The sequence below is a fragment of the Zeus faber genome (genome assembly GCF_960531495.2).
Source record: "Zeus faber genome assembly, chromosome: 7".
Taxonomy (NCBI): Eukaryota; Metazoa; Chordata; class Actinopteri; order Zeiformes; family Zeidae; genus Zeus; species Zeus faber.
Window position 1 is genome coordinate 13,307,777 of NC_137203.1, and position 144,179 is coordinate 13,451,955.

Sequence of the window (144,179 nt, forward strand, 5' to 3'; positions counted from 1 at the left end):
TGAAAGAAAAAATAAAGGGATTGGTGTGACAAGAAAATTGGAACTGCAGAATAAACGTCTTGATTCTGTGAGACACGGGCAGTTGGTTTCTAAAATCACTATCTGTAACTATTTCCCATTTACTTATTTAATGTACTATGTAGTATCGCTAGATGGATGGTTGGATAGATAGACACTGTAGATAGATAGATAGATAGATAGATAGATAGATAGATAGATAGATAGATGGATGGATGGATGGATGGATGGATGGATGGATGGATGGATGGATAGAATGTGAAATACTTTTTATTCATTATTTTTTCCATCCCCATACCTCCCTTATCTCCCTCTTTGCTTTCTCTCTCTCTCTCTCTCTCTCTCTCTCTCTCTCTCTCCTCACACCCTCATTGACACTACCACGATCGAAAAATTCATTAAAAAAAAGTAAATGGGAAAATCAGCTGAGAAAAATTGTTTTCCTCCAAGGCATGGGTGTCTTATCTCATGGTATCCAACCAATTTTCCTCCTTTCATTTGGAACAAGGTGCTTTAATGAGATTTTTTGGGACACTCCTCTGTTAGAAAAATGAGTTTTCTTTACTCCAGTTGTGATTTTAATGTTATACATGATCTGCACATATGAAAAAGTCAGTGCCCTGGCTGCGGGGGGAGTCTACAGTGCGCTTGTGACGTGGACAATGTCCATTTTTAGGCAATTCTGATAAAGTGGTCTTCTTGTGCGATAACAATGACTACTGAGTTTTATTTTGATTAAACTGATGACAGTCTGTTGAAATATCCTGTAGATCTCACGACAGGCTGTAAATTAAAGTCTACTGTGAGTTTTCACATAGCCCTTTTGAAAAGGCCAAATGATGATGCGATATTTCCTTCGTCTTGGAAATAACCATCTGTTTTGAAGCAACCACACGCACCATGATGATCCATAAAAAGCCACCTTACTTAGAGAACCAGTTCCTTAAAGTCCCTGTAAAGTGAATTCAGTGATTTATTTCTAAACCCATTCGACGCGTTTCAAAATAATTGCTGAAGACATGTGAAAAGACTGTGAATGATGTAGTACTGAATTGTGGCGTTAGACCGTTGTTTCTCACCATTTATGTGGTCCGGATTTTTTTGGGGGCGGAGCTAAATCATGACTCGATGACATAGCGAGGTCATACTCGGCATGGCCCCTCCCCCTAACACAATTTAAACACCAGGTGGGACGGTCGGAAACGGAGCATCTGTGGTGATAAGCGGAGCTAACAGCCTGGAGTTTGGGATGAAACGCTGTTTTGTATGGCGGTTGCCCCCACAGTGTCGCGCAGCGAGACACACAGCGGAGATTCTCCGCTCCGCTGCCCCACTCACTCCCACTTCTCACTCTGACAGTGTCATTGTCTGCTAGTGGTGGCAGCGGTCTAACAGACTTGTCAGAGTTCCTTCTCTTGTCTTATCCAGTATTTCTCCTTCCTGGCCTCCCCTTGTGGTCCCCTCCTGCTAGATGTTCTGTTGATGAAGGAAGTGTGCACAGTTTCCTGTTCATCAGTAGTTCTGCTGGGGACCCCCCACACACTAGCAGTGCCGCTCTGTAGTTCAGAATGGCCAAGTAACGATCCTCCTTGCTTCCTACGGGCTTTTTCAGCAGTCTTTTCACTATTTGCACTCCCTTTTCCGCTTGACTAGGGCTCGACACCACGTGTGTAAATCTACCATGCACCAGCTACCATGGGGGTGGTAGCTCAGGCGGTAGAGCTGGTGGTCTAGTGATCTAAAGGTTGCTGGTTCGATCCCAGGCTCCTCCTGCTAGCATGCTGTAGTGTCCTTGAGCAAGACACTTAACCCCTAATTGCTCCTGATGGCTGCGTCCGTCGGTGTTTTAACAATTGTAAGTAGCTTTGGATAAAAGCGTCTGCTAAATGACGTAATGTAAATGTAAATCCATACTTCCTGGAAAACAGACGTATTCTTCCCTGTTAAATCGTTTGCCATCATCAGAAACCACTCTCTTGGGATTTCCATGTCTGGAGAAGATTGATTTTGTATGCTGGACCATCTGCTTTGCTGTAAGATCTGAAAGATGAGAAGACTCTGGGTAGTTTGAGTGGTAGTCTACCACAACTAGATAGTTTTTGCCACTTAGGTGGAATATGTCCGTTCCAACCTTGCTCCATGGGCCCTCTGGCCTGCTGATGTGGCGAGTGGTTCTGTCCTCTGTTGATATCTGTGACGCTGACAGGTTTCACATCTTTGTGCTACACTCTCAATGTCTCTATTCATATATGGCCAATACATTTCTTCCCTGGCATGCTTCTTACATTTCTCTATGCCCACGTTCCCTTTATGTAGCAGCTTGACCATCTCTCTTCTCATAGAGCATGGGAATCCCTTTAGCAGAACACCATCCACAACGCCTGGTTCTTCCTTGAAGTACTCATATTGTTTGTTCAGTCTCACCTGTCCTGGCATCCGTATCTTTGCCTTTACCTCTCGCAGTATGTCATCCTTCTCAGTTTCACTAGCCATTTGTGCCCATCTTTCCTCTGAAACAGGCAGCTCAGCCCTCACTGCATTCACATGTACCTGTACATCATGTTCACCGGAACTCGTTCCTGTGTCACTCAGACTTGCCCCTGACAGTGCGTCGGCTACGATCAGATGTTTGCCTGGTGTGAACTTGAAAGTTAGGTCATACTGTTGAAGTCATAAGAGTAGTCTCCGGAGCTGTGGTGGCTGAGGCACTTCTTTGCTATGGCTAAAAGCCTTTGAAAGGATCTGTTTCTAGCACTGTCAGCCCTCTGTAGATATACTGGTGGAGTTTCTAACCCCCAAATACAGCACCTAGGGTCTTCTATTTGTGCATAATTTGTCTCTGCGGAGGCTCTGCCTTTGATCCCAAGTTTGGGATAAACCTGCCCATATTATTAACTAAGCCAATGCCCTCTGCAGTTTAGTCTTGTTTGTTGGTTGTGGCATCTTCTCCGCCACCCTTGTTTTCTCAGTTTCGGGCTGAACCCCCTTCCCTGACAACTTGTCACCCAGGTATGTCAGTTCCCTCACTCCAAACCCACACTTCTTCTTATTCAGTTTGAGCCCTGATTCCTGCGCCTTTTTAAGTACTTCCCTCAGCCAGGAGGCATGGTCACTCTGGGAATTGCCCCCATACTACCACATCATCTAAAAACAACCCACTCCTTCCATAACCTTCAAAGATCAGGGAAACAGTCCTATGGAATACCTCTGGAGCAAAGCAGATTCCAAAAGACAGTCTTAAGAAACAATACTTTTCAAAGGGGGTGTTGGAGGTACAGAGTTTTCTTACTCTCCTCCACCAATTCTATGTGATGAAACGCAGATGAGGCATCTAGCTTGGAGAAATAACTGCACCTGCAATTAATTAAAGGATGCCGAATTTAGTGGGCAACCTTAAATGTTCTCTTTGAATCAATTTATTCAGGTAATTTGGTGCCAAACTGAAGTTTCACAGTTTTCCATCTTTCTTTTCATTTATCACTATGGAGTTGAGAGACATCTCACAATTCCCAGTTCTGTCAGCCTGTCCAGTTCATTTTTTAATCTGTCCCTCAGTGCAAATAGCATTTTTGTGGCTGGGTGAATGACAGGTTCTGCATTTTCTTTGAGCTGTTTCTTGTGTTTGCCTGGGAGATCCTATGCCTTCAAACACTTCTGGGAACTCTGTTGTGATCTCAATATGCAGCTGAGTCAGGCCCCTTGACTCGGTGGCTAGCTGCGCTGCTTCCCTATCAATAACATGCACTCTCCTTATCAGCCCCAGCTTTTCACATGCACGTAATCCCAGAATAGCCTGTCTTTCCTCCTTTATCACAGAAAACAGTGCATGAACCATCTTCTCTCTACATTTCAGTGTCAATCTGCACGTACCTTTGGTGGGGATTGGCTCATCATTGTAGTCGTACAGTTTCTGCTTCTTATGAGAGATTTTGAATTTCTCCCGTAGTTTAAGGAACTCTTTCCATGGTAGGATGTTCGCCTGGACCCCTGTATCACCTTTCAGTGCCATGATTATGCCATTAACATCCAGATGTGTGATCTATTCATTATTACAGGTTTAATGCTTCACCTCGCCTATGTAGATGCGCCAATCCTCTTCTTCACTGGTATCTGACTCTGCTGCTCCTTGTTCCTCCACAACTTGTACTTTCCTCTTAGCATTGCAACATCTGTCAAAATGGTTCATGCCGCCTCAGTTCCTGCATCGTCTTCCAAATGCGGAGCATTTCCTTGGTGCATGGACATTGCCACAGCGCTCAGTCAAAAGTCTCTGTCAAGGTCTCTTGTTGCACCACACATGCCCCTTTTTCTGACCCTTTTCCTGCCCTTTTATTGCTTATAGCACCAACAGTTCCACCACCCTTGCCCTCAAATGTCCTTAGCCTAATCATTGCATTTTCTGAAACTTAGCAAATATTGACTGCCTTCTCGAAGCTCAAGTCAATCTCTTTGAGGAGAATCATCCTCACCTTCTTGTCTCGGACTCCAATGACGATTTGGTCTCATATCATTGAGTCCAAAATGTCATGACTGGCTTTTGAGGCAGATGTCCGTTAACGCACTGTTCAATAGACTCATTGTCTCCACGTAGTCTACTACGGAAAACGTCCCTTTCATAAGTAAATAAATATGCTTTGAATTTAGTGATTACGGCTTCATAGTGGTCCTCTTCATCTCATCTCATCATCCCACGTCAACGTATTGAAAACATCCAATGCTGTGTCCCGCCACGATTAGCAACAATTAATGCCATCTTCTTATGTTTGTAGGCACCAGTCGCCAACAGATTTGTTCAAAACTTTGCTTAAAAACTTGACAGTTTTACATTAACAGTCAATGCTACATTACCAGTCAATGTCAACTATGCTGGCTGGCAAATGGCATCCATCTTCCAACTGTTTATGTGTTCGTCAAACAACACCCCACTCCTGGTACCATGTTTTCAAGCAACCACACGAACCAAGATGATTCATTAAAAGCCACATTTTAGACAATTTCCCAGCTCTGAGCTCTGCTGTGTGGGCATCCTTCCCTCTTCCTCACAGGCACTTCTTGTCGGAGCATTTCGTGTCTCTATGGAGATTTTGGATCACCCACGTTTCTTGCCATGAAGGGCTTTTCATTCATGACACCAGCCCACAGATTTCTCCTCAGTCCTTCACATCTGTTACATCACTTTTAACTTTTAATTATTTCTTTACATGACAGCTTTCAGCAGCTTTGGTTTAATAAATCGTATCTAAACTGAAATTAAGAGCTAACCTTCAGCCTACCTAACTGCCAACAACAACAACCTACCTGCTTTATTTAAAACAATAATAATAATTGAGATTGAGAACTTCCATTTTTCTTGTTACATACAGTTTGAAGATGTTACTTATCGATAAAAAAACTTAACATTGCTCACCCGGCCTTGTTTTGGACAACTCAAAGCGGCAAACAATACCCAACAGTCAAACATTTATTCCAATGAGTATTGGCAACAGCTTCTTAAATTCTAGTAGCACTGACTTACACAAAGTGGCCCTTATCTTTTTTTTTTCTCTAAAAGAACTGAGGAACTGAATGTGAATCAGTGCGTGTTTGTCAACCCTGTTGAATTGAATCGTTACTGAGCTTCTCCACTTGGTCTGGCTTTATTACGCCTGGAAGACTGAGCTAAAGAGGGAAATACAGCAGAGGAGTAAAACCACTGGAGAGCAGCTGTGGTGTGGAGATGGTGTGGTTTGAGCACCCACACCTGTCTTGGGTCTAGGTAATTGGGCCCAGGATCAATGTGCAGTGTGGCTGTACACCTATCGCTCGTTGATTGGTCTAACGTGCAACAGGTAAAACCCCCATCCCCACACATACACAGGAGAGGAGCCCTTGTCATGACATGCTGTCCATCTTTTCCAACGCTTGTTCTACCTGGCCCCCTCTCAACAATAAATGTTGTGTTTCTATGTTATGTTATATGCCGTTATATAATGTTAACATTATATAACATATAGCTATATATTATATAATGTCGTAATATAATATTTCTACTCCATTGTCTGTGTCTCTGTGCTGGAGGGCCCTGAAAACGGGTGGCATGCAGCAGGCGGATCTGCCACAGTGGCCCCTGAACAGGGACTCTCCAGCACGGGGAAGTGTAGAGCCTCCAGCGGGTCAAAGGGTGGCACCAACCCTCTCCCAACTTGCAGCAGCCGCACCCAGGGCGTCCGGCGGAGGACCGGGGGCGAAGCAGCTGCAGCAACCATCACGAGTAACCGCCTGCAGCTAGCTGCTCTGTCCAGCAGCCACCACCGGGACCATCCATCAGCCCAGCAGCCAGACCACCCCTCCAAGCAGCCCCTGCAACAGCCAAGCCCGGCTTCACCTCCACCAGCCAGCATGGCAGCTGAAGTTCCTACGCACACACAGGAGAGGAGCCCTTGTCGTGGCATGTTGTCCATCTGCTCCGGGCTTGTTCCACCTAGCCCACTCTTTAGAATAAACTAGTGTTTTCTACTCCATTGCCTGTGTCTCTGTGTCGGAGGGCTTTGAAAACGGCTTGGGTGACGTGTGGCAGGCGGATATGCCACAACAGCACTTGTGACGAATGCAAAATGGGTATTTACAATCCAAACCACCAGCGTGAAGCGATGTTTTTACCTTTTAAAAGTTATTGAAGAGCTTTGAGCAAACTGGCAACGGTACCAGGTATTCTATTCTAACAGTTATAAACAAATGGAATTTAAGTGAGATTGTGAACCATTTCTACAGGGTGGATTCTGTGGAAGGGCTCCTCCACTTGACTCTTTTTTAAAATCAAATATGGCCATTTCCTCTGCTCCCAGAATAAATGAAAAAAAGTAAAACATTTAAAGTAGCTATTTCAAATAAAGGGTGAGAGTCTACAGTATGACGCAAGTTGAGGGATATATATAAACACCTACACAAGCAGATACTGCGTCTGACGAAAGGGAAAAAAGGACATTTCTCTGCCCACTCAGTTCTCTGAACTAGTATAACACAGGCACAGATTACATCTTTCTAGATAGATAGATAGATAGATAGATAGATAGATAGATAGATAGATAGATAGATAGATAGATAGATAGATAGATAGATAGATAGATAGATAGAGGGAAGGATGCATGGATAGAGGGATGGATGGATGATAAAGTGATAGAAGGAAGGATGGGTAGATGGAGTTATGGATAGATAGATAGATGGATGGATGGATGGATGGATAGATAGAATGTGAAATACTTTTTTCTTTATTATTTTTTCCATCCCCAGCCCTCCCTTATGTCCCTGGATGGAGCAATATAATAGATAGACATCTGTCTGTCTTTTCCTATTATCGATAGATATCTATCTATCTGTGTGTCTGTCAGTCTGTCGGTCTGTCTGGATCAATGGATGGATGGATGGATGGATGGATGGATGGATGGATGGATGGAGCGCTGTGAGGCTCCATGCAGGCGTTGGCAGGCACACATTTGACAGAGGTCCAACTGGAGCAGAGCAAATCTGTTCAGCATGTTGGAGAGCTGCTGTCTCTGCTTGTGGGTGTTGTCTGTCCTCACCCCCTGAACCCCAGTCACCCCCTGTCCTCCCAGCCCCCCCCCACACACACACACACACTTGGCTGGAGACCAGTCTCGGGGGGAGTGGTAATCAGACCTAACCGGGTAGGTTTTTTGGTTTGAAACTGCAAATAATTGACTATGTTTATGTTTTGGAAAAGTATAATGAAAATGGTCGTCATAAATTATTTCCTAATGATTTCTCAAGATCACGCATTTAATTAATGTCCGATTTACAGTTCCGTTAATTATATTTGTAATCATTTCAGATAAGAAGAATAGATCAGTGGGTAATATTTTGTAGCAGTGCAGTTTGAGGCCTTGCTTTATTTTCATTGAAGAGGGCATTGCATTCTTGAGGTTGAATAAAGGAAAGGAAGCAAAGGAAAAGGCGATCAAAGAGAAATGTTTGCGCCCGTGGGGTTATTGTGTCGCTTTATTCCTGCTGATTGTAAGGAATATAAATGCAACAAAATAATGTGATAATGAGTTTGTATATATATGTAAATACAATATACACACTATGCAAAATCTCATCAAATTCTCATCATGCTCATTTGTGTTGCTACATTCTATTCTTAATACTTTCCTTACAAACGGGCATATAAGAGGCTGTAGTGACATGCAGTATAAAACATCTCATTACCGGACACCATATATCCCCTTTTCCCTTAAAGTGCATGTTTACCATGAGCCTCGACAACAGAGAACTCCACCACTCCGCAGGCACATGCAGAGGAACTTCCTTCCATGTGTTATCCATTCCCTCACACAGTGACGTTTCCAACGGTTCACTGATGATTCAGCTGATGATTGAATTGTCCATAACAAACAAAACCCAAGCTCATTGCCCACTCATTCTGTGCACAACTATTTTTTATTTTTGTGGAGCATAAACTGGATGTCGACGCACGGCAACATCTTTCTCACATGTAAACTGCAGCCGTATTGTTGTGGATTTGGAACCGACAACATTATAAACTTTGCAACGTATTGCTTCCTGTAGTAAGGCACGGTGCCAGGTAAACACACTGTGCAGCTGCTGTTTGTTCGTCCAGTGAGAATGGGTGTGTTTAGAGATGCTGAAGGGGGTAAACACACACATTTGGGTCGTCACACAAGTTGGACTTTAGATTGGATCCCACTAGAAAATCAACACAACAGTCTTCCAGCAAAGTTCTTAGGAGTGGGTGGTGTTTGGAGCCAAGTAGATTACAAATGAGAGTCCCAGCCATGAAGAAACGCTGCCACACAGCGCCACCTGGTGGCTCATACTATTTTTGTGGGAATCCACTAACACAGAATTTTCAACTTGACTTCTTCTTACTGGCTTGGATTCAGTTTGTCACATAATCAAAACAAAGTGTTGCTTTCTTCATTTTAGTTATCATATTTCTTTTTTTTTTTTTAATAAGTTCTGCTGCTTTCACCATTTTGTTTCTTGGTGATTTTATTTTATTTTAGATTTTTTGACGATAGTAGGAACTAGGAACTTATCTTATTTTCTCACGCATGTATGCATTATCCTAATCTATGGCCTACGGTAAACAATTTTGATTTAATCTTTTAACAATATTTCCATTGAGCACGTAGAAAAAGCAACGGAAAGCAAGGTTTCTCGAGAGCGTGTGTATACAGGCATCATTTTGTCATCTCTATTTTGACAGATGACGCTTTGAAACAATCAGTCTAGTTGTGTGAATGTGAACTGCGCTGGATGCATATGTGACGCATGTGAGAGCTGAAGTCAACTCGGATTAATATGTGCTGGCTGTTATGTATCACTAACTATCAGGAAGTTATTGACAAATGAATGTACCTTCATCCTCTTGCCCATTGTGATGGAACACCTGCTAGGTGGGCATCGGCTGGATGATTAGAAAAAGAGTGGGCATCGGCCAGAGAGAGCTGCGTTCCCTCATTAATGTAACAATGGCTTATACTTTCTCATTCGGTTCTCCATAATATACGTCAAAGGAGAACTTGTTGCACCGGAGCCCACACTTTGCTGAAGTGCTGTTGTGTAAACTGCACTACAGATTCTAACTGATATGGAGGAAAACCAACAGAAATGTTCATGGTTAGAATGATGAAGTATGTTTGAGCCCAGTTGTTATGTGACTCATTTGTTTGTAATGAAAAATCCTCCAGTTTTAGCCCACGATGCCTCTCTGCTTTCATGCAGCCGTTCCTTGGAACCCTCTGTTTTGGAAAGCCCAGCAGTGTTCAGTTATTCTGACAGATTCCATTAACACAGGCCTAAGGTCTAAACAGTTGTTAGCTGTTTCTTCACGTAGTGTAAGTTTGTAACAATAAAAGTGAAACATGAGTCACTGGTTCATAATGACCTGAACCTATTATTTGTCAATGCAACATTTATGAGAACATTTCGGTACTTTAAATTCATGGCTCGAGTGTTACAGTGTATTAACTATTCCAGTGTGTGTGTGTGTGTGTGTGTGTGTGTGTGTGTGTGTGTGTGTGTGTGTGTGTGTGTGTGTGTGTGTGTGTGTGTGTGTGTGTGTGTGTGTGTGCGTGCACGTGCGTGTGTGTTTATACATGTCAAAGTTAGTTACTTATTTAGTTAATTCCTTATTCAGTTGCTGCAATTACACATTGAATAGTAATTGGTACTGTAGTGCCAAACTGCATTTGTGCGATTTGACAATCTGTACATAGCAGAATTGTGCAGCTTCAAGAGTGGTTGATATTTACTTTATATTGTAGGATCAAAATGGAACCATTATGAGCATGGTTTATTTGTCCATCTTTAGTGATTATGAGTTTAAGCATTGTCATCGTGAAGTGTAATGATTTGGTGTTTGCCTGAAATGGATACATGGGCAAAGAAAATGGATGAATGGGTAGAGTTTATGCTGGTGCCTTGGCATATCAGAGCATATAAAATTCATAAATACCATATAATATTATTCCTTAATGTTTCTGTTTTGGGCTCTAACTGCAGGGGACCCTCTCTTGGACCCCCTGCAGTTAGCCTACAGAGCCAACAGGTTCATCGGGCTCCACTTCCTCCTCAAGCACCTCGACTCAGGGATCTACGGCAAGATCCGGCTCCCCTCAAGGCTGCGCTCTTTCTCCTCTGCTCTTCTCCCTGTACACCAACAGCTGCACCTCCAGCACCACCAGTCTGTCAAGCTACCGAAATTTGCGGACGAAACCACCCTCGTTGGGCTCGTCACTGGTGGGGATGAGTCCGCCTACAGGTGGGAGCTTGAGCATCTGGTGACCTGGTGGAGCCAGAACCACCTGGAGCTCAACGGAGTGGAGATGGTTGTGGACTCCAGGAAGAACGCAGCCCCACTCACCCCCATCCCTCTCTGTGACTCCCCAGTCGACTGTTTGGAGTCCTGCCGCTTCCTGGGAACCATCATCCCCCGGGACCAACAGGAAGTGGGAGCTAAACATCAGCTCCATCATCAAGAAAGCCCAGCAGAGGATGTACTTCCTGCGGCAGCTGAGGAAGTTCAACTTGCCAGAGACTTCTCCACCTCCACCATTGAGTCCTGGGACCCCTGGTCACAAAAAACAAATATATTGAACATATTTCACATTTTGTGAATAGTATTTCCCATACTCTGCTATTCTGTATTGTAAATACTGGTTAATATCTTATTTTTATATTTATATTTGTGTTTATGTTGTTTGTTCTGCACCAACAAACCACAGAAAATTCCTTGTACAGTGTATGTGAAAACTTACTTGGCGAATAGAGTGATTTTGATTCTGATTCTGATGTATTCTTACAGATGTGAGAAAAATGACCACCTATGACCATCTATTTTTAATTAGAATTATTTTGTGTCTGATGAGATATGACATAATAAACCCTGTTGCAGAGTGATAACGGTAGGGGCATGCAAAAAAAACAAAAAAGAATGTGAAGAAGTACATTTGTTAATATTGTGTGCCCTCTATCGGCCTTAACTGGCCATAGGCATTTATAAATTCATTTATAAAACACTTTCAGGAAACCTTCTGCGATATTAAGTGTTTATGGTTTAGAGGCTTTGATTGCAAAAAAATATATATAATAATAATAATAATAATAATAATAATAATAATAATAATAATAATAATAATAATAATAATTAATATATTTAAAATCTTGAAATAATTAAGGGGAATGGCTATAAATATGACCTTGTTTGCGTGAATAAGATCAAGTTATAATTATAAATGAAAGAAAAGCAGAACCAACAATGTACACTCAGTCATCCTAAATTTGACATCTGTCTAGCTTATTGTTCACCTATTAAAGCACAATAGATAGATAGATAGATAAAAAGATAGATAGAGCAATAGATGGACAGACAGACAGACAGACAGACAGACAGACAGACAGACAGATAGACAGATAGACAGATAGACAGATAGATAGATAGATAGATAGATAGATAGATAGATGGATAGATGGATAGATGGATAGATGGATAGATGGATAGATAGATAGATGGATAGATGGATAGATGGATAGATAGATGGATAGATAGATAGATAGATAGATGGATAGATGGATAGATGGATAGATAGATAGATAGATAGATAGATAGATAGATAGATGGATAGATGGATAGATGGATAGATAGATAGATAGATAGATAGATAGATAGATAGATAGATAGATGAGTTTAACAATATAATTAATGTATAAATTGCAAAAAAAAAAAATCAAGTGTCTGTCTGACCCAGGTCAACCCAACCAGAGGAGCTGTACAATCTTATTGCAATAACAAAGTTGGAGCAATAGCAGGCGGTTGGTGTATGAAATGTACACCCATTTCCCACGTTTAGGGCCCCATATACTACACCCTCGATTAGGATCATTAAAACGCATTTAAAGAGCGATAGTAAAATGCTTCCAGGCAACACTAGACGAGCCGGCGCTCCATTTGAACGGCGTCACACGCCGACCAGTCACCTTGAGCTCTGATTGGCTGAGAGCGGCTCATCCGGGTACTCCGCTGGAACCCGCCCATTAGCTGAAGGTACCAACATGGCGGAGGTAAGAGGGAAAACAGGGGAGAAGCAATCGATCTTAAATCGATATTTTTTTAATTTTAACTATTTACGTTTTCAAAACTATTGAATCGATTGGATGGGTGATGTTTTTTCCCTGCCGCGCCGCACGATCCCCGCGATTATTGTGGCTCCCGCCGGTCCGAAATACGATTTAATATGAGGATTGATCCTTCGCTACCAGGCCGCTGCGCCGCCGCTCTCTCAGCTGCTTCGGGAACTTACCGACTTACCGTTGAAACTGATGCGTAAATGTAATGGACAAGAGGAATAACACCATATTACGCTGAATGGGAATTATCATTTATTCATATGGTATAAAACGGCTGTATTTCCACCCGCAAAGTGTAATTTACAAAACCTATATCGGAACCGCGTAAATAAGAAATACTGTTTACATATTTGGGAGCGCAGCGCGAAATTGTGTCACGATTATTATGTAATCGTCCGATCGCGATTATTTGAGTTGGTCGCGATCCCTTTGTAAAACCTCGCAATGCACAGTGGTCATGTCTCATCCAAACCGGTGGATTTGGGAGCCAATTTAAAGCCGCTGTGTCCGCTGCCGCGAGTAATGAAATAAATAAACGCGGAATTTGGTGCGCTTCCATCAGTTTGGGTTCAACCAAATGAAATGTCGACCTGCATTTTCATTTATAACGTTCAGTTCAAGAAATATCTCTTCGTCATAAGGTGGATGTGTATTGTTGCTGTTATGGGCGAATGCAGTGGGATGTATGTGAAAACTTGTGCCATACAATGACAGTGGGAATTGCTGATACAACGTTGTTTTATTTTAAGGTTTATTGTATATTGTCAAATATACCAAATTTGTAGCACATTTTGGGGTTTATTGCATACTGCTATTTTTTCATTTGTTTAATTTTTAGGTTCATGGCACATTGCTCTTTATTTATTACACATTTAGGTTTATTGCATGTTGTTATGTTATCTATTTTGACTCTTTTTAGATGTGAGCTGCTGTAACACCACAATTCCCTTTCAAGGGTCAATAAAGTATCTATAGCGTTATTTAGCTGCCAGGTGATGTTAATGGATTTTGTGCCCAATTATTATCGCACATTAAGAGCTTTGGGCGATTTATTTTTACTTTCGTATTTCTGGTTGAAATCATACACTCTTATTCTGTTTCCAGGCTTCCTTGGGGAGTTCGAGTCCAGGTAAGATAACTTTCAGTAAAAAGTGCTTTGCCACCAGTGTAATTATGTGTATCACTGACAAATTCACCTTGATTGTTCGTGTACATTTGTTTTGGCGTTGCAACTTCACCTTTTCACCATCAGTAAATTATATGCTGTACGTATATGCTGTAACTAATTCTAACATGACTATTGCTTTATTGATAATATAGTTCAAGATTGATGTATCTGACAAATAAAGTTAATTGTCACATACATCATATAAATATGATGCAGTGAAATGATAAAGAGGGCAACTCCGTAAGCTGCATCAAACAAAGAAGGAAGACTAACAAGTCGAAGTTTAAAAAAAAAAAAAAAGTGTGTGTATATAGTGTGAGGCAAAGCATGTCATCTTATAGCCTTTAACTTGCGTTATTAAAATGTGATGAGCAATTTAATTTGTTGGGGAAATAAAATGTGATTGTTGACAATGAATAATAATTTACCCCCTCCCCCCCTTCAGTTGGCTCTCTATCATCAGAGGACCATGACTTCGATCCGACTGCAGAAATGTTAGTCCATGAGTATGATGATGAGAGGACTTTAGAAGAGGAAGAATCCTTGGAAGGAGAGAGGAACTTCCGCTCTGAAATTGCAGATCTTGAAAAGGTAAAAAAAAAAAAATTGTGCCATTGACGTTGAGATTTGATGTCAAATTTTGATAGACTGAATTTACTCCAGAAGTTTAATTTAGTTTGTGTTTCATATCCGGTTGGTGCTTAGAAATGATGGCACTGTTCAATTATTTTCTGCAATATGTTTATTGATTTTAATTATGCTTTGATATACACAATGTCAAGATGCTCTGAAATGTTCTTCTATTTAATCTTGTGAAGCAAGTCAAATGAATGTAAAATAGAATTTAACTATAAAGGAAGTTGTACCTCACACTTGGCGGGTGTATTGCTGGCGACCCAAGGACGCCCGGTGTCTAATTTGAACACACTACACGTGCAATATTAATAAACTTTCAACAAACAGCAAACCAATGCAGCGCGGGGCTTCCCGTGAGAATTTAGTCAATGATAGAGTTTGTCTCATCGATAAGAACTGAACAATCTGCGTTGTTGTGATTGTATCAGCGGGCGTCTTTGTGGTGCAGGGCATTTCGATAAAGAAAATACCCAGCCAGGAAGTAGTAGTACTCACAGGAACGAATAGCAGTAGTCGCGGGAAAAAAATAATAAACGCCCAGCCTAGTGGGCAGTGGAGGTAGATGGAGGCTTCCGGAAGAACGAAAAACAACATGGCTGCGCATAGAAAACGAGAGCTTCGGTGCCGAGGAGGAAACTATGTTTTTATTGCTGCACAACAACTGATGCTGCGTTCCGATGGAACACGGTCGAAGGGGACGGGATGACGGCACTTTCTCCTTGTCCATATCGGCGGCAGACTTGATCCGCTACGTAGTGTCCGACTCATTCCGTCGCGGAGCACGAACAAAAGTTAAAATATTTAACCCATGCAAAGACGAGTCGCTAATAGGAGCGGGTCTTGCCTGGAACTTCTCCATTTTGAAATGAATTGAGGAGAAACGCTCCTCGCGCCGAGACAAAATCTCGGAGGTGCGCGCCATGGCGCCACCGCCTGGTGCTGTCATTATCTGTTTTTGTTATCAATTAAGTTTAGCAACAATTGATTAAGAAAAATGACTTTTAAACTTGCATCCCTTGTTCATCATATAGGGGGGAAAAACATCTGCTTTTGCAATTTTAAGAGCAATGTATCAGCACATGTTTAATGGTATGAACACTTCTCTATGTTTGAACAGGAGGGTAATATGCCTCTGGAGGAGCTGTTGGCCATTTATCGCTATGAGGCATCGGCAGGTTCGAGTATCGATAGCTCCTCTGGGGACCTGACTGACGAACTGCCAGACATGACTTTGGATAAGGTAAACAGTTGCTGCTGGGATTGTACACAGTGAACTTTACTGCACATCCATTCGAGAAAAAAGACGTGGACTGTATTTTGTTTTTGTCTGGCATTTTTACTTTCCTGCAATTCCTTATTGGTTGTTTTTGGTCCTCCTAGAGACCAGCCATGGATGTAAATGCTTTTTCTTTGTGTATTTAGGAGGAGATAGCGAAAGACTTGTTGTCTGGTGACTATGAGGAGGAGACGCAGTCCTCAGCAGATGATCTGACGCCTTCAGTAACTTCCCACGAGGCAACCGACTTCTTCCCGAGAACACTACGATGTAAGTGACTGGTGGATATTCTATAGATATCCAAAGTGAACTAGCTATGTAAGTAGAACTGGCATGGAAAAAAAAAAAGAAGATTAAAAATAAACTAAAAATGGTAATGATATCGTGTATGCCTGTGTCCTTTCTACACCTAGGAGTTACTATTGAAAATGGATGAATAGGTGGTAAGTGTAACTGAAGGGTGCTTAACGGTTATCTGTCATTGTCTTGTCAGCTAATGCGATCTCTGACGGTGATAAGGAGTCAGAGTGTGATGACGATGGCCCATGCCCAGAAGATTCCAGGAAGGTAAACAATTGCTTCTGTTTTTCTGTTTGTGTTATTTATTTGTTTATTTTTCTCTATATTGCCATATTTTAGCATTGGTGATAACGCTCTTTTTTTTATTTTTTTTATCAAAGGAAATCATGGTTGGGTCACAATACCAAGCAGAGGTCCCATCCTGTCTTTGTCACTATAAAGATGGCGAGAACGGTAATATTGCAACGCTCCACTATTTAAACCACAAAAATAAGACCGGGAATTTCACAAATTTTCAGAAGCACTTACCCATGAAACGTGCCAAATAAAATCCCCCTTGAATGCATTGCCTTGCAGATATTGTTTTATTAAAGACATATCGGACAACAATGCATCCAAAATCTTATGCGTGTGTTCTGTTCCAGTGTATGAAGATGATGACCAGCTACTCTGGAATCCTGATCTGTTACAAGAGAACAAGGTGCGAGGCTTTTTGTCCGACGTGTTGTCACGGACGACGGACGAGAAGACGGGATGTGAGAAACCAGGAATGCAAGTCAGAGACAACGAGCAGGTCAGTCGCTCATCGTACCCATGATGGTTATGTAAAGGGGGGTGACGACCAGACAACTTTTTAAACTGTTACGGGGTACATTTTTTCCAGTGTTAACTTAAAGTTAATCTCTATGTTTTATTAATTTTTTTATTATTCTATATTTATTTTATTCTACGTTTCTGCTTGAGCAATTTACAAATGAGTTCCCTTTCAACGTCCTCTAGGCCTTACACGTGCTCGCAAAGTGCAACTACAACACCCACAAAGCTCTAGAGAGGTACTGCAGTCACATGAGGTCCTCAAAGGGTAAGTGAAGGAAATATCTCTATGGAAAAATACCAATACTTCTGTCATGTTGTGCCTACTTTGATAGTTGTTGATATACCAAGGAATCATTTTGTATATTTAAAATTGTGTAATTTTTTTTCTTTGAATTTGTTCTCAGGGCAGAACGGCTACCAAAATAGCCGGTTCAAGGTCTTAATACTAGAAAGGGTTGTGGTTGTTATTATGGGTGGGCAATATGGCAAAAATATCATATCACAGTTTTTTCCAGGCATGATCACGATCCACTATCTTTACTCGCGATTCTTTTTCATGTTGGTTTTTAGACTATTTTGCAAGTTACTAAAAAGTGCAGCAGAACTAATTTCCCTATTTAAACAAAAATACAGCCCTTTAAGGTAACAAGGCCGGCTCCCATCGTAAGCTGGCAGAGCCGACTTGTTAGCGACCGACGCATCACTACATACTTTCTCTGCTGTGTGTCCTCGTTCTCTGTTTCTCCAAACAACACAAAAGATATCGTGTGTTTTATTTTTTCCCATGCATGCGTTCTGTATTTATTTATTTATTTTTTTTGTTCCTGCCGCCGACCGCCGGATCAGCAGCGTTCTGGCAACACCTTATGTTACAAATCACAGACTAGCAAATAGTGAGATTAGGCTAAGAAAACAACTTTGGATGCGTGTATGAGCCAGAGAACTGCAACTGATAGAATGTGCAGTGTAGCACGATACTAACCATCTCTCTGTTAAGGCAGATCGTGGAGACATTTTAATCGTTCACGATCTATTATCGTCATATCGCGTCCCCCTAGTTGTTATGAGTAAACTTTATGTTTTCACTCACGCTGCTGAATAAATATTTAGTAATAAACCTTTACACCGACCGAATCACATCGTGGCCAAATGACAAGTCAGGACTCCAGCCTAACATTTTCCACTAGTAGCACTGGTGCTCCCTACTGAAAATCTTAGGAGCACCAGCACAGAATTTAGGAATGTGGTCAGGACGTTACTGTCATTTACGACCATGACGAGAGCCTCAGCTCTCCAACCCTTTCTTGCTCTCTCTCACACACAGACACACTACACACGGGCTGTCAAACGATGGTTCAATATTCGAATAAGAAAAAAAGATGACGTTAGAATCTGAAATTTAACATTTAAAAAAATAAAAATATGTTGTACGATTTCAGCAAAATTATATATATTTTTCTAAAAATGTTCGCCCACATACACCCTCTTTGGTCGTGCAAGTGAATGAGCTTTGTCCGTGTGCCGCTCGGTGTGCTCTATTTTTTTAATCCGCCAGCTGAACAGGTGCAGGCAGGGCAGGCGAGATAGGCAGCCACACAGGAAGCTTATGTTGTGACTGTAAAGGCTGATTTATAGTTCTCCATTAAAGAGCCGCCATGGGTCTCTACATTGTACATTGACTAGGGGCGTCACGATTCTGATTCAAAGTCGAAAATCGATCAAAATGAGAGTCTTGATTTGGAACTTCTAAGTCTTTTGACCAGAATGTCCAGTAATTCCACAGATGTGGCACTGAAAGTGGGAAATAAACCGACCGTCACCGAGGGAATGTCCTGTAGTGCAGAGGTGTCCAACCACCGGCCCGTCGACCGTGCCAGACCGCAGGGTATTTGCCACCGGGCCCTGAGGACGCTGGCAGGATTGTTTTCTGGATCTGCGATCTTGTCCACAGCAGAGCAGCAGCAGGAAACGGAGTAAATTAAATACATCTTGAGTTTTTATTTGCTTTTTTTTTTTTTTTTTTTTTGAAAAGATGGCTCTGATCGGAGCTGCAGAGCTGCAGGTAGTCATTTGCCTTTTACTACCTCTTACTACCACTACCGTTCCCCTCTGGCAGAAATAGCATCCGCTTTTCTGCACTTGCTTTGGTGAGTAACTTAAAAGTAGTGTAATAAGTAACTTATTGTTTATTACTCTAAAGTGGAATCGGGCCAAGGAGTCGTTGAGTTTAGCTGCTGCTCACGTGAAGGAATTTCTTATTGAACTGGTCGTTCACTGCTGGGCTGGCACCTCCTCCTCGTTTCTTCTTCTCCGCCGCTAATGCCTGGATGTTCCCGACACAGGTGGAGAAGGAAAGTCGGGTTCTGGCTTCTCGGTCCACGGGTGTGGCCATGAAGGGTAGAGGAGAAAGTGAAGCAGCGGCCAACCCTACATGCATCTCACATCTCAGATCTGTGTTGCTCCCTCACTGGAAGCAGCACTTTCCTCTTTGCCTCTGTCTCGTGCCTGCAGATGACAACGGCAGCCGGCCTCTTGTTTTCCCCCGTCGTACACCTCGTAAACATCAGCGGCCCCGCCGTCTGCAAATGTGTTCACCGTGTTAACTTGCGTTGAGGTGTATTCAAAAAATGGAAAATGAGGTAAAATTCAAGGTGCGACTCTGCTTTATAAGGTATCGTTTTCGTTGCAGAAGAATCCCCTCCGTGGTCAGAAGAGGAATGTCGAAACTTTGAACACGCACTACAGATGTATGACAAGAATTTTCACCTCATACAGAAACATAAGGTGAGCCTCCCGCCGTGCCCTGCAGTCGTATTCAAAGGAATTTGTGCAGCATCTCTCATGCTCTCCTCCGACGCGCCCCGCTATAGGTTACGACGCGGACAGTAGCCGAATGTGTGGCCTTTTACTACATGTGGAAGAAGTCGGAACGCTTCGACTTCTTTGTCCAGCAGAATCGGTTTGGAAAGAAGAAATACAGCAGCTATCCTGGTGTCACGTAAGTCTAGAGAAATAATGAAGAAACACATTTATGTTAATGTAGATTAATTCATATTCGTCGTCTGTGGGTGTGTTGCGTGATCACACATTTTAAATATGTTTATACAGAGTCTGGGGTTTAAACACATGAAGATTTGACCTAAAGTGTGAAATATTGAGCATGTCATCCTCCACGTGTCACTGACCTGCTCCTGTGGTGATATGATTAAAAAAAAAAATAAATAAAAAAACGTGAATTATCTGTGAGAACGGGCAGGAGCACAGCAACCCAGCGCCAGAAATAGACACCGTGCTTCACTTTGTGCGGCTCTTTGCGGCACGACAAACGCGCTCAGACTCACCAATATGGGCGCCCAACTGTACAGGCAGGAAATCCCCCGGTGCTTTGCGGCGCTAATATTTATTTTGTGGCTTGAGGCTGAAGCCCGCACTCTGCAGCCTCGTAGTTGATGTTCGGTGGCCCGGCACGTGGTGACGGCTCCCGCATTTGGGAACTGCTGCTCTGGAATTCAGGAGTGTTTAAATGACAGCCTCACGATGGATCAGCTTGTTTGTTTGATGTGATTTGTTTCAGTGACTTGATGGACAGGCTGGTGGACGAGGCGGAGGGGCTGGCCGTGGACAGCTCTTCCTCCGTCTGTTCCGGGGGAGGCGGCGGCGGGAGGCTGGAGCCCACCACGGACCAGCAGCTCAGTCTGCTCAACTCCATCACCGCCAGCGACCTCACAGGTCGGTGCTACGGGTTGAACGCAAAGACGCTGGATGTCTGTGCCTTCGCGATCGGGTTTTTCTTTTCATGAATTTAGAATCTTGGGCTCGTGACTAAGATGGTTTGCGGGGGTAGTAATTTAATTTTTTTTACAGGCAAAAGGGCAAAATAATGTAGGTGTTTTATATTCTGCGGGTAAAAGGCAATTTTTCAAACATCTGGTTGGTGACGTCACAGGTGAGGGGTCAGTTAGTTTCACAGTTATTTAGCATGGTGAAGTACTGTGTTAATTATTTAAAGGTTAATAGTATTTTCTATAAGAAAATGCAGTTTTTACAAAATCAAGTCCCATCCCACTCCATTGCAGAGAGGAGAGGCTCTGTTCACGTGTTTTATTTCATACAAGTTTGAAACTGGGAACTAAATCATTATTTCCATTAAAACACAGTCTGAGCGTCTCTCGCTGTAGCGCTAGCTCCTTCCTGTCTCGCACCTGTTGCGTAATGTTTGAGTTCAATGCAATGCCCCACTTTTCGGTGGCCGCGGCTAATTGCGTTACAAAAATGAGTCCGGCTGTCATTCTAAGTAAAAAATGAAAATAATTCTTTAATTGAATTTCTACAGCATTTCCCCACACATTCATTCTCTGGATATGCCAACCTGCAAGTTGCTTTTTAAATATGGTCCATGGTTGACACCAGCATTAAAAAAACTGATTAAACTCTCTTCCGTAGATAAAATGTTTGGTCCGGTTAATTTGCTTGCAATTTTCTTTTTTGGTCAATAGAGTCATCGCTAGTCGCGAGTCCCAAATTCATGGTCAATTTGCATGCTTGGATTTTTATTATTTGTTTTTTGGTCCAATCGGAATATGACGTCATATTCCAAACTGCCCAAACGTGGAGATTATTGCTCATCATGCGGTTGTACTGATACAGATTCTTACAGTTGTGTACCATTTGAATGTTATCGGATAACCAAACGACCACAAAGGTAGACCTGTATATAGAGGCTTAAGTACAAGCGCGTGTACTGTTGCACCCCGTTCGGTGAAATTAAATCAAATCCCACCGCCGTGCCCTGCGCGCCAGCGTTTGTTTGCTGTTTTCAACAGTGCACAGAGCATCGTGGATTGCGACGTTATTTTTTGTGAAAGAAATTAAAACCCGCCAAAGATTGATTCTATTCGGGTGGTGGCTTCGCTGGATTTCTGTGCAGTAGTTGGAGCGTGTTGTTTGGTATTTATTTGTTGACTTTCGCCCCTCCCCTCCCACCGCAGCGTTGAGTAACAGCGTGGCCACCGTGTGCAGCCCCGCGGAGGTGGGCTGCCTGGACTCGTACAGCTTCCCGCCCCTGGAGAGCCTCCACCGCGGCTCCCTCAGCCACGACGAGCCCATGGGCTTCCCCTCCAACGGCGGCGACCCCGACTGCCTCAACATGCTGGACGCCGGCTTCTACCACTCGGACCTGGGCCAGCTGGGCGGGGTGTGCGTGGGCAAGGACTGCGAGCGCCCCTCCAAGAGACTCAAGATGGCGCTGCCCGACTCCTTCATCAACGACGTCTCGGTGGGCGGCCTCGGCGTGGACTTTGAGGGGCGGCGGACGTCGTCGTCGACGCACCACCATCGAATCACGGGCGCCAAGATGGCCGTTTCCGTCACGGACTTCGGGAGCCTCGCCGCCGGCGGCGGCGGCGAGCCCAACGGGTTCCTGGGGGCGCACGCCCGACACCACACACAGCACACCACGGCACTCCAGTCAGAGTGATCTTCCTCCTGTTTTAAAACCTTATTCTGCTTGTACATAAGACTCTACTCACTGGAGAACCGGATTTGTTTAAATTCTATTATATATATATATATATACTGTATATATATATCTATATATAGATATATCTATATATATGTACATGGATATACTTTTTGTTTTATTTTTTTGTGTAATATGACATCAGTGATGTCTACCATATAGAACTAAAATCTTGATTTTCTCTCAAGAGTTTATATAGCCATTTATTTTATTTTTGTTTTGGGGACTTGGAGATGTGTATCGTCCATGTACAGTGGGGCCCAGAGGCTGCAGTAGGAGAGTTGTTCATCTCCCTCCTCTCACACACACATCTACGCGCATCGTCTTCAGAGCCGCCGTATCCTGCCATTGTATTTAGCTGCCAAAACAAAAAACAAAAAACAAAAAAAAAAAACCGCTTATTTTTCTGCCTATATCGGTATTTTCGTCGCTAATACTTGTTTTTGAAGAGGTACTTTTATTTCAACCAGTGTTTGGTTTACAGGTAGTTTAATTCAAACCAGGTTGGAGCAAATCTCTTTAATCGGTTCCGAGTCGGCCCCCCCGGCTGGACGGCGAGGCGGCGACGCAGGTTGCAGGAAGCACTTCCCTTATTATGGTTTTCTTTTCTGTTTTTGGTTGTTTCCTTTTTCTTTCGTTCTCTCCTGTGGAAGCTTGCACGCTCGACGCTGATTGCTCCTCTTTGCTCATTGTTTCACGATCCAAAGTTGCCAAAATGGTTTAATGTGTACAAATGTTTTTTTTTTTTGGTCACCTGAAATTATTTAAACTCCCTTCATATGCTGTTTTTGCTTCTAAGCCTGTGATCAAGGAACGTTGTTTACAGTAACTTAACAGGAACCAGCCCTGAGTGGAGTAGGATAAGGGTCATACTACGAGAGCCTAACCACAGCCATCCCAAAATTCAAAGTAAAATTAGAGGTCGTGAGACCATTAGGATTATCAGGCATAAGAGGATACCCCTTGTATCCGTAACCCTCATTTGACTTAAGACTTTTTTTTTCTTTTCTTGATTATACTTCTAGTCTGGCCCCTGGTGTCACTCTGGTTTCTAGTAAATAAAGCTCGTCTCTGTTGCCCCAGTTTCAAACCACTTGGATAGTTTGCCTATAACTACTAGCAGTATTATTTCTTATCGCGAGTTGCTCTAGTTTGTTTTCAGTCTCTGTTGACTAGAGAATGCCTTGTATTATGTTTCAGAAGTTTTATGTCCAGTTGGCATCTAGTAGCAGAAATGGAGCAGTTTTCTCACAACGGGACTGATTTGGCGCATTTGTAAATTGAAGTTGTTCAGAAGGTCTCGTCGGTCGTATGGATGCAGTAGTAGTGTTAATTTATCTATGCATTGTTATATAAGTAATTTGTTTGTTTCAGGGGTACATTGTTATGAATGTCCATCGTTTCCGATTTCACAGATTTTGCGTGTGTACAGACAGAACTCTCGCCTATGAACCATCGTTAGTTTTGTAAAACTTAAAACCAGTAGCTCAGTTTCCGAGACCGGCACGGTAGGAGATATTAACTTATTGCATTTCATGTAAATGTTAAGCAAATAGCCTTTAAAGTCTATTAACTGACCTCTTACACTTGTGAATCTGTGTTGAAACAAAGCTTGTAATTTGATTCCTTGTCGGAAGGCAATAATTTGTAGATATGTACAGTTTTATTTTATTTTGATATTTTATTTTTACTTATTTGAGCATTTTGGTGTTTTTTTTTTTTTTGTTTTTTTTTAAATTTCTATTTTATTTTCTCCTTCAGAAAGATATTTTCCCCGGACACCGGGAGACGGCTTAACCACGCATGCCAGCGGTCTCCGTTCTCTTAACTGTACCACAAAAAAAAAACTAAAAAAAAAAAAAACGGCTTTACCCAAGACGTATTGATATTACTCAATGTCGCGTTTTTCACATTCAAATCCTGCATCCATGTGTAAAAGACGCTCATCTTTCCTCCGAAGAACTCTTTAAACACGTTGTCTATATTGTTTGTCTCGATGGTAAAGGGATGGGTGCTGCTGCTGCTGCTGGTGTGTGGAGAGCTCGTTTCTCTTGGAAAATGCAACGTGCATAATGCAGTAGGTCCTCCAGCCTCTTCTAGCTTTAGCGGTGCAGTGATATTTATTTCACCTGTGGTTTGTACAAAGACTCAGAAAACCTGTCAGAATGTAAAGGCCATTGACTAAGTAGTAGAAGTAGGTTTTTTCGCCCCGCCCCCAACACCCTGTGATCTCGGAAAATGTGATATTTTATTGATATCTCTGGTAGGAGAATTGTGTGTGTAAGCAAGCACTAAAACAAATTTATTTTCTATTTTGTATTGTGTTTTGAAGTTTAAAAACGGAAAAAAAGTAATTATAGCAGTTGTGGTTTTAAGAATAAACTCGAGTCCTTTGATGATAAAGAAAATACCTTTGTGAATAAAAAAACCTACAAAACATAAAAATGTATATCCAGAAATATCGACAATCAAAACATTCACTATCAGAAATGTTCAAGAAGCTATCTTTATTGTTTATAAGAATTGTACATAGACATCCAAGGTTTTTTTTTGTTTTTCTTTTGTTAAACATTATTTTGTATTTTCTGTTGTTCTTTAATACCTTGTGTACAGATCCAGAAATAAAGCTCTGGAAAAGGTTCCAAGATCCTGGTTTGCATTTTCAGTGATTTGAAGCACCAATCTTAAGTTTTGTGTTGAGATGTAAACGTGATGAATTATTGTCTTGTATTAAGAGCTTCAACAATGGCTTTTATTTTGTCCTAGTTGGGGTTGTGCCATATCCCTCCACTTTTATTTATATAAAGCATTGGGACATGTTTAATGCCCTTCTTATCCCGTATCTCCCTGGAATGACCTTGTCTTACACACACGGCGGAGCAGAAATGCAGAAAGCATGAAAAGTGCAACTGTCGAAGTCACATCGGTGACACATGGTTTCATATAACTTCTGAGCCATTTAATCATATCAGGTATAGTTCAGTATCTGTTGGGATATAGGTTTTCATTAAACGATGTTTAATGAAAGCCATACCGATTTACATCAGATTTATTTGATTAATTGTTTTACAATCATATTTCAACATTTGTAACTGCTGAGGACGGCCGTCATGTTTCTCTCATGACATCCAGGCAATTCAGATGTTCCACCCTGAAGGGATGGTAAACCCGTCTGTATAAGCATCTCAATATGAGAATAAATTAGTTGCATCAAACACTTGTTAAATCAGCAGATTTATGTGTGTATGACTGAAGTGTTTGTATAGTTGCAGATTTATTTTCATTGTTAATAGTTTTAATTCACAAGAGCATTTTGTGTAAAGCTACAATAATAAGAGTGAATGTTAAATATCGTGGAAACAGATGCTGTCGTGCAAAGGCCCCTGGAGCCAGTAGATTTGGGTATTCCCTACCTTTTAAAACATGCTTAACTCCTCCCTCCTCGGTCGCAGTTAAGGTTTTGAATCACTCTCTTGTAAACAATGTGTCGTGTCAAGAAGCAAAACATGGATTCTGACGGATTGACCGATAGCAAAACATCGGTATAATTCTAACCGTTATTTGGATTTGACTAATAATTCATGTCGTTCACTCAACACTGAACCTAAACACTGCTCTCCAGCGTAACCGTAACCCGACGAGCTTTTAGAGAAAATGCTGGATTAAAAGGGCCTGTTTATTACGGGGCTGAACGTATTTTAAAATTTTAAAAGCAGGCAGCCATTCTTCCCTGCATGGCAGTTGAGTATCCTTTATGCACTCACTGACTGGCGTTTGAGGGGTATGGGCAGAGTGAGGAAGTCCTCGGCCAGAGTCACCTCCACCGAGCTGCCCTGCAGGGCGTCCTCCGCCTGTCTCTTCAGCTCGGCCACGTCATCCTCGTCCCCCTCCTTCCGCAGGGCGCCCGGCTTGTACCTCTGACTGAAGTGGTACAGGACCAGCCTCCGCGCGCCGCAAGCCAGGGCCACCGCGGCGGCCATCTTTGGGGTGCTGTGCCCGTGCTCCACCGCCTTCTCCCGGTGCTCGTCCCCCAGCGTGGCCTCGTGGACCAGGACGTCCGCGCCGCCGCACGCCGTCGCCGCTCCCTCCCCGATCACGGAGCTGCAGTCTCCTAGAACGCAGATCTTCCTTCCCGGGATGGGTTCCTCCAAGACCTCGCTGGGCAGAACCACGCGCCCGTTCTCCAGCGTCACCGGCTCTCCCGCCTTCAGGCGTCCATACAGGGATCCGGGTTTCAGGCCTTAGGAGGGGAGAACGCAGAGTTAGGCCGGTTGTCCAAAACGGATGCGCGTGCATTTTTAGCTCCTGATAGTTTTGAACACGCCTGCACAACAAGTGGAATAAAAGTAGAAGCAAAATATTGGAACGAGAAACGCTGATATGCCCCAACTTTCAGTTGTATGGAGCGCCAACTGTCACACTTTTCTGATGGAATTACTGCACATATCTGTATATACAAACAGCCTATCCCATATACATAACTCTATTCCCTTCTATTTGGTACCTCCACTTTGTTTTATCTTTTTGAGTCTTATTTTATTTTTACTTCATTTTATTTTATTTGTATTCACTAACTGCATTATGTTTTAGGAATCAGTTAGCTTCAGTTAGTTGCTAGGTAGGAATTAGGTTGTTCGGTTTAGTACCTATCGCGCATAATCTCCGGGTGCGTTGCACAGACATTTCACTGCATACATGTATGAACGTATGTATATGTACGTGACAAATAAACCTTTTGAATCTTGAATTAACGTGACTTTAAAGGGACCAATACAGCGTTGTCAAAACAATAAAGCTGAAAGTATAATATCATTTTCCATCAATGAATTCCACACAATTTTACATCAATACCGTCTCTACAGACAAATATGAATGAAATGAATGAAAATAAATAAAAACGTCAGTATATCAAGCCGGCATTTACTATATTTACAGGCTTTTCAAAACTTTTTCCAAATCTCTTTCACGTTCGCCTCACCAACTGATAAAGGACATTAGTGCTCCAAGGACCCTGCACATGGCCGCGTAATAAATACAGAAACAACACGAGGATATAGAAAACAGGCCTCATACTATCTTCACGTCCTCAACTAAAATAAACACTAAATAAGAAACGAGTTGGCCAATCAAAACAAAAAGGCGTCAACGTACCCATTTCCTTCAGCAGCTCGGTGTTGAGTCTGCCGGCTCGGTCCTGCTCCTGGACGGAGAAGCCGAAGGACGGGACGCGGTGGAAGAGCCTGAAGGCCTTCACCGCGAACCTCTGGTCCTGGAACAGCAGGAAGCAGCCGCTGGAGGCCTCCGGAGCTATGTCCCTCCCCGGCCGCTCCTGGGGGTGCGGCGGGCCCCGCTCCGTGCTCAGCTGTGAGGAAGGACTTTTTATATTGAGGTTCTCTTCGATAATAACGGCTTTCATAAAAAAAAGAAAATAAAATAAAAATGGCCGGGGGATCCAAGCGGACGAACCTCATCAGCGAGCTGTCCTTCTGGAGGACTCTGGTCCGGCGACGTCTCCAGCTCATGTACTGGAACGGAGTAAAGCGACAGAGTGGAACGCACGGGTCAGAGCCCCAAAAAGTACCGAAGAACACATGACAAATAGTAGTGCTTGATGATGTTCTGTTGTTTCTCTTGATGAGCGTGACTCATTCAGAACAACTCATTTCGGTCGGCATTACTCAGAGTCAGAGTTTATTTTTTAGTTGAGTTATTTAGACACATTGGATACAGTAGGAATATGTCGTGGTGAATTTGGTGCGTTTTATTACAGACGATAAACTTAAAAAAAAAAGCTTAACAGTCAGAAAAACAAAAAGTCAAATAGCAAATCACCAAAATATATATATAAAAATATACAGAATATACAAAACACTATGCACAGGATAAATTATTGTTTTGGGTACTGTATATAATATAAATTATACATTTTTTTTATTTTTATGTATTTTTAATTTTCATATGTTGTCGTATTGAATCTATAATTGTGTCAAATGAGTTTGTTAAGGGATTGTATTATTGCATTTCCTTTGTTTCCACACAAGTTGTTTTTTACTGGATATTTGATTACGTGGCAACCTTGTTACTCGTCTACAATGTGTAGCACTGTAGTAAAACAATTTTTTATCCATGTCCAAGTCCGTGGAAAATAGTTTTACTGCAGTTCTAAAATAGGATCTACATACTGAATGAGAATATTTGCAGAATTGCAATAGATTACATGAAATTGGTGCCTAAGGATCAAATTGGAAAACTACTGGTTCCGGGCTCTAGCGAGGCCTAGAGTCCGTAAGATAATATAAACCTTTATTCATCTCCAGAGGCGTTGAGGCGTAGTGCAGTGGCAACAGTGCAGTCAAATAAAAGGAACAAATTAAGTTAAAAGTTAAAGTCAACGTTAAGTAGCACTGCGCTAACTAGGAGTGACCTTTTATTTTTTACTTCTTTTGATCTTTTTTTAATGTCTTTTTTTTTCTGATATTTTTCTGTTATATCTGTTGTTTATCATTAGGTTTAGTGTATGTTGGCTACCGTTCACTGTTTGGTTTATTGTATATTATTTTCCAAATTTTCCATATATTGCCATTTTATTTTTTCATATTTTTTTATTGTATTGCTTTATTATTGTTTTGTCTATTGCCTCAATGTGAGCTGATGGGAAATTGCAATTTCAATTCGGGGATGAATAACCAGATGGTTATTCATCCATCTGGTTATCCATCCATCCATCCATCTAGTAGTGCTAGAATAGGTCATATTGCTGGTCGTGCAATATGACCCAATGAGCCCAATTTGGACAGGTGTCAGTCTACAGTATGTACAAGTTGTAGTATTGCGGCATTACTAATAAATGTGGCCTACAGTAATAATAATAGCAGTGTAGTCTATAAATTGGAATCCAGCCCGGATATTTGGTACCTGCCTGCATAGGGGAAGAGCAGCTGGGAGCCCGTTAGGCCCAGAGTCACCCGGAGGAACTTCCTGAGGCCCTTGGGTCCGTAGATGTCCACGCACGGCGGCGCCTGGGTGGGGACGGGGTTGGAGTGCAGGCTGACGGTGCACAGCAGACCGGGCAGGCCGAACAGGTGGTCGCCGTGCAGGTGGGAGATGAACACTTTGGTGATTCGACCTGGAGGAGAGGGACCACACAACAGTGTTGTACACGGGCGGATGTGAATTGTATGAAAAAGTGATTTTAAGAGTGAGGGGAGGACATGGTTTAACAGGAGAGAAAAGTGTTTTGACTAAAAATAAAAAGGTAACGAAAGGACAAATCATCTCTCTTGTATTCATCAAGGTATTGCAGGAAAGTACTTTATATTTGGTACAGGGTAGAGGAAAGTATTAGATAGGAATAGAGTGGGATATTAACTGGATGATTCAAGTTAAGTGATTGTGACTGGAATACATTTTACCATTATTACTATATATTTTCTCCCCCACTTTCTTTAGAATTTTTTTTCTCCAGGTATAGAAGAATAAAGTGCTTTGGTTTCACTGAGAATAGGTAAGTGAAGTAGGTACTTTTGTATTTATATCAGTTGTTGTCTTGTGTTATGGTTGTCTTGTCTTGATAAATCAGACAAACATGTCAAATGTAAGACTATTTAATGACATTTAAGTCATAACGTTTATTAAATATATGAGCATTCACACATAGTCACGGCTTTTTCAGGACCTGCAGCCGCCCTGTGAACATAGACCGCAACTGTGAAAGGGTGTCAGGAAGAGCTGGATGAATTCATTTATTAAGATCATGAAAGGTAGCGCTGCAGGAATTATTTTTAATCAATCAATTTTTATTTACACTCAATGCAATGCATACAATCAAGCAGACACAGCTGAGCAGCTTCAGTATATGCTCACGTCAACCTATCAGAACGAGGAAAAAATGTGATCTCAGTGTTTTTGACCGGGGCATGATTGTTGGTGGCTGACGGAACGGTTGTAGTGTTTCTGCTGATCTCCTGGGATTTTCCCGCACAAGAACATTTTTAAGACTGGAAAAACGTAGCCAGGTCGAACGAATCTCGATTCCTTCGGAGGCACACAGATGGCGGGGTCAGAATTTGGCGGCAGCGGCATGACTCCATGGACCCAACCTGCCTTGTGTCAACAGTCCAGGCTGGTGGCACTGGCGTAATGGTGTGGTGGATTTTTTTCTTGGTTCACTGTGGGCCTGTTAATACCAATGAATTACCGCTTGAATGCCACAGCCTTTTTGAGTATTGTTGCTGACCATGTGCATTCCTATATGGCCACAATTTACCATCTTCTAACGGCTACTTCCAGTTTGATAATGCACTGTCACAAAGCAAAAGTCGTCTCAAACTGGTTTCATGAACATGACAATGAGTTCAATGTTCTTCAGTTTCCTTCCCAGTCAGCGGCCCTGAATCCAACAGAACACAACTTTCACAGGATGTGAAAGAACGGGAGATTTGCAGCATGAATGTGCAGCTGAGAAATCTGCAAGAATTGAGTGATTCAATCACGTCAACGTGGACCAGAATCTCAAAGGAATGTTTTTCAACATGTTGTGGAAATCCATGCCAAGAAGAATTGAAGCTGTTTTAGAGAGCAAAGGGAGGCCCTAGCCAGTATTAGTATAGTGTTCTCAGTGTGTTCAGAGACTTTATGTATTAGTATAGTGTTGCGAGTGAAGTGTTCAGTGAGTGTATGTTTTAGCATTTGTATAGTGTTCCTAGTAAAGTGCTCAGTGAGTTTGTTTTAGTATTAGTATAGTGTTCCTAGTAAAGTGCTCAGTGAGTTTGTTTTAGTATTAGTATAGTGTTCCTAGTAAAGAGTATGTTTTAGTATTAGTATAGTGTTCCTAGTAAACTGCTCAGTGAGCATGTTTTAGTATTAGTATAGTGTTCCTAGTAAAGTGCTCAGTGAGTTTGTTTTAGTATTAGTATAGTGTTCCTAGTAAAGTGCTCAGTGAGTATGTTTTAGTATTAGTATGTAGTAAATTGCTCAGTGAGTATGTTTTAGTATTAGTATAGTGTTCCTAGTAAAGTGCTCAGTGAGTTTGTTTTAGTATTAGTATAGTGTTCCTAGTAAAGAGTATGTTTTAGTATTATTATAGTGTTCCTAGTAAACTGCTCAGTGAGCATGTTTTAGTATTAGTATAGTGTTCCTAGTAAAGTGCTCAGTGAGTATGTTTTAGAATTTGTATGTAGTAAATTGCTCAGTGAGTATGTTTTAGTATTAGTATAGTGTTCCTAGTAAAGTGATCAGTGAGTATGTTTTAGTATTAGTATGTAGTAAATTGCTCAGTGAGTATGGTTTAGTATTAGTATAGTGTTCCTAGTAAAGTGCTCAGTGAGTTTGTTTTAGTATTAGTATAGTGTTCCTAGTAAAGAGTATGTTTTAGTATTAGTATAGTGTTCCTAGTAAACTGCTAAGTGAGCATGTTTTAGTATTAGTAGTGTTCCTAGTAAAGTGCTCAGTGAGTTTGTTTTAGTATTAGTATAGTGTTCCTAGTAAAGTGCTCAGTGAGTATGTTTTAGTATTAGTATGTAGTAAATTGCTCAGTGAGTATGTTTTAGTATTAGTATAGTGTTCCTAGTAAAGTGCTCAGTGAGTTTGTTTTAGTATTAGTATAGTGTTCCTAGTAAAGAGTATGTTTTAGTATTATTATAGTGTTCCTAGTAAACTGCTCAGTGAGCATGTTTTAGTATTAGTATAGTGTTCCTAGTAAAGTGCTCAGTGAGTATGTTTTAGAATTTGTATGTAGTAAATTGCTCAGTGAGTATGTTTTAGTATTAGTATAGTGTTCCTAGTAAAGTGATCAGTGAGTATGTTTTAGTATTAGTATGTAGTAAATTGCTCAGTGAGTATGGTTTAGTATTAGTATAGTGTTCCTAGTAAAGTGCTCAGTGAGTTTGTTTTAGTATTAGTATAGTGTTCCTAGTAAAGAGTATGTTTTAGTATTAGTATAGTGTTCCTAGTAAACTGCTAAGTGAGCATGTTTTAGTATTAGTAGTGTTCCTAGTAAAGTGCTCAGTGAGTTTGTTTTAGTATTAGTATAGTGTTCCTAGTAAAGTGCTCAGTGAGTATGTTTTAGTGTTAGTATGAAGTAAAGTGCTCAGTGAGTATGTTTTAGTATTAGTATAGTGTTCCTAGTAAAGTGCTCAGTGAGTTTGTTTTAGTATTAGTATAGTGTTCCTAGTAAAGTGCTCAGTGAGTTTGTTTTAGTATTAGTATAGTGTTCCTAGTAAAGTGCTCAGTGAGTATGTTTTAGTATTAGTATGTAGTAAATTGCTCAGTGAGTATGTTTTAGTATTAGTATAGTGTTCCTAGTAAAGTGCTCAGTGAGTATGTTTTAGTATTAGTATGTAGTAAATTGCTCAGTGAGTATGTTTTAGTATTAGTATAGTGTTCCTAGTAAAGTGCTCAGTGAGTTTGTTTTAGTATTAGTATAGTGTTCCTAGTAAAGTGCTCAGTGAGTATGTTTTAGTATTAGTATAGTGTTCCGAGTAAACTGCTCAGTGAGTATGTTTTAGTATTAGTATAGTGTTCCTAGTAAAGTGCTCAGTGAGTTTGTTTTAGTATTAGTATAGTGTTCCTAGTAAAGAGTATGTTTTAGTATTAGTATAGTGTTCTCAGTGTGTTCAGAGAGTTTATGTATTAGTATAGTGTTGCGAGTGAAGTGTTCAGTGAGTGTATGTTTTAGTATTTGTATAGTGTTCCTAGTAAAGTGCTCAGTGAGTTTGTTTTAGTATTAGTATAGTGTTCCTAGTAAAGTGCTCAGTGAGTATGTTTTAGTATTAGTATAGTGTTCCTAGTAAAGAGTATGTTTTAGTATTAGTATAGTGTTCTCAGTGTGTTCAGAGAGTTTATGTATTAGTATAGTGTTGCGAGTGAAGTGTTCAGTGAGTGTATGTTTTAGTATTTGTATAGTGTTCCTAGTAAGGTGCTCAGTGAGTTTGTTTTAGTATTAGTATAGTGTTCCTAGTAAAGTGCTCAGTGAGTATGTTTTAGTATTAGTATAGTGTTCCTAGTAAAGTGCTCAGTGAGTTTGTTTTAGTATTAGTATAGTGTTCCTAGTAAAGAGTATGTTTTAGTATTAGTATAGCGTTCCTAGTAAACTGCTCAGTGAGCATGTTTTAGTATTAGTATAGTGTTCCTAGTAAAGTGCTCAGTGAGTATGTTTTAGAATTTGTATGTAGTAAATTGCTCAGTGAGTATGTTTTAGTATTAGTATAGTGTTCCTAGTAAAGTGATCAGTGAGTATGTTTTAGTATTAGTATGTAGTAAATTGCTCAGTGAGTATGTTTTAGTATTAGTATAGTGTTCCTAGTAAAGTGCTCAGTGAGTTTGTTTTAGTATTAGTATAGTGTTCCTAGTAAAGAGTATGTTTTAGTATTAGTATAGTGTTCCGAGTAAACTGCTCAGTGAGTATGTTTTAGTATTAGTATAGTGTTCCTAGTAAAGTGCTCAGTGAGTTTGTTTTAGTATTAGTATAGTGTTCCTAGTAAAGAGTATGTTTTAGTATTAGTATAGTGTTCTCAGTGTGTTCAGAGAGTTTATGTATTAGTATAGTGTTGCGAGTGAAGTGTTCAGTGAGTGTATGTTTTATTATTTGTATAGTGTTCCTAGTAAAGTGCTCAGTGAGTTTGTTTTAGTATTAGTATAGTGTTCCTAGTAAAGTGCTCAGTGAGTATGTTTTAGTATTAGTATAGTGTTCCTAGTAAACTGCTCAGTGAGCATGTTTTAGTATTAGTATAGTGTTCCTAGTAAAGTGCTCAGTGAGTATGTTTTAGAATTTGTATGTAGTAAATTGCTCAGTGAGTATGTTTTAGTATTAGTATAGTGTTCCTGGTAAAGTGATCAGTGAGTATGTTTTAGTATTAGTATGTAGTAAATTGCTCAGTGAGTATGTTTTAGTATTAGTATAGTGTTCCTAGTAAAGTGCTCAGTGAGTTTGTTTTAGTATTAGTATAGTGTTCCTAGTAAAGAGTATGTTTTAGTATTAGTATAGTGTTCCGAGTAAACTGCTCAGTGAGTATGTTTTAGTGTTAGTATAGTGTTCCTAGTAAAGTGCTCAGTGAGTTTGTTTTAGTATTAGTATAGTGTTCCTAGTAAAGAGTATGTTTTAGTATTAGTATAGTGTTCTCAGTGTGTTCAGAGAGTTTATGTATTAGTATAGTGTTGCGAGTGAAGTGTTCAGTGAGTGTATGTTTTAGTATTTGTATAGTGTTCCTAGTAAAGTGCTCAGTGAGTTTGTTTTAGTATTAGTATAGTGTTCCTAGTAAAGTGCTCAGTGAGTATGTTTTAGTATTAGTATAGTGTTCCTAGTAAAGTGCTCAGTGAGTTTGTTTTAGTATTAGTATAGTGTTCCTAGTAAAGAGTATGTTTTAGTATTAGTATAGTGTTCCTAGTAAACAGCTCAGTGAGCATGTTTTAGTATTATTATAGTGTTCCTAGTAAAGTGCTCAGTGAGTTTGTTTTAGTATTAGTATATTGTTCCTAGTAAAGTGCTCAGTGAGTATGTTTTAGTATTAGTATGTAGTAAATTGCTCAGTGAGTATGTTTTAGTATTAGTATAGTGTTCCTAGTAAAGTGCTCAGTGAGTATGTTTTAGTATTAGTACGTAGTAAATTGCTCAGTGAGTATGTTTTAGTATTAGTATAGTGTTCCTAGTAAAGTGCTCAGTGAGTTTGTTTTAGTATTAGTATAGTGTTCCTAGTAAAGTGCTCAGTGAGTATGTTTTAGTATTAGTATAGTGTTCCTAGTAAACTGCTCAGTGAGTATGTTTTAGTATTAGTATAGTGTTCCTAGTAAACTGCTCAGTGAGTATGTTTTAGTATTAGTATAGTGTTCCTAGTAAACTGCTCAGTGAGTATGTTTCAGTATTAGTATAGTGTTCCTAGTAAAGTGCTCAGTGAGTTTGTTTTAGTATTAGTATAGTGTTCCTAGTAAAGAGTATGTTTTAGTATTAGTATAGTGTTCCGAGTAAACTGCTCAGTGAGTATGTTTTAGTATTAGTATAGTGTTCCTAGTAAAGTGCTCAGTGAGTTTGTTTTAGTATTAGTATAGTGTTCCTAGTAGAGAGTATGTTTTAGTATTAGTATAGTGTTCTCAGTGTGTTCAGAGAGTTTATGTATTAGTATAGTGTTGCGAGTGAAGTGTTCAGTGAGTGTATGTTTTAGTATTTGTATAGTGTTCCTAGTAAAGTGCTCAGTGAGTTTGTTTTAGTATTAGTATAGTGTTCCTAGTAAACTGCTCAGTGAGTATGTTTTAGTATTAGTATAGTGTTCCTAGTAAAGTGCTCAGTGAGTTTGTTTTAGTATTAGTATAGTGTTCCTAGTAAAGTGCTCAGTGAGTATGTTTTAGTATTAGTATGAAGTAAAGTGCTCAGTGAGTATGTTTTAGTATTAGTATAGTGTTCCTAGTAAAGTGCTCAGTGAGTATGTTTTAGTATTAGTATGAAGTAAAGTGCTCAGTGAGTATGTTTTAGTATTAGTATAGTGTTCCTAGTAAAGTGCTCAGTGAGTTTGTTTTAGTATTAGTATAGTGTTCCTAGTAAAGTGCTCAGTGAGTTTGTTTTAGTATTAGTATAGTGTTCCTAGTAAAGTGCTCAGTGAGTATGTTTTAGTATTAGTATGTAGTAAATTGCTCAGTGAGTATGTTTTAGTATTAGTATAGTGTTCCTAGTAAAGTGCTCAGTGAGTATGTTTTAGTATTAGTATGTAGTAAATTGCTCAGTGAGTATGTTTTAGTATTAGTATAGTGTTCCTAGTAAAGTGCTCAGTGAGTTTGTTTTAGTATTAGTATAGTGTTCCTAGTAAAGTGCTCAGTGAGTATGTTTTAGTATTAGTATAGTGTTCCTAGTAAACTGCTCAGTGAGTATGTTTTAGTATTAGTATAGTGTTCCTAGTAAACTGCTCAGTGAGTATGTTTTAGTATTAGTATAGTGTTCCTAGTAAAGAGTATGTTTTAGTATTAGTATAGTGTTCCGAGTAAACTGCTCAGTGAGTATGTTTTAGTATTAGTATAGTGTTCCTAGTAAAGTGCTCAGTGAGTTTGTTTTAGTATTAGTATAGTGTTCCTAGTAAAGAGTATGTTTTAGTATTAGTATAGTGTTCTCAGTGTGTTCAGAGAGTTTATGTATTAGTATAGTGTTGCGAGTGAAGTGTTCAGTGAGTGTATGTTTTAGTATTTGTATAGTGTTCCTAGTAAAGTGCTCAGTGAGTTTGTTTTAGTATTAGTATAGTGTTCCTAGTAAAGTGCTCAGTGAGTATGTTTTAGCATTAGTATAGTGTTCCTAGTAAAGAGTATGTTTTAGTATTAGTATAGTGTTCTCAGTGTGTTCAGAGAGTTTATGTATTAGTATAGTGTTGCGAGTGAAGTGTTCAGTGAGTGTATGTTTTAGTATTAGTATAGTGTTCCTAGTAAGGTGCTCAGTGAGTTTGTTTTAGTATTAGTATAGTGTTCCTAGTAAAGTGCTCAGTGAGTATGTTTTAGTATTAGTATAGTGTTCCTAGTAAAGTGCTCAGTGAGTTTGTTTTAGTATTAGTATAGTGTTCCTAGTAAAGAGTATGTTTTAGTATTAGTATAGTGTTCCTAGTAAACTGCTCAGTGAGCATGTTTTAGTATTAGTATAGTGTTCCTAGTAAAGTGCTCAGTGAGTATGTTTTAGAATTTGTATGTAGTAAATTGCTCAGTGAGTATGTTTTAGTATTAGTATAGTGTTCCTAGTAAAGTGATCAGTGAGTATGTTTTAGTATTAGTATGTAGTAAATTGCTCAGTGAGTATGTTTTAGTATTAGTATAGTGTTCCTAGTAAAGTGCTCAGTGAGTTTGTTTTAGTATTAGTATAGTGTTCCTAGTAAAGAGTATGTTTTAGTATTAGTATAGTGTTCCGAGTAAACTGCTCAGTGAGTATGTTTTAGTATTAGTATAGTGTTCCTAGTAAAGTGCTCAGTGAGTTTGTTTTAGTATTAGTATAGTGTTCCTAGTAAAGAGTATGTTTTAGTATTAGTATAGTGTTCTCAGTGTGTTCAGAGAGTTTATGTATTAGTATAGTGTTGCGAGTGAAGTGTTCAGTGAGTGTATGTTTTATTATTTGTATAGTGTTCCTAGTAAAGTGCTCAGTGAGTTTGTTTTAGTATTAGTATAGTGTTCCTAGTAAAGTGCTCAGTGAGTATGTTTTAGGATTAGTATAGTGTTCCTAGTAAACTGCTCAGTGAGCATGTTTTAGTATTAGTATAGTGTTCCTAGTAAAGTGCTCAGTGAGTTTGTTTTAGTATTAGTATAGTGTTCCTAGTAAAGTGCTCAGTGAGTATGTTTTAGTATTAGTATGAAGTAAAGTGCTCAGTGAGTATGTTTTAGTATTAGTATAGTGTTCCTAGTAAAGTGCTCAGTGAGTATGTTTTAGTATTAGTATGAAGTAAAGTGCTCAGTGAGTATGTTTTAGTATTAGTATAGTGTTCCTAGTAAAGTGCTCAGTGAGTTTGTTTTAGTATTAGTATAGTGTTCCTAGTAAAGTGCTCAGTGAGTTTGTTTAAGTATTAGTATAGTGTTCCTAGTAAAGTGCTCAGTGAGTATGTTTTAGTATTAGTATGTAGTAAATTGCTCAGTGAGTATGTTTTAGTATTAGTATAGTGTTCCTAGTAAAGTGCTCAGTGAGTATGTTTTAGTATTAGTATGTAGTAAATTGCTCAGTGAGTATGTTTTAGTATTAGTATAGTGTTCCTAGTAAAGTGCTCAGTGAGTTTGTTTTAGTATTAGTATAGTGTTCCTAGTAAAGTGCTCAGTGAGTATGTTTTAGTATTAGTATAGTGTTCCTAGTAAACTGCTCAGTGAGTATGTTTTAGTATTAGTATAGTGTTCCTAGTAAACTGCTCAGTGAGTTTGTTTTAGTATTAGTATAGTGTTCCTAGTAAAGAGTATGTTTTAGTATTAGTATAGTGTTCCGAGTAAACTGCTCAGTGAGTATGTTTTAGTATTAGTATAGTGTTCCTAGTAAAGTGCTCAGTGAGTTTGTTTTAGTATTAGTATAGTGTTCCTAGTAAAGAGTATGTTTTAGTATTAGTATAGTGTTCTCAGTGTGTTCAGAGAGTTTATGTATTAGTATAGTGTTGCGAGTGAAGTGTTCAGTGAGTGTATGTTTTAGTATTTGTATAGTGTTCCTAGTAAAGTGCTCAGTGAGTTTGTTTTAGTATTAGTATAGTGTTCCTAGTAAAGTGCTCAGTGAGTATGTTTTAGTATTAGTATAGTGTTCCTAGTAAAGAGTATGTTTTAGTATTAGTATAGTGTTCTCAGTGTGTTCAGAGAGTTTATGTATTAGTATAGTGTTGCGAGTGAAGTGTTCAGTGAGTGTATGTTTTAGTATTTGTATAGTGTTCCTAGTAAGGTGCTCAGTGAGTTTGTTTTAGTATTAGTATAGTGTTCCTAGTAAAGTGCTCAGTGAGTATGTTTTAGTATTAGTATAGTGTTCCTAGTAAAGTGCTCAGTGAGTTTGTTTTAGTATTAGTATAGTGTTCCTAGTAAAGAGTATGTTTTAGTATTAGTATAGTGTTCCTAGTAAACTGCTCAGTGAGCATGTTTTAGTATTAGTATAGTGTTCCTAGTAAAGTGCTCAGTGAGTATGTTTTAGAATTTGTATGTAGTAAATTGCTCAGTGAGTATGTTTTAGTATTAGTATAGTGTTCCTAGTAAAGTGATCAGTGAGTATGTTTTAGTATTAGTATGTAGTAAATTGCTCAGTGAGTATGTTTTAGTATTAGTATAGTGTTCCTAGTAAAGTGCTCAGTGAGTTTGTTTTAGTATTAGTATAGTGTTCCTAGTAAAGAGTATGTTTTAGTATTAGTATAGTGTTCCGAGTAAACTGCTCAGTGAGTATGTTTTAGTATTAGTATAGTGTTCCTAGTAAAGTGCTCAGTGAGTTTGTTTTAGTATTAGTATAGTGTTCCTAGTAAAGAGTATGTTTTAGTATTAGTATAGTGTTCTCAGTGTGTTCAGAGAGTTTATGTATTAGTATAGTGTTGCGAGTGAAGTGTTCAGTGAGTGTATGTTTTATTATTTGTATAGTGTTCCTAGTAAAGTGCTCAGTGAGTTTGTTTTAGTATTAGTATAGTGTTCCTAGTAAAGTGCTCAGTGAGTATGTTTTAGGATTAGTATAGTGTTCCTAGTAAACTGCTCAGTGAGCATGTTTTAGTATTAGTATAGTGTTCCTAGTAAAGTGCTCAGTGAGTATGTTTTAGAATTTGTATGTAGTAAATTGCTCAGTGAGTATGTTTTAGTATTAGTATAGTGTTCCTGGTAAAGTGATCAGTGAGTATGTTTTAGTATTAGTATGTAGTAAATTGCTCAGTGAGTATGTTTTAGTATTAGTATAGTGTTCCTAGTAAAGTGCTCAGTGAGTTTGTTTTAGTATTAGTATAGTGTTCCTAGTAAAGAGTATGTTTTAGTATTAGTATAGTGTTCCGAGTAAACTGCTCAGTGAGTATGTTTTAGTGTTAGTATAGTGTTCCTAGTAAAGTGCTCAGTGAGTTTGTTTTAGTATTAGTATAGTGTTCCTAGTAAAGAGTATGTTTTAGTATTAGTATAGTGTTCTCAGTGTGTTCAGAGAGTTTATGTATTAGTATAGTGTTGCGAGTGAAGTGTTCAGTGAGTGTATGTTTTAGTATTTGTATAGTGTTCCTAGTAAAGTGCTCAGTGAGTTTGTTTTAGTATTAGTATAGTGTTCCTAGTAAAGTGCTCAGTGAGTATGTTTTAGTATTAGTATAGTGTTCCTAGTAAAGTGCTCAGTGAGTTTGTTTTAGTATTAGTATAGTGTTCCTAGTAAAGAGTATGTTTTAGTATTAGTATAGTGTTCCTAGTAAACTGCTCAGTGAGCATGTTTTAGTATTATTATAGTGTTCCTTGTAAAGTGCTCAGTGAGTTTGTTTTAGTATTAGTATATTGTTCCTAGTAAAGTGCTCAGTGAGTATGTTTTAGTATTAGTATGTAGTAAATTGCTCAGTGAGTATGTTTTAGTATTAGTATAGTGTTCCTAGTAAAGTGCTCAGTGAGTATGTTTTAGTATTAGTACGTAGTAAATTGCTCAGTGAGTATGTTTTAGTATTAGTATAGTGTTCCTAGTAAAGTGCTCAGTGAGTTTGTTTTAGTATTAGTATAGTGTTCCTAGTAAAGTGCTCAGTGAGTATGTTTTAGTATTAGTATAGTGTTCCTAGTAAACTGCTCAGTGAGTATGTTTTAGTATTAGTATAGTGTTCCTAGTAAACTGCTCAGTGAGTATGTTTTAGTATTAGTATAGTGTTCCTAGTAAACTGCTCAGTGAGTATGTTTTAGTATTAGTATAGTGTTCCTAGTAAAGTGCTCAGTGAGTTTGTTTTAGTATTAGTATAGTGTTCCTAGTAAAGAGTATGTTTTAGTATTAGTATAGTGTTCCGAGTAAACTGCTCAGTGAGTATGTTTTAGTATTAGTATAGTGTTCCTAGTAAAGTGCTCAGTGAGTTTGTTTTAGTATTAGTATAGTGTTCCTAGTAGAGAGTATGTTTTAGTATTAGTATAGTGTTCTCAGTGTGTTCAGAGAGTTTATGTATTAGTATAGTGTTGCGAGTGAAGTGTTCAGTGAGTGTATGTTTTAGTATTTGTATAGTGTTCCTAGTAAAGTGCTCAGTGAGTTTGTTTTAGTATTAGTATAGTGTCCTAGTAAAGTGCTCAGTGAGTATGTTTTAGTATTAGTATAGTGTTCCTAGTAAAGTGCTCAGTGAGTTTGTTTTAGTATTAGTATAGTGTTCCTAGTAAAGAGTATGTTTTAGTATTAGTATAGTGTTCCTAGTAAAGTGCTCAGTGAGTTTGTTTTAGTATTAGTATAGTGTTCCTAGTAAACTGCTCAGTGAGTATGTTTTAGTATTAGTATAGTGTTCCTAGTAAACTGCTCAGTGAGTATGTTTTAGTATTAGTATAGTGTTCCTAGTAAAGTGCTCAGTGAGTTTGTTTTAGTATTAGTATAGTGTTCCGAGTAAACTGCTCAGTGAGTATGTTTTAGTATTAGTATAGTGTTCCTAGTAAAGTGCTCAGTGAGTTTGTTTTAGTATTAGTATAGTGTTCCTAGTAAAGAGTATGTTTTAGTATTAGTATAGTGTTCCTAGTAAAGTGCTCAGTGATATGTTTTAGTATTAGTATAGTGTTCTTAGTAAAGTGCTCAGTGAGTTTGTTTTAGTATTAGTATAGTGTTCCTAGTAAAGAGTATGTTTTAGTATTAGTATAGTGTTCCTAGTAAAGTGTTCAGTGAGTGTATGTTTTAGTATTAGTATAGTGTTCCTAGTAAAGAGTATGTTTTAGTATTAGTATAGTGTTCCTAGTGAGGTATCGGTGAGGTTATGGTTTAGTATTAGAATAGTGTTCCAAATAAACCGTTCAGTGACAATGTTTTAGTATTCGTATAGTGTTCCTCGTAAACTGTTCGGTGAGTGCATGTCTTATCTTTGAGATAACGAACGGGGATTTGCCAGGATATAAAACATGTCTCTCACTGGCTCTCAGCTGGCTCTTCATCAGCTGGGTCTGAGTTCCTTCTCCACAGTCGAACAGCCAGCACTCCCCCTCCGTGCGCAGCACCAGGGCCGACGCGCCGCGGTGTGGGGACGGATAGGCAGACCCGGTCCCGAGGAAAGTCAAATCCATTGTCATCGTCCAAAGGAGTGAACGTCCTCCTTCCTGGCGACGCAGCGTGTTCTGGTAAACACAGCCGACCGCGTGTGAGGTCATCAAGCAGCGACTAAAATCCGAGTGCGCTGAAGAGAATAATGCGTCATTTTTAGATAAAACAAATGTATACATTAAAATTGCTATATTAATCAAATATGAATATCCAATCAATTTCTAATAAAAAAAAAGATTAAATATATATTCAAATTATAACTGCTATTATTTCATGTTTATATATTTCTATAAAATAGAAATATATATATCGTTTGTTCAGTTTGTTATCTACATGATATCCCCTCAAGTAACAATTAAAAGGTGTTTCTTTGCAATGTGCGGTCCTCGGTCAGCCCGTATTCGGCATGAATAAAAAAATAAATAAAATAAAATAAAATAACAATTATCTTCTTCTCCCTTGGGCTGCTCCCGTTAGGGGTCGCCACAGCGGATCATCTGCCTCCAATACCTTCTATTCTGCGCGTCTTCCTCCCTGACACCAACCGCCTGCGTGTCGTCCCTCGCCACATCCGTAAACCTTCTCTTTGGCCTCCCTCTTTTCCTCTTGCCTGGCAGCTCCATCCTCAGCCTCCTTCTCCCAATGGAACGCTCATCTCTCCTGCACACGTGTCCAAACCATCTCAATCTGGCCCCTCTCACTTTTCCACCAAACTGTCCAACCTGAGCTGTCCCTCTAATGTACTCATTCTTCTCCTTGTCACTCCCAGTGAAAATCTCAACATCCTCAACTCTGCCACCTCCAGTTCAGCCACCTGCCTTTTCGTCGGTGCCACCGGCTCCAAAGCGTACCACATGGCTGGTCTCACTACCGTCCTGTAGACCTTCCCCTTCACTCTTGCTGGAACCCTTCTGTCACAGATCACTCAGGACACTCTTCTCCACCCACTCCACCCTGCCTGTACTCTCTTCTTCCCCTCTCTTCCGCACTCTCCGCTGCTTTGGATGGTCAACCCCAAGTACTTGAACTCATCCGCCTTCTCCACCTCCACTCCTTGCATTCTCAGCTTTTCGCCGCCCTCCCTCCCATTCAGGCACATGTATTCTGTCTTACTCCTGCTGACTTTCATTCCTCTTCTCTCTAATGCATGCCTCCACTTATCCAGGCTCTCCTCAACCTGCCCCTTACTCTCGCTACAGATCACAATGTCATCCGCGAACATCATAGTCCACGAAGACTCCTGCATGATTTCATCCGTTCACCTGTCCATCACCATTGCAAACAAGAAAGGGCTCAGAGCTGATCCTTGATGCAATCCCACCTCCACTTTGAGTGTCTTCGCCACGTCTACTGCACACCTTACTACTGTCTGACTGCCCTCATACATATCCTCTACCACTCTTACGTACTTCTCTGCCACCCCCAACTTCCTCATGCAATACCACACTTCCTCTCTCGGCACCCTATCATTTGCTTTCTCTAAATCCACAAAGACGCAGTGCAACTCCCTCTGGCCTTCCCTGTACTTTTCCTTCAGCATTCTTAAAGCAAACATTGCATCTTTTGTACTCTTTCCTGGCATGAAACCATACTGCTGCCTGTTGATCCCCACCTCTCCTCTTAACTTAGCCTCCACTACACTTTCCCATAGCTTCATGCTGTGGCTGATCAACTTTATTCCCCTGTAGTTACTACAGCTCTGTACGTCTCCCTTATTCTTGAGATGGGTACCAGTACACTTCTTCTCCACTCCTCTGGCATCCTCTCCCTTTCCAGGATGGTGTTAAACAGTCTCGTTAGGAACACCACTGCCATCTCACCTAAACATCTCCATGCTTCCCCAGGTATGTCATCTGGGCCTCTTTAATGCTGTTCTCACTTCATCCTTGCCAATTTGCTGCACTTCGTGATCCACTATCCCCACATCATCCACTCTTCTCTCCCTCTCATTTTCTTCATTCATCAACTCCTCAAAGTACTCCTTCCACCTTCTCAACACACTCTCCCTCAATAGTCAGCACATTAACATCATTATCCTTCATCACCCTAACCTGCTGTACATCCTTCCCAGCTTGGTCCCTTTGTCTTGCCAATCGGTACAAGTCCTTTTCTCCTTCCTTACTGTCCAACCTCTCATACAATTCGTCGTATGCCTTTTCCTTTGCCTTTGCCACTTCTCTCTTTGCTTTGTGCCGCATCAGCTTGTACTCCTGTCCACTTTCTTCATCTCTCTGACCATCCCATTTCTTCTTCGCCAACCACTTCTGCTCTATGCTCTCCTTTACTTCCTCATTCCACCACCAAGAGTCCTTCTCTTCCTTTCTCTTCCCGCATGATACACCGAGTACCTTCTTGGCCGTTTCCCTCACCACTTCTGCAGATGTTTCCCAGTCATCTGGTAACCATTCATTTCCACCTATTGCCTGCCTTACCTCTTCCCTAAATTGCATGCAACACTCCTCCTTTTTCAACTTCCACTATTTTATTTTTGGCTATACTTTCACTCTCTTCCTCTTTTTGGCCTCCAGAGGCATCCTACAGACCACCATCCAATGCTGCCATCAACACACTCCCCTGCCACCACTTTACAGTCACTAATCTTTTTCAAATTGCACCTCCTGCATAAGATGTAGCCCACCTGTGTGCACCTTCGTCCACTCTTGTATGTCACCCTGTGTTCCTCCCTCTTCTTGAAATACGTATTCACAACAGCCAATTCCATCCTTTTGGTGAAATCCACCACCATCTGTCCTTCCACATTCCTCTCCTTGACACCATACCTACCCATCACCTTCTCGCCACCTATGTATCCGATCCCTTCGCCAACATGCCCATTGAGATCTGCTCCAACGACCACTCTCTCTCCCTTGGGGACGCTCTCCACCACTACATCCAACTCACTAAAGAATTCTTTCTTCTTTCTCTTCCATCTCACACCCAACTTGGGGAGCATATGCACTGACCACATTCATTATCACCCCATCAATTTCCAGCTTCATGCTCATCACTCTCTCACCTCCAAAACACTCTTGATGTATTCTTCCTTCAAGATGTATTCTTCCCCACCCCATTTCTCCTGCCATCCACTCCATGGTAGAACAGTTTGTACCCAGCTCTGATACTCCTGGCCTTACTCCCCTTCCACCTTGTCTCTTGTACACATAGTACACAATTTCCACTGGCACCCTGTTGGCTGACGGCACCAGTGGCGGTTGTTGTTAACCCCGGGCCTCGACCGATCCAGTATGGAAATCAGATTTGTTGTCCGCATGTTTGATTTGGCATGGTTTTTACGCTGGATGCCCTTCCTGACGCAACCCTCTGTATTCATCCGGGCTTGGGGCTGGCACTGATGATACACTGGCTTGTGCACCCCCAGTGGCTAGATTCTTCTGTGTAAAAAAAACAATTCTAATTAAAATAAATATAACTGCAGGCAGCAATACATGGTGTCCATTATTGACCCCAATTACAATTTTCCGAGTTTCCCTTAAACGCAGCAGCGACTGACGTAAGGACGCGGTGGCACGTTTTCCGAGTCCTGGTAACATGTAGAATTACTACTACAACCGATACACGATACACTTGTTGCGTGTTATGACATAGAAGGTGGCTGTCTTCTACCTGTAGTCCACAGAGAACTGTCTCACGGTGTCTCTGTGGAACAGGATATTTTGGGTGAAAAGTCGATTGTTTCAGGAAGCCATTCAGTTCAGTTCATTCCTTCAAAAGATTTGACTCGTTCCAGAAACTATACAATATATACACTATATATACTATATACACTGTATACGTCTCACTCATCACTGTTCTCAGTCTCATTTGCAAGTGCATCAAACTACACAAATTCAACCTGATTCTGACCCAAATTTTTCGTATAGGACAATATTTTAATCGTCCGACCATTAGGCCTGGGCGGTCGTGCAAAATTCCAATTGCTGATTAGCGATATGATTTTATCGGGGGCGTGGGCACATAGAACATAATGTAATGTGGTGGTGTTTCTTGATGAATTTGATGTGTTGATGAAGGAGTGACCACTGACGCTGACTTGAGTAAAATAATAGATTTTTTACAAAAGAACAGCATCAGACCAGACTTGCCATGGACGTCTAGGAGAGAACCAAGTCGGATGGATTCTCTGTAGAATGAAACTCGGGTGGGTGCTTTTAAGCTTGACCAGAGACAACGTTGACCATCTGATTCCCCTACATAGGTCACCGTTCACATTTCACCTCCCTTATCAGCGGGACACCTGACAATGGGCTCTCTCTCTCTCTCTCGAGACCCCTGGCACCATCTGTTAATAATTATCTTATACAATGAGTACTGTTGGGATGCCACACATTCCAAGACACCTCAGTGGCAAATGCGGTCTCCCGTTCCAGAAGTGCAGGTTTTATTATTAACAAGTCAAGTATTTACTCAAAAACCTCCAGTTTGTACTAAATTAAGTCCCATAGCAATGGAAAGCAACAGGGAGACATGAGTCCCGACAGTAGGGCCGCACAGTTTTTGGAACAGGACGGAGTAAGGACTTGGCCAGTCCCCTAACTCAGTTGCATTTAAAAATGTTGTTTCATACATGTAGGAAACAAACAAAAATAAATAGATGTAAAATAAAAAGACAGTGCACACTGCTGTCTGGAGGGAGAAAACAAAACCGCTCTATTTCTGAGATAGTTTTACGTTTTCCCTTTTCCATACAAGTGAAATAAAAGAAATCATAATCTTTCTCTGAGATTATATAATATACTGCTATATTATAATCACAAGATTTGTATATTGAGCGGCAGGTATGTGCGGGGGTGTCAGAGCACCTGCCTCATGGACCCCACGGTGCACTTTTATCAGGCACGATTTTAATTTTAAATGAATGGTTCACCAAGGTAGCGGATTGCCTGGGCAAAATATCCTAGGAACTCCTCATGAACCTCACACCTTGGCTCTACTGTGCTGCTCCGTTTTCCCAGAGCGGCAAAATGCCTAGAATAGGAGTTGTGGGTCCATGTGCCTTTTTTTTTTTTTTGAGCACCTGCCCCTCAAAGTCTCTGTACGGAACTGTAGAGGGCAAGTGAGACCTGATCACAAGTGGTTACTGGACAGCTCTGAGTGGAGAGGGGGAGACCCTCTGCCCCCCCCCCCCCCTCTGCTCCACTTTCAGAACATAGTAAACTGCACTTACGTTTCAATTCTCTTATTTTTCCGGGCGGATAAAAAACAAAAAACGTCTGTCATCAATGTCAATCGTCATCAAAGGATTAGATCACGGTTTAGATTGAGGACGCCGACAGATGATGTAATCATAAATTGGCCTAATCCAACTGGGCATAGTGGTCGTCTTTATCATGTGTAGTGTGACGTAATCTGTGAATTCTGCGACCAAAGGTCAGTTTTTGTACATTACAGATTTACAAGTTCTCAAAATTCTGTAAAACACATCTTTTTATATTGACACAAATTACACAATTTTCAAATTCTTCAATTATAAATGTTAGACCAGTTGAACATATTTATGTCAAACCCTTTATTTGTAAAACAGAGTGCATTGGGAAATTGGGAGAAGAGATAAGACAAGTCAGATAATAGTTTCATTAAACAGTTGTCCAAAACAAAGATGACAAATGTAATGATTGTGTATTATTAGAAATGGCAATCTTAATTTAAAAAAAAGGGGGGGAAAAAAAACATCAATCCACCTGATACACCTGTCATCCGGTTGGTTTGGGTTTTTTTGCACCACAACCTACTCAGTGCCTTCCTGAGCCCGCAGCCATGGACGCATTCCTGAAAATCAACGCTTCTACAGACAAAGATTTATTCAGGATTCCACCCGATTTATTCAGAATTCCAAGCTCCTGACGAGGACGTTCCAATGACCCCAAGAGAAGCCTAATGGCTCCGCTCAATAGTCACCGTTCCCGGGTCGAGACCACTGCAAACCTCCTCAGCATCCCCATTGTGGTGTGGGGGATGGGATGGTTTGAGCAGAGACACCTGACCTGGATCTAGGTGATTGGGTCAGGGTGGCTGCATACCTGTTCCTCATTGGTTGGGCTAACGATCAGCAGGTTAAAACCCCCATCTTCACACCACACCCATCATACCATATTTTTGCCTTTCATCAGTAAAACAACAAACTAAATATATTTGTTGTGGTGGTGTCTCTAAGTTGTGAATACACTGTATTGTAATACACAATTAAGTGATATAATTTGTTTCTTTTATCCTCTATAGCCAGGTGGGCCGTGAGCCTTCATTTTGTTGTTATACATGTATGATAACCATTAGTCAGCAGAAGTGTGGTTGCTTGGCAGCATTCTACTAGTAATTCAGAGTGCAGTATTGGACCCATCCAATCAAAGCACAGGAGAAACTGGTAGAATTCAGTCAATAAAACTGTACAAATACATTAATAAGTTGTGGCCCTTTGTGCCATTGCTCTCCTGAGGTCAACAATTAAACTTTACACTAGTAAAAGGTTCTACTACTTCTACTTGATCTGAATGGCATGGATGAGCCGCCATGGGGGGGGCTGGACATGAAACTTCAGATTTCCACCATGCTGGACTAACAATGACTTGTATTCAGCATGACAGGAACCATTAATGGAATGATTCATTTGTAGCTAACAAGAGGGCATGACCTGAAAAATGGTATAATGGCTCAAATCCCGGTGGTCTTTCGCGAAGGAGAATTCAGAACACTGAATCGAAACAAATGGAGTTCAAAGTAAGTAAAGTGGAAAGGCCATACTAAACGGTTAGTCCTTTTCTGGCGTGGCTGGATTGATGCCATTCGCACCCATTCACAGTCACAAACTATCAAGATGTCAAAAAAAGGTTATAAATAAATAAGCTGCTCTGGCAAATTTTTTTTTTTTTTGCAAGCCATTGAAACATAAGACACTGTGGGGACAAGCAAGGTGCCCTTGTTACAGTTGGAAACAGAGTTCATCTTCACATTTAAAACTATAGGCCATTGCCTCTGGATCACCGCTAAACATGCTTGTTAGAGCAGACCATTTAACAGTAATTACACAGTGTCAATGTCAGCGTGTGATCACGGCAAAGAACAGGAGAATACAGTGAATTACAGTGTTTGAGGGAGACCATGATAAAACTTTACTGTAACACGCCAACATGGGACTTTTAAACATACTCATCATCACAGCTGTCTAAAATCACAGTATTCTTCAGACACAAAACTATTTGAAGGGGGTATAGATATAAATAGTTGAACAAGATTAAATTAAATTGTTACCATTTGCAAATATATATACTTCTGGAAAATAGTTTTAATATTCAGAGTCTAATATAAATACTATAGTTTGCATATTCCTTCTGTCTAGATGCACTTTTTACGACAAGCTGCACAACGAGTGTTAGCGAGACATGTAAAACCGAGTGTTACGGTGATAAAACCAAAAACAGCCCAAAAAAAAATCTGGATAAATAAAAAAGAAATAATAAAAACCGGGGGGAAAAAACAAAGGAGTGGATTTCTGGTTTCTCAAGTGTTGTAGGTTTGCTCAAGTGCTTCATTTACGTTGCTTCACTACAAAAATAAAAGTCTCCTTTTTGAGTGACTATGGCCCCTTTTTAACTGCAAATGTTCCTAAATACATTGTACTCCTCTCCCTCCATTTCTGACTTCTCACATAGCCTGCAGGTTCCCCCTCCCCCCAGATCTTTTAACCCAACTTCTCCCGTGGAACCCTTCGGCCGCTCCCAAGAGACGTGGACAGCCCCGGTATGCATGGGTTAAAATTTCACCGTATTTCTTACAACAGGCCGTAACCGGTTCCCTTCAGAGTAGAAGTGATAAAGAAATTGGATGTGAAGTAAGAACGGAAAAGGCTACGGTAAACGACGTGTTGACGTCCTATTGATCTTATGTCAGATTGGAAGAAGAGGGGGCTATGGTGAAAGGAATCACAGTTAGGATCAGGTCGATACCACTTCTAGTCCTTCTTGGGGCTAAAGTTGACTCCGGGCCAGTCGTAGATGTCCGGCAGGAAGGAGTCGTAGTTGGTGTTCCACATGGTCGAGCGTACAAAGCCGTCCTTGTCCACGGGCTCAGGGTAGCGGAATGCCATGCCGTGAGCGTAGACATATTCCACCACCTGGGGAAGGAACGCGGGGAATAGAGAGACCGTTTTGGGCGTGGGCTGAAACTGGGTGGCAATACAAGGAGGACGAGACGAACCACGGGACAGGGACACCTCAAAACCCATTTCCGTTGGGAGGCTGTGATCAGCTGATCACACACTGTGATTAACTTACTTTGACAGCCATCTGGATGGACACCTCTCTGATGTTGGACAGAGGAGGGTAGAGTCTCCCCTGCTCAAGCTCCGCATCGGTCAGCTGTTCAGCCAGGGTCTGACATGAGGGGAAAACGCTGTTAACCGCCGGTGAAGTACAAAACAAAACTGTTGTGAATGTACCTCAAATAATTTGGTTTTGGGTTCACGTGAGCAGGGAACCTCAAGGGCGCACCGCTTAAATGGAATCAGTCGTTTAAAAATACACACTAAAATGAGAGCAATGAGTCCGGAAGTAAGACGGAGAGCACAGTGAACTCTTACACCAGTGTCTACGGAGGATAAGAAGCCAAACGATTATGAAGGTTTTTTTTTTTGTTTTCTTTTCTTTTTTCCCTTGGCATCTACGATGTGTTGGACAGAATAAGTAGCAACAGTGGTATTCTGATGGGGGAGGGGGTTGGAAAACATTAAATGTCACGTAGAGCTGGTCTGTCCACACCTTGGCTGCCGCCAAGAAGACTTTGTCGCTGATGTGCCTCACTCCACTCAGGATCACCGCCAGAGCAACGCCTGCAATAAGAGACACGCTCAAGCTCCAGAGGTGGCAATGACGACAACCTTCATTGTGATCTTGAAACGGAAGTCAAGTTTGTTGAAAATGTTATGTAGGCTCCTCCCTCTGCGGGTTTAAGGATTAGAGTTAATGTTGACCTTTCATATTATTATTATTTTTTTTTTTAATGAAATGTAAGACTTCACTGGACAAGTGTTAAGGTGGAGGTACCCCTAAAAAGAACTTCATGACCAAAAAGACGTGTTCAGAACAAGATGAGAACACATCGAGGCGCTGATCTGGGGTCTTGCTGTGTCTCTGCCCAAGCCCCTGAGGTGAACTCTTGTCTTTACTCTCTCTCCCTCTCTTGTTCTGAGAGCTTGCCTTGTCGCGGTTCCGAGAGAATCTCAGAGTCTCCCGTCTCTCCCGAACAAAAAAATAATGCAAGTTTATTTAGATGTATTTATTTTGAGGAGCACTGCCATCTCCTCTCGCTGTCGAGTTTGTTCTTCTTTCACCGCAGAGTTCATACTGAATATCCTGCTGACCGTGTTCTGGGACATGTTCTTCGGTGGTTCTAACATCTTTTGTTCTTGCGTGTCGCTCCACCTTTAGTTATCCACTTCCCTTGTAACTTTATACTCTCTTATTCAATGAAGTAACAAGGGAAGTACTATGTATTTGGTACAGGACAGATGTTGGTATAAGGTAGAAACCGGGTGGGTTATAAACTAGATGATTCTATCAAATGTTATTACACCACAGCAGCTTCCTTTAGGTCCGATCTCAAGGCAAGTAATAAGGAAGTGCAATAATTAATTTCCTTCCCACAGAAGGCCATACAGGTGAATACAAGGATTTGTAGGTAAATTGACCCTGGGTTTATCGAGAATAGTTCAACAGTAGGCAAAAGGTTTTATCACATCAGAAATGTGAACTGATGTAGAATAACTTGACAAAAACAAAGAAGGGAAAAAACGGACAAAATGTCCATGCTGAAATTAAGACCTAGAGTATTCAGGTTCAAGACTATTCAACGACTTAAGGACTAATATGAGCAAAACTGAATTTAAAATAACTTTCAGGACCTGCAGACACATGTGTTAACACTCATTCACCTGGGAAGATGTAAGCATTGTTCCCCTGTCCTGGAGTGATGACTCTGCCGTCACTCAGAGTCACTGGGTCGAAGGGGCTGCCACTGGCAAACAGACACCTGCCCTGAAGAGAGGGGGATAGAGGAATGTCGGGGCATCAGCAGATCAACAGGAAAAAATGGCAGCGAGTGAGGAGGTGAAGTGGCTAGACTAGGGGAAAAGAACCAAAGCTGAAAATATGAAATCAAGCAAATAAAAAAAAAAAACAGAAAGTTGTGAGTACATCGGTTAGTGTGTAGGCGTCCTCCGCCGTACACTCGGCCTTGGTGGTGGGGTTACTCAGGGCAAATATGATGGGCCTCTCGTTCAGGGCTCCCATGGCTTTTATGACGTCGTGCGTGAACAGCCGTCCAGCTCCGGAAACACCTGAGCGAGGGTGAGAAGAGCACTATTCACGGCTCTGTACTTCTGACATCTATTGAACACGAGACAGGACTGTATGTTGAGCATTTGTATTCGTACCTCAAGAGAACACCACATACATTCAGGGGGTAATAAAACCGGGACAGTCTTTGTCTTAATAAATGTATCTTGAAAAAACCCCACAACGCAGTCAATTGAGCGCATGCTTTTCATTTCAGGTCTGTTGACAGGGCCGTGGGATTTAAAACAGTGGCGGCTGGACGAAGAGGCGGGGAGACCATACGTTTCATACCAATGATGGCGGTGGGTTTGATAGTGTTGACGGCGTCTAAAAAGCTCTGGACGTCCCCTGGGCTGTCGTGGACGAACGCTTCCTGGTTGCTGTCGGTCTCCTGGTCTCGGCCCTAGAGGGGCACACACAGTGTTACCAGCCATACACACAGGGTCCGTAACTAGACGGACTGCAGAGCAGACGGACACATTCCGATGACCGTCACTGAACCACCGGAGAAATAACAAACAGATGAGCTGATAGATATTTGTCTCATAATAGAATCGGACACACGTACATGCAACGACGCAAACGTATTTCCTCTCGCCACGACAACTGTGAGTTTCTCAGTTACACGCAGACTCACCTTCACTAGTAATCCATCTTTGTCAAACATCCATATTTTATTCCTGGCCTGAGTGTGAGTCACCCCCAGCTCCATCATCGCCATGACGATGAGGTTTGCTATACCAAGGGCAGCCTGCAGGGAGAACACGGATACGTTATTTTGACGCCAATGTTTACGTCAAGGCCAGCGTCGTTTTTGTTTGTCTGTTACGCCCATTCTGTAACGCTGTACGTCTGTAAATAGTTACGTTAAAAAAATATTTCAAGACATGACCGTTTGGTTGTTTTAGTGATTTTGTGTTTTAGTGTAATTTCATCGCGTTTCTGGTTTGTTGTAGCTATGGTTGGAATTATCGACACCACCTCTGCTTCGAGTAGTAGACTTGCATGTAGGTGCTGAAAATAACATTTATTATTAACGTTTCCACACAGCCTTGCAAACGTTTCAACTGCCAACTGAAACAGTCTTCTCTGCATGTATCGCCTTTTCTGTAGACTGCTAGTTTGATAGGTATATGACAGTATCTATCCAGCCTACCTCTCCAGCTCCGAGAAAAAGCACCCTGTGTTCAGTGATGGGTTTACCAATGGCTCTTTGAGCTGCCAACAGCCCAGCCAGGGCTACCGATGCCGTGCCTGAATACAGAGGAATAAGCACTTTGTGAGATCTTTTGAGTACAATCTGAAGCCCATTGAGACAAGGAAAGCCCAAAAACATTCATTAGATCTATTAAAGAATCATGACCAAAGTCAATTTTACTTGATTTTGTTCAAGTTGACACAGTGACGTTAACTTGATTTATGATATGTTTTTTTTTTGTTTGTTTTTTTTAACAGGAGCGCAATGAAGGAAAGGAACACATCAAATAAAGCCATTGAGGGAAAGCACCGACACTGGGGAAAAAAAAGGGGTTAAATAAGCTCACCTTGGATGTCGTCATTAAACGTGCAGTACATCTCCCTGTACCTTCTGAGAAAGCGGAAGGCGTTGTGGTTACCAAAGTCCTCAAACTGGATGAGGGTGTCCTGCCCATATTTATCCACCACCGCCTCCATGAACTCATCAATCAGGTCATCGTATGCCTGAGAGCGGTCACGCTTCTGGTACAGCCCCATGTAGAACGGATCCCTGAGGAGGGTCTGAAGGGACAGGAAGGATGAAGAAACAGGCTGGTTGAACGGTCCACCTGCACACGCACGGGATGCCGCAGCAAATCACACTTCCTCTCACCTCATTATCTGTGCCGACGTCAATCACAACCGGTAAACACCTCTCAGGTCTGATGCCGGCGCAGGCCGTGTACAGACACAGTTTTCCAACAGGGATGCCCATGCCGTAGACGCCCAGGTCCCCTAGTCCCAAGATGCGCTCGCCGTCTGTCACCACGACCGCCTAATCAGACAGGGAGGAGGGAGGATCAATATATCGATTACCAGCCTCGCAGGCAGTCTGACAGACTGAGAATCACAACCTTCAAGGACTCACAGCAACATTAGCTTCCGGCCAGTTGTCCAGGATGGAGCGGATGTGTCCCTTGTCCAGAATGGAGATAAACAAGCCTCTGGTAAAAGTTAAAACATGTTTAGCTGCTGCACCTGCCAGTTCTCTGTTTTAACAAGGGTATGACATCAAATTCATCCAACAATAACCTATAATTAGATTGAATTGGATGTTGTAAGTCGGGCATATTGTACAGGAGCCTAAATAGAGTACACAACAGGCTCTAAATATACTGAAAATGCAAAAGAAAAAAGAAAGTGTGAAAATTCTGTTTTTAACTTCAAAATCTACATGTTTACATTTTGTTCCGCTCTAGTACTGCACAGACGTGCTAGACTGTGCTTGCTGCTGTAAGAACATGGTGCTAAATGACGTGCTCTGTGGCCATATTTCCTGAAATGCCGACTGAAGCATCCTAGCCAATAATAGAGACCCAAGGTCTCTGCCTTGAATCTATGTGTTAACAGTGTTGACTGCAAGTATCCACTACAGTGTGCAAGCGTTGACTACAGTATCACTAACAATACAACTGGTTTGTTCCTTACTTGGGTCTTCTGAAGATGTGTCCATACTGTGTGCAGGCCAGACCTACTGTCGGCGTGTAGACAATTGGCATGAGCTCCTCAATGTCCTCCATCAGCACTCTGTAAAACAACCTCTCATTCCTCTCCTGTATGCCCATCAAATAGATGTACCTGTGCAGAAAGACACAACAGGAAGGAGATCAGTAAGAGTGGTTGAAAGAATGCAAAAATCAGTGGGTTGTGAAACAGAAAGGAACTTGAATACATAATGACAGGATACCATGGACAGCAGAGCATTTTTATGAAGTCACATGACGTACCGAAGGCCAAAATCCATCTCAGATCTACTATGATTTGTGCCATTGCCTTACTTCTGAAGTGGGTCAGTCATCTTCTTGAGGTTATTCTGGAAGCGCAAGGCCTGAACATCTTGGGTCTCCACTTTAGGAGGGAGCAGACCCTGCATCCCCAGAATTTGACGCTCCTGTAGGGTGAAGGCCATTCCCTGGAAGACAGAAAGACATGTAGAGAGAGACGATAAAGAAGCCGAAAGGATCTCTGTCTCCATCTTGGGAATAAGGAAAGCCTGCGACAGGACCAACTGTGTGGGCAGTTAGGGAGCATCGGAGTCCATCGTGGGGGTGAGGAGGGTCCGACGCAGGAGGAAGCCCGGGCAAGCTGGAGCTTTGCACCTTAAAGAGCCAGACCGGAAGGCCCTGGCCTGGACGATACTGTGCTTGCCATTGGTGCTTCCTAGTCCTCCCAGCCTGACGGCACACGAAGCGGCCTCCGAAAGCTCAACAGGGTCAGGCCTGGTTAATAATTGGTTGCAAGACCACCAAGTACTGTGCGCCTTTTGCACGTACCTTGGGTAATTTAGATATTATTTCATTTGTTTATTTTGTTAAGGGTTTGATTGAATTTAAAGTCCCTGTGAAGTGAATTCAGTAATTTGTTTCTAAACACATAATACATGTTAGAAAGTAATTGCTGAAAACACGTGAAAAGACTTAATAATGTAGTACTAAATTGTGGAATTGGACCGTTAAACTGTTTCTCACCATTTTGGTGGTCCGACAGTTCGGATCACGAAAAACGGAGCATCTATGGTGATAAGCTAAGCTAAGAGCCTGGAGTTTAGGATAATAGGCTGGTTTGGGATCTTTGCGAGGTGACCATGGTTACCCCCCCCGGCACCCTACAGTGTTGCGCCGGCAATGTCGCAGAGAGAGAAGCACAGTGGAGATTCTCCGCTCTGCCCCACCACAAAAAAACAAAACAAAACAAAAAAAAAACAACAACCGTCCCATTGGTTTGACCGCGCGGGGTTTTGTCACGTTAGCATTAGCTCCTCCTAACTCTTGAACTTGAACTTAACAGACGGCGGAGCCCCGACCTCGCCTGCGGAGGAGCGAGCAGGCAGCACCATAGAGCGGGGAGTCCCGCAGCCAGATTGAGGAGCGCAACCAGAGACAGGAGTGGGTTCGGCACATTTAAACATCATAGTTACTCCAATGTAAACGTTTATATATTAATACATGATTCGCGCGATTGGCCGTGGTTTCCGCGTATTCAGCGGACACGCCCCCAGCGTCTCAGAACAGGGGGAACTGTTTTGTTTTTTTTTTGTTTGTTTTTTTTCACGATTTTGAAACCTAATCCGATATACTGGGCGATTTTTTAAATTCAAATTTGGCTGGGTGGTTAACAAACATTTTTCTGTGGTGTGACAAACTAAGATAACAATCGTATTGTCAGTTGACAGGTACTTTAAGTCTGCTCCTCTCGTCAAATAAAAAAATATTGTAATGAGGAAGTCATCTTTTGGTCAACAACAGAAGAGGCAAAGGAGGTGAATGAGGGGAGTGGGTTCCTAGAGGCCAGTAAGGGAAGCTATAAGGAGAAACACCCCATGAAATAGAGAAGCAGAGAAACGGAGGGAGAAGGTCAATGTTCGCTTCATGGAATCCTATTTGGATCATGCTAGAGGGAAATACCCGTCATAACCAAACACGTGGGACGCATAACACACACATGTACACGCGCGTGTATGGGTTCTGGGAAGAGGGTGAAATGTATAGGGGGCTCCCCTGGCATAATGCTGAGTCATGCAGATGACACATTTAACTCCATTTCAGGACAAACTAAAATGCACAAGCCTCCAGCCTATGTTCGTGTATTAGTTTTATGAAATATAGTCGAAGGTTTACATAATGCCAAAAGCCAAATAACGCCCCTTTGGCATCCATAATTCCTGTTCTGCTGAATCGAAATTTTACACATTTAATTTCTTTCTCCATCTCAGTATTGTATAAATCATATATATTCCAAAATATATATAGTGAGAAAGAATAAATAAATAAGGTAATTGGACAAGTGGGGATTCCCCCCCCACACAAGAAATACCTTTGGATAAATGCAATTTCAATATGTAATTCAATGTATAGACCATGTGACTTATTGAGTTTTTCAAAGACTGAGGCATATTTGAGCCACCCACTTTATTTAGACTTCTTTAAATCTGTTTCTATAAGTCACAATCACACACTTTGCTGACGTCCTCCCCTCCTGACTCAACAGATGAAGAATTACTCAGGTCACTGAGATAGCAGCTTGTTGCAGAATTCTTCTTTATACCCCTGGGAATGAAAAAGCTTTAGAATGCAATCCGCAAAATACAAATTAGTATTTCATAGATGAAAATTGAAAGAAAAAAAGGACAAAAATGTCTCTATACTACTATAGAATGGAACTATAAGCACAGGACAGTTCAGAATATAGTCTAGTGTTAATGAGGCCAAAGCCAGTTTGCCATATTGTCGGCATGCAAAAGTCAAGAAGTCATTAGTGATGTTTCACCAATACTGTAGTAGATACACAGCCCAAGATCCTGTCAAAGTATCTCATGAATCAATCTTTCACTAGCCTGACTTCGCCAGACTAGGGATGTTAATAATTAATGGATTATTGATTAATTGCTAATCACTAAGTTTTTGTCTTATCGATAAGAACAGAACAACCTGCGGTCTGTGCAAAAATATGGCTTTGGATGTTTATTTACTATCACTGTTGTTGGAGAATTACACAATAATTCATTTGTGAGTTCATGAACTGTGTATTCATGTTAATTTGTTGTCTGGCTTTAAAGGTCACCACTTGTGAAAAAGTCACTTTCTCAGTGCTTTAGCAGATACATTTGGGTCTATGATGGGCCTACTAACACACAAACTGTGAATTAAGACATGCCAGTCCGTTTTTTGTGGGCAGACTAGATCAGAAAACCTGTGATTCAACAACCCATTCAGATTTGCCCCCCCCTCCTTCGTCAAGTGGGGGCTCATTAGAATAATACAGCCCCCTATCTGAGTCTCTCCACCCACGGCTTGGGATCTATTTTTGCAAAGGTGCGGCATTTTCTTTCTCGCAAGACCCTGACCCGCGAGCATTATGTCAAGCTAAGAGCCGAGCATGGCAACTGCTCTGTTGTTGGCTGCACAGAGCAGCACACAACGCTATGTCGGCCCCAACCTCAGAGGACAGTAGAGCTGGGTGGACTTAGTTTATTTTTTGATGGCAACGGAGGCCATTTCACCTGCGCCCCCGTCCCATGTAGCCGGGATGGGGCGTGGCCATGTGGGGAGCAGCACCTCATTTGCATTTAAAGCTACAGACACAGAAACAGCCCGTCGAGAAAAGGACTGTATCAGAGGAGATTAGAGGCATGCTACAAAGGCTAGAATGCACCATCTGAGTAGTATTTTCAGCAAAACACTCCAAAGTCATGTCTTGGGGACCTCAGAGAACTGTATTAACTTGTTGAAAATGAGTATAAGTGGTGACCTTTAAGCACATGTACCACGCACAATGTGGAAAGTAGGTTTAAGCAAATCCCTTCATATGATATCTACTGTATTGAAGAGTCATAAAACATCAAAGATTCTATCCAAATAGAGAGTTATAGCATATTTTAGCGATGCTAGTCCACAGGGATAAACAGGCCTGTTTAAGTCCATGTGGTAGGTAGGCAATTCAAGTTGTCATAATTGTACATAAAAACAGTAGCTTTGAGAGCAAAATCAAAAGAAGGTCATTTAAACTCTGTTCAACCTTCGCCCGTTCAATGCAATATTCTAGTCATTATGCAGCAGTCATCCAGTATTTTTTTTTTCCCCCCTCCTAATTTCATGATGTGAATAATATCAACAAAATCACACTAATCTCCCTTCTCAACATTTAAACTACCACTCAGAATCCAACCCACTCTCTCCGTTTTGGTTCAAAAGTGAAAGTTTAGTCTCCACAACTGACTGGACAATGAGGGAGGTAGAGCGCAAAAACTAAAAAAAAGCAGTGCGCAAAATACTTCTCTCACATTGCTAATATTTATTTTTAAAAAAAGCCGCCTCCCGGCTGCTACCAAGTGCCTTTTGAAAGAGCCCTGAGAATGTCCGGTAAAAATCCTGGAAAAAAACAGACTTTCACACTTTTGCCGGCTCACGGCTATTCCTGTCCTGTGATATAAATGGTCACACTGCTGGAGGGGTGTGGTAGACAGGAAATGAGAGACAGACAGCTGACGGGCCTCAAAGTGAAATTAAGACTGGATTAGAGATGTAACATTATTATGCTTAAAAAAACAAAACAAAACAAAACAAAAAAAAACAAAACCTTAATTTGAAATGAGTCTGGGGAGCGGTAACCAAATTGAACAGGCTATATTTCATTGGTCTGAGAATTTAGCTTAACTTTTTCTGGGGCAGCTGCCTGATAAGGAGTTGGTTTGGTGTTTTATTTGATAGTGATCTATGTTACCTTGAATAAATCAACTGTAAAATAGGACGAATAGAAGTCAAACTGGAAATGTGTTATTCTATAATAACTGACAGTGACAGAAATTTTTGGGAACTTTTCACGTTTATTATATTGAATCGAGTGTGGAAGTTCTTGGAGAACTCGTACTGACTGGGAAATAAATACAATTATTGGTCTGAAGGACTGAACTAGATTACCAGGAGATCGCAGGACCACGTGTGTGCCAAAGGTAACTTAGGTGAGGAAGAAGGCCCCCGGAGAAAAAGAAAAAATGGAAACCAATTACCCCACTTTCCTACGCGTCCTAGCAAGCGCAGGCCTAACGTCAGAACTTACTTCACGTCATTACATAATTGGCATGGATTCAGACCAGCCCATGAATTTCCCAATGTTACCGAGCATTTCTCATCCACTCTCGCAAAAAAGCACATGCACACAGTAGTGGGCAACCTGCTAGAGAGTCTTTGGATTGTAGTTGTTGTCTAAATGTTAAGACAATACATGCCAATGCTGTTGGCACCTACACAAACACACATGACAGTCACATACACAGAGTGCTCAAGTTACCTTGTTGGTGCGTGGGTTAAGCATGAGAGGCTTTCCCTTCTCCTTTGTGTGAGCCCATCTGCAAGCAGAGACATACTGTCTGAGGGGCAAGGTCGTCCTCAGCCTGGATAACATGGTGCACGTTCAGACTGGGTCAACACACTGATGGGGAGAGTCTAAAGAGAAAGATGGAAAGGAAAATTGTCAATATTCAGCCACTAATCCTCCCACCAAACTCATATACCATTATAATATTATATAACATTATAACATTTTAGTTTAAAATTAATTGTCATAAAGATTATTTCAATTAAAAATAATATTATTTGTGTATATCATACTCCAAGCTTCCAAAAGTAATACACGTCTACCTATTGCAAAAGAGCCATTTATTGTTCTTGAATATCGTAACATAACAATTCCACAAATCCACACTAAAGCGCAGTAAAGCATGCATTGACACAGATGGATTTACACATGACGCCAGCAGTTGAGAATCAGTCATCTGGCTGTGGAAAAAAGTAATTTCGGGTTTCTAATCTGGAGAGACAAAGCCCTGAAAATAGTGTCCTAATCCTCTCTACATGAAAGACAACATGAAGGCAGAAAAATAAGACAGAATTTGAACAGCAGTACTTTGAAGTCGACAAAGAGCACTCAAAATTTGCGAACTTGTGTTAATTATCAAAACACCAAATCCACTCTAATGAAATATAGCTACCCTACACCCTCTAGATTAAAAAAAACATTTTCCAATCTATGGCTCTCCTTGTGAGCTCCCAGTAGAAAGTTTCAGGAAATCCAGAGACACTGGCTACCTTCTCCTACCTTCGCCTAGCCTGTTTGTTTGTTTTCCCCACTGGAACCAGCAATTTGGGGAAGGGGGGTGGGTGCAAATCTGAGTTGATACATCCAGTTTGCAAGGGGCTTTAGGCAAAACACCACAAGCCATTCGGGCACCATGAATTAGTTGCTATTACTTCCTGAACAGATCAGACCTCCTTCTAGATAGTTAGCTGATGATGAAACAAGGAGACATTATCCTTAATCTATTCAATTCAATTGGTGTATGAATCATAAGCATTATAAGTACAGAATGTTTCAAAATATCCTTTTTTTTTCTCCTCCCATGTCCAACAAATAAAGATGACGGTTGTTGGTTAGCAACAAGACAATATTTTCTTCACAATAAAGAATGGGAGCAGAAGTGATGCCTGTCAGTTCTGATGGATGCATCGTCAACTGCTGGTGAACAATATAACAAGGACTATATACACTCATTCACCACCGACGGCCCCATTCCTACTCGCAGCCTTGTAGGCCAAAGCGAATGTTCATTGTAACAGGCATGTCATGCGTATGAACACACTCAAAGCAGAGCGCTGTGGTTCGCTGCTATGTTGTGGTGTGTTGCTAGCAGAAAAAAGGCTGGTTTGCCTTAGTTAGACGTAGGTATTTCAGTCCATAAGCCGGTTTGTTCTCAACGATTTGATCCTCCAATTTCTGTATTCTCTCGTTTAAAACTAAGAATGAAGAACAGCAACAGTAGATTACATTTTACATTTTTCAGAGAACAATTCTTTAACAACTGTTTGTTAAACATGTTGTTGTAACATCAACATTTCACAAAACGAACAGAAAGGAAATGGCAATCCAGATAAGGCTAGAATGGTGTCACGTCATGCTGGATGTCCTTTTGAGGAAATGAAACTGTAGCTGCAACTTTTTGTAACTTGTGCATTGCTGCATTGCAATTTATTTTTAAAAATATATCTACAAGAAGCATTAAATAAGGAAAATCACTGTGTTAAAAAGACAATAGATAGAACAATAGAATACCAGAATAACAGCAGTATTGAGGCCTGGATAGTAAGGATGCACTGACACCGTATCGGGTCAAAGTCTGTGCTAATAGAATAGAACAGAATAGAATAGAATAGCTCTTTATTGTCATTGTACAAGTAGGATACAACAAAATGAATCCTCTGCATTTGACCGAGCCTATACCTAGGAGCAGTGGCCAGCCGCAGTGCAACACCCGGGGGACCAACTCCAGCTCTTTTGCCAGTGCCTTGGCCAGGGGCAGCAACAGGAGTATTAACCCCTAACATTCATGTCTTTATGTACTCATACATATTGATACAAACATAATGTTATTTAGTTCCTGACATTTTTAACTCGATACTGGTAATAGTTCAGTGTTATAGCGCTCTTATATCTATTAAATAAAGCAATTCAAAGATATATTCCAAATAACAAAACACACATGGTCTTTAAAATATTTTCAAAAAAGCTTTCAATATAATTCAAACTACAGATTTCTGTATTTGTAACAGTAAATTCCCGAGAGTGAGCACTTGATACCTGGACAAAATGAACAGAGTCAAGGCTGTTAAAAGAACTTAACCTGGCAGTCAACATTCCTCCTAAAGCCATTTTTCTAATTCTTTATTTAACCAAGCTTCTCCACCAATCTCTATTTAACTGTCACTTAGTGTTGATACTAGCTTCTGTCTCTAGTATACTCATGCCCAACACTAGAGTTTAGATAAAAGAAAGGAACATCAAACATCAAACAAAGGAGGAGAGTCATAAACCCGACAGTGTTAGATCGTATTACATTATTATGTAACAACAAATGTCACAATGTTAAATTGTCATTCATCGATCCATTTTCCTTCACCCTGTGTGGGGAAAGCCACACAAACAAGAGAGGACCAAAGACAAGATGCAAAGCTGCGTTGCTGTTGCTTCAAAAAAAACCAAAAAAAAAAAACAGCACAACCCACTGCGACTCTGTGGTGCCCCTGTATTCACCGTTTCGCTATCAGTCGGTATGGGGTTGTACTGGAGTGCTTAGTCTGGCTAAATGTCAAATCACTGATATGAACTCCTGTAGTTTTACTTACCACCGAAGGAGGCTAATACACAAAATAATATAACAACTCCTAAGACCAAATCACTGAAGTCACTCACTCTTCCTATTGTGCTTGGCAACTCTTCAGGAAGTGTGACTAACTAGACTCACTAGGATGTTTGTTTCTGTTCTCTCAGTAGTACCATCAGTGTCTCTCTCAAATACAAAGTCACGCGCTGACACAATCCGAGCTCAGGCTTCTCCTCCTCACCTTGCAAATCTAGGAAAGCTCATAGCAAACAATTCCATTTGCCAAGATATTGCCCACTCTGCATCTTTCTCAGCCATCCTGGAAGCGGGATCCCTCCCTTTGAAGACACTTTTTATTGCCCCCCGCCACCTTGCCTTGACTTCCCCTTCCCCTTCCCCTGGTGAAGATAACAGGGGATGCCATTGGTTTGTCTACGTGAAACGGACTTGTGCAGCCCTTTCAGACTGTACTGTGTTTAAGGACTATATAGGCTAAATAAAACTTGACAACTCTGCAGCAGAGGCTGAGACATGGCAACAATGGCACACACTGACTGAATTTACAGGCCTAAGAAAATGAGCAAGACTTGCTAACAGCCATAATGCGTCAGACATTAGTCTGACTCAGGAAAATTACTGTGCAAACTGAAGGCCACACCCGTTTAATTTAAGATATGGCTCCTCTCCAGACCGAACAGATTTCCACACACACCAGCTCCTCGGTATCAAATGATTATGGCGGTAGTACTTTATAGCATATGCACAGGGTCAGAGTACAGCAAAATATAAAGATCAGACCATGGGCCTAAGGAATTTATATGTATAGTGCTATTAGAATCAGAATAATGATTTTGTTGACCAAGTATGATTAGACAAACAATAAATTGGGACTCTGGCTGTCAGTGAGTCTCAGTTTGCACAGCAAAATGTAAGAAGTAAAAGTACAAAAGTAAAGCAGAACTAGAAAAAATATATAATACACCAAGTAGGAGCTGTAATAAATAGCATTTACAATGTGTTCAACAGGCAAACAGCATATTCCATCACACAGCGATACTACCTTCAAATCCAACAGACTTACAGGGAGGCTGGGTGGATGTTGCTTAAATAAAAAGTGTGACGTCTGCCAAATTCAAGCGCATGTACCAGGTCACGGCGTTGCCCTTCAAGTAGCACAACACCCACTGCTGTGTTCTGACCGGTGGTGTTGAAACTCCAGTTTGGTTCATCCCAACCCAGCCTCGCTCTGTCAAGTTAAAACGGTCACCGAGGAAGGATTCGGGGCTCACAGATGTAAAATGTAGAGGGGGAGGGCGCAGCGGCCGATGTCCTGGTTTAAACAGCCACGTGTGCCGACACCGTTTGATTTTGAATTAATAGCAATAACATCTTCACCGAATTTACCGATGAACCGCGACTGCGCGCCAGCACAACTTCTCAGCCCAAAAGCTGCTAGCTAGAAGCTAGCCTGCCGCGTCCCAGCTCCACGACCACACGACAGACCGACACGGGCTTCGCTCGCCGTTTGACGCGCCCCTTGCCTCGGTTCGGAGTTAAGTTTCTCAGTAGTACGTCCTCCGGTGGAGAGCTCATCCAGCGCGCTGCGACCGGTACATGGCGCGCCGCCCTCCCTTCTGACGGCGGCGTCGGAACGGGAAGCTCTGCGGCAGCCCCGGTGGTGGAGCTACGGGCCGGGCGTCCAATCACAAGGCGGGACGCGCTGGCCAATCACAGGCCGCATCTCCTTATTGACGTCACAACGTAAAACCGGGTGATCCTCTCGACCAGTGGTTCCCCAAACTAAGGCCCGCGGGCGCGGATACGGCCGCGCCTCCGCGTTCGGCCCGGCCCCCCGGAACAACGCCAGAGACGCGTTATGATTTTGTTTTGGGGTTTTTTTCAGTCCGGCCACGCGAATCCTAGACTAGCCCCCTGTCAGACAGAACGGAATAACGGCGAAAAGGTTATGTAAGAGGACAAAACGGATTCAGAATGCAGGGCGTTTAACGTGCAGCGGTCAAAACGGTTATTATATTTTTTGTTCGGCGCCGTTTGCCTCGTCTCGTCGAGGGGCGGCGGCGGTATTCAGAGAACGCGATCTGCGCCGACGCTACGAATCCCGTCACAGAGGCAAGCGCGATAACGTGCGAGGCCAAAAGGCGAGCAGACCAACGCTCCAAAGCTGAAAAGCGGACTGTTAGGGCTCCACGCTCAGCTGAACCAGGCATCCGTTCGGGCCAGCTCCAACCGATGGCAAGCAGCGGCAAACCTTTCGCCGATGGAGAGTTTGTCAAGAAATGTTCGAGGTGGCGTCCCGCGAAGAAGAAGGACGTCTTTTAATGCCGGTAGTGCGTATGGCCAGCTGCAGCCGAAGACGAGAGACTTTGACTTGTTCTCCACTGGCACCGGAGGAGAGCGCGGACGTGCAGGACACAGCGCAGCTGCTCGTTTTTAATCCGCGGAGTTAGCGCAAACTTTGAGACGTGCGAGGGGCTCGCAAATATGTTCGGCAAATATGTCGAACCGTGGACTGGCCAAAGCTTGCCAGCATCACGACTGACGGGGCTCCTAGGACGAGGGCCCCTCGCATTTTTAACAGACGTGACAGAAATGCCGAACAGCCTTAACTCGCGGCTGCGAGGCCAGGGGGGAAACTCATTTGCGACGCGTATAAAAACATTTGAGGTGAAACTTGCGCCGCTTTTGGAACAAGTGAAAAAGCACAACCTCATCCATCTCCCCGCCACCCAAAACCTCGCCGCAGGGAACCCAGCGGTTCCCGCTCCCAGCTGAAAAGTGTGTGGAAGCACTGGAGATGCGGAAGGCGGTGTTTCGGTGCGCGATTCCGGCAACTACATGTTGATGCGAAACAAATCCCGTCTTTTCCAGAACCACCTTTCTTGCCGACATCGATGGAGCCCAGCCTTCTTATCAGTCTGAGTTGGCCGACTTACAGAACCGTGATGTTCTGAAAGACGCATTCAAGCCCAACAGTCTCATTGGCTTCTATGCCGCCCTCCCAAACGACACGTAGCCTAACATTAAAAAAAAAAAACCACGCAATGAAGACGCTTACACTTTTTGGCAGCACGTACATCTGCGAGCAAACCGTTTCACACATGAAACACCTGAAAACTCCGATGAGATCAAGAGTGACGGATGAACATCTTGCGTCGGTGTTGGGAGACTGGAATGGAGCCTGACATTCAGCTTCTCACCCGCCAGATGCGGGCCCACGGTTCAAACTGATGAACATACATAGGTCAGCTCACTTGTCTGACTTGAATGAGTCATCCCGAGTATAAACAAATTGAATCATAATAAAATACTGCTGGGATAAAATCCCATCTCCACGACCATACTGGTGGTGGAATGTATTGTGCTGTGTAGGTTGCTGTATCGCTTAGTTCGGTTTCTCAGCCTGCTTGCTTTGTGGGTTTTCACAGGGAAGCTGATGAGAGGGAGCTGCAAACAGCGGTGTCTAGCAGCCTACCTGAACCTACGAAAGGACTACAAGGAAGGAACACAAGAACTTTGAGAGACTCCTCATATGGGTCATTGGAGTAAGAGACTCTGCTCTGACAACTAAGCTGAACTTTTACCTGTTGAGATTGTGCACAACAGAAAGTTAATGTTCAATGGGCTTTTTTTTTTCCTGTGGAGAGCCCAGAGAGGGTTATTTGGTGATTGTTTATTTCACAAATAGTGTTATTTATTTCCTGACTTGTTTTCTGTGGAGAGCCCAGAGAGGGTTATTTGGTTATTATTTATTTCACAAATAGTGTTATTTATTTCATTAATAGTGTTGTTTTTTATTTCCTGAAAAAAAATTTTTTTCTGTGAAGACCCCGGAAAAGGGTTATTAATATTTGGTTATGTGCGGCTTTCTGGAAAACAATAAATGTCTACGTTTAGGCGCCCCTGCGATCGTCACACTTTTTTCTGTTACAAACTGACCCGGGGCCCCCATCAGAGAAGGGAAAAGTTATGTGGCCCTCACAGGAAAAAGGTTTGGGTACCCCTGCTCTAAACGGAAAGGGTGTCCGCAGGAAAATGATGTTAATATTTATTTGTAGATATATCAATTATTTGTTTTATTATAAAAAAAAAAATAGACATATCGAATAATAAATATATATCTTTTAAATATTATTAAAATATATTTTTTAAAGATTTTTAAATAGCCTCAACCTTACTAATGATGCTAGGTATTTGGTAGATTGTTGTGACATTTGTAAAAAAAATTTTGTCAACATTGTTTAAGTTAAATGTTTAACAGCGTGGCAGTAACAGGAAGATAAAGGTTGTTGTTGTTTTTGTTGTTGTTGTTTTTTTTACCTGAATTACAAACATCTTGCTAATTATAATGCTGTTTGATAATCTCCTAGTTTGGGTATATGTGTTTGTGTATATATGGATAATTGTGTGTGTGTGCGTGGGTGTAGGCCTATGACACGTACAGGGTGTTTATTTTTAATCCCTCTATTTTATTCCAGTATTCAAGTATTTTGATTTTGTTTTTTTATACTATTATTGGGGACAACAGTGGCTGAACATGTAGTAGGACCTTATAAGTTGTTATAACTGAACAATACACATCATTTCCCTAAAAGACATGTAATATTACAAATCATGCCTAATTGGTTTGTTATTATTACCTATATATTCCAATCCTGTCCTGTCCCCTATGTACGTTTATGTCCAACTCTTATAGATTAAGGCAGTAAAATCAGATTTGTGTATTAGAGCAGTGTAGAATACTAAGAATCCGCAGGTTTATTGTATAACCATAGTCACTAGAGGGCAGTAGAGGGCTGTTCCTGCAGTATAATTCCAAACTTTAAAACCATTCAATCCAACAAACAAGGCTTAGGTGGAAAACCCATGGGATGCACTTATATTTGTAGTTAGGGTTCCCGCAGGTCCCCTATTGTTATTGTGAGGATTTTTATTGTTCTCTGAATATTTTGTGCCAAAACATCGGGAACAGGACAATGGTACGGACTCGATTGAGGTGTCATTAGAACCGCGACGTCACAGACATGTCACGGTTCAAGTTTTGTCCAAATCAATCCACATACGGAGCAGAAATTAGTGAAAAAACAATTACATTTGACCAAAATCTACAATTTCACGCTGAAGAATAACATTTACTTTGTGATGTCACATTGAGGGAATTTCCATGATGACATATTTTGGGGATTTAAAAATAAAATATATCATTAGCTGTACCACAAAAAGAAGCAAAGAAATTCTGCTTGAATGATGATGTTGCAGGCTATTTACAAAGCATCACTGACATCAAATATGGCAGGAAAAACAAAAAACCTTTCTTCAACTCCTGCATCCAGACTTTTCATTTGATGAATATCACAATGTCGTAGTTTTCTCAACAGGGATGCATTACAGATTCGCCAAAGTTGTTAAAGACAAACCAGTACATTTGAAAAAAGAGCTTACGTAAGTCTGTACATAACTTGTGATCACTAAATGGTAATGGAAGCTTATTTTTGTTTATGTTGTATATTGTTTGTGTACATATAGTTTGTTTCGGTATAACAATACAATGACTAAAAAGCACAGAAACAACTTGATAATGAGTTGTCTAATGATAAATGTCATTAAAGTGAATTATTCTAAAATCACAAAAATGATCATCACTGTTCTTATGGTATGTAGGTTATAGACTGTTATGAGATGGTGAAAACAGGCAGCTCTCACATGTCAAAGTTGTAGCCCTTGGACCACAAAGACATGAAGGTTACATTGCATATTCACATACCGAGGAATAAATCTCAGGATAAACTGTAGTTTAACACTGCTTTCAGTGATGTACTTGAACTAAATTACAGTCATAATATAACTGATAATTCAGTGAGCCATGGGGCCCTGAGAGCTCACTGCACTGCAACTTAAGAAAACACATGCACGGATATAAATAGATAAAAACAAATGCAAAAGCCACAACATAACTGCAACTTAAGAGAACACAGACATATACACCAACGCAAGCAAATTAAGAAAACAATTTTTACAATATGACAACACATGCGCAGCATTTAGAAAACGCACTACAAATACAGACATGTCGAACGAACTATATAGCAAAACGCTTTGCAAATACGAAGAACACAACCGCATTAATGGAAAACACAACCACATTAAGATTCAAGATATACGTACGGTCATACATATAAGCCGTGAAATGTCATGACACCCAGTGATTACGCAGAATAAGCTCTAAATATACTAAAAATAATAAAATGTCCATAACCGACACAAGGCACTCGAGCAATGATGGAAAACACAACCGCATTAACAGAAAACACAACTGCATTAACAGAAAACACAAACGCATTTACAGAAAACACAACCGCATAAACAGCAAAAAACATAACAGCATTAAGAGAAAACACAACCACATTAAGAGAAAACACAACCACATTAACAGAAAGCACAACCACATTAACAGAAAACACATCCGCATTAACAGCAAAAAACACAACAGCATTAACAGAAAACACAACCACATTAAGACAAAACACAACCACATTAACTAAAAACACAACCACATTAACAGAAAACACAAGCGCATTAACAGAAAACACGACAACGTTCACAGAAAACACAAGCGCATTAACAGAAAACATGACCACCTTAACAGAAAAAACAACCACATTAACAGAAAACACAACCACATTAACAGAAAACAACCACATTAACAGAAAACACAACTGCATTAACAGAAAACACAACCACATTAACAGAAAACACAACTGCATTAACAGAAAACACAACCACATTAACAGAAAGCACAAGCGCATTAATGCGTTTGTGTTTTCTGTTACTGCAGTTGTGTTTTCCGTTAATGGGGTTCTGTTTTTCGTATTTGCAAAGCGTTTTGCCATGCAGTTCATTTGACACGTCTGGATTTGCAGCATGTGTTCTAAATGCTGCGCATGCGTTTTCGTACTGGTGAAGATGTTTTCTTAATTCGCTTGTATTTTGTTTATTTGCATGTGTTTTTAAGTTTAAGTCCAAGTTCAAGAGATTATTTGTCACATACAAGTTGCAATTATGTTGTGGCTTTTGCATTTGTGTTTTATCTATTTGCATGTGTTTTCTTAAGTTACAGTGCGTTGAGCTCCCAGGGCCACGGTAATATTTTTTTGAACAATATTACAACTATGAATGTCATCATCAGGTTGGAGAAATAAATGCAAAAGTCATGATCACGGCATTGTCAACCAAAATAGGGAATGTTCCTGGATAAAACAGGGACTTACTGGAATGCTATATTGGTGACATGACGATGGTCATGAAGCTCAGCATTTGGGGAGACCAAATTAAACATGTTACCAAATGACAATCGAATGAAGACGCTGACGACTCGCCATCAGGACAACTGTGTGTATCTCACAAGTACGAAGAAGTGATCATTCTACCGAGATCAGACATACAAGTAGTAGATAATGAAAAGGACATGAAACTCCCAGAGGAGGAAATGTTAGAAAAAGTGGGCATATTAACATCCACGAGTTTGACAAACAAACGCAAGATAGGAAACTTTCAACATTGACGCTGAAGACCACAATTGCCAAAGTTGTAATAGATTTCAAATCAAGGATAATCACGCCAAATTTGGATGACAATCAGGCTGAATCCGTGTAGTTTCATGTATCACTACGGAAAATCTTCAAAATGTAATTTGTCACATATACGATTTAAATGGACCCCGTGTATGGCTGGCTGCAGCTATATTTATATAATGTAATTGTATTTCAGAAATGTACTTAATACATTTAGATCATATGTATAGAGGCAGACACCCACAAAGCTGTATCATCATTTTTACATCTTGTCAAACCAAGCATAACTAACCAAACTAGAACAAGCAGATATATCCAGTCATGGATATATATGGATATATATGGTACGCCTTATGGTCGTATTTTCACGACCATAAGGCGCACCGTACTAAAAGGCGCAGTCTCAGTTATGTGTGCCATTACTGTATTTAACACACACATAAGGCGCACCGGATTATAGGGCGCGGGTTTTATATACCGGTACATATCCTCTACTACGTTTAAATACCTCTACTGCGTATTTAAAAATAGAGCGGGAGCAAAACTGAGTATGTTTGTGCTTTATTCATGTATTTATTACAAAGTATTAATCAAACCCATCGAAGTCATCATCCTCTGTTTCTGAATTAAACCGCTGCGCTAAATCAGACATGCCAGTTTCCCCTTCTTCGCTGTCAGAGTCACTTTCCGTGCCGTGCGGCTCCTCGGAAATGATGCCGGCTTTTGCGAAAGCTCGAACAACAGTGCCAGCAGACACGTTAGCCCAAGCATCTACAATCCATCCGCAAACTGTGGCGTAACTTGCCCGGCGCTGCCTTCCACTTTTCGTGAAACTGTGGTCTCCGTCGGTCATCCATCGCTCCCACGCCGCTCGCAGCCTTACTTTGAACGGCCGGTTCACACCGATGTCGAGCGGTTGAAGTTCCTTTGCCAGACCTCCCGGAATAACAGCAAGCACAGCGTTCTTTTGTTTCACCTTGTTTTTCACATCGGCTGTGAGATGGGCACGCATGGAGTCACAGATTAACAGCGATGGTGATGCGTGGAAAAAACCACCTGGTCTCCTTACATACACCTCCCTCAGCCACTCTTCCATCATCTCCTCATCCATCCAGCCCTTTTCATTTGCCTTAATAACGACTCCAGCTGGAAAAGTCTCTTTAGGCAAAGTCTTTCTCTTAAAAATCACCATAGGCGGCAGTTTCTGTCCATTTGCGTGGCAGCCAAGCACAACAGTAAACGACGCCTTTTCATACCCCGTTGTGCGTATCGCTACCGTGCTGGTCCCCTTCTTCTCCACCGTGTGATTCACCGGGATGTCGAAAGTGAGCGGCACCTCGTCCATGTTGGTGATGTGGCTTTGGCTGGATGCGTTTGTCGGCGATGTGTTTGCTGCAGTAGGAGTGGAAGCTCGCCAGCTTTTCATTATAATCCGCCGGACGTTGCTGCGCTACTGTAGTCCTGGTCCGGATGGAAAAATGGCACCGTTTCTTAAAACGTAAGCACCACGACGGACCTCCTTGAAAATGTTCAATTTTCATTTCTTCCGCTAGCGTTACTGCTTTTAGTCGAACAGTGACCGTCGAAACACACATAGGGCGCACCGCACTATAGGGCGCGCCGCACATTTTGAGGGAAAAAAAAGACGTTTATATGCGCCTTATAGTCGCGAAAATACGATCAAATGCAATCATCTCGAGACAGAAGATAACACAATAGTATTTTAAGCGATTTTTATTACATATTTATCAACAAAAAAAAGAAACTGAGCAGTAAAAAAGCTTCGTTACCATCGAAAGCCGAGGCCTACGTAAAGCAGGTAAGTACAAGGGCGATAACGCAGAAGACCGACAAGATTTAACGGGTCAACAGAGTGACGGGAGATTTAAAAAACTGCAAAGATTTAAGGGTCGTGTAGGAGTCGTGCAGGGGAGAGGAGTTTACATTCAGCAAGCTGGAAGCATCCACGTGTACTGAGGCACAAATTCTAGACCGCTTCACACACACCTTCTCGATCCAGAGCGTGTGGTCCTCCAATGAGGTGTCACTCACTGGTGTTATTGCTCGTTTTCTGTGAGTAGAAATGTTAAAGCGTCGGAAAAAACCTTGTCGCAGACTTAAATAAGGGGGAGTTTGGAGCAAGCGGAAGCCAAGCCTTTGATCGTCGTTTTGTCAAGCGCTAAAGCTCTTGAGCTGTTTTGCCAGTTTTTAAAGTTCAAGTTCAGTTGTTTCATCATTTTTTTTAAATGGAGAAATCCAGTCTTAATGCCTTGTTAGAAATACATGTTGATGCAGGTATAACTGTTGGAGATCTATAAAAAAAATAAAATAAAAAATCCTTTCTATTGTGACTGAGGAAAACAAGCAACATGTATCCCTGGATGTGCTGTTAGGAAAAAAAATGTGCTTTTCGCCCTTTATTAGATGAGAGCAGAAGTAGTATAGCTGCTGTTATTTCCTTTACTCTCACATAACATTTGTACCAATTTGAGTCTTTGCACGGGTTCGTACGGCTCCATCCCACCGAGTGCCTGCGACGTGTCCGAATTATAAACGGCTCCTTACGACAGCTGGGTACAGGACGTTTAACAGGCAGAAAGAGCTCCGCGTAAGGCCAACATTTTGGGCTTACTCACTTACTTTGATTTACTGCCGAGAGCTGGAACGACAAGAAGACGATTTTGATGTTTCCCATTGAGGATTGTATGACTATAGGGCTTATTTAGTCCTGAGTCCTTGCTACTATTTATAAGGCTGTTGCATTCCAAATATAGACTGTGCACATAGAAGGACCTGTGCGTAGCTGGTCTCTGTCAGAGGACGGCGTGGAAAGACAGTTAACCGCTTGCGCAGGTGATTTATAATACTGTCGTTTGTTTTTTGAGGCAATGGTGCTGCGTTGGCAGTGTTTATTCGACAAACATTCTGCAGCCGTGGCCTTCCCTCTCCTCACAACTCTATCGTGCGACTTCTCTTTACGAACGGAGGAGTCGTACCGACACAGCTGAGCAGTCTATAAGGGGTATCGTTGGCATATGTGAGCGGATATTGAGTCCCAGGTCCACGCGGGTGGAACGGGAGAGATTTTTTTGGGGTGAAATCTCCCGCCTTCCCGGAATATGAATGCATTTGCTCAGCGTACCTATTTGTCCTTGGCAGGTTGTGTGTGTCGGATATCAGAATAATTAGAATTACGTTTTTTTTCTTGGGAAAAAAAAGTCCATAGGTTAAAAAAATATTCAGGTTTCTCTGTCAGAAGCCTTATTTCCTTCTGTGATCAACCGGTAGAATTAGAAGCGGACGGCTTGTGCAGCATTTAATTTCTTTGCGTTAAGGTCATAAAGTGACTACATTCTTCAAAGGTCGGGACAGTTGCTTAGGAATAATTGTCCCATTGTTTCGAATTTTTTCCTGTGGATATTTTTGCGGGGTGGGGGTAGATCCACAGGCAGCGTCGAGTCAGTCAGCTGAGGCACGTTATCTTTTCGTGTTCGTATTAAGAAAACGTTAAGATGACGTCCCTGCTGGAGGGCCCCGGGAGACGGGTTTTCATTCACATCATCGCTTAATATCAAAACCAGGAAGAAGCATAAGCAAAGGATACTGAATGATAAAAAAAAAAATAGGACCAATTAACACTTCACAGTTACATATAGTCATTAAAAAAAATGCTCAAAATTACTCACATGTACTCCAACATGGGGTCCAACATAGAATATCAGAAAAAAAAGCCTTTTAAAAAATATAATACCGTTAAATAATATGATAAAGATTTGGATATTATACAGATTTACACTACATATTGCAGTCACAGAGCTCAGCAAGGACTGTGGGAGTGTTAAAACCGCAATCTTTTTAACCATTGTTTCGACATCCTTGTTCTTGGGCAATTTTAAATCCATTGGTTTTTTTTCCCCCACCCTAACCGTTAACATATTCAGACTAAATTCCTCACACGAGACAAAACTCCACACCCATCAATTTCCAGATTTCACCACAGGAAGACGGTTTCATTGGAAGAGGAAACGAAGATAGGGTTTTGAAATGTCTCCGACCCAAGTTCAAAGCAAAAAGAATCAAACGAGCCTCGTTCGTCCTCGTTCTCACTTTGCATTTCTCCCACATTCATTTAAATAATGACTCGGAACGAGAACTCATTCACGGAAGTGCTCGACGTCCTTGTCATAGAAATATTGTAGATGTTGCAAAAGCAGCCGCGATTGCAGAGCACCATCACGGATGCTAAAGTAATATGGATTTACTGCAACGTTTGCTGCCAAAAAGCAACTCTCGCCGAAAAGCGGCAGAATTTCCTCGGAAAGAGAGGTTTTCTCACCCCGGGAGAACATGTTGTATCTGCGCGTCTTGTTGTGGAAATTGGAATGAACTGGGCGGGACTTGACATCAGGAGTTGGGCGTCTGCCGCGGCGGCGGCGGCGGCCTGTGCTCCGGTAGCTTGGGCAACATTTTGCCGATGGTCTCCTGCTTGGCCTCTCGCACGCCGCCGACCTCCCTCGCCGCCCGCTTCCCTTCCCCTTTCTGCTCGCTCTGCCCGCACAGCTTGAGCGCCCGCGAGATGAAGACGTCCAGGTTGAACAGCCGCTCCTCCCGCTTGACGGGAAGGGACTCCGGCGGATTGGCGTCGCTCGCCTGGAAGTCTGCGGAGGAGGAGGAGGAGGGCGGGGACGAGGAAGGAGAGGGAGAGACGGGCGGAGAGCCTCGCGTGGCGGCGCGAGAGGCGGGAGGAGGGGCCGGCCGAGGCGGCTGAGGAGGAGGAGGGGAGGGGGGAGAGGGAGGGGAGGAGGATAAGAGCGAGGGAGGGTAGTTGGAGGAAGACGAGACGGGAGGAAGAGGGGAGGAAGGAGAGGAGGGCGGGAGTGAGTAAGGCGAGGCGGGAGGAAGAGGGTAGGAAGAAGAGAAGGGCAAGAGCGAGGGAGGACGGCCGGAGGGGGACGAGGCGGGAGGAAGAGGGGAGGAAGGAGAGGAGGGTAAGAGCGAGGGAGGACGGTTGGAGGAAGACGAGGCGGGAGGCAGAGGGCTCAGTCTGCCTCCGCCGCCGTGATTGGACGCGGCCCGGCGCCCCATCTCCGCGCAGCGGTGGAAGGCGGGAGCGGCGGCGTCGGTGGGGGAGAGAGGGAGCGGGGGGGAGGAGGCGTAGCAGGACGGAGAGAAGGCGTCGGGCGGAGGGCTGGGGGAGGGCGAGCGGAGGCGGGACTGCGTGCTCTCCACCCAGCGGGAAATCTCCCGGAACACGTCGTCCGGTTCCTCCTCCTCGCCTTCCCCCTCCTCTTCCTCCTCCTCCTCCTCCTCCTTTTCTGCGCCTCTTCCCATGGCCTCCCCCGGGCCCTCCGCACCGCCCCCTAGGGGCCGGGTGGTGAGCGGCAGGGCGGAGGCGTGGGCGGAGGAGGGGTGGGTGTTCCGTTTCCAGTGGGACAGGTCCAGGATCAGCTTGGGCTCCGAGTAGTGCTGCGGCTTGCCCTCCCTCCAGGCGATCCGGTCCAGGTACGACGGGGATCCCACCTTGTAGTCGCAGGAGCGGCCGCAGTCCAGCTCCCCGTAGCCCACGCCGCCGGCACGCTCCAGGGACGAGTGGGAGTTCTCCAGGAAGCGCTCTGCGGAGCTGCTGTGGGAATACTTGCGCGGGTCGACCTGCATTGAGAGGAGGAGTTCAAGGGTACGGGAGTTGGAAGGTTGGGGGTAGGGGGGTAATTCCGCATGAAATGTATTGTATGCTTAGACTGCATGGGTGCAATCTGGGCCAGTGGTTCTCAATGTGGGGTCAGGGGACCCCCAGGGGTCCTTAAAGAGGTCCCCTGGGGGTCCCAACAAACTGATCAGTAGTTAAACCTCACCGTTATCTGATTTACGAACCGTTAGATGATCTACAATAAAGACTGTTTGGATCATAGTTTCACCGTTTAACTATAGTACAGACAGGTGTAGATGTTTGGACTAAATCATATCTAACCATAAAAAATCTTCTCAGATTGGGGTCCCAGAGACAAAATCTTATCAAATGGGGTCCGTGGCCAAACGCGCGTGAAACTGAGGGTCCTTGGTGGGATAACAGTTGAGATAACAGTTGAGAAACTGAGATTCCTGGGTTATCTCCCATGATCGAGAAATAAGAAGCGCTCTATATCCCACCTGCGCCTCCTCTAGCAGTGAACCGGAGCCGGCGCGGGGGTCCCTCTGGACCTCCTCCTCCATCGGGTCTCCCAGGGCGGAGGAGACGCCTCTGCCGCTGCAGGGGCATGTCTCGCCGGCCCGCGGCAGGAACAGCTCCGTCGACATGCTGGCCTCAAATCTAGAGAGAGGTCGGACGGCGTTAGCGCAGAGTAAATATTTCAGTCGCTCGGTTACTTTACGATTCACTTCTAAAATGTTGTGACGTGAAGATAAACAAACAAACAAACAAAAAAAAAAATCGTAGCTAAAAAATCCCAAAAAGAAAATAAAAGGAAAAATGAAGTGGAAAAGTGTAGAGGTTGGGAATCTTTGTTCTTTTATTTGCACCTGAGTGTCAATGAGTGTGTGTGTGAATTGAAAAGGTCGAATTCAATTTGAATATTTTTAAAATTAATATAATTTAATATATATAATTTAATTAACAATAAATTTTTATGAAATTAGGTTTAACGTCAGATATAGTTCTCTATAAAATATATGAAATACATTTCCAAAATACAACACTTTATCCCTAATATTACAGACTTTTGTGGCACTGTACTTCATAATAATATATATTGTACCATATAATATTATATAGTACCTTAAAAGCAGCGAGAGAATTTAAATAGAGCAATAAAGACCAACTTTAACCTTTTTTTCCCCCCTCTAACCAACCTCAAAACTAACCTCCGCATGGCCCTGAATAGGAATGTGGTTAAATGCCGCACACAAGTTGCATCACCCCTGAGTTCAGCTGTAATTTAGACACTGACACCAACACACTCCACACACTGGTCTTACATCACGAATTTGCGTGACGTCAAAGCGCGCCGGAAGACGATGACGTTTGCTTTATTGAAATCAAGCAAGAATCCCCACTCCCCGCCCACCTGTCCCAGTGGATGCTGGAGGCCGCGCTGTGGCTGTGGCTGTGGCTCTGCTCCGTCACCAGGCTGTCCTCCAGCTCGTCCTCGATGCGAAACGGCTGCTGCGAGGTCGGCTCGTCGCCCGGGCACGAGTAGCGCTGGAGGAAGGGGTGCGACAGCGCCGCCTCGGCCGTCAGCCGGTCCACGGGGTTGAAGGTCAAGATGCGCTCCAGGAAGTCCACGGCTGCGAGGGGACAGGGGGAAGAAAAGGGAGGTGGTAACGGAGGGGGACGAGGGAAGATAAGGTTTAGGAGAGGGAGAGTACGCGGAAGGTGAGCGGAAAGGTGGGAACGAGGGAAGAATGGGAGTAATTGGAGACTCGCTGTACTGCATTCTAAATGATAATATCCTACAATTAAAATGTCGGAGCTATAGTCGTCTCCTCGGAGGAGATTTTAAAATGCGTCGGCAGACCCCAAACTCTCTTTGTGTTTTTCCCTTTTTTCCCCAGCGTCTTTTCCCCTCCTCCCTTCGATCAAACCTGTCCGTCACTCCTCTACTTCCCATTCTCTATGCGTCACCCTGCCTCCGTCCCTCCACCCCTCCACCCCGCCGTCGCGGCCCCTTCACTAACCCTGAGCGTCCACTTCAGGCAGCAGTTCGGCGAAGGTCTTTCTGGCGCTCCAGCCGTGACGGACGTACGAGGGCATCATCTCGGGAACGGGAGCGCGGGGGGGGGGGGGGGGGGGGGAACAAAAACACCTCATTCCATAGATTTTCTCGACCTTCCTTCATGAGAAAGGATGTCGTGACGGAGGCAGAGGTTCTCAATGACTATGATCGCGTAATGATGAACTCGACATGAATGCGCTTCACGGGGAGTCACCTGCAGCAGGTCGCGTCTGTCCTCCTCTCTCAGAACAGGCACCGTGTCGAGAATCAGCTGCATCTGCTCCAGCTCATGAGCCCCTGGTGGACGGAACAAACGCAGAGACAAAACCCCCGCGGCGGAGAACTTTCAGCCGCAGACCAAACAAATAATGTGATGGATCTGGGTTGAAGCGGAAATCCATGAGATCACCTGTGTTGCGTGGATTCTGTCCCAGAATTCCGACATTGCCTTCTGCAGAATCTGCCTCCGTCTGATCAAATGGTTTGTTGTTGTTTTTTTTCGGAACGCTGAAACCTTTTGTGCGTAATTGTGCCACCAACAATGGAAACAGCATCCAGAGGAGCACATGCATAACACAAATACATTGAATGTCTGTTTCTTATGAAGTGCTTTCTAAATAAAATACGGGATAAATATTATTGGGATTAAAAAAAAAAGGCCACTTTAAGAAATAACAGTAACAGGTAATAAAATAATAATTTAGTGTCCAAAATTAGTTTTATACATTCATTTCACACTAACATGGACCTAATGTTCTACTATAAAATTAAAACCTACTTCATTCAACACATCTGTTTTATGTTTTTGCAATTTTTTTTGCATTGTCCCTGACAAAAAAATTAATAGACAAAGACATTTCAAACCGCTTCACTGATTTGACTTGTTATGGCTCCGGACACTGTCCGACCAGCAGGCGGCGCTGTGATCCCGGAAAGGAACCACAGGGATGTTTGGAGAGCAGTGCACTGCACCTACTCCACTTCACCTCCCATAGAGTAGGTGAGCAGAGCACACTAATATTTGCACCCTGCTAACTCCAAGGTGTAGGTCTGACGTAAACCAATTACGGCATCACCTAACGGTATTACACCCGTGCGTGGGAGGCGGCTGGAGGTGACTCCCTCGTCTGCCAGAATTAAACAAAAAAAAAAGCTGCATCTGCTTTGGCGAGAAGGCATTTCTCTCTACGTCATTGTAATTCTAGTCAGGCAAAGAAAGAGCCTGCAGAAAAGAAAAAGAGAGAGATTGACTGGCGGAGGGAAATCTGCCATCACAGATCTTTTTAGTGTCTTGACGTCCTACAGTATGTGACGCAGTTCACCAGTGTTTCGTTTCTCACGTCGGTGAGTTGGGACTTCAATTTATTCGCATTAAAACCGCTTCAGTGAGGCAACCGGGTCCTCTTATAATGACGAAGAATATTATATACAACGAGGGAGGCAAGCTTATTTTAGACTTTATGGCTATAAAATGGGCCATAGCCGTTCTCTGGGCTTTTCATAGCATTTTAACAATTTCCAAGTGTTGACAATATTTCGTAGCATTAAGGGATCTGAACCGAAAAGCGCGTCAACGCCGTTGTGAAGCTTCATCGCCCGCAGTGCCTCCGTTCACCGCACTGAACTCAGAATCCCAAGGCGGTGGTCTTCTGGACGAGCCGTCACCTCTCCTCGAGGATGTCTCCGCCTCTGAGTGTTTCCAGCGGAATATAATTAGGATTCCGTGCCCCGTGCAGAAAAACTGTAAATATTCTCCCTTGGGAGTCACGTTCAAATCCTTTTCCTTCTGGTGGTGCTGAACCACACCATCACCATTATCTAACCGCTGCAGAGGGCGTGATGGAACTACCCCATCCACCTGGGAAAAATAAACCCTTCATCATTAACCAATTACGACACGGACACAAACTTGATTGGGCCTTCGGCCCATTTCTGAGTCACAGCCCAGCTCATAAGCCTGTGAGTTACACCGCAAGCCGACGTACAGGGGAGGATATTAATGACGGGGCTCCTGGCTTTGCGGCTCACCGCACTTTCCAAAAAGTTGCGGCGAGAGCATCCTGGCGGCCGCAGAGAGCAGACGGTGGTGTCGCATCTCCTCAGGCTTAACAAGGGCTTACCGGCCCTGGTCGGCTTGTTAGGCTGCTCTCTGTACAACGCAAAGCCCCCTGTGCTCATACTGGCTGCACATGTACAGTACACACTGCTGATGCCTGCGTTGTGAATATGTGAAGATATTTAAATGGAAGCAAACACAATATAAATGATGCTGCACTATCACAGGCTAAATAATGGAAACTGGAAACGTTTTGGTTTTTTTTACTGTATCTTTACTGTATCTGGACTAAATATGATCTATGTCCCAGACAGTCCCCTAGAACCAAGAGTACTTTTTTCTTTCTATTTCCGACAGATAATGGATAAATTAAATTAAATTAAATTTAATTTAATTTAATTTAATTTAATTTAATTTAATTTAATTTAATTTAATTTAATGCATCAAAAATGTCACCCAATAATACAAGGTGCATGGAACACAATGCACCATTTGTTGTTGGCGTTGCACTAACTCCTGATGAACTCTCCTTGTTAATTCCACTTTTCAATTATTTGCATGTAGCACCTTGTAAATGTGGTTTTAAAAAATTTCCAAATGAACCTTCAATCCAGAACCCCCATTTGCATTTTGTGACAGCCTACCTGCGAAGAGCATGCGTCCGGTCAGCGTCTCGGCCAGGATGCAGCCGGCCGCCCACATGTCGATGGCCTTGGTGTAGTTGTTTGGGGAGAGGAGGAGGCGAGGCGAGCGGTACCACTTAGTCACAAGTCCCTCCGACAGATAACCCTTCAGAGAGGGGAGCCATGACAGGATTCTAATTAAAATCATTTGGGCTGTAAAATATGATGGGATATCGTGGTCATAATTCTATCGCTGTGTGCTATGCATAATGTGTGTGTGTGTGTGTGTGTGTGTGTGTGTGTGTGTGTGTGTGTGTGTGTGTGTGTGTTAGGAGGTAAATTAAGGAGGTAAATAATGACCATAGTGACTGAAAAAACATCTGGCCTGCGGCCCTATTATGGCCCTCCAGTCAACATCACACGGCCCGCTGGGTGTTTCCTAGATCTAATATAGTCTATATTTTTTTCATGTTTCGAGAAAAAGTCATTGAAAATAAGGCTATTTCTTATTTTACAACAATTAGTTAAACCACATGATTAAACTTTGCCTTAGAATAGAATCAGTCTATTTTTCAACAAGTGGATGTTTTCAGGAAAAGAAAAGAGACACTGAGGGAGACAGAGACCTTCACAATAGGATTATTCGGGTAGATTTAAATATAGTAATATGCAGTTCTCACTAATAGTTCAAGTATAGTCTATGGCCCGCTATCATATATACACATTATATACATATATATTCATCATAGACATCATCAATCATATACATGTATATACTGTATACAGTATATATATATATATATATATATATATATATATATATATATATATATATATATGTACAAACAGGAAAAAGATTCCCCTTTTACTGCTTTCAAGAATATTTTGTTGCCCAAATTGAATTTTTGTGTCAGACTCAAATTAGCTCTGGCTCTCTGTAGTTTAAATCCTCTAATTTGGACGACCCCTTCCACTTTAATTCCGATCACAGCACCTGTTATGGCGCTTTACAACATGAGAGCTCTTATTACATTTGCTCCAAGCAGCAGAGTTCCATAACAAGTAAAACTACTATTAAACTGACTATAGAGATGGAGCACAGTCGTACCAATATGACCCATATTCACTGTGGATTTCCTCTCGGTTATTTCCACTTACCCCCTCTATTCCTGTCATCCACCTTGACCCATCTCTATTTATTTCTCCACCTCTTTGCCGCCTGCGTCTTTCACCTCCTGAGGCTCCCTCCCCTCATCCTGGACACTTTATCTCTCGTCCGCTACAATTATATCGCAAACTACTCCCTCCTCGCTCATTCTTCACCTCCATCTCCTCGTATTTCAGGGCTGCCATGCCTTCTTTTCGCCTTTCTCGCCATCCGCCTCTCCCCTGCTCTTAGTCTCCCCCTCTTTCTGTGTGTCTTGAACCGGAGGGTGGCGGGCGCCATTTGCGTCCTGGGCCAGATGGGTCCAAATGCTTCTTTATTTGGGTGGGATTACGTTTGCATGATGACACAGCCGCTCAGACGCTGCTTTTAGACGTCGGAAAATGGAGGCTTAGTGCCAACATTTTGTTTACTGGTATTCAATATTTGATTCCATTTTTTTGTTGGTCTTTTTTATTTTTATATTCATTTTTTTATGATTTTTCTAATTGGTTTTTTTTCTGTTATTTATCACTAGGTTTAGTGTATATTGCCATTTCCTAATGTTTACAGTTAACTGTTAGGTTTGTTGTTTTTAGGTTTGTATTTTTATCTGTCTATATCTATCTATCTATCTATCTATCTATCTATCTATCTATCTATCTATCTATCTATCCATCTATCTATCTATCTATCTCTCTATCTATCCATCCATCTATCTATCTATCTATCTATCTATCTATCTATCTATCTATCTATCTATCTATCTATCTATCTATCCATCTATCTATCCATCTATCTATCTATCTATCTATCTATCTATCTATCTATCTATCTATCTATCTATCTAACTGTCTATATATCCATCTATCCATCTACCCATCAATCATCTATCTTTCTAGTGTATATCTATCTATATATCTGTCTAAACATCCATCCATCCATCCATCCTAAACTGAAATTCATTCAGTTGTATCCTAAATTACCACATGTAGATAATGATTAAATGTGAATATTGTAAGAAAAATAATTGAAATAAAAGAATTTCTTTTTTTTTTTTTTTACAATTTTTCCTGATATCGTCCCCATTGGACCCCTCCGTGGGCCGAATAGGGCCCTAGGGCCTTCTCTTTAACACCCTGATGAAGAAGGAATTTGCTCTTTCCTAATTCTTTCTTTTCCTTTCTTCTTTTGATCTCTGCTCTGCACAACTTCACTCTTCCCCTAAATTCCTCTTCTCTTCTCCACCCTTTTCTCTCTATGCCCCCCTGCCTCCCCTCAGGACACCTTCCACCTTTCCTCTCCGTCCTCCTCCTCCTCCTCTTCCTCCTACGTCCCTCTCAATCATCTCTCCGTCACACCCTGCCTCCACGGATCCCACCTCCTCCCCTCTTGTTCCCCCATCCCATCTCTAAACCCCACATCTCCATACCTCTCTTCACACCTCTCTCGTTCGCCCTCCTCCCTCCCACGTCCTTCCGTTCCACACCTCCTCCACCCCCCCACCCCTCCCTCCCTACATCCCTCCATCCCTCCCTCCATCCCTCCATCCCTCGGGTCCCAGATCATCCGCATGGCAACGGATGACAAAGCAGAAATGGCCGTCATCAATGTTTGATGAGCACAGGAAACAGACATCCACCTCCCCTCCTCCTCCCTCTCTAACCCTATCCCCCCCCCCCCCCCCCACGCTCTTTCTCTGCCACAGGCCCTTCTCCAGCTCTTCTTTCGCCCCCCCCCCACTCACACACACACCTCCATCACTTTATCCCCCTCTGGCTCCACCCCCACTCCCCCCCAGCTTACTTTTCCAATTATCACTTCACCTTCTGACTCAGTTCTTCCTCTCCTCCACCCCCCTCTGTCAGTATTCTCACCTTGGTTGTTGTTCGTTTTTCATTCTCGCCATCCCTCCTCTCTATTCCCACCCCCCTGCTCTCTTCGCCCCGTCCCGGTCTCACTTCACACCTGTTTTTCTTTTTCCGCCCTTTTTACTTACTCTCCACCTGTGTCTGACTGCCGCTCCGTCACGCCATGAATCATTTGTGGGGAGAGGCCGAGCGGCCTCCCCTCTGCTGGTGATTGGGTACACAGACACGCAGGCACGCACGCACACTTGCACGCACACGCACGCACACGCACACACACGCACACACACACACACACACACACACACACACACACGCACACGCACACGTGCATGCCCGCACACACACACACACGTGCACGCACACACACACACACACACACACATGGCTATCTCTCCTCTGTCCGCTCTGTGTGCCTTGGCAAATGTTTGCCTTTGCAGAAAAGGTGAACATCAGGACAAAGCCTCTGAATAATCCCTCTTCACTTCAAAGCAAAGGGGGACTTTGCCGGACGCCGAGAGCAGATGTCCCAAAGTCACGATACTGTAAAGCTCCGTTCTGACCTTTCACCTGCTCAGGAGTAACTATACTGTAAATGACTCGATAGATAGATAGATAGATAGATAGATAGATGATAGATAGATAGATAGATAGATAGATAGATAGATAGATAGATAGATAGATAGATAGATAGATAGATAGATAGATAGATAGATGATAGATAGATAGATAGATAGATAGATAGATAGATAGATAGATAGATAGATAGATAGATGGAGATAGATGACAGATGGATGGATAGATGATGGATATAGATGGATATACGTAGATAGATAGATGAATGGATGGATATAGATAGATGGATGGATAGAAGGATAGAAGGATAGGATAGATATAGGATAGACAGAGTAGATAGAATAGATAGAGAATAAAATGGAAAAATGAAAAAGTCCTAAAAAATAAAAAGGTCATAAATAGATTAATATTAATAAAATATATACGGTCCTACACAATAACTTATGGAATAAACAGTGAAGCAGGAAGATGAACTTCAGATAGAATGGTAACGTACATGGACAACAAACCTGACATAAACAGGATATATTCAGATATTCCAAAAAAAGAACAGATCGTTACAGAACAGAAGTTATTTCTAAACATGTCATATAATTTCCTCCCAGGTTTACCAGTGCAGTGCTGTCTTCATGATCATAAATTGCAACGGCGCCATAGATCATATGAAATATAATCTCTTATAAAGCAACAGTGCAGTTGGCACAATCATCAGAGCTACTTAAAGTGAGCTCATACTTGGGTGGGAATTTGACTGAGTATATAACATTGTGAGTATATAACATTGTGAGTATATAACATTGAGTGTAATTTAGAGGAAGATGAGACATTTGGAATAAACACAATTCCTATGCACAGAGGAATATATCATTGTGATTATTGGTGCATGCCTTCATATGATAGCCATTTTAAAAAGCTTGACAGTCCAAGAAAATAAAATTAAAAATAAAATTAAAAATATTATATGATATAAAATAAAATAGAATAAAAAAGAAAGTAAAAATAAAATAAAGTTAAAATTGCCAAATACACACAAGTAGCCGAAGAATACAAAACAGAAACGGTTTAATATATAAAACCCTCTCTCTCTCTTTCTCTCTCTCTCTCTCTCTCTCAAACCCGAATGTAAATGCTCGTTCCTTCCACAAGTTTTAATGCCTGAAGTTATTTACCACGCATGGTAAATATTTAACAAAGTCCAAATGTTTAGCGTGCTTCAGCTAAGCCCTTTTTCCACTCATATTTGAACAGTTTTCCCCTCTAACGCGATAAATGTGCGCTGCTTTTCCGGCCCACACAATAGAAACATCTGCTGAGGCGTCGATATTCACACCGAGCACACAGATTAGCTCCGAAATCACACAGAAACACACACACACACACACACACACAGACACACACATGAAAAGAAAATACTACACGATGGTTGGATGATGTTACCATTGCGCTATAATTCTTGTATGTTGTATTACTCAAATTATGTGACGCAAAGGTTAGGAAACATTTTGTGAAGGAATTTGAAAATGTATATTTTTTTTTTATAAATTGTTATGAAGTAAATAAATCATTTTTTTCCCCCCCTCTGACTGTTAGTTGGCTCTGTTGGCTTTGGTATTTGGTTCTCTCTCTCTCTCTCTTTCTCTCTCTCTCTCGCTCTCCCTCTCTCTCTCTCTCTCTCTCTCTCGCGCGCTCATGCCCTTGTGTGTATAATCTCTCTGTCAATACGCATGCAGCTGCGTGGTACTGCGGGGGGCTTGGGAGAGAGGAAGACAGATAGAGAGAGAAATGAAAAAAAGAGATGGATGAGGAAAATGAAATGCAGATTGTGAGACTGAGGGAAAGCGCCGTCGACTTTCTCTCACGTGTCGTCTTCCAGGTTCCCACGCCTGTGTCCAATTTTTTCGATTTGACGCTTGTTTTTTCACAACTCTTGGACTTCGTATTTCTTTTACTTTCCTCTTTCGCCCCCTTCCTTTTGCTTTCTATCTCCGTTCCCGTATGGATCAATATTGTGGTAGCGCAGCTGAGATCCAAACATTCTGTTCTGCTCAAAGACACAGCGGTTAGTAAAACGTGTTGGAGTGTGGACATGTGTGGACACACGCACGCACGCACGCACGCATGCACACACACGCGCACGCACAAACACACACACACACACACACACGCACACACACGCATACACACACGCATGCACACACGCACACGCACGCACAACCACACACACACACACACACACACACACACACTGTGCATGTCTTACGAAGGTCAGGGATAAAAGAGAGTCAAACAAAACAGTGTGGGGGCTCAATCCTCTCCCAAGCAGCAGGTTTTCTAACATCCAGCGAGAGAGAGAGAGAGAGAGAGAGAGAGAGAGAGAGAGAGAGAGAGAGAGAGAGAGAGAGAGAGACAGAGCAGCTCATGTCGTAGAGGAGAGTAGTTGCCTCGACTGACCCTGTTCTCGTCTAGAACGCAGTGTTTCTGCTGCCCTGCTCAAATCCCTGGTTAGTTCTAGTTTTTTTTTTTTTTTAAACACTCTCCCTCAATGCCCTATGTGTGTATGTCTGCATCTATGTATGTATGCTTGTACTGTATGCTTGTATTGTATGTCTGTACACAGTACATATATATACACACATGTATCCATGTATCTACATTATGTATTCAATTCAATGGATTTTATTGGCATGGGGGAAACATTACCACAGAAAAACTTACATTTTGCAGTGAAAAAGATATTTATAAAAATACAAATTTAAGGTTGCAGTTAAAATATATAGTGTAGTTATATATAGTATATAAGTGTAGTTAAGCTATAATTAAAACAGATAAGTATAAATTATCTATCATCTCTCTCTATCTATCTATCTATCTATCTATCTATCTATCTATCTATCCATATATCCATCTATCTATCTTTCTATCTTTCTTTATATTTCATCCCTCACTCTCACTTTTTCTGTCCTCCCATGACTCACTGCCCCGTCTTTCTCCGTCCTCCACCACCCCCCGCCCACCCACCCCCCCAAAGTGCACCCCCTGTATCTGCTTCCTGCTGATCGAGCTGATGCTGGGTCCCGTGCTCTGAGCTGACAAAGATCCCCTTTCATTGGGGCTCCACACCACACACACACACCCACACACCCACACACTCACACACCCACACACACACACACACACACACACACACACACACACACACACACACACACACACACACAGAACACTCACATGGACACACACATTGAAATAGACACACACACACGCACGCCACTGTCCTGCTAGTGTTACAGTACTGCTATGGATCCTTGTCCATGCTCAAGCAGCACAATAGCACAGTGAATCTCTCAGAGCCCCTAATCAACAAATTGACAGGCTAATCACGGGCTTTGATTAGTGTATAATCCGATATCAGGGAAGGAAAGAGGACCTTTGATGACCGGGGCCAGGATGGAAGGGAGCCCTTGGGTGCCGGCCATGTGGACGCGAAGTGGCGCGGAGACCAAAGCGGCCAGGTTAGAATACGAACGTCGCGGCGGATGCTTAAAAAACACGAAGCAGCTCGACGCCCGTTTTTTCTCCCGTCCGATCCTTTCACAGGCGACGTCTAACTTCCCGACTGGAAAAGGCCCAAGGCGTTTGTAGCGCTGCCTGATAAGCACACGGGGCCGCGTCTCGAGCGGAGTCGATATCTCCGCGTCGACAAAGCTCCTCTTCTGTTCAGTACGACAGAGCTCCCTCCGGAAGCGCTTGACGGCGGCGCTGAGAGGAGGGTTTTTTTCCGATGTGGGTGTATTCTAGGCCGTCTGCGTGCGCGCCTCGGCGTGTGACGATCGTTTGCTTTACCTTGTGGGAGTAGTGGGGGTCGACTATCCGGGCCAGGCCAAAGTCTCCGATCTTGAGCAGCAGCTGGTCCGTGTTGATGAAGATGTTGGCCGGCTTCAGGTCGCGGTGCAGAACGTTGGCGGAGTGGATGAACTTCAGTCCCCGCAGCAGCTGGTAGAACAGCAGAGTGGCGTGGCCTGTCGGGCGGAGGTAGAACGCAGCGTGTTTCGTACCAGCTCAGCGGGTCATAAGAGCGGCTCGGATTGTCACGTCTGGGAGCCGGCGTCAGAAGCTTGACGCGTCGGATTGGAATTGGCTCAGTTTGAGATAGAACAAATAATAATATCGCTCTACGTGAGATAATATTTGGACTAAAATAAGTCTGTGGGAAAAAAAAACTTCAAAGCCAATGCACTTCAATGAAATATCACATTAAAAGCCCATATACAATAAGACTGTTACTTTCCCAGTGACTGCAAGGTGAGACTGACTTTCACATTAATATTTAAACAAATATATATCAGGGTTAGGGTTAGGCTAATTTAAGTTAACAGTAAAGATATGCATTTTACTACTTCCTAGACTGTTCAAGCTGTTCTGATCCTAAATAAAGTCATAAATATACACATCACGGATTGTTTCTCTCATATATGTTGTCTGATATCATATGAAAGCACCAATAGGCATCCCCAAAAAATTTGAAAATTATCATAGATATATCAAGATATTCATTCTAAATTATTGTGATATCAGGTGTCAATATTACCCAGCCCTATAACAATCTGCATACACTTACATGCATGCATACACACATTATTGTTGCAACAAAAACTCAATAATTTGATGAGTCGGTAAAACTTGACCTTCAATTTATTGCTGGCCATATCCTGCAATCCTGAATATAGTGAATTTCATCTACCTGTGGGCAGAGGTCCTTGCTCTAGAAGCCGTGCCAGGTCGGTCTCCATGCACTCCTGCACGATGTAGAGGGCGCTGAGCTGAGCCGGGTCCCCGGGCAGCGGGAGTCCGTAGGGGGCCAGGACCTCGTGGACCCGCACCACGTTCTCATGGTCCAGGCGCTGGGTGATCTTCACCTCCCGCAGGGCGTGCTTCACCGACACCGCCTCCCGCATCACCAGCTTCTTCACCGCCACCCGCTGGCCGCTGCGCTGGTCCACCGCCGAGAGCACCAGGCCCGTCACCCCCGTGCCCAGCGGGTGGAGGTCGGAGAAGCGGCCCCCGAGGTCAAAGCCGTGGAGGGAGAGCGGGGCGTCTCGGGCGGCCATCAAAGCTCAAGCGACGGGAACAAGCGGAACGAGGAGAAACGTAGGACCGCGACGGTTTCGCACCTGCAGCTTCGGTTACTTTCGGACCAAAGTCTTTGTACCATGAAGGTGGAACGTTAAATTACGCGTGTTTTGCAGGCATCTGCAGGTGGATGAAATGTCCTCAGCAAGGTCTCCACCTCCTCCACCCCTGGTCCGTGTGTGGACATAACCTCACGACAAAGCTTTGAGTCAACGCCGTCTTTCACCGGCCTTGCTCTTTTTTCACGACACAAAGCCAGCAAACAATATAGGCTTCCCGGGCATCACATTATTGTCTAAGGTCTGGGGAACCGGGGGCGTCTCGCTGCACGCAACGTCGACAGGCCACTCAGAACGGATCGAAATAAATAAAACCCGTTGGGCAGAAATCCAACATTTGGTTCAGTCAGTGGTATTATGGGTAAACATCTCAGCACGGCTTAGCAAATCTCTGGTACGTTTGGGTTATTGATTGAACATTCTCCTCCCGGAGCTCCCTGATCACGTTGACGCCGGCGTCACACACCCGTCCCTCTCTCTCTCTCTCTCTCTCTCTGTCTCTCTCTCTCTCTCTCTCTCTCCTCCGTCGATGGGAGACGGGAGGCTGAGCACAACATTCTCCCCTCTAATTTTTACCACATCCTCAGACACCCTCCTGCTTTCAGGTGAGCAGCGATAACAGTAATTGTCGTAATAATGCTACAAAGACCATAATAGCTCTGTGCGGGGCCACAGGGCAGGGGTATCCATAGCAACAGCCCTCTGTGTGTGCTCTGATCCTGCTGGTATATGTGTAGATGCATCACGGGACAGCAGGCGCTTTCTCCTCTGATCCATCATCTCTCTTTCTCATCATTGATGCCCGGTTCCCTGAAGCCCAGCGCTCATTCACAGCTCTCGACAGCCGGGGCCGAGCGGAGCCGGCCTGCAGGGTGGGGGTTGGGTTGGGTTAATTTAATTCACTTTAATGGGACTTGGGCGGCTCCTCCTCCTCCTCCATGACAGCAGCGGTGAGCGGCTCAATCGGCCGGTCCCGCGGCGAGCAGCACATTCAGAATGGGCTCAGCTGTTGAATGGTGGTCAAATCCTGTGAATCACGTGCATGTGCATGTGGGCGTGTGGGTGTGTGTGTGTGTGTGTGTGTGTGTGTGTGTGTGTGTGTGTGTGTGTGTGTGTGTGTGTGTGTGTGAGTGTGTGTGTGTGTGTGTTTGTGTGTGCGTGCGTGCGTGCCTGTCTGTGTGTGTGTGTGTGTAATCCGTCAGTAATCTGTTTTCTGTTGCCTTCTAATGGATGTAGGGTCCTGGATCTCAGCTGTCACTGGCCACTGGAGGATAGAGATACTGGCCTCAGCACCTCGCCACATTTCCCGCAGTTTGGGATGGAGGCGTCTTCATGAGGGACGGGGGTGGAGGTGGAGTCGGGGTGAAAGAAGGAGAAGAGATGGGGAGAAGAAAAAGCTAGTTAGACAGAACAACAAATCATGTGGAACGCGCGTGCGTGTGTGTGCGCATGTGTGTGTGTGTTAATAACTATGACATTACATAACATTCATCACTGGTGAAACACATCTGGAAAGCCTAGTGGCGACGATACCTAATGATATATAATAATATAATCAAAATGACATATAAAATTAATATAATGTGTGGACATCTTAATATGAGGTTCATAACAATTTACGTTGTATAAGTCGCATTTTAGACATTCTCTTTCAATGCACAGTGAGCCACTGTGTCCACAAACTATGATTCACTGTCCGTGGGTTTCAGTGTAAAGAAAGAAGAGGGTGGAGAGATGTGTATATTATGTGTTAAATTTTAGGTATTTCTCCTAACATACATATATATGGAGAAATATGATACCATACAGTACAAGCACAATAGTGGATTGCAAAGTAAAGAATACAAAATAAAAAACATGCAAGAAAACAACAACAACAACAACAACAACAACAACAACAACAACAACAACCTGTTATATTACAACACCAAAAGAATGAAAAATAATTCCAGCAAACACAGGTTTAGGTTTCCATTAATAACAGATTATTAGCGACAGAGAAAGAAAGGGGTGGATGGATTGAGGGGGAGGTGGAGGGATGGGGAAGTAGCAGAGGGAGGTGCAGCTCTGGGTAACTTTATAAATAATGTATAAACACTGCATATGGCGATTGGTGCTCTCCGCCTTCACTCCACATTTTGCAAGATTATGTAACACCGACAGATAAGACAATAAACTGATGACTGCAGAGATGGGACAATATGGAGCAGGGACCTTCGGTGCACAATAAGCACGTTTCAATTTAGGTGGAAGTGACCTTGTTTAGAATAAAATAATTAAAATTAAATCAATAAATACAGAAAGAAAGAAAAGAAAGAAAGATATAATCGATTTTTTATAATTGTATTTGATTTTTATTTAAATATATATGCATGTATACAAACTGTAGCAAAGTGGCACCGGGCTGTGGGGTGTTTCTGCAGCTCCTTCCTCCCTTTGTGTCAGCGCAGCCCGGAACGGCACCGAACCTCCACGCACGAAGTGCAGGACCCACGCGAGAAACAGTCCACCCCCCCCCCCCCCCTCCTCCTCCTCCTCCTCCTCCTCCTCCTCCTCCTCCTCCTCCTCCTCCTCCTCCTCCTCCCTCCCAAAGAACAAAGCGGAGCGCGCATCGACACCGCATCGCCATAGCAACGGATAACTGGAAGATCAATATCTATCCGATGTATCTGATCTGTTGCAGCGCAGGGAGCGGGGAGCGCACACTCACCGGGACGATGTGACGCGATCTGCCGCAGCCCGAGATCCTGTGGCTCAGTGCGAGCGCTCCATAGTTCCGACGGATAGAAGGAAGAGAGAGGGAGGGAGGGAGAGAGAGAGAGAGAGAGAGAGAGAGTGTGTGTGTGTGTGTGTGTGTGTGTGTGTGTGTGTGTGTGTGTGTGTGTGTGTGTGTGTGTGTGTGTGTGTGTGTGTGTGTGTGTGTGTGTGTGTGTGTGTGTGTGTGTGTGTGTGTGTGTGAGAGAGAAGATCCCTGCACCATCACCTCTGATCTGTGATAAGCAGCAGCGACACAAGAGAGGGAGAGAGAGAGAGGGGGGGGGGGGAGAGGGGAGGGTGGGGGGGGAGAGAGAGAGAGAGAGAGAGGGAGCGACAGGGAGAGAGAGAGGGGGGAGAACAAGTCCTGCAGAACGGGGAAAACTGACGACTTGTCTGGCTTCACTTTGCACCACCTTCTCTCAACCCCCCCCCATTCATCTCTCTCTCTCTCTCTCTCTCTCTCTCTCTCTCTCTCTCTCTCTCTCTCTCTCCCTCTCCCTCTCTCTCTGTAATTATAATAAACCGGTAGGTTTTTCCGGTTGGATGTTTTTTTTGTTTTTTTTAACGTTTTATTTTAATCTTTACTTTACTATTATAATTCGTTATTATTTTATTCTTTATTATTTAATTAATTAATCAATTAATTGATTAATTAATTAATTAATTAATGTACTTATTTGTCGATGTATTTGTGCTTGTACCATCGGCATCACAGTAAATACCATACGTGTTAAATAAGAGGTTTTTAAACTTTGCCTCTTGTTCCCCTTGTTACTTACAGGGGAACTTCCCTCCAGGACTCCCGTCTCCTGGTCTGACGTCACTCATTCTGCTGCCAGTCATTGATTGGGCTGTAGTAGCCCAGGGGCACTTTGATCTGCTAATCTGTCCATCTGGCCAGTGGATGGTTTGGGTCATTTTATACCAACATACACTGTTATATTTTCACAGTTTTGTTTTTTTTGTTTTTTTTTTAAATCATTTTCTTTCTGCCTGTGCGATGTGCTTTGGCAATACTGTATTCATTCATGGTCGTCGAACTGAGTCATGAAATACTTCCAAGGTTTTTGTTCTGTGCGATTCATGTTTCTTTAGATGGCGCATGGTTCAGGATACAGGACAGAAGGAGATATTTTAGTGAAACCCCATTGGAAGACCAACCACCAGAACTAAGTGTGTTACCAGAATGAGCCTATGTACATTTGTGCGGTGATATACGCTCTTCTTATACGCTGCCTTGATACTGCACACTGCTTGATACTGCACATTACTTTTGTTAATTTATTTATTTTGCATTAACTTATGTTTTGATTTTAATGATATTCATGATTATGGTAATTATTAATTATTACTGTAATTATAATTACTGTAATAGTAGTAGTAGTATACTGTAATTATGCATTCTAGCAGGAGGTTTTAAGTTAAATTTTTTTTTCTCATTGACTTGAGGTTAATATCTATAAATCCTTTAAACTTACAAAGAGCAAAGTGTGAGTTATTGGGATTATTACAAGTATTTCTTTTTTTTACGCTTCAAGATATAGATTGGACACAAAATATTTGCCAGACCGGCGACCATGAACCATTGAATCTTTAGCCCTACAAGTAATTTGGACCCTATTGAGTTTGGGGTATCGCCTAACTTCTTCAACTTTAAGAGGTCTATAGTACTTCTGTCGAAACTGCAGTCTGAACAACACTGTGTGGGTCAATAGTGAAAGACCTCAAACACCCAGCACTTAAAATGAAGATTTCTGCTGCTGTTCCAAGCTCCTGCATTTTAAACACAATACCTGATCCACAGAGGTGTCCATCCAGGACCCATTTGACCAAGATGACTGGGAGGGCTGGACGCACAGAGATCCAGGTGGTTGGAGATGATCTCACAGTGACAAATCCCAAACGCATCGAGAAGGCCGTGGAAGAGAAGGCTTGCAACGCTCTCCTGCTGAACGTCGATCAGACCGACACTGAGACCAAGTCTGTCCAAGTGTGAGTCGCTCCCTTAAAGTTAACGCTGACATAAGCAAATCACTTCATGTTTTAATTGATGATGTAATTACCTTACATTACATTATGTCATTGATCAGACGCTTTTGTCCAAATCGACTCACAATAAGTACATTTGTCACAGAATCAAAACCACTGTATGTCACAGTCACAGCTAAACATTCTCTAGAAACAAACAGCACCAGTAGAGGTAGAGAGAGGTTTATTTTTGTTTTTGGAGGTTAGACAGTAAAGGGAGAAGAGATGCTCATGGGGCAGGTCCACCTGTCCGTTTAAGTTCTCTCAACCTCATTTTTATTAGTAAATTATTTTGTGAATGTCTTCCCTGCCCTTTTGATATTGCAATGCATCTTATGTTGTTTTTTTTGTGTCAATTAATCCCTATTTTTTTTTGCACTTTCCACTTGCACTTTTTTGCACTTTCTACACCCTTGTTAAAAGAGATTCTTTTGTTTTCTTCTTGGTCCAGAGAGATTTTACGGAACGTAATAGAAACTATTTCATGCTGGAGACCTCCTCAAAAACGTGTACAACTAATAATGGAGGTTCCTCGGGGCAGAGGGATGGGTGTCTCCGTTGTAGTGAAGCCTTCTTCCTTTCTTCACAAATGTTATTATTTTGTCCAAGGGACTCTCTGCTCTGGTCTGGTGGGTGTTGGCTTCAGGCGGTTTGACAAAGATCACAATAAATGGTGGAAAAGCCACAACGGTTCGAGAGAACTGTGCTATAATTGTCCGTGCCGTAATCTCTTTATCCCCTTTCATTATTTCTGTGATTAAATTACATTTTGTAAGACGCTCAAATCCAAACCTCTTATAGTTGTTGTCCTCATTAGAATATGTGTTCGCGTTTTGGGACGACACGTGTATGAATATATTTGTTGTTTAGGTCTTGTTTTTCTTCCTTACTTCTCTGCTTGTCGTTTATTTGCTGCTCTCTGTTCCCCTCTTTTCTGTCCATCCGCTCTAATTAGCTCTCAGAGCATCTGACAAATGGAAACACTGCCCTGGTGGCTGCTGGTCGGCTATTTACAGACACACACACACACAGGCACGCACGCACACACACACACACACACACACACACACACACACACACACACACACACACACAGGAACACACAAACAGAAACTAGACACAGACACACACAATCAGCGGTTGACACATGTAAAGTAAGTAAACACACACACACACACACACACACACACACACACACACACACACACATACACACTCTTGTACTGGTATCAAAGTCACGGCAGAGGTCACGGCACCTGTAAAGGCACCCGCTTACTGAGATCCCATTGTTCTGGCGCACTTCTAAACCAAAAAAAGAATAGTCAATTGGGCAAACTGGTCCTCACAGGTATAGTAAAACACACACACACACACACACACACACACACACACAAGTTGTCAGCAGCACCTGCCTCTGGCCTGGACCACATGTACCGGATTTCAATCGGAAGATTGACCTAAAAATAGGGCCCTCTTTCCGTCCTCTGTTTCAGAGTTCTACTAAATGGAGGCTGTAATCAAGGAATTCTTCTTCTTTTTTTCCTCGTCATTGTTGTTTTCACGCCAAATTCCTTTGGAGAAAAACATTATAAAAATAAAACATTTTGGTCATAATTTAAACAGCACACACAGTGGCGTGTTCCCTTGGAGACACGGATCAATATTTCCTGTGGCATGCAGATACAACCCTTGAGAGGGAGATTTTGTTTTATAGGTTACCTGTTTGAGGAGACTTGTGGTTCATACCTCGTGAAGTCATTAAAGTCCCGAAAATGTGTTTTGTGGTGAAAACGTTGCATAAGGAAGATAAAAGGGTTTTCTGGCCAGAGAGAGAGATAGGAATAAAACCCCCAGGAGGGCTTCGGTAGTTTCAGAGAAAGTCTGTGCACATGTCTCCTTCTGTGTGTGTGTGTGTGTGTGTGTGTGTGTGTGTGTGTGTGTGTGTGTGTGTGTGTGTGTCCCCAGTCTTACTCAGATTACCACCGTCCAATCAGGAAATAAATAAATAAATTAGGAGCCCTGTCTGAAATTTCCTTGTGACGACATCTGACTCAGATCACTGTGTGTGTGTGTGTGTGTGTGTGTGTGTGTGTGTGGGTGTCTTTCTTTCTTTTAGGGGCCATCAAAAATAAATGCCTTGTGTTTTCAATAGAAAGTGCTGATCACATAGAAAGATGAATTTTTCTATTATGTTTATAAGCCATATTTTTTTTCCGTGATTCTTGAAATGAATTAATGTTTCAATATGTTTTAAATCTTTCTAATCTAAAGGGAGATTGTGTTGGAGATGTGTGTGATTTCTGGCTCGTTTCAGTAAATGTTTATGGCTCAATGCTATGGATGTATTCAAAATAATTTATGATCTCTGTGTGATTTATGGCTGTGTCAGTACTAAATTGCAAGCCACACACACACACACACATACACACACACACCAAAGTGAGGTCAGAGGAAATACACCTGGCAAGTAGGGACCCATGCTCCTGGTGCATCTCTAAAGTGCTTTGCCAACACACCTGACAATTCCACAAGTGGCGTGTAATCATTATAAAAAAGTTCAGTAGGTGATTGAAATTCTGCAAATCAAATAATGTACAAAACATTTCCATTCAAGCTCACGACTGTGAGTGAGAGGAGAGGATGGAGGAGAGGAGGATGGAGGAGAGGAGAGGAGAGGAGAGGATGGAGGAGAGGAGAGGAGGATGGAGGAGAGGAGAGGAGAGGAGAGGATGGAGGAGAGAAGAGTAGAGGATGGGAGAGGAGAGGAGGGGACGGGAGAGGAGAGGTGAGCAGAGGGGAGGAGAGGAGAGGAGAGGAGAGAGGAAAGAGGAGAGGAGAGGAGAGGAGGGGAGGGGAGGGAAGGGAAGGGGAGGAGAGGGGAGAGGAGAGAGGAGAGGAGAGGAGGCGTGAAGGCTGAACCACTCAATGTCAAACACACAACAAGATATTTTCAAAACTGCAGATGCTAAATTCCAAGGTCCTGGAGACCTGTTTCATGTTCAGCCTGTACTGTATGTAAGTGTCTCAAAGCATCCAGGCAACACAAACCCCCCCTTGTGACTCAGAACTAAATATAGAATGTGAAGACAACACACTTTGAAAAAAAAAAAAAATCTATTTGATTTGTGGACTGTAAGCGTACCGACGGAAAAACAAAACTACAGAAAAAAATCGACGGTACTGACTCCACCATTAGATACTGAGCATTTTACATGTTGATCACAGAGAGGGAGGAGAGGGATAATTCACCGAAAGACAGAGGTGGAGGAAGAGAGAAGAGAGCTGGTGAGGGTGGTGCGTCAACCCAGACGCCGCAGAGAGGACGTGGGCCCACGTGGAGACGGGAGCTCCGGAGCCGCCAAGGCCGTCGGGCCCGCGCCCCCCGTCCCCCGTCCCCCAGCGGGAAAGAACCAGGGGCGGGGCACGGAAATGTCGACACGGCGCCGAGCGGCCGCCCCGACTCGACGGTACTGACCCGATAAATCGTTCAGTCGGCGCCCAGACGGATGTACGAGAAATCCAGACTGGAGATTAATCACTGGGACTCAATACGAAAGTAGAACGAGGGACAGACATGGACATTATTTACACGCGGTTTATCCACTCAGATACATAGCACAGTGTAAGGCATTTCACCTACTACGTCCACCTCATCAGGTTCGGCATTTTTCAACGCAGGCCTTGTTCAAATGTTGGTTTCCATCAGCTATTGAGAAACGTACCACTCTGCTGCAGGTTCTTACACTCTGACCGCAGGTTCTCTGCGTCAATTCAGCGCAATGGGGCAACAACTAGACCATTAAACAAAACAAAAACAAACGATAAAAAACAAAAACAGCGGCACAGGCTTGGGATGTGGTGTAAGTAGTTCTGAATAAAATGTGATATTATTCAAGTTCAAGAATACGGTCATACATATAGGCAGTGAAATGTCATGACACCCGGTGATTACGCACAATAAGCTCTATAAGCTCTAAACATGGCTATTAAAAGACATGTTCCAAAGATGCACTAAAACACGTGCGACTGAGCACGGCGGGAAGCTGCGGCAGAGTGGTAAGTTTCACAACAGTAAACCGTTCAGCGAGGTCGTTTTGCTATGAACACTTCTAAATGATGGGAATCAGCGTTTTAAGTGTATATACGCACATTTGAGTGTTTTTAGAGCTTATTGTGCATGGGTGCGCTGCAATGACACTTCACTGCATATATGTATGACCGTATGTATATTTATGTGACAAATAATCTCTTGAATTTGAACTTCAATACAATACAATACAATACAGGCCTGGGTTGAAAAAATAGTGAACCAATCCTTTAAACAAAAAAAAAACAAAAAACCCAAGTAACAGAATTCCAGTGACACCTGCTGGCCGTTGACCTCCATTACAAATGAACTTGACACTAAGTTCCCGATGCATGCGTCGCTAAGTGCCCTATGCATGCGTCACAGATGTTACAATCCTCTGGGCGGAGCGAACCAAGAGCTCACAGAAATGAATGCAGTAAGTGATAGTAATCTGGTAGTATCTCCTCCAATTTGAGAACGAACGGAGGAGTTTGGGCTGACCTGACCTGACCTCCGGGCGCCGGATTCCTCCCCCCAGACTGGGGATGGGGACGAGACCTGGGCAAGAGGCTGTAGGCAGGGAGTTTCCTTTAGTAACCTACTCATCTACGCACGGTGATGAACGCACGGATCGGGCGGCGCAGAGGCCGCCGGGCGGCTGCGGATCACCACGGGTCTCGCTCGTCCCACACGGACGCTCTTATCTGCTTTGTGTACAGTGCGCAGGCAAGGCCCAGCTTATCCACGGTGTCAGGAGGGGAAGGAGATAAGCCGGAGGCCGGTGTGCACTACGCCGCTCTGCATGCACGCTTTGCAAAAAGTCAGGTTCCTAGAACGCAACGTGCAACACGGGAAAAAGAAGCGTCTTCTTTGTTCTTGGCTCCTTGGCGACAACCTGTTGGACTGCATCTGTCTTGTTGCAAAAGAGGTCACTTGCAGTAAATAGCATCAAAAGGTAAAATTAGAGGGCAACTCCCAAATTAAATTCACCGCTTCATTATTGTGGGGAAATATACTTTTTATTTGATTAGGAATAAAATACACATGACCGAAAGTCAAACTATTCATGACTGCGGACCAAGTCGACAAAGATAACTGACCTTAAATGCTGAATATGAACTGATTGAGGCTTTAAATAACATTTAATAGGGATTTGAATCAATCATCAGAGTACACAATGATATCGATTGAATTTCTCATCTCACAGTCAACACAAGTGATGCGATTCAAACATTCAAATCAATTTCCCCAGAATAGTAACTAGAAAACCAAAGCTACATGATTAAGTAGAGGAGAGTGAAGATTAGTTCATCGGGTAAAAATCCCCCCAAAAAAACCCCAAAGTATTGGTGTGGTGCTCTGTGTGTGTGTGTGTGTGTGTATATATATATATATATATATATATATATATATATATATTTGTTCCTACATAGATAACAGAGTTACCCTCACTAGTGGTATTTAAAAACAAACAGTTAATTCTGGTTAAAAACTACACAGTAAACTAAGGGACTATGGGACATAGGGGACAAACAGTGCTTCCTAGAGTCCTTTCCAAAAAAACAAGTTGATTTAAAAATGTATATTAACATCAGTATAATCAGGGACACAATGCTCCAATTTTTCAGGTTAAAATATTGGCAAAATATGAAGTAACATCTGCCATTTTAAGCCACAAACCACTTTGTACAAAGAAAAGAGTTGTTGGACTGCTTCCTCGGGTCCCCGCCACGCCCAGCGGCACGGGCTCAGGCGTAGAGCGGCTGGTAGCCACTCCTCCTGTTCCCCGTCTTGCAGGTGATCACACACACGCTGAGCATGCCAAAGAACTGGAAAAGGACAAAAAAAAAGGACATTTTAATCTGAAGACTTCCTGGACGACAGTTCAGATATATTCAAACAGGCGAAAAATTTGTGTTGAGCCAACTCTCAGCACACATATTTGACATTACCTCTGGCAGTTTTACGGATGATTGCTCACAATTTTCTAAATTTCTAATCAGTTTTTTTTTTTTTTTTAATTACTACAGGTACTCCTCACTTAACGACCGAGTTCTGTTCCTAGGACCAGGTCGTTAAGTGAATTGGTCGATAAGCGACGACTCGTGTTATTTCATGGTAAGGGGGCGTGGCCATTGAGAACGCTAGTGTAGTGAATACTGACAGACTGCAGGAACGAGTGACTGAGACTGAGAACGGTGATGAGATTAGATGTATACACTGTATATTGTGTATATAGTGTACATAGTGTGTATAGTGAATAAAGTATATATAGTATATATATCATGTATATACAGTAGTATACAGTGTATATAGTATATAGTGTATAAAGTGTATATACTGTATATAGTATATATAGTGTATATGGTGTATAAAGTGTATATACTGTATATAGTATATATAGTATATATAGTGTATATAGTATATAGTATATATAGTGTATATAGTATATAAAGGGTGATGCACAATGAGATGCTTGTAGCTGGGACGCCGTGCACACAGCACGCATGCTACATACGTATATGTATTGTACGCAGCGTACAATACAGACTGGTCAGAGAGCCGGTCCTAAGTCTGAACGGTTGTTAAACGGGTAGGATACATGAGGAGTACCTGTACGTATTTGTTTAAATAAGATACTGGACTCTGCCTTCATTTGTGTTTGATATTTCCATTTGTAATAGCTGAAGCTGCGTTGCTTTAACATGGAATGGGACCACTGAGCGGCTTTGACAAACATTATGAGTTAACGTCTTGTATCCCGGGCACACTAAACCACTTGTGGTCAGATGGCTGTGCTGTTCACACTACACCACTTTCTGTCTTGTGATGGGGAGTCTTGCAGTCGCTGTGGTTTCACACTACATGACTGATCGGCGACAGCGGCTCGCACATCACAAGATCTTCTCACCATAATCGTCAAAAAAAGGTTAGAGGTCCTTTAAAACTCTCTTTAGAACAGCTGTTCAGATTAGTTATAGGTGCGGATAATGGGGGGGGGGGGCGACGGTTGCATCGGTGCGGCTTTTGAAGATTTCCGACAGAAAAATAAAAATGCGCAATATCTTGGTCATAATTCTTCAAAACCAAACCCAAGCGGTGTTCCTGTTTTAAATGCACAGCAGAGCATTCAGCCTGCCTCACGCCACGGAAGGGCCTGAAAGCTCGTCACATAGTCGCGCCGCAACGTTTCATTCATGCCGAGATGGTTCCTCTATTTTCAAAGACACATCCTTTCCTTTTCGTTTTTTTTTCTGCACTGCATGGCCGTAACCTCGTCCCACGGCTTCGGAATCTGCTGCGCGGTTAAGCCCCGGGCTCCGGCAGCGGATTGAAGCAGGTCACCGCTCACCTTGATGATGGCGAAGCCCAAGATGACCAGCATGGCGTAGCTCAGCACGTCCTGGAGGAACTTCACCAGCTGGGGCTCGCAGCCCTGACGGACAGAAGTTGTTCCAGTCAACATGGGGGTGTAACTACTGTGTGAGCGGCGTTAACTTTAACACATCTTAAAAAGGACTTCAGAGACACACCGACATACCGCTACGGCTACTCGAGTCACTGACCAGTTCCTCTTCCCATTTCCTTAAAAGTTATACAGTATATATATATATATAATAGGATATAAGATAGTATATCTTAGATCAGATATCGTATATATCTAAGATGAGATATATCTATCTTACTACTATTATACTAATGCCCGTCTCCATGGGATAAGACTCAGAAAGGCGATTGTATATTTGGGGATCACGGAGGCCCATAGCGTGAACCCTTCCACACTCTAACTGTACTGAATCCCAAATGATCACAGCAGCAGCAGCAGCAGCAGCAGCAGCAACAGTAACTGGTTGCACAAAGAATGTCTTCTTTATTAAGAAGTTTTTCTGCCTAATACACAGGGCTGAACAAAAAAAAAAGCGCTGTTCTTGGCATGCTGCCAACTAGAAATGAAATTACAATCTGGAGCTATTTAATAAGCAGGCGAGTGAGTGTGTGTGTGTGTGTGTGTGTGTGTGTGTGTGTGTGTGTGTGTGTGTGTGTGTGTGTGTGTGTGTGTGTGTGTGTGTGTGTGTGTGCGTCTTTAACTTTCTGAACTTTAATGTCAGCAAAACAGCACGTGAGCAGAGCTGCAGGTCAAACACGATGGTTTCGCCTTTCAAGGTGAGACAGACGACGTTGTCTGCGGAGGAAGCGTCTGGCATAAGCTGTTAGAGCGACAAAATAATTATGATTAACTTGATGAAATATGATTAAATGATCATTGATTTACGGTCAATGAATAAAATGATCAATCCTTCAGCTAATAAGTAATGTAATTGTGAATAGATAGATAGTAATAATATATAAAATATATCAAAAAATATAAAGTAAAAAAAAAAAGATATATATATATAATATAAAAACGGTGACATGCAGTAAACCTAAGATAAAGCTAAAAAAATATGTCAAATTATCAATATACAATAAACCTAAAAATTTGAAAACCTCCAGGAAAACCTCTTTCACTGTTCATATGGACAGCTAACTGTTGTTTTAATAAGGACTTGAAAAATTTGGAACTTATCCTTCAACAGACTGTTGTAGCTGCTGCTGCGGTAGAGAGCCAATCACACGTTGCATTAAATCGAAAAATGATGATTGGCTGCGAGCAAAACGATACAAAGGTCCTTTTTTTTTCTAGATCTGGGTACAAAAAGTATGGAATGCAGGTATCGTTTGACTGGAGAAGTTTCGATACCACTTTGTATTGGGTTATTTCATACATTACCTTAGGGGTATTGAGTACCAATAGTTTTGTGACCTGTACTAACCTTTCCTCAGTTATATAACAGGAACAGGAAGAGGTTGGTGACTCTCTCCAAGCGGTATGAGCCTGGCTCATGCATGAATGCTATGTTTGTGGCTGCCCTACATACGGCAAAATGAAGGTGTTGCACAGCATGAAAGTCCCTGAATGCATAATTTGTATCCACGTTAAGGATTTTACACTTATGATACATAATGAAAAATAAATATAGACCTAAAAATGATAAGATAAAAGGTTTCCAGATGGAAATGCAGGCCTTGGCAGCAGAAAAAAATAAAAAGTAATAATATATATATATATATATATATATATAGTGCCTTGTTGTAGAGCAGTTCTGGCTGGTCCAGTCTCCCCATGCACACAGTGTCTGTGTGGTTCTTGCAGCAAGACAGAGGCACCGTGTTGTTGTGGCTGGAGTACCAGGTGGTGGTCGTCCAGTTCGCGGAGGAGTACACGCCACAACACTGCGACTGTACAGTGATAGAGAGGGACGGATGTTAATATGGACAGAAAAAAGGAGAAATAAAGATATTAAAAAAGGAAAAGGAAAGGACATGGCAAAACAGCTGTAAAATATTGTGTGTGTGTGTGGTGAATACATTCCAGATGATGTAAGAGAAAGAAACAGCCCGCATACGGAGCACATCACAAAGTATGCAAACCAGAAAAGAGGGATGCAAACCGACGGGTTAAAAATTTGTTTAAGTGTTCCGGGTTGACACACTGAAAGGTAAGGTAGATGTAGAGTAAGGGAAGGTAAGATAAGGTAGGGTAGGGTAGACTAAGATAAGGTAAAGTAGGGCAGGGTAGGGTAGGGTGAGGTAAGGTAATGTAAGGTAGGGTAGAGTAAGGTAAGGTAAGGTAAGGTAGGGTAGGGTAATGTAAGATAAGGTAAGGTAAGGTAATGTAAGGTAAGGTAAGGTAGGGTAGGTAAGGGTAGTGTAAGATAAGGTAAGGTTGGGTAGGGTAGGGTAGGGTAAGGTAAGGTAACGTAACGTAAGGTAAGGTAAGGTAAGGTAAGGCAAGGTAGGGTAAGGTAGGGTAGGTAAGGGTAGTGTAAGATAAGGTAAGGTTGGGTAGGGTAGGGTAAGGTAAGTTAAGTTAAGGTAGGGTAAGGTAGGGTAAGGTAAGGTAGGGTAAGGTAAGGTAGGGTAGGGTAAGGTAAGGTAGGGTAAGGTAAGGTAAGGTAAGGTAAGGTAGGGTAGGGTAGGGTAAGGTAAGGTAAGGTAAGGTAAGGTAAGGCAAGCAGGTTAGCTTTCTCACCTGACTCTGAAGGTGATCCACTGCATCGCTCTGTGAGTTGTTTCCATCGTACTTCTGGAAGACTTGAATCATATAGGGGCCCAGGGATCCTTTAATCTGGACCAAGACATCACAAAACAACACAACAAGACATATTTACCGACTCAAGCAGCAGCTGAAGGGAAGATATATAAATATTTTCCCTTCAGCTGGGGGGGAAAAATACACACAAACACAAAAATAGTCAAATAGAATATACAAATGTGATTCTATGCACAGGATAGCCTTAGTCTTTTGAATGTCATGAATTAATTACTACTAATATAGGATGCTTTTCATTATTAAATAAATACAGGGTTTATTGAATGAATGAATGAATTAACTGATACAGGTGACTATGCAAGAGTAAGTGCCCATGACTCACCTTGCCTTGGTAGATGAAGCCCAACACCAAAGCAGCAACTTCGGCAGCGAAGATCAGCAGGATGATCAACAGAAACTGAAAGTTTCAGCGCAGAGAAGAGACAGAATTCATTGAAGATACGAATGTTGTGTTGGCTTATATGTAATGCTTATAATTAGCTTTATTGTACGAGACCATTTTTTTTTTTTTTTAATTATCCTTCGATTTTTATCTTTCTGGTTCACTGTCAGGTCTATTTCATTAGTTATTGTATATGACCAATTTTTTCAAAGAAATCTTTTGTTTGATTTTTTTTTTGATATTTGTTGTTCATCATTAGGATTAGTATATATTGACATATTTTTATTGCGCACAGTTAATTGTTGTGTTGTATATTTTACATTTCTTCTATCTATCTATCTATCTATCTATCTATCTATAGGCGTTTTCGCACCGAACAGTTCTGGGGAATGAGGAGCTGGGGAGGTCCCTTGAGAACTAGATTCCTTCAAGGGATTTTTTTTCCGGTTACGTTCTGGAACGCACTGGAACTCTGAAGTGACGTCAGCCAACGGTGTTTCAGCGCGAGTTCCGTTGCCGTATTTACTTTGTAAATGACACGTATTTTACCTAATCAATCCACTAATATCTGTTTCTGAGCAAATCTGAGGCGATTAAATAAGGAATCCAGCTGCTGAATCTTCACCCATATTGGATCTAAAAGGCCTCATTTAAAAGGTTGCTCTGACCTTCGTAGGGCACGGGGCCCCAACTGAACAGCGCACAGGGATATTTTGTTTCATTCGGTTAACGTCCGAAAATAAAATTAATGAATCTACAATAAAAAAAAAAATACAATTTTTATTGTATTTTATTTTTATTGGTTATTTTCGTATGACCGCTGACTGTACGTGGGCTGTGCACTTACATCAGGACCAATCACCGTGCACTTACAGTAGGTCACTGAGGGTTCCTCTTGTGCCCGTTAGCCCCTTCTCTGGAGCAGGAGTTAAAAAAAAGTCCCTCAAAATGGAGTTCTAAGAACTATGATTGTTCCTAGTTCCTGCAGTGCCGACACAAAAAAAAGGAAAAATCCTCCAAAAGAAACAAAGTTCCTACGGTGCGAAAACGCCTTATATCTATCTATTACCGTTTTCACACCAAAATTGACAGGTTGACCCGGGTGAACCTGCTAAAAATAGGCGATTGACAACCTTTCCCATTGCCGGGAGAAATGCCGTTTTTTTTCTGGTGCGTCACGCTCGACGCATGGACACATCGGAAAAGGGGCGTGTCATGGTGCCCGTGTGAATAAAACAGTAGAGGAGACAGCAACTTAAACAAACAACAACATAAAACTGTAAAACCTTAAGTATTTTGAGACGTTTAAAATAATCAAATCGTTCAGGAACGACCCAACACTACGGTAGAAACAGCATGGAGCACCGGCAGCACGGATAGTCGATACCCCCCACGCTCCTCGGCGGGGAGCGTGGGGGAACTCCGGCGCGCTCCCCACGGTGCCATCCCCACACTCACAACATTTCACGGCCCCCCACGCGTACACACCCCACAATGAAACTAGCAACACTACAGGGACAAACAAAGACTGTGGAGGCCGAGCAGGCCCAAACTTCAGATACTACTATCTAGCAAACCGCATTCAATTTATAATTAAATGGTTACAACCAGAACAACAATTGGCCCATGGATGGTAGGACATTGAACAAACAGAATGTCAGGAGTTCATCATCATCTGATCTCCCATTCCTTACTGAATCAATAAATAAATAGAATTGCTTTAAAAAACCCTTCATCGCAACGACTCTGTCAGCTGGGTGGAGATTCCTCAAACTCAGGTGTAACTCTATCTTCAAACAAATTCACGCCAGTCCAGTTTTTGGGAACATTTTGTTTGGTTCAATGTTTAATTGTCTCACCCGTGGTGAATCCCCCCATCTTGGAGTAGTGATCAGTTGTTTATAGAAGAAAAAAAAGAAATAAAGTGAGAGACAGATATGTGGAGGAGTATCGTGTTGAAATCGGTGCAACGTCTCCGCTCGCTGTGAGACCGGGCCCGCACCGTCACACCCGCCGGGGGCGCACCGTCACGCCCGCACCATCACGGCCACCGGTCATACATATATGTATGATCGTGGTGGTGGTGGTGGTCGACAGTAGTGTTATCATAGTACAGCACAGCCTCGCCCCACCGGGCACGCACCCTCACGCCCGCCGGGCACGCACCCTCACGCCCGCCGGGCACACACCGTAACGCTGAAACCCGGGTTTTTCCTTTCCCACTGGTGACAAATGCCGGATTTTAGCGTCTGTTAACGGGTTTTTGGTGCAGTGGGAAAAGGGTTTATCTGAAGTTGGGAGAGAATAATATGGGACGACTGAAAGACAAACAAGATCAGAGCTCACTGCCGTTGTTGTAAATTGCATGTCAAATGTAATTAAATCAGGGTCTAAAGTAGGTTATATCAAATTAACACACACACACACACACATACACACACACACACACACACACACACACACACACACACACACACACACACACACACACACACACACACACACACACACACACACACACACACACACACTTACAAAACTGAGGCCGACTTTGGATTCTCTGAGCGTGGCACAGCATCCCACCAGGCCGAAAATGAACATCAACAAGCCGGTCCCGATGATGATGGCCGCCGGGATCATCGTGGATTTGTCCTCCAGGAAACTGGTGAAGTTGTTGTAGCTCTTGATGACGTAGGCGCCCACGTAGGCCAGGGCCGCTCCCGCCGCCTGAGAAAAATCAGTTCGGTATTAAATGAGATATGTTTACGCCATGTTTACACAAAGTTATCTAATGCAAGTACGTTATCATCTTTGTTTATTGAGCTTCGATTGAGTTTGGGCGTCTCGGCTCCCCTGCTCATCGCTCCCAGCGAGGTGTACAGCAAACATCGACACACTTAGTGAACTACAAATAAAGGAGTGACGAGCACCAGTCCCCCGTCGGACGCAAGAGAAGAGCCCGGCGGCTGGATGCAGGGGAGGTGGGGGGGAGCGCAGGGGGCGTTTGCGCAACAAAGCAGGCGGCAAAGCAGGCAGCAAAGCAGATAGGGGACAGGAGGGATTGCCTGCTCAAACAGGCCGGTCCACAAGGGCGTGGAGGCGCGTGGCGCCGTCAAGTTGTCTGACAGAACGAGCTCGGCAAGCTGCGCCACAAACAGTGTTTAATTAACACCCCGAAGGACTGTTTCAGGGTCTGCAAAACGGGCCCGAAGACGGGTGATGTGCTTCTCGAGACTGACATTAGTTTGGTAGGTATGATACACTGCACCTACATTGCATTGTAAAATGTTCAGTTAGAACACTGATTTATGAAATGCGGTTGAGGTTCTTGCATTGCTGTTCGTCTTCAAAAATGGAAAACTTTCCATGTTCATTGGGAATGAACAGGGACGTATGGGAATTAATGTGAATAAAAATGGAAATATATACAGTATAAGCTCTATTTCCCAGGTTATACGCAGATAGAATATATTATAAGTCGACATAATTGAAAAATACTCACAGAATTTCCCCCACAAAATAAGTTCACAATTTATTAGGGAAGATTTTTTTTTTTTTGGAATTTGGCAATAAATTCTAAATTCCCCAGCTTAACAACCCATGGAAAGAACTTGAACTAAAATTGAACTTGAACTACTTATATCCAGAAAGTTTACAGAAAATGTCCATTAACTTTCTGCATTGCAGTTCAATTAGTTTCAATTATTCTGGTCGTATGGAACTATGTTACAATATGAAATGTTAAAGCATGACTGTGTACTTTGAAAATAAAAGACGCATTTTTGGAGACTTATTCACAGACAGTAAATCAATATAATAGACATGGTCAATGAATTGTCAAGTGTGTGGAAATGCTATTTTACAACAACGTGCTGTTAATCTCCATATTTTGTCTCTCGACTCCAGGCGACAGCTTCTCAGTGGACCAGATTAATCTGATCGAGCAGTTGGAAAGTAGATTCACACCAAGATTGACTCCAAACAGAATAATAACTTAATCGCTTATCACCCAAATGAGAATTAGTTTAGAGGAGATGGGGGTTCTGGACCAACCCAGCAGTGTTTAATTTAAGAAGAGAGAGAGGCAGATAAAAAAGAGACGAGTAGGGCCTTTCCCTACGAAGGGTCAAGAAAACAAGCCAACTAATCAGCGTGCCAAATGTCATGTTTACATTTAGATACTAGCTGATGTATTCTCAGCAACATAAAGGAAGTCGTGTTTTTCTTGACGTGGTGTGAATACCGAAGCCACGATATTCTTCTTTGGATTTAACGGTCCATCCATGGTAGTAGATGCATTATCAGCATGACAGGGTGATGTCGACTTCCAAAAGGGTTCAATTTTCTTTTCCGACACCACTTCGTAATTGCCTCCCCTTGTACTTCGGTACATTGGAAATACCTTACACGTATGTAGAGCAAACAGGACAGACTTTAAAACCCAAAAACCTTTTTTCAAAAAAGATTTTTTTCTCCACACATGCCTCACCTTCCATCTTCCCGAAAATGCGCCATGAGGGGAAAATGTACCACATTATGGAGAGGACTCTCACCCCTTAAATATGATATCAACTCTTTCCATGGCGCAGTTGTAAAGGATGTGAACTGCTGGTTCGGGGCTCCTCACAGCCTGTGAAAGGGTACGTGCGCACGCGTGTGTGTGTGTGAGTGTGTGTGTGTGTGTGTGTGTGTGTTTGTGTGCGTGCGCGCGCAGTGTGTGTCAGAGTTTCCGTTATCCGGTAACTGCCGGTTTTTGACCGGGAGAATCTCTCGAAGTCTCTATAAAGCCTACTTATGAATTGTTTTTAAGCTCAATAAACGCTGACCGGAATCCCCCCCATTTGTCCGGGAAACTGAAATCTCACACATTGACCGGCACCAATTTTTTTCTCACAGAAACTCCGGTGCGTGTGTGTGTGTGTGCGCGCGTGCGGGTGTGGGCGTGAGTGCGCGCGTGTCTTCACGGCGCGAGCCAAATAACTCTTTCCTGCGCTCTCTTCCAAGGAATCCAGATTCCCTCCGTTCTGCATGACTCCCTTCCCTCCATCACTCAGGAGTCATGGGATCTCCCACAAGCCGTTCCCCCGACGCCCCCCACCCTTCCCTTCACCCTCCTCTCAGCCCTTAATCTCACCACCAACTCTGATCTGTTGCTCAATTAAACGAGGCCACGCTGCTTACAAAACGTATGGCCTCCCGTCCAAGTATGAGGCCTGCTTATTGGAATGCGGTGGGGGCTGGGGTGGGTGTTTGGCGGGCTCCAGGGCAGTTTCTTCATTTATGGGATTGAGGGTCCTCGGGCTGTTACTGTAAGTCAGGAGTTGTCCACCCCCTCCCTGGACCTTGTCAGGCGTTCCAGGCCGCGGCCCTTGGGCCTCGTTTCAGGGTGAAACCTGAACCCGTCACCTCAAACCCGATTCGCCTGAATTTAATCGGATAATAGTGAGTGGCTGGCTCACTTGTCCTCCCCAACGGTCAATGTAAACATTATTTTTTTGAAATTGGCTTAAGTTTGTCATGCTTTCCAGGGCTCGTCTTAAACCTAATATATTATTTTAAACGAGGACAATTACGTTCTACATATGCACATCTACTGTATACGGCCTTTAGGCTGTTGACTGACAAAACTCTCAAAATAACTTGATGATTTAACATTTTGTTTTTACCTCAAATACCTCATTATCTATAACTGGATGATCTTTTGGCGATGACAATTGTGTGTTTTCATAAGCTCTTCAGACTCAAGAAATAAGCTGGAAGAGGCATTGATTAGACCAGCCACAACATCTCACAATATCGACCCCACGCATGAAACGATGAAACTATAAAGCCGTGGCTTGGGCAGGGGTTGACAAAACAAACAACATGGTGTGATGTAATGCAGAGGATCGATGCGATTCTGGCTGCCGAGACCACAGAAGGTTAAAAACACCTTCAGTCCGGGTGAAATAGAGTCAAAGGTAATCGAAAAATAATCCAAAAACCATGTGAAACAAGAACAGAGAGAGAGAGAGAGAGAGAGAGAGAGAGAGAGAGAGAGAGAGAGAGAAAGACTTTGACTTTTAAGGTTCAGAGAGTGAGGGAGAGAGAAAGAGAGAGAGAGAGAAGAGAGAAGCCTATCATGCATATAAGGAACTGAGAGGGCCTTTGAATATAAAAGTAAAGCGACCAGTGTTCCTCCAACCAAATATGTATTCTCCTTGAAACACATTACACTTTCAGGTCGAGAAACAAAGCTCATTGCGCCACAGCACCACCGTCCCCGGGGAGAAGAAAGGAGCAGGGTTCAACTGAGTCCCTTCTGAGAAACAATGGCTGACTACCTCCACATCAACACCTGCTTGCCGACCAACATGACCACAACAAAGCTGCGGGTGAAAAGTTTCCGCATGACTCAAGCCGAGCGATATGAGGAAACAGACAATGTGACAACACGTCATCGGCCCATTTGGTAAAAAAAATCTGTCTCTTTTTACAACCACTATTAAGGGGTTATAACCACTATTATATATATATATATATATATATATATATATATATATATATATATATATATATATATATATATATATATATATGACAATGACAACAATAACAACAACAACAACAACATAATAATAATAATAATAATAATAATGATAATAATAATAATAATAATAATAATAACAACAGTAATAATAATCATCATAATAATAATAATAGGTATTATCATTACTTATTATTAATATATGCATTATTCATTTGTTTATTTATTAATCATTATTATTATTTTTATTATTGTTATTGTTATTAATAAAACATATCATTGCCTTATACAAATATAAACCTCTTTGAGTCGGACGTTGGTATGAAGGTTTCTATACAAATAAGCGTTACTAGTTAATTTTTATTACTACCGTGATTAAGTGATAGGACTTGTCTGCAGCAGGGACTAAAGTCTAACCTTGTTAGCTTTACATTCAGTTACACAATCGCAGCAGATATCTTTGTTCTGCGGATGAGGAAGTGGAAGCATGCGCATCTGATCGTTCGTGCTTGTTTTTGCCGTGGCACTGGGGGTGGATCTAAAAAAAACAATAACTCGTAAAAAATAAAAAATAAAATAAAAAAAAAAACCCCAAAAAAAAAAAAAAAAAATAAGCACGAACTCACCCAGAATATCAAGCTGAGCAGCAGGAGGACGCTCTTGGAGGTGAGGATGCCGCAGTCCATGTTGTTCTGGCGGCGTGGGGAGCTCGGAAGGAGGCAGAGGCGCACACACTGCGCACGGAGCGGCGGAGCTGCGGAGCTGGGCGGCGCGGCGCGGTCTCCAGCCCCAGCTGCGCTGCGTCACCGGGCGGAGGGTCACATGACCGTCACATGCTCCCAGGGCTGGAAGCCGTGACACAGGGCGGAGCCGCCAGGGGCCTTCAGAAGCGAGAGAAAAACGAAATAAAAAGAAAAACAAACGTAGACATATAATATATACACAATTATAAATGATGAAAAAATAATAACAATACACAAAATCATGAATAGAGTGCAGTTCAAATAATATTAATAATAATTGCTTTATTGATATAGCGCCTTTAAAAACAGCGTTTACAAGGTGCTTTGACAGAGACAGAGAAATAAACGCAAAGTGTTCGTAACATGAGATTAAAAGTCAAGTCCCACTTTATTTATAAAGCGCATTTCATACCAGGGCAACACGATGCGCTTTACGAAGAAATACAATCAAAGAAAATACATAAAATGTCTGCGCAATCATAAGGACAGTCAGTGCGGAATAAACAGATCTAACAGCTTACAGAGCACACACACAAATCTCACAACACCCACACACACACACACACACACACACACACACACACACGTCAGTCATAGACTGTAGTGAACGGCAAGGTTTTTAACCTGCTTTTCAAAGTGTTCAGTGTGGGGGCCTCTCACAGGTCCTCAGGCAGGGTGTTCCATCTACTTGGGGTAGAGATACAGAAGGCAGCCTCCCCTGCTTTAGAGTTAGTACGAGGGATGGTTAAAAGACCACTGCCTGTGGATCTGAAAGTTCTTGCTGGTTCGTGTATAATCAGCATTTCTTTTATATACTGAGGTGCAAGGATATTAAGAACTTTATATGCAAGTTTCAGAATCTTAAAATCAATCCTAGTTTTAACAGGGAGCCAATGTAGAGATCTAAGAACAGGTGTGATGTGTTCACACTTTTTGTCCCAGTGAGAACGCGTGCAGCCGCATATGGATCAACTGTAGCCGCTGCACAGCTGATTTCGGGAGGTCAGTGAATAGGCCGTTACAGTAATCGAATGTACTCGTTGTGAATGCATGGATTCATTTTTCAGAGTCTGCTTTTGACAGGAAGCCTCTATAATTTGAAATGTTTTTTAAATGGTAGAAAACTGATTTTGTGGTGTGATTGATATGGCTCTTAAAATTTAGATCGCCGTCTATGATTACACCCAGATTTCTGGCTTCATTCTTGATCTCATGAGACAGAGAACTGAGATGAGCTGCAAGTTTCTGTCTCTGAGCCTTTGCACCAAAGATGAGTATTTCTGTTTTATCTTTATTCAGTTGAAAAAATATCCACTTTGTTCGACACAAAATCTCCAATGGACACAAAGAACTGCCTGTCCTGTAGGTAGTTTCTGAACAAGTTTAGACCCTGGCCAGATAGGCTGACCTGTGGTATTGTACGCAGCGCACAATACCGACTGGTCAGAGAGTTGGTCGTAAGTCTGAATGATCGTTAAACTGGTAGGTCATTTAGTGAGGAGTACCTGTAGTATATTTACATCCTGTAAGTTGCAAGGTTGGGCCCCCATGGATCGGTCTTGTTGTTCCATCACATCCCACAGATGCTCGATGTGATCGGACCCTAACCCCGCCCATCCACATGATGTAGAAGAAAACGTGATTCATCAGACCAGGCACCTTCTTCCATTGCTCCATGGTCCAGTTGTGACGCTCACGTGTCCATTGTAGGTGCTTTCGGTGGTGGACAGGGGTCAGCATGGACACTCTGACCGGTCTGTGTCTACACAGCCCCATACGCAGCAAGCTGTGATGCACTGTGTGTTCTGACACCTTTCTATCATAGCAGCATTAAGCTTTTCAGCAATTTGTGCTACAGCAGCTCTTCTGTGGGATCAGACCAGACGGGTTAGACTTACAGGTATCTGATAATGTTGATGAAATTACTGCTATTAATTAATTACTGCTCGACCAAATTGTTTTAGTGAATTGAAAATAAATTTATGTTCAACCGAGTCAAAGGCTTTGTAGAAATCTAAGAAGAGGATGAAACTATTACCATTGATTAGCTCAGAGTATCGAGTACCAATGTAATATTATTTGATATGTGTCTACTTCTCATGAAGCCAGACTGTGATTCGTCTACAATAGTATCCAAAAGTGACTTAAGCCGTTTGCTAACATCTTGGAATCGTAATTTAGAAGACTAATAGGACGCTCAATTATCAATCAGCAGTGCATCCTTTTTATGAATAAGTGTGATTAACCCTTGTGTTGACATAAGAGGGAGAGATTTATTGGATGTGCTTTCTGAAAAATACTTCCAACAAAAAAGGGGCCGATTGTTCCACAAATGCTCTGTAAAATTGTGATGTAAATCTATCCACGCCAGGAGATTTGTTATGCTTGAGGCTGTTGATGCAATCAATAATCTATGGTTGAGACCGTGGAACAACACAGGCCTCTTGGTCTTTATTTTTAATGGGATTAACATTGATTGATTGATTCTAAGAAAGAGGCTGCATTCTTTTCACACTTTTTGTGATGTACTGTGTACAATTTGCTGTAGAAGGTAGAACAATATGTAGAAATGTGTTTAGGGTCATCACGCACATCGTTGCCAACTCTAAGTTGCTGGATGGAGTTAACTTTCGAGTGAAATTTTGCAGAATTTTGTTCCCCCTTTTCAATCCATTTTTGTCTCGATCTAATAAATGCACCTTCCGCTTTCATCCTATACATATTATAAAGCTTATTCTGATATTCAGCAAGAGCTTCTATTTCATTCATTGAAAGACATTCAGGGGGCTGATGGGAAAGGGAGGTGATGATGGTAGATATTATATTATCTTCATCCATCCTCCTTGAGTTGGCTAGATCATACCTGTATTTCCTCAGGCACTTGGGAATTTCAAATTCAAAAAGAAATCATAAATCATAAATTCCCATTTAATACAGTACTTTTTTCAGTTTGAGCTTATTCCAGTGCATATACAGAATCATATTTTAAAACTGAACTATGCAATTTATAGTACAAAGTATAGATATGACTGGCCTGGGAACCAGACCAATCTGCAGCTCATGTTTCAGTAAATGGCAAAGGTCTGCTGTTGTGTCGAGATGTCATCATACCAAACGTCATGGCAAGGACGTCGCAGCCACTTATCTTTGTCATGTCTTGCCTCACATATTTTCTTTCGGAAGATATTTTTTCTATTGTTATTTTTATTTTGGCTCATACTGTGAATAGTGTGTTTTCCAGTCATAACTTTCCTCCTGTACACTACAGTGTTTTGTTCTTACAATAAATGAATAAACAAACGAATTAATTAATTAATGGATAGATAAATAAATACATTAATAAATAATTAGTGTTATAGCAATCGTGGAAAAGAAAACTCAGATAGTTCAGTAAAATAAAATATAAAATACATAACGTAACAATAAATGACCAGTGTAACATAATATTACATGAATGAACAAAAACGTGTTTAAATAAATAAAAACATAGAAAGAATCTCCTCACGGAATAGTATTGAAATGAAGGCCGATAGACCATAACTATAGAAAGATACCTCGTTGTTCGCTGTTGTATGCCTCTATGCGTCTGCGCGTTCGCCATATTGGGGCGGTCTTCTGACGCTAAACTCGTTTAATTCGGAACCGACGACATTTGGTTTGTTATAAACATGAGGAATTGAACACGATACTGGTTACTTGTTGGAATTCAATTCAGTTACAAGGGGCGGATCTAATCAGCTCTATGCCAAAACATTAACCTTCTGAATAGCCACAACCTCCTCTGGGACATGCAGGCTCCCATCTATGGATAAGTGGCAAGTGTACATTTTTTAGAATTTCAGCTTTTGTGAGTTTCTCCAAAAATGTAGACTTTTATATATATATATTATATAGGTATAAACCGCCTGGTTGTTTGCAATTGTATTAATAATCAAAGAAATCAATAAAATAAACAGTCGACTTTGGGGGAGAAGTCTGCATCTCTCAATACACATTGTATTTTACTAGAGATCTTGACCGCTCCAACATGGCGACCACGCAGACACGCGTCAATTCGCAACCGCGGTATCTACGTTTCTGTATCTGCTTTAGACAAATGTTAAGGTCCTTGTTTGAAGTTGGACGACATTTCCATATTGAGTTCATACACAGCGGATATGCATAACCGTCACGTTCAACAGCCAGCCAACTGCTCCCAAAGGGTATCCTATATAAAGTGTTCAAAATCATTTGATCATATCCAAATGTTATAATTTACTCTGTTATGTCCCTGAACGCATCATATTCAGCCGCAGTTTGCTGCTGCCACCTGGCGCCTGTTCTGCCACAACGTTGACTTTATAAGGCGCAAAAATATACATGTGCTTTTCTCAGAATGCACATATTTTTATTGTTCTGGCGAAGGGGTTTCGAAAGATATTCTCGCTATCTTAATATCTCTTGATGGCTAATTAATCATTGCAACATTCCTCTTTTTTTTTTTTTTTTTTTTTTTTTTTTTTTTTAAGGAATTTGGTCCCGAACTCACACATTCTCCAACTTTTCCCCGAGCTCTCTTACCTTATTTGGGCTTTACAGGGTTAAACAGAAACGTAATTTGGTCAGACAAACGCACAAGTCTCGGGTTTGGAGAGGGAGGGCTGCCATAGGGCGTTCGGCCCACGCGGTCCACGCTGTTGCTATATAAACGGTGCTGCGTGGGGGCCAGGTGTGTCACCCTCTCACGCAGCTGATCAGAAGTCAGCCAGGATCTAGGAGCTAACCCCGGAACCAGTGAACCCACGAGCGACAGCGATGTCTTCCACTCGGGGCCCCGCAATTCCCAAAAGAGGACCAACCCCCAAGAAGTCACCGGCTCCCACCGTGTCGGACCTGATCCTGCAGGCGGCGTCGGGCTACCGGGGGCCCGGCGGCGTCTCCCTGGCGGCCCTGAAGAAGACCCTGCGAGCCGGAGGCTACGACGCGGCCGCGAAGGACAAACGCCTCCTCGGCACCCTGCGGCGCCTGGTGGCCAGCGGGTCTCTGCTGCAGATCGACGGCTCCTTCGCGCTCGGCAGCAGGACCTTCCCGGCACCTCCAAGGAAGACGGTGCGGGCCACGAAGGCGGCAAAGAAAGCACAACCTGTGAGCCGCCAGACCAAATCTACCACCAAAAAGGGAAAGGCCAAGAGCCCCAAGAAAACCAAGAGAGCCGCTGCGACCAAGACGCCGCGGGCCCCCAGGAGGTCCCTGCGGAGGGTCTCCAAACCTCTCTAGGCTGCAGCCGGAAAAAAACCCATTCAACTGCGCTTGTTGGACTGCTCTTCCCAATTCATTCAATGCACTTGAGTGTGACTTTAGTTTTAGATTATGCATTTTTCAAATTACGACGGCATTTGCGGAACTGTTTTGAAGAATAAATGTCTTGTCATATCCAATAATGGTCTATGGGTCTCTTTTGTGTCTCCAGCTTTTACGCAAAGCTCTACAGAGCCAGGTGCTCGGGTTTCTTTGGCCGTGCACTTTTCAATGCACAATTAAATGGGTGAAAAGTTTCCGGTGTAGTCAAAAACAAATGTCATATAATAAGGCCTTTTAGGAGGAGTCATGAATATAATTTGTTCATTTTTAAGCGAATATGTAAAAAAAAAATCGTCCATAGTATACATTATCACAACACTGTTCCAGAGTTATGAATACATAAATACAAATTAATGTCACGCTCGTTTCTAAAAATAAAAACAGAGTTCCAATTTGATGGAGGCTGTGGAATAGTTTATTTGGGAGTATGACTTGATTTTCTTGATATGTTTTATCAGCGGTTTTGATAATGATTTTCTGGAGCGCCAATTAGGTTTACGCACGCTGCGCTGCAGTGTCAAGGGGATTTATTTTATTTTTTATTCATCCAGCCCCGTAAAACCATCGGATTAACCAACCAGTTGGTTGTAGGGAACGAAGGATAACATGGAATTATTATTTTTCACGAATAAAAAAATCATAGACAAGGACAAAAGAAAATGAGCCCCTAATTTCTCACACCCAAAATATGGTGCGCGCCGTTACGCGCGCCACGCACAGCTAGGATATCACACAGTCTGACCGGCAGGGAAGTAATGTGTGTTTTGCACATTATTTTGTTTTTGAACCTGTTTTGGCTGCAGAGCTGCAGTGGGTGAGTTAAAACCCTCCGCGAGGTGTAATCTTATCACCAGTGACAGCAGTGAGGGATGGAGGGCGTGGCGGCACACTTTGGTTCTGTTCCCTTATCTGGCCCCAAAACGCACCACGGCATCAGGGTCTGTCTGCGAGTCCATAGTGATGCTGCTGCTGTGACGATTATCCTCCTTTCACACGGGATGAAAACAAGACGGTTCAGATGTCGATGCATTTGTGTCGCCATCTACTGGGGCTGAAGCAACAAACCGAATTATTTCACAGAGTTCACCAGAAGTGGAGACTCGACCCTGGCGGAAAGTGAATGACAACAAGTGCTGTACAGTTTGTACAGTATTCTTCAGTGAACCTTTCTCCTCTACATTTCAAATCGTGTATACGTTTTACGCCACTACATTTATAGCGCAGTCACATTACTTTACACACATTTGCTTTTTAAACATCAGGATTTGTACTTTTATATACATCAGCACCAGGGCCTGGATCTATCAAACTGCTCGTCGATGAGTTATTACGTCCACACTTGAAAATGACTACGACAACACATATCCAACTTTAAGTGTTAGTTGGAATGAGGATATGCACAAGAAAAAGGGGACAGTATAATTTTATGCCGTATTATAGGCTCTGTAATACCAGGACCCTGGTTATAACAAGTAATTTGAATAACTTGAAGTACATTGAAAAGCAAGTACGTATAAACCTTTACTCAAGTAAAAAAGGTCAATGTGAGTCATTTTGATTAAAAAAAAACAAGTATTTATATATATAATTTATTTTTATGTAGAAAATCGCAAATAAGATTGATCACAAATTAATTTTATATAAAAAATTGTTTTTATTTTTTGCTGTTGACCCACTGCAATTCTTTCGAGGTAGGGGGAGAACACTGCTACACTGAGATACAGCATAGTAGAGGCATAATTACATAACAAAATATATGATTATGGTGGGGAATTGGGTCGATTGTGGGAACTGCTTTTTTGTTAGCCATAGGTAAACATACAATTGCATGACAGTGTATTACAGTCAGATAAAGTGTGTACAGTATTTTTGGCTGGGTGTGTCTACCAAGGGGGCCTTGCCATGAAAACATTTGGGAACTGCTGGCATAGATTATAAAATGGCACAATTTTCTGTTCTTTATAAGGCAAGGAAACAAACCAACCAACCAAACAAACAAAAAAACGGAAAAAAAAAAAAAATAGAAGCTGTTCCTGTTTGTCAGGTGGCTGCGCTTGCAAGAGCTGTGATATCATCTGCTGCGCCTAGTTATTTACAAATGGGTAAATACTTTTAGTCTCTAGCTCAAAGTGTATTTCATAGTATCATACCATCAACCCGGCGTTGGTGATGGCAGCGGGAAAAAGAGCTGCGTAAATCTATTGTGCAATGTCTGTGAACAACCCTATCACTATCACTTATCTGGGGGTATTTCCAGTGCCCTGTCTGGTGGTACTGGGTGCTTTTATGGGAGAGCAAGTCAGGGTTGTTTGAGCGGGCTCAGGGTTCTAGAGCAGACAAGCACTGAGCATTTAGGGGAAACTCTGGGGAAATGCCAAATGACGCGTGTGCGTGTGAGAAGACAAGGCCGCGTGAAAATATTCACTTCCTTCTTCTAAATCCTACTTTCATATCTAGTTGTTACATCTGATAAACAAAAAAATTAATGATGGGGAAGTAGAACAAATGTCATATATCATAAATTTGATTTTAATAGAATTGATTTGATGTTTAAAGAACTAAAGATTTCCTTTCACTTTCCTTTCCAGTCTGAAAGAAAAATTCCCCTTTGGACAAGTTTTGTCTTGAGTGAATTCCCATCGTGCAGTTTCCACTGGTTTAACAAACCCTCCTACTGTACATCATGTGATGATTTTCACAAAATAAATGAGGAACCTGTTTTGTCCTCAAAGGTCTTGATGGACTTTCCTGGTTCTCATTTCACTCGCAGCCATGGCACGGAGCGTAGCAGACCTCCTGGTCCTCTGTCTCCTCCAGATCTGCTCCCCTCACCCCCTCATCCGGCCAAACAACTGGCTGCGTCGGTGCAGCGCCTCCACCAACTTCTCCATCCCAGCCCTGGAGGTGCTTCCGGGGGGAGGCTGGGACAACCTGCGGAACATGGACATGGGCCGGGTGATGAACCTCAGCTACTCCCAGTGCCAGGCCACCGAGGACGGGCTCTACCTCATCCCGGATGAGGTCTTCGTCGTCCCCCGGAAGGAGACCGGTGTGGAGACGAACTCGGAGCTCCTCAGTTCCTGGCTAGAGGAGAAGAGCTCCACCGCTTTCACCATCAATTCAGATATTTCCTTCCTGTCCGTGCTCAACGCAAAGTTTTCCACTGAGAACCAGAGGATGAAGACCCACCAGGTCCAACAGGCCTCCACCACGGCCAGAGTGCAGGTAAGTTGCTTAGTTGACCTCACCGTCAGTATTTAACAATTAAAATCCACTTCTGATCCCAAAATGACTTTTCAAGTAGTCATGCCCCAAATAAGAATACTGTATACATGCAATTTTGACAAATGATTTATGTCAAGCATTCCAGGGGACACTGTTTGCTCATGCAACAACTGCTATTGGGTGTCGTTCGTTGCTCAATTATTATGGAAAACCCATTGAAACGACTATGAAATGTTCAGCTCATAAAAAATATTAAAGTGTTATTTCAGTGTGTCATGGTCAGGAACACGTTTGTTTGTTTAAGCGGCTGCGTCTCAACCAGTGGTTCTCCCATCATGATCCAACCCTCTTTCTGTGACTTCTAACCACTACTTTAGATTCAGGATCAAGACTCAAGATTCGAGAGGTTTATTTGCCTTTTTAGGCATTGAACAGCAAACACAAAACCCGTAAAGACGTTAATACATGTAAATGTATTGTGACACGTGTCCACAGCCCATAAACTCAATAAATCTCATGAATAATTAGTGTGTTCGTGGGGCCATGATCCAAGCACATGCAATGCGAGCGCGTCGTTAATAAGCCACTCGATTTAAAATGTATAAAATACAATTGATTCCGGTAATTATTTTAATTATAATAATAATAATAATTTAAAATAAATAAATAAATAAATAATAATAATAATAATAATAATAATAATTATTATTATTATTATTATTATACAGGTAATAATAATAATAATAAATGAATTTTCTTCAAATAAAATGATAATTGCCACAAGACTCAAAAGCGCAAAGCAGCAAAGCGAACCCACTTGAAACGCATGCGCAGTACTTCACAATGCCCGTTCAACACCTTTACAAATCCCTCAAAAGTTTTCGTTTTTTTTTTAATTTGAGCGTGTTTCCAAACATGTATATATGGAAAGCCTTTAGTGCCATGATTCGAATCTATTTTAACGCGATTTACACTAGAAGCGCACGTTGTCTTTTACGCCGTTTTTGAACGCCTGAAACGGCGCAAAAGTGCGCGCTTTGACGAATAAACTGCGATTATTCGTCAAAACGCGCACTTTTCACGGCGTTCTCCCCACGGGGCAACGAGCACTTCCTTATGCCGCTACGTTCACAGTTTGCGTAACGATCAGTGAGGAGTAAAGCCAGGCCAAAGCGACGCATGGGTGAACGATCAAATGACGATCAAAATGACTGTAGCCTCTGCTACAAACAATTCATAAGCGACACCCCACAGTTTCTCCCACAATCTTTTATGTCCACTAGATGGCACTCCATTGTTTAAAAATCCAATCCTGCCATGGCAGCGGGGTGCCAAGCGAGGATTCCAATACAATTCACATACTAATTGGAATAAAACCTGATTTGTTTTCCGTTTACATCTTACACATCTTCTTCGGTAAGGTCTCATCTTGGAAGGTTAAAACATGTAAGTTTGAGAGATTTCAGTGGACAAGCACGCACGCACACACACACACACGAACACACACACACACACGAACACACACACACACACACACACACACACACACACACACACACACACACACACACACACACACACACACACACACACACACACACACACACACACACACACACCAAATGGTTGTGTGGCTCTATACAAGAGTGTTTCTTATCCTACTGATATCCCATTACATCTCCCTACCCCATTTAAGATAAGATAAGATAAGATAAACCGGGAACAACGGGGAAATTTACATCGTTCCAGCAGCAAAAATGGGACGGCAGAAAATAAACAGCATATCAAGAACACACTATAAACAATATAAAATATATAGAAACATACAACAACAACAAAAAAATAATAATAGTCACCATAAATAGGAACCAGATAGTACTAAGTGTATTGCACATCTCTTGACACAATTTCTGAACCCCCCTGTCATTTAGTTCCCAAGAATGTACCTCATTCTTTGTTATACCCAAGAAAATAAAACAGAAAGTTGCTGCTTGTTAATTGTTTGTAGCATAGGCTACAGTCATTTTGATCATCATTCACGTGATTGTTAATGCTGAAGGACATTGAGGGAGAATGTCTTCTCGGAGGCTTCTTTGCTGTCACATAATCCTCTGAATGTGAGTCCTGTACCATTCATACTGTAAAGACAACACAGACCTACAGCCTGACAATGGCAGCACCTTTCATCCGTGCGTCGCTTTGGTCTGGCTTTACTCTTCACTGATTGGTTTCACAAACTTTGAACGTACTGGCAGGAGGAAGGGCTCATTCCCCTATGGAAATAGCGGCATAAAAATCGATGTTTTCTATGTGGTTTTAGCCCTTTAAAATGGCAAAAAACACACACGTTTTTAATGTAAATCATGTTGAAATATATGCGAATTATGGAACTAAAGGCTTTTCATATTCCATAAAAGCAGCACTTTTTATGGCATTGCTGTGCCCCCTTGCAATAGATCGGCACCCCACCTAGGGACCCCGCCCCACAATTTGAGAACCACTGGTTGATCAATGTGATTTCGGGATTTAGGCAACTGAAAACACCAACTCTATGGCAGCGTATAAAATGCTCACAATGCTGACATTCAAATCAATCTTTCAGGTCCGTAACTTGATCTACACTGTAAAAGCTTATCCTGATTTCACCATGGACGCCCGCTTCGCTTGGCAAGTGGCACAGATCGCAGACGCCATTGAAAACAATCAAACCAGGAACACGGCCTTCCTTTCGGAGAAGATGGTGCTCGACTTTGGAACCCACGTGATCACCAGCGTCGACGCCGGGGCCTCTCTTGTACAGGAAGACTATCTTCGTTCCTCCTATGTGTCTGACAGTGCATCGCAAAGCATCTCCGTCACAGCGCTGGCCGGCTTCAACTTCTTTGACAAACTCAAGTTCGACATCAGCAGCACAAACACCCAACAGAGCTCAGTGCTTCAGACGTACCAGTCCAACATCCAGTACTCTCTGATCCAGAGTCACGGCGGTATACCGTTTTACCCCGGCATGACGCTACAGAAATGGCAGGAGAACACCAGGAACAACCTGGTCGGGGTCGACCGCTCAGGATTACCACTACACTACTTTATCAATGTGAACACCTTCCCTGATCTGCCGGAGCCCACAGTTGGCAAGGTGGCACGTTCAGTGAACCGGGCCATAGAGCGGTACTACGCGGTCAACACACGCCACGGCTGTGTCGACATAAACTCCAAAAACTTCAACTTCCAAGCAAATGTGGATGACAAGTCCTGCGAAGGCCCTTCCACAAACCTGAGTTTTGGAGGCGTCTATCAGGAGTGTACCAAAATCAGCGCGGATGCAGACCCAATTTGCCAGGACTTGGCCCAGAAAAACCCAGATACAGGGGACTACTCTTGCCGTTCACCTTACACCCCCACTTTGCTGCGATCGGAGGTGAGACAGCAGGCCTACAACAAGTACGAATGCCATGAAGAGGGGCATTCCTGTTATTTGTTTTTCAGGTGTCACAGGCAGGTGTGTCAGAACAACTACTACGTTCGCTCGGCTCGTATCAACACTTACTGGTGCTCTGCTAAAGGAGAGGCTCCGGAGAATTCAGGGTTCCTGTTTGGAGGAGTCTATGGCCCCTCGCTCCTGAACCCCCTGACCAAAGCAAAGGGCTGCCCCCTGAACTTCATTCCCCTGAGGTTTCTCTCCGACGGACTGATGCTCTGCGTGAGTAACGACTATGAGATGGGCACCAGGTATGCCGTTCCCTTCGGAGGCCTCTTCAGCTGCGAGTCCACGAACCCGCTGGCAAGCAGTCAGCGTCGCTGCCCCCCGCAGTTCAGCCAGCACCTCGCCGCCGTCAGCGATGGCTGCGAGATTCTCTACTGCGTCCAGTCGGGGTTGTTCACGGACGGGCAACTTCTGCCGATACGTCTCCCTCCTTTCACGCAACGGCCCTTGATGGGCCGCCTCGCCACCAACACGGTGGTGGTGATGACCGAGGACGAGAGGAGCTGGGTCAGGGTCGGACGGACCAACGTGTGGAAACTGGTCAATCCAGATGAACTACAGGACATTGTACGACGGCTTCAACCAAATCACCTGACCGACGGAGCAAAGACAGGGGTGGCCTTTGGGGTGATTGGTTTGTCGGTCCTGCTGGTCGTGGGTGTGCTGCTACTGATAAGAAGGAGGAGGAGGAGGCCGTCTGGGTCTACGAGGGGCAGGGTGCAGGGTTACGAGAAGCTAGACGGAGAAGCGAGCAGTGGCGCAGAGGAGGAGACTCTACAAACGGATAGAGCATAGTGGCTGAGCACCAAGCGATGTGCGGCTGACTCACACTCTCTTGTTAATTCAAAGGCTTCTAATTTGTACCGACTCCTTCTCTTCTGTTCAAATATGTGATTTGTTCATTCAAACCTAATCAAGAAGAGTGACATAGAAACTGTTTCTCCACAAGAGACATTGAGCATACTTATGTTCTGTTGAAACAGCAGAAATTTCAGTCGCTTTTCTCTCAGTTAATATCTGTGTTTGATATGGGCCTCGGTACTGATTCAGAAGGGGGGTGTTCTCTGATACAGAAGCCTTGTTTCAGAGACCAGAATTGGTTCATCCCGTGAAATGTAAACAGCATTATTAGTTTGAATTTAGCCTTTTTTCAAATACAGCAAGCCCGCTCGCAAATTTAAAGGTGGCCTACTTGCAGGTGTTGCATAAGTTATTTATTTTGAGCTGTGGTGTTAAAACTAGGCTGGAGCATAACAACTGGCTTATTTAAGATAAGATAAGATAAGATAAACCTTTATTATTTAGAGTATTAATCAAATATATAAGTATCATATTTGTCTTTTGTAACTTTTACTCCTCCCTCTTTATATTAATCCAAACCGTAACAACTGTATAATTTACTGATTTAAAAATTTAGTTTGTACAACTTTTCTTATTCCTGTATTTTGCATTGTGGGGTTTTTGTTTTTACGTTTCCAAATAAATGTTTTAGCAGCTAACTGACTGTACAATATTGCAACCTGAAATGCTAAACCAAGTAGTACAAGAGCAGAAAAGCAATATTGATCATCAATATTGAACTTGGCAACATCAACCTTGGCTCAAGGTTAAAATCATTGCCATGGTAACCAGCAGACTGTTGCTACATTGACTTCAGTGAAACCACAGTGCCATCTGATGGTCCAGATGTTACCATAACGCCATTGCATAAGTGCGCCTTTTGGGAATACCTATTACAAACCATTGCCAATAATATGGCAATGTTTTATCCTCAATAGGGCATACTTAGACGTTAGGTTTCGACAAGCAATAATAATAAGAACGATATAGCTGCAGGCAGCAAAACACAGGATCGAGTTTAGTCATGTTAGGTATGAATTACAGGTTTCCGAGGTTCCCGGATCAGCGCTCTGTGATTATACGCGGGGACGGTTGGAGCAGACTGAGCGACCGTGTCACACCAGACCTCACTGAAATTTGAGGATTCTTTCTTTAATCGCGGGGATGGCGACCGGGCTCGGGTTGGGAGCAGGGCGAGTTCTAGTTCAAATTGGCGTTTGAAGAAGACTCGCCACGTCAGCTGCGGTCTGCCCCGTCCCTGCTGCGCGCTGCCCAGCCGGGGAGAGAGGGGAGGAAGCGCCAGCGATCCTACTGTACAATTGGCTGTTCGTGTCACATGGTTGTTTCTCTGCTCTGTGCGATCGACGCAGCACGAGTGACAGCGTTCTAAGTTTCCTTTAAACGCAGCGCAGGCTCAAGCTGTCTGTCTAGGTGGCGCACTCGCAAGTGGCTGGATACGAATGACTTCCGAGAGACGAAGCTTGGACTGATACAACGGCGCATGATGATGTCACAAAGCGGCCTGCTCCTGAAACGAATGAAATGACAAAACTTTTTCCACTAATTTCTTCCCTTAATGCAGATCGATATCGATCGAACCCGAACGACAAGACGTCTGAGAAGTCCCGGTTCTGACGAGACCTCAACCATGTCCGTGCTTACCGCTGTCGTCCTGTTTCAGATACTTTTAGCCCGAAAAACGCTGCGAGTAAAAATAAAAAAAAGTCAGCGCAATCACAACAAGGAGCCCCTAAATAACAACAATAATAACATTTGAAATATATTTAATTGAAACAATATACTCTTGTTGTATTTGAATATACAAAGGCAGTCTGCACTCGGTTTATTCTTATTTAATCTCTCTCTGTGAAGCATGGATGTTCATCAATCATCACGAATACATTCCTAGATAGCACTAAATGTACTCACTACATCACTAAATATAAAGATTTAGAGGTGAAACGCCTCAATCCTCCTAAATACTTTTGGAAATGGTCACCTGATACTAATGAGACATAGTGGAACCACAATTCTCCAAGTGACATAACTGTCTGCGGTGCTTTAGAGGGTGTGACTCAGATGTAATGCAGGGCGCGGAGGTTGAGACCAAACCAGATGTGCTGCTGGATTGGAATAAATAACGCACCGGGGCTTTGAAACATCACTATTATCTGCAGGATTTAAGGAGGTAAAATACCACACTTCCGATTGAAATCACTGGAGCGGCACGAAAGGTATGCTTCCTCAAGTTGATATATTATGAACGAGGTGTTTCGAAGTTTTATCCGGCTCCATGTGAATAATGGTTCCTTCACGTACGGCTCATCGTTCCTAACCCTGACCCAGAAAACCACCGCCATTCCAATCTCTTCCGTGGACGGACAATGGAGGCGCTGACGGCGAGGTTTGGTTTGGTTATCAGCACACAGACACACTGCCTCACACCCCACACACACACACACACACACACACACACACACACACACACACACGCACACACACACACACACACACACACACACACACACACACACACAAATGCAGAGAAGCAAGCACACACAAATGCATAGAAGCGTACACACACACAAACACACAAATGCAGAGAAGCAAGCACACACAAATGCATACAAGCGTACACACAAACAGACACACACACACACAGACACACACACACGAATGCCAAAGCCTCCAAGTACACACACACAGACGCCCAAATGCAGACAAGTGGCGCACACACACGCATACACAGACACATACACTTCCCGTAAGGACTGTCCAAATCGTTGCCCTCCATCCCCTCCTGCTTTTTTCTCTCTCTCTCTCTCTCTCTGTCACGCACATGGACTCACGCATGCGCGCACACACACACACACACACACACACAGAAAATCAAAACAAAACCAGTCATGCTGAGGAAATCTGCTTGACCTCAGGGGGAAAAAAAGGGATAAGAAAGCCAGGGAGGCATCACGAGAGAAAGAGACCGAGTGCATGAGAGAGGGGGGGAGAGAGAGAGAGAGAGAGAGAGAGAGAGAGAGAGAGAGAGAGAGCGAGAGAGAGAGGGAGAGAGGGAGGAAGAAGGATGAATAGACAGTCCTGGGGCGGGGCAACTCCCTCTGTGTCTTTCAGAGAAGGAGTGCAGCCGGCTCAAACCAAAGTGTGTCAGCCCGACTCCTTCCCAGCCGCCTGGACCTGCTGCTCTGCACAGCCACAGCTGCTGCTTTTTCACATGTTTTAAATCTACAGGCATTTCTGGGGGTGCAAAACAACTCTGCCTCACACTGCCTCATGCGGAAAAAAATAAAAAACAAAAAGGCAATCGGACAGACGGAGGCAACGGCAGGGGAAAACGCACGCAAGGTAAGACTTTATCCCCCTTCAATCTTTCAATGCTCGGCGAATACTCAGGTTCTCTCTTCAAGTCGACACAACAGCTGTGGTGAGACTGCATGCTCCAGTTTGAGGAGAGAAAGAGGATTAGAAACGTGCCCTTGATTCCTCTAGAATACACACACACACACACACACACGCACACGCACACGCCTACACACACACACACACACACACACACACACACACACGCGCACACGCATGCATGCACGCATCCACGTACACACACACAATCCATCTAAGATAAATTCTTCCTGCCATTTACCACTTTAAAACTGACATTTCTAACAAGACACTAAAAGAGACAGGAGGATTTCTTTACCTTATATCCAGTGGGATGGTTTCCATTGCAGTCGCCATGGGAACTGAGGTTTTACGAGGCAGCAGCTTCTTCCTGGTCGTGATGGCTTTGCCAATAGCACTGCTTTTCCGAGGGGCCCAGGGTTGCTGGCTGGGCTCCGGACCAGAGTGTGAAAAGGCCCCTTTTGTCCCGGGCCACAACCTGGCAGGGGAGGGCTTCGACGTGGTGCGGATGCGCCGGACCGGGGCGTACGTCATCAACGTGAAGGCTCACCTGAGTGACAACCGTACCTGTACGCTCTGCCACAACCGCTTCCACGCGGGACAGGTGAGAAGCAACCGGCAATAAACAAGGACCAGTGTTTTGTTTCTGCCTTTCACAATGTGCTCTATCATTATATGATATCTTGTCATTGTATTCTTTCATTTTGAAGTGGAAATCATCAGATCATCTGTGTTGGGTGGATTGCATTGAAAGTCCCAGAAGTGCATCAGACAGTCAAATGTTCTTCCCTAAACATCCGGGTTTAACCCTCGTCTTTGCTCTAAGACAGTCACTGTCTTGTCGCCAAAGATTGCCCTCTTTCGTTTTGTTTTCTTTTGTCAGTTGAGACGGTGGAGATATTTCTTCATCCAGACAGTTGACTGAGCACAGACAGGCAAGCGGCTGCCATCCATTTCTTGCCCGTATTCTATCCTTGCATTCTTGCCAGGAGAGGCGGACCCCGCCACAAACAATGGAAACAGCATTTAAGAGGAGCACATGCATAATGCAAATACATGGAATGGAAGTTTCTTAAAAAGCTCCATTCAAAAAAAATAAAAATATATGGGATCAAGTAGAGGACGTCTTGACAAAACAACCGTACGGATCTCCACTTTAATCTATCCTGCCTCCATTCGTGCCTCCACCCAACCCTCCTGTCTCCCCTCCTTACATTCCTAGGTTTATACCACTTCCGTTACACACTCCCTGCTCCACTCATAATCATGTGTTTCCTTCTCTTTCTGCTGCCCTGCAGACGGAGAGGCTCCCGGCAGCAGTGTTGGACTGGCGCCCTTTCAGCCGCTGCAGCAAGCAGCTCTCTAGCGCCCTCCACCACTCTGTGGACTCCCTGCTGCGGAGCTCCAACTCCCTGGTCAACAACAACTGGGGCCTGGGGCTCAGGCTGGAGGACATGGGCAAGGCAGTGCTGGGGGGGAGCCGCTCAGACATGGCTAAGTTTGCTCGTTCCCAGCACAGCGTGGACAAGGCCACCTTTGCGATCCATGAGATCAGCTGCACCTACTACAGGTAAAAGGTCAACCGTACGGTAGGTTAACTGATGGTCATTTATGTCATTTTCCAGTCGTGTCAAAATAACTGAGGCAGTATGTGTGATTACTGCCAGAATGTAGAAACCTCACCAAATAAGTGCCCACGCCATATAATATGGTGCCTAGAAACCAACTGTTAGTAATGAACTGCAGTGCAAAAATGGATTTTCTGATTAGTGTTGTGATTTTAAAAGCCTTAAAAAAATAAAATAAAAATAAAAAAGAGCCTCAATTCAATGTATACTGAGCAAGCCGCTATGGTGCATTATATTGCTTATTCAGCTTTTGAAATCAAAGAGGACTCGAGGAACAACGCAAACTATTCGTTGTTCAATGTTAAATCTTGTGTTGTGGTTAAGACTCCTGTTTGGTTCTCTCAGTTACAGGCTGGCTGACCACCCACAGCTCAGCGAGGAGTTCGCCAAACACCTCAAACGACTTCCGAGGAGCTTAAACTGGGGCCAGAACAGAGCACTGTACCGGCGGCTGATTGACACGTATGGAACACACTACATCCACCAGGTCAGTAGGTGTCGAGGCCCTAGGAACTGGCAATTTGGGCATCCGTGTCCGATCACTTGAATTGTCCTGCACTTGAGGAGATTCACACCAAACCTCCGTACAACTAACTAGTAACCCCATGTCTGTGACCGTTTGGAGAAGACACCTCTCCCTACAATCCTAAAGCCACTTGTTGACCTTTTCATTGCTGACATTTATTCTTTGAAATGTTTTACTGCCAAACCCCATGAAGTGAAATCCCTTTCTGGTGTTTGTGCCCGGGCGCCGACGGTCTGACAATCTGTGTCCGGGCACACACTGTATTTTGCAGGTCCATCTTGGCGGTAAGGTGAGGCGAGTCACCGCCTTCAGAACCTGTCTGGCCACCCTGAAGGGTTTCTCCGAGTCAGAGATCAAGAACTGCCTGAACATTGAACTCAAGGTGGTGCTGGGTTTCCTGCCGGCCAACGTGTCCTACTCCAACAAATGCGACAACCTCCTGAAGGGGAATATGAGCACGGGCTTCTACAAGGGTTTTATGACCCATAATATCGAAGTCATTGGCGGGGACAGGTATTTCCCAGATATCCTTTATCACGAGGATCCATCGGAGTCCTACCACAGCTGGATGAGCAGCCTCCACGACAACCCCGACGTGGTTTCCTACGGCATCTTCCCCCTGCACCATCTGGTGGAGGACCCGGAGGTCAAGGAGAACCTGAAGAGCTCGGTCACCGCGTATATCCGGGAGAATCGGCTTCAAGAAGACCACCTCGGGTCCAAGAACTGCTCCCCTACTCCCAACCTGGACCTCAACTGCTGTCCCCTCAGGGCCGGAAGGGGGAGCCTCAGATTGGAGATCCATCGAGCGGCGGGCCTGAGGGCAGACACGTTCACGAAAACAGACGCCTACGTGAAGATATTTTACAACGGCATGTACGAGGAGACGGAGACGTTGATGGACAACAACGACCCGGTTTGGAACGCGTCGTACAACTTTGGCTCGGTGGAGCTGGGGCACCCGCTGAGGTTCGAGGTCTGGGACAAGGATGTGTTTTATAACGATGTTGCAGGGATATGTGTCGTTTTTCCGGAGCGGGGGACCCACTCCCTGAGCTGTCAGCTGAGTAAAGGCGTTCTGTATTTCACTTATACCACAACGTGCGACCCGCACCTTACAGGGTTCAGGTGTGGACGCTACTCTCCCAGGGCTGAGTGAACTGATGGACGCATTCTCCGTTTTTACGTTTTCTATTTCACATGTCTATTAGGATCATTTAGGATAGTATACCCTAGGCCACGTGTCGGGAACCTATGTCTCGTGAGCGAATTATGGCTCTTTCGATGACGGTATATGGCTCGAAGACAATTTTGAGCTAAAATTTTTCATCACACTTCAACAAGCAATAAATAATTATTCGGTGTCACTTTCAAGTAAAACAGGTAAGAGAAATTACAATTTTGAAAATAAAACTCAAAATATACTGTAAATGTGGCGGACAAGGGGCGTAGTCAAGCACCGGCTGTGGACGACAGACAATCAGCTGAACACAAGGGGACAGAAATGGAAAAAAACTTCAACATGTATGTGACAAATAATCTCTTGAACTTGAACCTGAAGACCAGTACTTAAAACTTGGAACGAGCTTCCCGTCACATAGCACACAATGCAGCGTGTATTGCCGTATGGACCATGTTTGGCTCTACATACGCATGTGAGCAGTCTTTCTGGCGTCTCAGAAACATGAAGAGCAACCTACGCTCACGTTGAACTGATGGAAGCCTCAACGCAGCATGAAGCTCAACCTCACTACGTATGAGCCAGACTACAAGGCCATCAGCAAAACCATGCAGCACCACAAGTCGCATTAATGATAAAAAGTATTTCATTTATTATTGGTTAGCCACAGTATAATGACAATATTATTAAGAAGAATAAAGAGAAATGTATTATATATAGTGCTTTTTTAAGTACACAGAGATGTGTTTTACGTTAAAAATGTATGCCTTACTTAAAAAATGCACGCATCAAGTTGCATTCAATTTTATTAAATATTATATGGCTCACAAGGAAATACATTTAGAAACATTTGGCTTTTATGGCTCTCCCAGCCAAAAAGGTTCCCGACCCCTGCCCTAGGCCTAAGAGGATAGCGTCAGAATTAAATTAGGTTGATAGTGAATAGTATTAGCAGTGAAACATTTGGAAAGGTTGCGGTAATTAGCAGTTACTGTTATTAAGCTACCTCAAATACTCCCGAAAAATGTATACCCAAAAGTTATAGGGATACATATGGAAGCAACAGGAGATCAATCTTCCAAAAGATCGGAAGAAAAAACTGCAATAACACCAATACTAATACACCATACATGTAAGGCAAAGATGTGATAAACCAATTGTAGTGCTGAGTCACAAACGTATGCGACACGGTGGAAACTCTGGATCGTGTCAAAGAAAACAAAACTTTAAAAAGAGTAATTAGAGGTTTCGGGAAATTATATTTAATCAGAAAATAAACACATTGCCATCTGTTCAACAGAATTCGGAATGTTTGCGTCCAACTCTGGAACACTGAGCAATTTTAAGTTACAGCCTGTGTCTTTATACTGTACCTGACTCGCAGACTTCACCAAACGTTTACCCCATAAAAAGTAATCTCGGAGCCCAACACCAGAAGAAAAGAAAAGCAAGAATATAATAAAAAAAATAATAAAAAATAAAAAAATAACGTAGATCAGAACGACCAAGAACATGTATTGGGGTTGACGTGCTTGTACTGTGATTATTACCTTTACTGTTTTGCTAGTTTTTGGAAATGATTTTAACAGTTGAAACATATAAAAGCATATACATATATATCTATCTATCTATCTATCTATATATATATATATATATAATGTAAAAGGGTAAAAGCCAAATCAGAATGAGTGCACATCCCAGCCATTAATATGCTCACAGCAGTGTCCGCTTTATTATAACTTAACTTTCCATGGGCACCCGGTGGTTGGGGACATTCATTTGCCCACAAGTTGGGTCAAAACTCTAAATTAGGTTGCTTCCTTGGTGCATCACTGTTCTTGAAGGAAAATAATGTACAAACGCGGTTTTGAATAAAATATAGCTCAATTTAACCATTACAGTTTTATTCCGTTTATCCTCCAGTTCACAACTGAATTTACCTGTGATATAAGATGACTCAAGCACAGATGAACCATCGGAGGTGCTGTCATCTTGGTAGACCTGAAACTCTGCACAGAAGGGTCGCCGTCGGGCTGGAACCCACGACGCTTTTCGCCGCGAGACACCAGTGCCAGCCCCTGAGCCACCGCGCCTCCTACGACCACGCCGTGAACTCACGGAAACGGCTTCTGACGTTTAGAGAACGAGGCAAAAAGGCGATCATTTGATATTTATTTTATTATTCAATTTGAACAGGAACATACAAAAAGATACAAATGACTTGATAAAACTCCACACACGACCGATACCTATACAGTACATAAATGGAGCATCCTCTTCCCCAACACTGCTCCCCTCCGGATGTCAGTAATTTATGCGGCGCTCGCCACCAACGCATTTCAAGGAATGGATACAGCAGAAAACAAAACAAACAAAAAAAAACGTTCATACCTTCCACATTCTATCATCTGACTCAATTGAAATGAAAAACATCGGCCAAATGAACTTCGAACCAAACGGATCCTATGTCTACTTTGTCTACACTAAGTTTATTTAATTCACTAGTTAAATGTCATTTTGTTCTGAGTAAGAGACCTAAACCTGTATTTATATATTCATTCAACCTTTCCTGAACTGCGTGCCAGACTAAAAGGACATGAGGCTGAGTATCAAATACTTAAGGGGAGCGGGAAAGACCCATGCCGTCCCAACGGGACGCGACTGGCAGTGCTCTACGGGGAACCTCTTGGAGCAACGAAGGTTGACACCAACAACAAAATAGAAAAATAAAAATAAAAACTTACAATGTGAACAAAATGCAGTCTACCAAAACCTCCAGGTGTCACATGCTGGATCTAACCCAGGGAGTGATATTTGGACAGAAACTCTCGTCGCTCTCATTTCTGGCCTAAGGGGACTCACAACCTGGTGTAGTGTGTGATTGAAGGGGTTGGATCTTCTTCTGGATCTTCCACAACACTTTTACAGCAGCACGTCCACGGTTCTCAACCCCCAACGGGGCATGTACGCATCTCTAATATCATACTTTTTTGTCCCCCACCCCCCTTCCAAAAGTACTGTCAAGTTTTCCCATATACCAAACCCAGCTGAAAGGCTATATTTCATACATCGGAGACCTAGACTCAAATAAAAAATAAACTGTAAAATCTGAGGACTCCTAAGGTCAAATGTTCTGTCATGGATTCAAGTATTTGTGGTCTGAAGAGATCGTTTCAACCATTTCAAAAAAATGAAAAATCAAAACATATTTGGACCTTTTCCAGTTTCCCAGCACTTGGAGTCTCTGCATGTTAGTGCTACAGGAGCATTTTTTTTTTTTTTTTTTAATTGTTGTACAGTCTTGGTTCAGCACAAGCCATGTTCTGCTGTATGGGGGAAGGCTTCACAGTCCCAGTGAAGCCTTCAACAGAGAGGCCATGTTTTCGGGTATGGTCCCCTCCGCACCTAAAAGAGAAATCAAATATTGCTCTACGATCAAGGGATGGACGCTTCACTGCAGAGCCTGAGCTCCATCATATATAAAGGAATTAGGGCTGACTTGTGTTCCCTCATCAAACTTTCAGTCTCCTGCTTTAGGATTTCATTGATTCTTTCCTTTCTGCTTCAGTAGCGGCCGTGTTCTCGGCTGTCCCTGTACATACTGCATCAGATGGATGTATGCGTTTTGGAGAGTTTCACTAAGGTCATTTTGTCATTAACTATTTGTTAAACATTGGGGATTCAGCAATACCGGTATCAGATACTGGGCAGAAATGGCGTCAGTGTTTCCGCTATATTTGAACAGGCACAGCAGGCCTGGCAGGCCGCCAGGCCAACGAGAACCCCTGCCCGGCCAATAAATAAATACATAAATAAACAACAATGGGGGAAAAAAGAAAAGAAAAAGGCACTCTCCCCCCAAAAAAATATATTAATCTTTTTTTATTGTTATTTATTTTTTTTAATTGGAATTTACAGTTCATTTATGCGATTTAATTTTATGCGATGTACCAACTAGGGATGTTGAAATCTGCCGCCTAAATGTCAAACTGTTTCCGTGATCTGTGTCAACAGTAAAATCAAAATTCATTCATATTCAGTAAAATCGTTTTGTAATAGCCTGTTCAAAACATTCAAAATAAAATAAATAACGAACTGCACTGTTTTCTAAACGGGAGAGGGAGTGAGTGTGCGAGTTTCTGTGGCGGTGACACCGCACCTGCACCGCCGTGATGTGCGCTGCAGGAGTTTTGCGACGGCAGTATCGCTAATCGGTCACATTAATGGTGCAGTGTGTAGAAAGTACGGAACAGACTCTGCAGCACAGTACGAACATAATAAACAATACAGTAGGAACATAATATTCACAAGTATGTTTTAATTCACGTATAATCCCATGAAAATAAGAATCGTTGTGTTGAGCATGAATGAGGGGAGTGAATGAGCCATTCTATCTCCATAGGGAGCGGGTACGCTTCACAGATGTTTGCTTGCCATGTTTACTTGTTTAAATGACTGCGCTCACCGTTCCTGTGGGCGGTGTCAACCGTGAACGTGATTTCTCCACCATGAACAGGGCACAGGGCTACAACTCACAACTCATAATGGCTTTTGATAATAATCTAGACTTAAATGTAATAATTTACTCAATAAAGGCAAATCTTCACTTATGGTAGGTGAAAACAGTCAGGAGCAGGCTGCAAGGAGAGCACTTAGGGGGCCTGCATGACGATTTCAATAAATGGGCCTATTGTGGAAAAATGTCAAAATCCTGATGCCATGGAGACATTTTTCTCCAAGACAAGAAAGATAGAGTGCGGCAATGAACCATGCGCACTGTGTTCATGACGTGAGTGTTTTGCAAAGTTCATTGGTTACACGGTTTATTTCTATGCAATAAATGCAGCTTATTAGGTCATCCTCTCCTTATACCCTCATCAGTCCCACAACGGGGAAATTTGCAATTTCTCTGCATTTACCCATCCTAGTAGCCAACGTATCTAGGAGCAGTGGGCTGCCATATAGAGGCACCTGGGGAGCAGTTAGGGGGTTAAGTGTCTTGCTCAAGGACACATCAGCACGCTACCAGGAGGAGCCGAGGATCGAACCGGCAACCTTCCGCTTACCAGACGACCTTGGGGGAGTGGCATGGGTTGAAAATAATGGAAATTGTCCGGCGCGGGGGACACCTGATGACCCCGGGATTCCCCGCACCCCGTACACAGGGGAACCTGGTTACACGGAAACCCAGGTCCCAGGCCGCTGCACGGGTAAGGCCGCGGCCTGTGGAGCTGTCCATGGTTCTGAAGGTTGGAGCTAATCTGTGGTTCAATGCCAGTTTTGAACACTTCATCGCTATTCCCTAGTCTATTTTAGTTCTTTTTTTCTATATCTTTGGAGTTTAATAGGAATTACAGAACCGTTTTGGACAACGTTTCTAACGCCTTATTTGTACAAAAAAAAATTATTCACAGCAAAGTGCTTTTGTAGTGCGTTCTGAAAACACAACAACAGTGTGTGTGATGTGTGCGTGTTTCGTACCCTCCTCAGCAGCCGTCATGTCCTGCTCCAGTTTGAGTTTCTTCTGTCCCAGTTGCAGCATGCAGTCCTCTATAGTGTCCTTACCGATCAACTTAATCACATTCACCGTCCTGGCGCGTGCACACACACACACACACACACACACACACACACACACACACACACACACACACACACACACACACACACACACACACACACACACACACACACACACACACACACACACGTTTCAGGATTCAGTGAAACGGCATATAAAAAACAATTTCCTGTACGAATGAAACGGAAAGGTTAGGTGGGATGTTGTGGAGTTTTAAGTTCCAAGCAACAACCGGATATTTTCTGCAGATGTGGACTTCTACATAACCTCTATCTTGTTGCATTTTACTTGCACTGATCACTTGTCTTCTTTTAATCTGGCCCCCATTTAATCTCAAATTTATAAACAAAACAATTTAAAATTTTTTTTTCATCAAGTTGATTTTGTCTTTTTTAACAGAAGTTAATACATGTAAATTACAAGAACATAACACGGGTAACATTACAATATGTGTTAATGTCGTCAGCAGCCTGCTATAGTCATTATTTATTTATGTACTCCTTCGTTCCAATATGATTAGCATGTGATTCCTACTTGGTCTGGCCGACACGGTGACATCTGTCCTCTGCCTGTTTGTCGTTGTACGGGTTACAGTCGATGTCGTGCAGGATGACCACGTTAGCGGACGTGAGGTTGATGCCGAGGCCGCCGGCTCGCGTCGACAACAAGAACACAAAGATGTCGCGGTCCGTGTTGAACTCATCGATCAACACAATCCTGTTGGACAGAAAGACGATTAAGCTGCAGGAACATAAAGATAAAGTACTAAACATCTGCTCTGTTGTGTGTAAACAAAGGGGAGGCAGGGAAGTCATGAACTGTCTACCCAAGTTTATTATGTTCTGTGTTCAATGTCAGTAAATGTCTCGTCTGTATAAGGTGGATACTCTATAAAGTGGCATAAAATGAACAAAAAAGACTCGGGCTGTCACGCTTCCGATTTTGAAATCGAAAATCATTTGAAATGAGCGTTCGATTTGGAACTTCAAAATCACAAGCAGGTTTGTGATTTCCCCCGAATTTTTGTTGGTAATATTGGCTGCTGCGCCACTTCCCTAAGCGCTCAACATTAAAGCTTGCCCGGGGCAAGTAAACACTGAAGCTTTTCCAGCTGAGCTGCGTGCGTGAGCGGGAGGCGTAGCTCAAGCCGCAGGAGCCGGAGCGCTCTGGCTCGCAACTTTGGCGCTCTAATAATTTAAAGGAAAAGCGTGCTCCGTACAATATGTTCAGTTGATTTGATTTGAACTGAAAGGGCAGAACAGAGACCGGCAGCTTGGGAGAAGTACCGGCACCGGATGATCTGGCTCTTTAATCCATAAATTGTATGAACAATTTTGTTTACATTTATTCCACAAAAAAAAACCAAAGACATTATTTATAAGGATTTCATGTGACTGGACTCAAAGTTACTCATTGAGAAACAAGCTTTTTTCTTTACAGCTCAAGACTAGATAGTCTAACAATGGCATAGCCGTCAGTGCTGAAAAAGAACACATATGTTTAAATCGAAAAACTAACCGTGACCTTAAAATAAAGAGTCAAATCAAATCGTGGATTTGGAGAATCAAGACACCCCTAAAAAGGGCAATTCAATTGTTAATCCCAATGATTAATATGACAACTAATCGCCAACTAAACTTCCATGATCTTTGCAGTTCTACTAGACAAAAGTGGGTCATGACCGGCTCATTTCAGGAGGCTATTTTGAAGTTAAATAGAGAGAATTGTTTTTCGGACCTGTTAGCTATGGGTGTGGATCCGTCTAGTCGGACGTAGCGATGCTTGAGGTGTCTCAGCAGGATCTCAACGATGTCCAGCATCATAGTGAACTGACTGAACAGCACCACCCGGTCGCCCTGCAGGAACAGCAGAAAAGCTCTGTTACAAACACCGGCAGCGTCGTGACGAAGAGCAAGAAAGGTCAGGAAGGGAGAAGAGCGGAAGTCTAGCCTCCTTCTGGTTTTAACTTAGTGATTTAGTTTACGAAAGATAAATCTCTAGGTCAGGGGTTCCCAACCTGGGGTCTAGACACCCCTCAGGGGTCATGGAAGGAATTGCAGAGAATCCAATTACAGATCAGCAAAATTATTAGTTTCTTTACTTAAAATTATTATAATTTTTTAATGTTTATTTTTATAAAATAAATATGCAAATAAACACAAACACACACACACACACACACACACACACACTCACTCACTCACGTGCACACACACACACACACACACACACGCGCACACACGCACACGTTTTAATATACCCTTAGTAATGATAGTGTTTTTTGTTTTGAGACTTTATTACAGTCAAATTTCTATTTCATTTTTTTAAATGTTTCATCATTTTGGAGGGGGGTTTTCCCCAGAACGACTTCCCTCTGCCAAGAGACTTGTCATGCTGCTTTAGGTTGAATGACAGTTTTTGGTGAAACAGCAAGTGTGAACAGAAAGAAACACAGTAAGCATTTCGCCGACAGTTATCCAGAGCTAAACAAACGATAAGTCCCCATCAGCCAACGAGACATGATGAACCCTCCACCCATTCACCCGTACCTGCTCTTTAAGGGAGGCCAATAACTCGGTGAGGTGGTTGAACTTCCCCGAATCGAGAAGCAGGTGTTTCTCCAGCTGGTACGAGCTGATGGAGGTGTACTGCTGGCACAGGCCGTGCAGCTCAAAGTCCGACATCACCTCCATGTCCTCCTGTATCAGAGCGGCATCTGCGTCAAAGTGGGTGGGCTCCTAGGGGCCGGGAGGGGAGGAAGAGAAAAGAAAGACTGTTCATAAAAGGGGAACAGAGGAAGATAAGAATAACCTGAAAGATGGATTGTTAGGAAGTAAAGCCTGGTGAGATATCTTGACAATTATAATGCAATATGTGTGATTACTCCAGGTACTTTCATACAATATTTAAAGTGGTAAATCCATAAGATTATATTGTTTTTTTTGTTGAAAAATCTCATATTTCATACTTTTTTTTTTTTTTTGTTAAACTGCGAGCAGGGAGTTCAAACACTATTTAATTCATTTGCATTACACATGTAATTATCTATATGCTGTTTCCATTGTTGGTGGCAGGGTCTGCCTTTCCCAAGGGAATTAATGCGAAGATCGGGGCATGAGCAAGCATTGAACAGCAGCACACAAGCATTGAACGGCAGCCTGTGCTCAGTAAACTGTCAATATTGATAAACATACACAAAAAAAGGATTGGATTTTTTTGGATTTTGGATTACAAAATCGCTATGCAGAATTTTAACATTCAACTCAGAATAAATCTAGTCACATATTATCAATAATATATCATCAGCATTGAGCCCTATTAATAGGCTGAACCTACTTTAAGCATCAGTTTGCTCATCGCTCTGAGTTTTTCAGTGGTGTAGTACTGTCTGTGAAGAAGAGGGTGGTTGGCCATCTTCCTCAGCTGCATCATCACATTACACAGCTCCCGCTCTGCACAAGGGAGAGGCGCGAGGGAAGGAGAGCGATGAAGGAGGAAGAGTCATTTCAATGATTTAAAATTTTCTTCATTAAGGGTTGAGGGGCTGAAGGTACAAGTCAAAGTCGTGTAAGTTCTTTCTTACTCTCTCCATTGTTGGACTTTTTTTTTAGTTTCTTGAAGAGTGCCTGGTACAAAGCCTGCTGTTTCTCACTCATGGAGCAGAATTCAATCTTCTCAAACTTGGCTGGCAGCTGCCGTAGGACCTGAGAAAACATGAAAACACAATTATCTTCTACTTTCAAGAGTCTAATGACTTCTTGCTGTTACATGATTCGTGTGCAAATGTAAAATCACTGGAGGTGGATGCCTATACAAATTAGTTGTAATTTTATTCTACTAATTTTAAATTGATTAATTTATAATTTGTGGACTTTGAGAAAGATCAGAAATGAGAAAGTTTATTCCACCAGGTATGTTTACATTATACTAAGAATTAGGGTTGGTGAGGTTTGGTGGGTTACACTGCAGACCATTAGCATTAAAAAAGCTTAGCAGTCAGAAAAAAATGGAGAATAAAAATTTTAATGTAATAAAAAAAGTGAGGTAAAAAATACAAATTGTCAAATATATACAAAATAGCCAAAAAAAACACCAATAGATATATAAAGACATACAAATATACACAATGCGATATTATGCACAGGACAAATAATTGTTCTCGGTATGCTTATAAATATAAATTACTACAAAATGCTAACTAGCTTATAACAGTAAGTACAGTGTAATACCAGTGTCATTTCATTAGTCTTTTATAATCTGTCTCACTTAAACCCAACAACTAAGAAACACACTGAATATTAAATTGATTACATTTTGGCCTTTGAGCCTTATATTTGCTGAAGGAAATTTAAACTCCGAACAGAAAAAGCCTTTTAATCTAGGATCCCGACCAGCGCTGTTTAAAACTGTATCGGAACAAATGTGTGACAAAGACAACTTTTACGACACGCAAAGGTCAAAGGTCAAGCTCGGCTCGGTCCGCTCACCTCATTCTTGACCCTTCGGAGGATGAAGGGTTTCATGATGAGTTTAGCCTGAGCGATGCGGTTCCTTTCAAAGCGGCTCTGCTCCTCGTGGGATTTCTGACAGCAAGAAGCGTGAAAAGGGTGAGAGCAGGAAGGAGGTTAAAAAATAAAAATAAATAGGAAAAAACAAAAAACAACACAAAGTAATTGTTTACCTTTCAGGAAAACATCCCTTTTGCATTGTCTAGTCCTTGGCACATAATGCCTGATAGAGACAAGTTGTTCTTGCTTATTTTGACTAGACTTGTTTTTGGGGGGTTATTTTGACTAGACTTATTTATTTGTTTTTTTGTTATTTTGACTAGACCATTATTTGTACGTTATATTGTTTTAAACAGCTGCACTTGCATTCCATGGCCCAAGATGACACTTCACAGCACTGTCTATGTCCAGCCTATATTGTGTTTGTATGCCCCAAATCCAAATCTTAATAAATTAAATTTCATTGTATTGTATTGTCACCGTGGTTCAGTCTTTGGCATTGATACACCTATTCCCTTCAGCTTGACATATACAGCATATCTATGTTTCCATTATTTTTAACATTTCCATTTATCAAGCGTACAGTACTTGAAAGTACTTACACACTACAAGTATATACAGTAAGTAAACGCGTCTGCATAGACACACAAAAACAAAGAGCTTCCTTGACTTTAAGGACAAACGGAAGACACACCCGCATACTGTACTAACCATGGAGAACATCTTGGAGATCTGAGTGGTGGAGCTGGAGAACATGGAGGGCATGATGAAGTTCAACAGGGACATGAGCTCCAAGAGGTTGTTCTGCAGGGGGGTTCCCGTCAGGAGAAGGCGGTGCTCGGCCTGGAGGGAGGAAATGAGAGGTATGGAGAAACCGTTGTTTAGTTCAGTTCAATTCCAGGGAGGGAATGTGTGAGTGATGCGGCGCACGCACGTTTATGCCCATGAGGTAGCGGTAGCGCAGGGAGTTCATGTTCTTCAGCATGTGACCCTCATCGAACACAGCGTACTTCAGACACAGCTTCCGGAAAAGGCTGCGGTCACTGTCATTTCCTATTGTCAAATTATACCTGAAAAACAACAAACACAATTGTTGTGATCATCAAATGGGGTTTCCCGTACCCCTAGGGGTACTTTAGGGTACTCCAAAATTCACATTTTTCTTTTATAAAAATATTTTTATAGTGTTAGAAAAATGTTGGTTGTGTATACTGTAATAAATAAATAATTTTATTTCTTTTTTAAACATGACACACATACAGTTCATAATTGATGTCAATTAAATTTTTTTACAATGGTAAAATATCCATTAATAATTAAACAGTTTTCGAATTTAAGCATCACTGTAACGGTTTTATCCTTGCGTCAAGTTTTGCGCCGGTTAATAACCTACTATCCAGCATAAACCAAATTGAGCCAAATATCTCCAATTGCAATTCCAAAGCATGTGAGCATGCATGCACAACTTGTTTGGTTGAGTAAATCCATGGAAAAAGTGACAGTGATCCAGAGTTTTGCTCATAGATTAAAAAAAAAAAACAAAAAAAAAAAACCACTCCATAGCTTTTATATTGTAGCATTTTGGGGTCCTGAAAAGTGCTTGGGGGAAATTCATCCAGAACAACTTCCCTATCAGCAAAACATGCAGGATAACGGTGGCAAAATGGAAAACCGAAACTCTTCCAAAAAAAAACACAGTACTCTGCTACATTATCACCTGCTGATTTCTAGTGAATACAACTTAACATTTCAGTAACAAAACCTCTCACTGAGCTGCAGAAGATAAGATAATGCTTTATTAATCCCTGGAG

The 144,179-nt window shown here is 42.5% G+C and overlaps 8 protein-coding genes across 9 annotated transcripts in view; 3 read left to right on the top strand and 5 right to left on the bottom strand.

Annotated features, from left to right (window-relative positions):
• Nucleotides 1–14,326: 14,326 nt before the first annotated feature.
• mier3b (mesoderm induction early response 1, family member 3 b) lies at nt 14,327–22,600 on the top strand (the record flags this gene model as incomplete). Its single annotated transcript, XM_080003629.1, has 11 exons — nt 14,327–14,425; nt 15,588–15,710; nt 15,893–16,016; nt 16,240–16,313; nt 16,427–16,499; nt 16,691–16,839; nt 17,046–17,127; nt 19,552–19,646; nt 19,733–19,860; nt 20,437–20,591; nt 21,851–22,600. The coding sequence occupies 11 exons, from the start codon at nt 14,327–14,329 to the stop codon at nt 22,336–22,338; spliced, it is 1,590 nt and encodes a 529-aa protein (XP_079859755.1). The 3' UTR covers nt 22,339–22,600.
• Nucleotides 22,601–22,782: 182 nt separating this feature from the next.
• Nucleotides 22,783–42,049, bottom strand: elac1 (elaC ribonuclease Z 1). The gene is made up of 5 exons (XM_080004507.1): nt 41,871–42,049; nt 29,300–29,506; nt 27,847–27,905; nt 27,532–27,742; nt 22,783–26,620 (listed from the first exon to the last, which is right to left on the bottom strand). Exons 1-5 carry the CDS (start codon nt 42,025–42,027, stop codon nt 26,133–26,135), a joined length of 1,122 nt encoding a protein of 373 aa, XP_079860633.1. The 5' UTR covers nt 42,028–42,049; the 3' UTR covers nt 22,783–26,132.
• A 5,452-nt stretch (nt 42,050–47,501) lies between these two features.
• me2 (malic enzyme 2, NAD(+)-dependent, mitochondrial) lies at nt 47,502–64,854 on the bottom strand. Of its 2 annotated transcripts, none has more exons than XM_080003277.1 (15): nt 64,771–64,854; nt 60,364–60,518; nt 55,356–55,489; nt 55,006–55,155; nt 54,446–54,521; nt 54,191–54,352; nt 53,886–54,099; nt 53,498–53,595; nt 52,979–53,092; nt 52,633–52,744; nt 52,201–52,343; nt 51,939–52,041; nt 50,767–50,837; nt 50,284–50,382; nt 47,502–50,123 (listed from the first exon to the last, which is right to left on the bottom strand). In XM_080003277.1, exons 2-15 carry the CDS (start codon nt 60,475–60,477, stop codon nt 49,962–49,964), a joined length of 1,752 nt encoding a protein of 583 aa, XP_079859403.1. In that variant the 5' UTR covers nt 60,478–60,518; nt 64,771–64,854; the 3' UTR covers nt 47,502–49,961. The 2 variants fall into 2 exon arrangements, with proteins under 2 accessions (XP_079859403.1, XP_079859404.1); XM_080003278.1 differs by lacking the exon at nt 64,771–64,854 and adding an exon at nt 64,311–64,762.
• Nucleotides 64,855–75,222: 10,368 nt separating this feature from the next.
• On the bottom strand, nt 75,223–89,902 carry mapk4 (mitogen-activated protein kinase 4; the record flags this gene model as incomplete). The annotated part of the gene is made up of 9 exons (XM_080004197.1): nt 75,223–75,476; nt 75,759–76,467; nt 76,966–77,125; nt 77,880–78,099; nt 78,490–78,568; nt 78,742–78,824; nt 81,228–81,372; nt 88,638–88,813; nt 89,536–89,902. 9 exons carry the CDS (start codon nt 89,900–89,902, stop codon nt 75,223–75,225), a joined length of 2,193 nt encoding a protein of 730 aa, XP_079860323.1.
• Nucleotides 89,903–99,840: 9,938 nt separating this feature from the next.
• On the bottom strand, nt 99,841–112,673 carry tspan36 (tetraspanin 36). The gene is made up of 7 exons (XM_080004102.1): nt 112,526–112,673; nt 107,909–108,100; nt 105,314–105,388; nt 104,911–105,006; nt 103,965–104,117; nt 102,190–102,273; nt 99,841–100,666 (listed from the first exon to the last, which is right to left on the bottom strand). The coding sequence occupies exons 1-7, from the start codon at nt 112,583–112,585 to the stop codon at nt 100,586–100,588; spliced, it is 741 nt and encodes a 246-aa protein (XP_079860228.1). The 5' UTR covers nt 112,586–112,673; the 3' UTR covers nt 99,841–100,585.
• An 8,081-nt stretch (nt 112,674–120,754) lies between these two features.
• mpeg1.1 (macrophage expressed 1, tandem duplicate 1) lies at nt 120,755–125,486 on the top strand (the record flags this gene model as incomplete). Its single annotated transcript, XM_080004198.1, has 2 exons — nt 120,755–121,207; nt 123,810–125,486. 2 exons carry the CDS (start codon nt 120,755–120,757, stop codon nt 125,484–125,486), a joined length of 2,130 nt encoding a protein of 709 aa, XP_079860324.1.
• Nucleotides 125,487–128,703: 3,217 nt separating this feature from the next.
• Nucleotides 128,704–134,163, top strand: prf1.5 (perforin 1.5). The gene is made up of 5 exons (XM_080004499.1): nt 128,704–128,891; nt 129,275–129,549; nt 130,244–130,515; nt 130,919–131,060; nt 131,371–134,163. Exons 2-5 carry the CDS (start codon nt 129,280–129,282, stop codon nt 132,256–132,258), a joined length of 1,572 nt encoding a protein of 523 aa, XP_079860625.1. The 5' UTR covers nt 128,704–128,891; nt 129,275–129,279; the 3' UTR covers nt 132,259–134,163.
• Nucleotides 134,164–134,478: 315 nt separating this feature from the next.
• Nucleotides 134,479–144,179, bottom strand: part of smarcad1a (SNF2 related chromatin remodeling ATPase with DExD box 1a) — an 18,642-nt gene continuing 8,941 nt past the window's right edge. The window contains exons 14-23 of the mRNA XM_080004199.1: nt 143,303–143,438; nt 143,080–143,211; nt 142,348–142,443; nt 141,444–141,564; nt 141,197–141,312; nt 140,410–140,598; nt 139,598–139,716; nt 138,395–138,577; nt 137,761–137,870; nt 134,479–135,684 (exon numbers count right to left, since the gene is read on the bottom strand). Of these exons, the coding sequence (XP_079860325.1) occupies nt 135,623–135,684; nt 137,761–137,870; nt 138,395–138,577; nt 139,598–139,716; nt 140,410–140,598; nt 141,197–141,312; nt 141,444–141,564; nt 142,348–142,443; nt 143,080–143,211; nt 143,303–143,438 (1,264 nt within the window). The 3' untranslated portion in view covers nt 134,479–135,622. The remainder of the gene's footprint in view (nt 135,685–137,760; nt 137,871–138,394; nt 138,578–139,597; nt 139,717–140,409; nt 140,599–141,196; nt 141,313–141,443; nt 141,565–142,347; nt 142,444–143,079; nt 143,212–143,302; nt 143,439–144,179) is intronic.

Excerpts from the sequence above, each read along its gene's own strand:
- elac1 (XM_080004507.1), bottom strand. The coding sequence starts at position 42,027 with ATGACAATGGATTTGACTTTCCTCGGGACCGGGTCTGCCTATCCGTCC. Across the intron at positions 27,906-29,299 it reads GCTGCTCTTCCCCTATGCAG|TACATGAGCTGGAGACGTCG; the intron begins GCAGGTACCAAA and ends ACTCCGTTCCAG. Across the intron at positions 26,621-27,531 it reads CGAGCTGCTGAAGGAAATGG|GCCTGAAACCCGGATCCCTG; the intron begins GTACGTTGACGC and ends TCCCCTCCTAAG.
- me2 (XM_080003277.1), bottom strand. The coding sequence starts at position 60,477 with ATGTTATCCAGGCTGAGGACGACCTTGCCCCTCAGACAGTATGTCTCT. Across the intron at positions 52,042-52,200 it reads ACGCCTACACACTAACCGAT|GGCAGGTGTCTGTTTGCCAG; the intron begins GTACTCACAACT and ends CCCTCTCTTCAG. Across the intron at positions 50,838-51,938 it reads CAATGCTTACATCTTCCCAG|GCGTTGCTCTGGCGGTGATC; the intron begins GTGAATGAGTGT and ends CTCTTATTGCAG.
- tspan36 (XM_080004102.1), bottom strand. The coding sequence starts at position 112,585 with ATGGACTGCGGCATCCTCACCTCCAAGAGCGTCCTCCTGCTGCTCAGC. Across the intron at positions 105,007-105,313 it reads GCTTCATCTACCAAGGCAAG|ATTAAAGGATCCCTGGGCCC; the intron begins GTGAGTCATGGG and ends GTCTTGGTCCAG. Across the intron at positions 104,118-104,910 it reads TGGATCACCTTCAGAGTCAG|TCGCAGTGTTGTGGCGTGTA; the intron begins GTGAGAAAGCTA and ends ATCACTGTACAG.
- prf1.5 (XM_080004499.1), top strand. The coding sequence starts at position 129,280 with ATGGGAACTGAGGTTTTACGAGGCAGCAGCTTCTTCCTGGTCGTGATG. Across the intron at positions 129,550-130,243 it reads ACCGCTTCCACGCGGGACAG|ACGGAGAGGCTCCCGGCAGC; the intron begins GTGAGAAGCAAC and ends GCTGCCCTGCAG. Across the intron at positions 131,061-131,370 it reads GAACACACTACATCCACCAG|GTCCATCTTGGCGGTAAGGT; the intron begins GTCAGTAGGTGT and ends TGTATTTTGCAG.